The sequence below is a fragment of the Mustela nigripes genome, chromosome 7, assembly GCF_022355385.1.
Source record: "Mustela nigripes isolate SB6536 chromosome 7, MUSNIG.SB6536, whole genome shotgun sequence".
NCBI classification, from domain to species: Eukaryota; Metazoa; Chordata; class Mammalia; order Carnivora; family Mustelidae; genus Mustela; species Mustela nigripes.
The window spans coordinates 54,525,780-54,668,258 of NC_081563.1; the positions used below are offsets into that span (position 1 = coordinate 54,525,780).

At 38.1% G+C, this 142,479-nt stretch overlaps 2 protein-coding genes across 4 annotated transcripts; one reads left to right on the top strand and one right to left on the bottom strand.

Annotated features, from left to right (window-relative positions):
- Nucleotides 1-24,643: 24,643 nt before the first annotated feature.
- Nucleotides 24,644-101,725, bottom strand: APLF (aprataxin and PNKP like factor). The gene is made up of 10 exons (XM_059407782.1): nucleotides 101,400-101,725; nucleotides 86,343-86,414; nucleotides 76,404-76,576; nucleotides 72,576-72,723; nucleotides 72,130-72,262; nucleotides 63,989-64,170; nucleotides 50,112-50,467; nucleotides 49,334-49,459; nucleotides 34,585-34,631; nucleotides 24,644-25,161 (listed from the first exon to the last, which is right to left on the bottom strand). The coding sequence occupies exons 1-10, from the start codon at nucleotides 101,493-101,495 to the stop codon at nucleotides 24,956-24,958; spliced, it is 1,539 nt and encodes a 512-aa protein (XP_059263765.1). The 5' UTR covers nucleotides 101,496-101,725; the 3' UTR covers nucleotides 24,644-24,955.
- Nucleotides 101,726-101,908: 183 nt separating this feature from the next.
- Nucleotides 101,909-106,570, top strand: FBXO48 (F-box protein 48). Of its 3 annotated transcripts, none has more exons than XR_009405601.1 (4): nucleotides 101,909-102,017; nucleotides 102,701-102,844; nucleotides 103,883-104,122; nucleotides 104,664-106,570. XR_009405601.1 is itself a non-coding variant. In XM_059407783.1 (4 exons), the coding sequence occupies exons 3-4, from the start codon at nucleotides 103,919-103,921 to the stop codon at nucleotides 104,874-104,876; spliced, it is 528 nt and encodes a 175-aa protein (XP_059263766.1). In that variant the 5' UTR covers nucleotides 101,909-102,017; nucleotides 102,701-102,844; nucleotides 103,883-103,918; the 3' UTR covers nucleotides 104,877-106,570. The 3 variants fall into 3 exon arrangements, 1 of the variants encoding a protein (XP_059263766.1); XM_059407783.1 differs by having other exon boundaries at nucleotides 103,883-104,233; XR_009405602.1 differs by lacking the exon at nucleotides 103,883-104,122 and having other exon boundaries at nucleotides 101,911-102,017.
- Nucleotides 106,571-142,479: the final 35,909 nt, after the last annotated feature.

Here is a 142,479-nt window from a genome sequence, read left to right on the forward strand (position 1 = left end):
AATACCAAGGGGGGGCAGGGATCACTGGGGACTGATTTGGAGGCCACCTTGGGGACTGGTTACCATTCAAAACTTAGAATTTTCCTTTTTCCCCATCAAAGACCTGATAAGGAATGGTGCCTGAGTTTAATAATGAGGTTAGCCACAATGAAGACATTTTTGAACTTCAGAGTAAGGATAACTTGCATAACCTCTGGAGTTGGAGGGCATAATTGGGATGATTTATCAGGCCAGGACCCCAATGAAAGAAATGAAAAAATGGAGGTAGGTACAGTCTAGCAGGTTGTATTGGGAACTCCCTTGGAGAAGTCAATCCTTATGTGCCAAGGACTTCAAGAGATCTCCCTTCCATCTGAAGAGCACATGTCCACCAGTGGCATAATAGTTTGTCTCTAAGACAGAGTTAAACCAGGGCTACCTTAGCTTAGAGCAAAATATAGCACTAAAAAAGTTTAAAAAAAAAAAAAAAGGAAGGAATTAAAGAATGAAGAACACAATCTGCAACTTCAGTGGGTGCCTGTGTGTGTGTGTGTGCACACGCGTGTGTGTGATGTGGTAGCTGGTTACATGGTTATGTTCGTGCGTGCGTGTGTGTGTGTGTGTGTGTGTGTATTGTGTTGTTTTTTCAAATTTATAGCGCAAAGGATGCCAACAGCTTGGAAATCCTTCTTACTGTTACAATCTACTCCCAGGAGCAGCAGCTGTGTTTTGCCTCATCCTGCCAACAAAAGAAGCCATAGTCTGAGAGAATTTGCCATCTCAGGGACCCCTGGCCAAACAAGATCAGAGAACTCATTTAGAAAGCACTTCCTTTGGAGATGTCCTTCACCCTTAAATAACTTCCTTAGTCTACTTTAGATTTCTTTTCTTTCCTATTTCACTAGCAGGAATCATTCAAAAAGTCCTCTGAATTCTCATTTCTTCATCATTTTAATCTATAGTTATATCCTTTGGTTTACATATGAAGTTTTTAATGGACTGGGGTGTTTTTCCGCCATGTAACCCCTGGGATGCTCTAGTAAATACCACATAAGAAATCAGTTCAAGGAGCCCTCAGAATTCATTCAGTGAGCACTCTTAGGTTGAACAAGGAGAAATCAGATGCTGGGGAGGGAAGCCCACTAGCCCAATGGAACAGAGAGGGCTGCTTGCAAAGCCCAGACCAAAATCCCCGTCTCCTGAGGTTGGACCCTGCCCTCCGTCTCCAGCAGCCCCACTCCCAGCACCTACTGCTACCTGTCTTCATCTACCCTCTCTCCGTGAATCATGGATCCTTGGTTCTGGTCACAATTCCTCCTGGCTGGCAAATTGACTAAATCAGCTCATTTTCTGCTTTCATCAGATTTGTTCTCTTGGCACACAAGCCCTCCAGTGCCACAAAAAAAAAATCAAGGATTCCTGGAAGATACCCAGAGCTGGCTCAGAACTCATCCTGCTTCCTTTTCCAATTACCTCTGCAGCACTCAAGCCAACAGTGTCTGATGGGCTTCCCAAAGCCCATGGTCGTGCGGACTGCTCTCTGCCATTCCTCTCCACTTCCCCAAATCCCTCTGGAGGAGCTGTGAAAAAAGATTCTGATAGATACGGAGACATGACGTCATTCTTGATGGAAGCCCAAACACTTCAAAGATCTCAATTCTTTTCTTAATTTCACTGGCTTAATACCATCCCTAACAAATACTTAATGGTTGACCAAAATATCCCTATATTTATCTCAAAGAATAAACAGGTAATAATATATGAGAATTTTTCTTGAAAAAGTAGAGTAATACAGGGAAATTTGACCTACTACTAATAAAATATTATGAAGGTTCAAGGAGACAGCAGCTAGTGAGCTTGAGCATAAAGTGTGCCCGTTCTTGAGATCTGGGTATGTCTTGACAGGAAGTCTGATAACTCAGTGACTCGCCAATAAGGCATATTTCACATAGGGATGGGGCAGGGGAGAGCCGAGGACGAGGATGGAGCTGGTGCCTGGTATCTGCCTCTGATTCTGGTCTTCCTGACTAAGCCTGGTGGTGACAGGGCTTCAGGCAATGGGACTCTGAGAAACGGGGGCACAGGTAGTGCTAGCTTGCAGCCCCCAGTACAGGGAGGGAAAGCAGGCCCTTCACGCCTTGTTTGAGAAGTGTGGCCTGGTTCCAAGGCAGTGAGTACCACATGAAATGTCACAATACCCTCATACCCCGTTTTACCTTCTGAAGCCTTGACATGGGTCTTTTCTGTTAACATGGTGTTCTCTCAAGAGAAATAGCACAGCCAGGGCCCAAAAGTCTTTATGAGTGGACGTGTTGAGGGGTCAACCAGGAGGGGAAGAATGTGAGAACTTGAATGATAACCGCCCCCACCCCCTGCCCTGCTAGAGACTTCCAGAAATGAAGGTCTGGGATTTTCTGCTTTATGCAGATGGTGGCAAGAGTCAGTTATACATTTATGTGAGTCCACTGTACCCACAAGTTAGGGAATCCTGATGAAACTGGAGTTATAAAAGAACACATGACAAAGGAAGCAGTCCATATCAACTATCTCACCAAGTACAACACTTAAAGATAGTGATTTGATGGTTCACAGCCACTGTCTTACTAATATACCTTATTAATATTCTTGGATACAAAGAGTTCACTTTTGTAGTTTCTTCTAAGGAAAAAAAATTAAAGGAATATTCAAAACAGTGTAAAAAAATAATAAAATGTGAGAAAGATCTCAATTCCAGCAAAATCGAATTAAGTGTCTGTTAGTTTCCTACGGCTGCCATTACAAAATACCTCAGTCTAGATTTCTTAAAATAACAGAAATGCCTTCTCTCACTGTTCCGGAGGCTAAAATCTGAAATTGAGGTGTCGACTGGGCTGGCTTCCTCTGAGAAAGGGAATCCTTCCCTACTTCTCCCCAGCTTCTGCTGGTGGTTGACAACCCTTGGTGTCCTTGGCTTGAAGCTGAGCCACTCCAGTCTCTGACTCTGACTCTCTCCCCCATGACATGCTCCCTGTGTGTTGCCATCTTCATGGGGCCTTTTCCTCTCATAAGGACACTGATTCAGACTGGACTAGGACCCACCCTAATGACCTCATCTTAACTTGATTACATCCACAAAGGCCCTATTTCCAAATAAAATCACATTTGCAGGTACTGGGGGTTCGGATTTCAACCTACCCTTTGGGAGAACACAATTTAACCCATAATAAGCATATTATGATAGGTTTATTTGTGACAGACTACTAGGAAGCTATCAAAAATGGCACTGTGGAATGAATCTATGCTCCTAGAAGTCAGGATGGAAGGGTAAAGGCTACTCTCAGGGAAGGGAGATCGCTGGAAGGTGCCATTTGGAGGGCTTTTGGGTGTCATTAACATTCTTTTTCTTGATGTGGTAGCTGGTTACATGATTATGTTCACTTGGTAAGAATTCGTCCAGCTATACATTTATGAAATGTGCACTTCTCTGAATGTATAGCATGTTTCAGTGAAAAGTTAATTAAGACATAGTGCCGCAAAAGTGCATTGACTGACATGGAAAGATAGTCATGATCTATTACTGAATGAAAAGATGTCAAGTTACAATGCCATATTGCAATATGATTCCATGTGGAGGGAAAATATGTGCATACATCCATAGAAGAAAATATCTGGAGAAACAAAGCAAATTGTTAACATTCAGCTCAGAGTAGAAAGAAAATACAAGTTTTTCCCCCTTTATTTCAATTATTTTTTTTTCTAATTTATAAAAAAATGAACCTATATTATTTGTATTATGCTTCACATTTCATAAATGAGAAAAGAGTGAATTAAAAACAATGACTAGGAGATTCAACTACTACAGAAAACTTAATTTAGATCTTTATCTCACACTATATTCTAAAATGCTATATGGAAGGATTAAACAGTTGAATTAAAAAAATTTTAAACTTAAAAAGACTGCTAAAAATTTATCTGATTTTGGACTAGAGAAGGTTTTACTAGGCACAAAAAAAAAAAAAAAAAAAAAAAAAAAATTAAATCCCAAAAAAAAAAAAAAAAAAAAAAAAAATTTATTTATTAAAAAAGTTTAAATAAGAAAAAAAAAAAAAAAAAAAAAAAGCAATCGATGATCTCCCAAAAGAAAAGATGAATAATAGATACTTATATTTATTTCTACATTAAAATTCAAAACATTTGAAAGAAAAATCATAAAAAAACCCTAAAAGACAAATGCCAAACCAGAGAAAAATATTTATGACGAATGTTGCAAAGAAAAGGTCATGATTCTTAATATATAAAGTATTATTACATTGTCATAAGAAAGAAAACCAGTACTTTAAAGAAATAATGAGAATACACAAATAGGCAATTCTCAAAAAGAAATGTCATCTAAAAACAATGAGATACAGTTTTGCCTATCAAGCCAACATCACAAGCTAAAAATTGAAATTGAATCAGTAGCTTACTTTAAGAATTCAAATAAGCTCTGTAACTTTGGAAGAATCTTGAGCTTTCTGAGATTCCTCAGCCTTTCCTGCATTGTGTCTAGAGGTGCTTTGTAATAAATACCGGTCGATTCTGTTGCTTTCACACAACTGTTTTCTCCTCTTCAGATTTACTTCCGCCTGACATTTACTTGAGCTGCAGCCAGGAGGACAGATGCAGGAACAGGGCCAAGAAGATGATGTCATTCCAAGGAAGGTTAAGTGTCAGAGTACTTTGCTCCCTACACTTAGAGAGAAACCAATAGGACAAGATTAAACTCATGTTATACCTCAAAAATGTGTGGTTAATCTTTTGTATGGTTATTGAATAAGTTATAATATTGTCTTATAGTCAGACCATTTTCAAGGGTGTGTGTGTGTATGTGTGCGTGCGTGTGTGTGTGTTGTGGGAGTGGGAGACAGGGGATATGCGTGGCAAAGCCCCAGAGGCACTTTACCACCAACCAAAAGCCAGAATGTAGTGACACAGCCGACCTAATGAAAACACACTTAATGTTGATTAACCTAAAGAGCCTTCAGGGAAGGGGCAATGACAAGAAGGGCAAATATCAAGACAAGGGACTAGAACTTTCTATGACATAGGTAAAGTAGAATAGAAGCCATCACTTAGTAAACAAGGTTTGAGAAAAGCTGAACAGGCTCAGACAGAAAAATCACCTTGTACGGCAGCATCTTCTCTTCAACTCCCCGGCCTCTTCGTCAGCCCTCCCAGAAAGATGGCGTCCCCTCAGCTGTGCTCAGGCATGTGTCTAGAGCTGGCGCTCACCGCACCTGCTCTCTGTATCAACCTCTCTTTCTCCCTCCCCAAACCAAATACTATTCTCAAGAACAAAGGGATATAGATATACACATATACACATTATATATGCATAGCATACATATATTGTTTAATTAGGAATAGTACATGAAATATATATTTCCAGTGCCTTTAAGTTTTGTTTAATCATAAAAGCAATGGGTTGTCATTTAAAAAATGTAAGCATATTAAACAAAAAAATAAAAAATTGTTCACATTTACCTTTATCCCTAATACCATTATTAACAGTTGGATATAGAGACTTTCCTAAATATAAGTGTTTCAAAATAACCTTACACAGAAATCATTAATGTGATAATAGCTTATGTTCATGTACATTTTGACAAATAGGATAGACTGTAAAGTCACAAATGTTCAAAATAGCTGCTTCAGTGTCAGAACATTAGTTAAACATTCTAAGGTGTCCATGGTTTGTTAGCATAGTTTCTATGTATATGTGTCAAAGAAATCAGGTGGAAGGCTGAACAATCCATGCTTTGGTAGAATTCCAAGCTCAAATTATTCCTCCCCCCTCCACTCCCCAGAGCTGATCTCTTGGGAACCCAAGAGGACAAGACAATCACACAGTTACTCTGCATCTCAGTCATACCCAGGCAGGAAATGGATGGGCATTGGGGTAGGTGGCAGGGAGGCACAGAAAGGCCATATGGAAGAGCCAATAGTGGAAGTGAGCTCGTCTTCAAGAGGCAAAATGGTTGTGTGGCCAGACTTCTCCACTGTCCTGATGGTTGGAACAACCATAAGCCTTGTCAGTGTGTGGGAGCCCTCTTCAGTCTTGGTCCCAAAATGAGGAGAGCGAGCAGACCCGGATCCATCCCATATGCTGTAGCCAAGTCCAACGCAGTCCAGCAGCATTTAGCCCAGCCATAGGCACAGACCCATGAGTGAAACATAAATGTTTATGGTTTAAGCTAAGTTTAAAGGTTATTGCACCATTCTTGCAAGGCTGATTAGTATAGCCTTTAACAGTGTACAAAGTCAAGAAGCATGGAATGCTGGCATATCCAGAGGTTGGATATAGAGACGCCATGTAGCTCAGTGCTTGTATCCGTTTGCTAGGGCTGCTATAACACAGTAACATGAACTGGGTACTCTATAAAACAGAAGTGTATTATCTTGTAGTCTTGGAGCCTGGAAATCCAAGATCAAGGTGTAGTTAGAGTTGGTTCCTCCTGAGAGCCATGAGGAAAGATGGTTCCATGTCTCTCTTCACTTCTGGTGGTTTGCTAGAAGTTGTTGACATTCTTGGGCTTGTAGAAGCATCACCCCAAACTCTGTCTTCATCTTCATGTGGTGGTCTCCTTGTATGCATGTCTGTGCCCCAATGTTTTAATAAGCATGAAATCTTTTAATAAGGATTCCAGTCTTATTGGATGGGGGCCCAGTCTTTCCTAGTATTACTTCATTTTAACTAATTATATTTGCAAAGGGCACATTCTGAGCAACTAGGAATTAGGATTTCAACATATGAATGGGTGGAGGGGGGCACAGTTCAATCCTTAGCAGTGTTTCCTATACTTTGTTCCTTGAATCAGAGAAAGAAAAGAGACCAAACACCATTATGGTGACCTTCTCCCTCTTGCGCCACTGGCCCCTATTGTAATGATTTTGAGAGGAATAAGTTGTTCATGGCATGGTATGTGTTGGAGGCCTATAAGTTCTGGAACCACCATGAGAATCTTGGTATCTGGATATTAGAACATTTCCCCTGTTGCATTCTGCCCTATTAGTGGTCAGTAATTCAAGGAGGTAACCAAAGCAAACACAATAATGAAAATAGCCAGGTAGTGGTAGAAAAAGAAAACAACAAGCATACGCATTCAAATCACCATAAACTTCATTCACTATTACTAAGGCAAAGTTTCCCAGGCATGAAACCTCTGAAGGAAATGAACAGATCAGTGGTAGAGGACACTTCAGCAGTCAAAAAAAGGGATATCAGTATGGTTGTGTAGGAGATTTTCATAATGTGAAAATAAATTTTTATATGTTCTCATTTTATGGAAATTAGAAAAACTGACCCAAGAAGAGGTATAGATCACAATAATTATAGATAAATAAGAGAGGAGGTAAAGATTTAAAGGTACCAAGCCCAGATTTATGCAAAAAGTCTACTGTTGAGGAATTGTTGAGGAACAGATAATGGAAATCTCCCGCAAATATTTGTCCATCACCCTTATGAACAAAGATCAAAAACATTTAATAAATATTAGTAAAATTGGATACAGCAGGAGAATCATGGGCTGGATTTATTCCAGGAATACAAGCATAGTTCAATATTAGAAATATACTGTGTAATTCATTACATTAATAGGTGGATGGTAAAGAAATATACTTAGCAGATATTAAAAATTATGATAAATTCAAAACTGTTCTTTTTTTTTAATTCTTTTAAAGATATGAATAAAAGTAACTAGAAACTTAACTAGAAAAAAAAAGAAACTTAACTAGAAACTCATTTACAGAAAAAAACAGACCCAGTGATCAATAAAATATCATGTCACATATTCTAAATGTTAACATTTCAAAGAATTACTTAATATTTACTCCTCTGGACCAACTCTGGGATCTCTTTACAGCACTCAGTGTTTGACTCCCTTGGAAAATATGTTATGGTGCCTTCTTGAATACTTTCCTGGATAAATATCATGTGTGTTAGCAATGACCTTTCGAAATTATGACCCACGTGCCACTCTCATCTTCCTTTTTGCACTTTTATGGGTCTTACCTTTCCCACTTTATGTCATGAGACCCTTTTCCTCCTTGCTTACTCTAAAGCAGTTCTTGAAGAGCTCTTAGATTATGCTTACATTATATATATATATCTAAAAAAAGACCCCATGATTTTAATGCATAAAGGACCAAAATCTCAAGCAGGCTCCAGGCTTAGTGCAGAGCCAAGGGGGGCGGGGCTCAATCTCCCGACCCTGAGATCATGACCTGAGCTGAAATCAAGAGTCAAAGGATGCTTAACCGACTGAACCACCCAGGTGCCCCTCATTCATAAAATTCTAATACCATGATTTTTTTTTTCTATAATGGCAGCAAGTCCCATACCTCATGGTGAAGAATTAGAAGCACTCCCATTAAAATCAGAAACAAGATAAGGATTCTTGTTGCCACTTCTGCTATCAACACTGTCCTGGAAGTTATAGCTAATTTAATGCAAAAAGAAAAATTAATGAAGTACAAATATCGGAAAAGGATGGGGGCAGCTGGGTGGCTCAGTCGGTTAAGCGTCAGCCTTTGGCTTATGATCTCAGGGTCCTGGGATTGAGCCCCAAATCAAGCTCCCTGCTCCGCGGGTCGTCTGCTTCTCCCTCTGCCCCGCCTCTCACTTCTCTTTCTCGCTCTCTCTCTCAACTAAATAATAAAATAAAACCTTTTTTAAAAATTTTAAAAAGGATAAACAAAGCTACCATAGTTTGCAAGTGACATTGTTGACTAGAAAATCTCTAGAATATGTGAAAGAAGTATTAAAACTAATAAGACATTCCATTAAATTGGGCTGATAAAATATCAGCACAGGACAATGGGCTTGTTTTCATATTTACAGCAATAGCAATAACCAATTAGAAAATGCAAAGAGAAAAATATTCCATCCACAGAGGCAACAATAATTATGAAGTACTTAGAAATAAAAGTGACAGGAAATACGCAAGGCCTATTAAGAAAACTGTAATATTAAAGGACATAAAAGAAGAACAAAATAGATTGAGAGGTTAGTATGTTTCTGAGTGAGACTGAATTTTCTAAGTATGTCAGCAGTCCCAAAATTAAATTATAAATTTGGTGTAATCCAATTACAAATCTGAAAAGAATTCCTTATTGGATTTTGAAATCTGATTCTGAAGTCTATCTCCAAGAACAGCCATGACAATTTTTGAAAAGAGCCAGATGGGTTGTGGTAGGCAGATGATGCCTACTGACATCTCTAAGATGATACCCATTGACACATTTCAGCATTCATGCCCTGTGAAATCCCCTCACCCTCAAGCAGGGGGTGGTCCGGCTGCCTCACTTGTAATAACTAGAATATGACAGAAATATGACATGTGTCACATCTGAGATTAGGTTAAAAGAAGACTACGGCTCCATATTGGGCATGAGTTCTAGGTGTCTCATTTGGTCTAGAGCCATCAAGCTGCCATATTGTGAGCTGCACTATGGAGAGGCTTTCTTTCTTTCTTTCTTTCTCTTTTTTTTTTAAGATTTTATTTATTTATTTGACAGAGAGAGAGATCACAAGTAGGCAGAGAGTCAGGCAGAGAGAGAGGGGGAAGCAGGCTCTCCGCTCAGCAGGGATGCTGAGGGAGATGTGGGGCTCGATCCCAGGACCCTGAGATCATGACCTGAGCCTAAGGCAGCAGCTTAATCCACTGAGCCACCCAGGCGCCCCTGGAGAGGCTTTCTTGACAAGGAACTGATGTCTGGCCAGTCACCATGCAGACCTAAGGCTTGCATCAGCCATATGAATGAGCTTTGAAGTGAGCCTTGAGACAACCTGGGCCCTATACGACACCTTGACTGGAGTCTCGTGAGAGATCCTAACCCAGAGGCTCCCAGCTAAGCCATGCCCAGATTTCCGAACCCACAGAAATTTAGAGAAATAAGTGTTTGCTGTTTGGGGCAACATGTAGGCCGTGATCAATATTAACATACCCACAAATACTTGATTCCTTTGTTTAACCACCGCCACCTCAGTCTCATTCAGTTTCTACTGAAACTTAGAATAGAGGAGTCACGGGTTCTGTGAATTCAAGGTCGCATGAGAATTAGGCTCCTCAGGACTCCTGCTTACTCCCAGGTAGTCAAACTGAGGAGTTTTATGTAGAAAAGCAGGTACATTCACCGAAGGAGTGGCCTGAAGGCTGCCGTTCCCTCACAGGGAAATCACTACCTTCCTGTGTTCGCAACCACTCAGGGTAGCACCTTGCAGCCTTGTGGGCTCCACAACCTGGATTTGCAGCCGAACGAGGCCGGTCCACCTCTTAACAGAGGACTCCTATCATTCAGGCACATGAGACAGAAGCATTACACCAACATTTCCGTGGACAAGCTTAAACGAAGAACTCTAACTCCCGTGGGATCTGGAACAGGGAGATCCCCAGGAATCAGCTGCTCTCTCTGGGTAAACTTCTTGGGCAGCCATGGAAGTGGAGTAAGTTTGCTTGCTTGGTTGAAGACATCAAAGCAAACATTCATTCCATCCATTATCGATTGCTGCATAAAAATTACCCAAACTGAGTAGCTTAAAACAACAGCCCTGAGCCTCTGAAGTGCTTCAGAACTGAAAATGCTTACGGCCGGACCTGGCGGCTCTCAGCAAACAGCGACGGTCACATTCATCCATCATCCGCGTTCCCGCTAGTGCTTCGGTGTAAGAGGGGCCGCGCGGAGCCTGGTACAGAGTGCCAGCCTTGGGAGCAGATACCCTGCACTGCCATTTATTATCTGTACTGTCCACGTCCACTGCGGGCTAGGAGCAGCACTTGGCTTCTGTCAGAGGTATTTGAGAAGTGAATGGATGCCCTAAAGTAGTATTTGAAAGCATCCACATGCCAAGAGTAGTAAAAAAGCACTAGCAATCTAATACACACTTGCTCAGAGGCTAGAACTGGATGATTCCAACTGCTGAATAGAAAGGGTAATTAGGCAACATGACAGAGGCATTCATTATGGCTACAGGGACAATCATATCATAATGTATAAATATATCCAATTAACCTGCTGTATGCCTTGAATTTACACAAGGTTATATGTCAAGTACATTTTAAATGCATGTCAATAAATAAATATAAAAATAAAAATGAAAACTAGACAAGTCTAGTTAAATAATCACCTAGAGAAATCCAAGGATGATAAACAAAAATAGGCCTTGAGGCTGGAGGCATTTTAGAACCAGGGGTTGCAAACTCACATGTCTGCCTAGAAGGCAGTGTAAACAAATGAATCCTCACAAGGGCAGACAAAACCAGACTTGAGGGTCATTTAACTTCTTCAGCTCTTCCGGTGGGAGAGCGCGGTTGTTCATGCTGGCTACTTGGTGAACAAGCCATCAGGGTAGCGCGGCTCGTATGCTGTGGCCTGTGAGATGCTCTACACTTTCCCAGCCATCAGCTGCCAGTGTCCCCGGGAAACGGGAAATGATAGAGTGTTGGGAGCAGAGGCTGGGCTCCCTTGCCACAGAGTTAGAGAGGAGTCTGAATGCTGGTGCTACAGTGCTTTAGCCATTTAAGGTGTAATTCTAGATCCATGTGTTAACTCTAATATTTGTGCATCACAAGGAATAATTATGTGAAAGGGGGCTTTCAGACGATCAGTCTGTTATGGACATAGAATCATATGACAGAGGGGTATATCAAAGTCAAAGAGAGTTATTAAATTCATAGGTCCTAAAAGAGGAAGGCACAGTGTCTGTGGGGGACCACTGGCAAGAGCATCAAGGGAGTGAGCTCAACCGAACAAGTGGGGAGCCAAGAGAAGGTGAGGACCTGTGGACAAGTAACTTCACTGTGGTCAAGGTGAATTACACAGCCAAAGGCATGAAGGGATTACATCAATGCAACTGAATGCCACTAGCTCACAGGAAGGGAAGAAGGGGAACCTGTGGGTGCCTGGATGGCTCAGATAGTTAAGCATCTGCCTTCAGCTCAGGTCATGATGTCTGGGTCCTGGGATCAAACCCCGAGTTGGGCTCCCTGCTTAGTGGATTTAAAATTAAATTATTCTGTAATAATCTCCTTGGTAGCAATGAACTTACAGAAGGGAAAAGACTTACTCTCATTTTTTTAGGGATGTTGATGAGAAATGTCCACTATGGGGGTCATGGCACTATCACTGACCATGAAAACAACAAGATATATACCTGCCAGAAAGCATGAGAATTAGAAATCATTTTAAGAAGATGGGGAATTTGCTAAGTCTGAATGCAGAAGGTGCATTTCCTTACATTCTGTGAGGTAGGGCTTTTCGTTTACATCAAATGACCAATCTTCTAAGTTAACTTAACTCTGTTTTAATTCAGGTTTTTTGTTTGTTTGTTTTTGGTTTTGTTTTGTTTTATGTTTTTGTCTGTGCAAACAAATGAAGCAATAGCTATTAGTGTTTTGGCTCCATTTATAGAAGAAAAATTGTATATAAACATTTTATATTGGTGTCTTCAAAGGATTCTAATCGAAAGTCAGTTGAACTGATTCCAATAATGGTTTGATCAGCTTTTTTTCAATACTTACAGACTCATAGTAAAGCTTGTGGAAATTCATTCTGACAAAGGCAAACATTTGACATTATAGTAAATGTTATTATAAATTCAAGTAATAAGTTCAACATTGGTGACAAAATTATATGGGGTTTGTGTGTGCGTGTGTATTGATAATCAGAATTTCAATGCAGCACATTATCAAGGCAAAAACTATGTTCTTATTAAATAAAGAAACCTATGGAGTAGAATTCTATCTCCAGAATTGGTTTTGTTGCACACATAATTCAATATTATACTCAAATTTCAATATTTTACAAAACACATAGAAGCCACAGTTGTCAACATTTATAAATATAAATATACATAGAATAGCAGGATTTTTAACATTTAGTTACTGCTAAATTTAAAAAAATGTCTTTAGCGTAGCAGAATGTTCTCTACTTTGTGTTATCAATCAGATTTTAGAAATGTTTGTATCTTTAATTAACAACTTTGTCAACTAAAGTTACATAAAATTGTATAAAATCTTTTTAATAGGACCTCTAAACTTTGGTTGCATTTTGAGTATAAACAATTTCAGATCTTCTGTTAAAGTATTCAGTGACTGTAACAGCAAAACAGATTAAATCTTAAAGCTTTTAGAAAATTACAATTGTTGAAAACAAAGTTTATAAGCAGAAATACTGAAGTTTGTCCCTATGAAAGCTAGAGAATCTAAAAAATTTGAGTAAGGGTTTTAACTGGTATTCTCTGATTGGGCTTTGGAATGTCTCTACTTCTAAGAAGGATTTTTTTTTAAATTATGATAAAATATATAAAATATTTACTATCTCAACCACTTTAAAGTGTACATTTCAGTAATGTTAAATACATTCACTTTGGGGCGCCTAGGTGGCTCAGTGGGTTTAGCCTCTGCTTTCAGCTCAGGTCATGGTCTCAGGGTCCTCAGCCCTGCATCGGGCTCTCTGCTCAGCAGGGAGCCTGCTTCCTCCTCTCTGCCTGCCTTTCTGCCTACTTGTCTCTGTCAAATTAATAAATAAAATCTTAAAAAAATACATTCACTTTGTTTTGCAAACCATCTTCAGAACTTTTTCATCTTGCAGAAATGAAACTCTGTCCCCACAAAACAACAACTGCTCGCTTTCCACCTCTTCCCAGCTCCTGGCAACCACCACTCTGCTTTCTGTCTGAGTTTGACTTACTCTACCACCTCTCCTAAGTAGAAGCATACAATCATATTTGTCTTTTTGTAACTGGCATATTTCATTCAACATAGTGTCTTCAGGTTTCATCCATGTTGTAGGAGGTGTCAGAATTTCCTACTGTTCTAAAGTTGAATAATTTCCATTATACGTATATACAACATCTTGCTTATCCATTCATCTGTCAATGGACATTTGGATTGCTTCCACCTTTTGGCTATTGTGCATAATGAGGGCATGGAAATGTCTTTAAGACCCATGTTTATAAAAAATAAAAAATTAAAAAAAAAAAAAAAAAAAAAAAAGACCCTGCTTTCAATCCTTCGGGCAAATTCCCAGAAGTGAAATTGATGGATCCTATGGATATTGTATTTAAAATTTTTTGAGGGACCGCCATAATGTTTTCAAAAGCAGCTGTACCATTTTACATTCCCACCAAACAGGGCACAAGGGTTCCAACTTCTCCATGTCCTCACCAAAATTTATTTTCTGCGTTTTGCTGCTGCTGTTTGTTTTTTGAAAGTATCCATCCTAATGGGTGAGAAGTGATATTTTCCTATGATTTCAATCTCCATTTTGCTAATGATCACTGATGTTGAGCATTTTTTCATATGGTTGTTGGCCATTTGTAAATCTTCTTTGGATAAATGTATATTCAAATGTATATTTGAATATATTCAAATGTATATTCAAATGTATATTCAAATTTGCATGTATTTATCAGATTATTTGTTTTTTGTTGTTGTAGAATTGTAATGGTTCTTTATATTCCTTAGTAGATACACGATTGATTAATAGGTATTTTCTTCGATTTTATAGGGTGCCTTTTCACGCTGTAGGTTATGTCCTTTGATGAACAGAAGCTTTACTTTTTTTTTGCTTTACATTTTTATGTAGCCCAATTTATCCATTTTTAATTTTTGTTTTCTGGGCAGCTCCCCACCTGCTCGGTTAAACTCACTCCCTTGGCGCTCCTCTCTCGCAGCTCCCTGCATGGCACGAAGTTGCTTCATCACCCAGTCGTCCCCAGTAGAGGGCGCCGGAGAGCAATGAGGAAACCAGGAAAGAGCAGGTGAAGGCAAGAAAACTTGAGAAAACTATTTGTTCACATGAGCCAGCATAAACAAAGACCTGAAGAGGATATGAAAAATCTAGGCAGTTCAAAAGAAATGGGGTTCGGAGGCTCTTGAGAGCAGCGGTCTGCTAGAGCCTTCATTCATTCCCTCAGAAAGAAACAAGCCCTCTTGGGGGTGACACATAAGCAGAGGGACAAAGCTGGGCGCTAATTACGGTGTGTCTGCAACGACCAGTCATCCTCCGGAAGTCAGCTGTGAAGTGGAATGTAGAAATAACACAGGTAATCGGATCCACAGATTGCTGGGATGATGCAAACACATTCTCTCCAAATTAAAGCACTGTATTCGCGTCCAGAGCCTGAAAATGCATTTTCTCAGTAAAGGTCAAGAAAAGCAAACACTGCTTGAATTTAATTAGCAAGCCAGCTGTCAGTCACTGGCAGTGACAGAGGCAGGAAGACATTTTGAGGCAGGAAATGAGCTAACATTAACATGACAAGATCCTTGCACTTTTAATCAAGAACTCCTGTTTCAGAAATACTTGATTTGTTACGGACAGAATGACACCAAGTTGGCATATATTTTATTTCCTGAGTTCTCATCCTTTTAACTAGCATATCTATCAAAGGAGAATTTAGTTCACTGAAAGGAGGGATTCAGTAAGGCCAGTCACTGTATTAATCTGTCATTGATTGTCCATTCTAAATTAGTGCCCTGAAGCAAGATTAAAGCACAAGATAAAAATCGGACCTCCTGGCACTTTATTTTGTTTATGAGTTGAGGTGTGAGAGAGCTGGTCAAGACATCATGATGGTGAATGGGTTCTATCCTTGAACCCACCACTATTAACTAGCGGCAGCTTCAAAAGGTAGAAGGGACTTGGTAGGTTGGAAGGGAGTTGTTGAACTATCCACTTAGACTGAATGAGGAGAAGGCCTCAGTCACCTGCCATCCCTCTTAGAGCCACACGCTACTACTAATTTTTATTCTGCAACTTGGGAGAATTTGCTTAAACTCTCTAATCTTTACTTTATCAATCGCAAGACAGAAGAATACTCAAAAAGGGGATTACTAGCAATGGTCTGAAGTTGGTAGCCCCTGTGGGTGATTTTTATGTTGTTCTTTCTGCTTGTCTGTTTTCTCTGTTTTTTTAAGATTTTATTTATTTTATTTGACAGAGAGAGAGATCACAAGTAGGCAGAGAGGCAGGCAGAGAGAGAGGGGGCAGCAGGCTCCCTGCTGAGCAGAGGGCCCGATGCGGGGCTCGATCCCAGGACACTGAGATCATGACCTGAGCCAAAGGCAGCGGCTTTAATCCACTGAGCCACCCAGGCGCCCCCCCCTTTTTTTTTTCTTTTAAGAGAAAAAAAAATGAAGGACTCTAATTAATTATGAAACATTAAGTAAATACAAATCTCTGAGTACCTAGAGATACTGCTGCCATTAGTACTAGATAAGTATTTTTTTAAAAAATCAAAAGAAATAAAAAAATAAAATTAAAAAAAAATTTAAAAATCAAAAGAAAGAAAAAGCTCATATTCACCTAACTTCTTCTTCTAGAAATTTTTGGAAACACTTATTCTACCTTTGGAGAGGAACTATATTTCATTTCCAGTAGAGAGAAAAATATCTATAGTAGAATACCAGCTAATAAATGGGAAAAGAATGAGAGATTTAGGAAATCACCATTTTCTAATCCCCCCAGTGTAATAATTGATTCAGGTAAGGATCATCAGTAGATCCTGAAAAGCATCATCTCACAGATAATTTGCAAGTGAGAAAACATCACTTTGCAATGTGCTTCCTGAGGCAATGTTTTTGCCAAAAATGTTTTACTGAATCTGATCAAGCTTTTGAATCTAACTCCCAGAAGACAGGAAGTACAGTGGATAGAGGAACATGGTAAATGACACCACAGTAAAACAATGAGATCAATACAAAATGTGGGAGTTTCTACCTTGTCTCTTAAAAAATAGCTGGGACCACTCTAGACCTAGTATAAAGAATTTTTTTTTAAGATTTTATTTATTTATTTGACAGAGAAAGACACAGTGAGAGAGGGAACACAAGCAGGGAGAGTGGAAGAGGGAGAAGCAGGCTACCCACTGAACAGGGAGCCCAATGCAAGGCTTGATCTCAGGACCCCGGGATCATGACCAGAGCCAAATGCAGACACTCAATGACTGAGCCACCCAGGTGCCCCTCACATAAAGAATGTAAACTACAACAAGCAAAGCATGAATCTTGATTTGATCCTTGTTTAAAAAACAAACAAAAACTATAAAAGGTATATTTAAGATTATTGAAGAAATTAGAAAATGAACTAAATTTGATTAGATGATATTAGGAAATTATTATTAATTTCCTCAACTATGATAACAGTATTTTGATTCTGAGGAAGAATGTTCTCAATTGTAGAAGATAGACACTCAAGTATTTATAGCCAAAGTGGCATAATAATTTTAGCTTATTTTCTAATGGCTTTGTTTATACACATACACACACACACAGATAATGAAAATAGGGTACAGTGTAAATTAATGTTGAATTTAGGTGGTGAGTATTCAAATACTCTTTATGCTATTATTTCAACTTTTCTGAAAAGTTAAAATTAAAAAGATTTTATTTATTTATTTGACAGAGAGAAAGCAGGAGAGCACTAGCAGGGAGAGCAGCAGGCAGAGAGAGAGGGAGAAATAGGCTCCTCACTGAGCAGGGAGCCCAATGCGGGGCTCAATCCCAGGACCCTCAGATCATGAGCTTAGCCGAAGGCAGTGGCTTAATCGACTGAGTCACCCAGATGCCCCAAAATCTTATATCAATTTAGAGGAAGGAAAACATGGGGATGATTTCTTTTTTTCCTTTTTTTTTTTTTTTTTAAGATTTTATTCACTTACTTGACAGACAGAGATCACAAGTTGGCAGACAGGCAGGCAGAGAGAGAGAGAGGGAGAAGCAGGCTTCCTGCCAAGCAGAGAGCCCGATGTGGGGCTTGATCTCAGGACCCTGAGATCATGACCCCAGCTGAAGGCAGAGGCTTTAACCCACAGAGCCACCTAGGCACCCCATGGGGATGATTTCTTAAATGTCAAAAGAAAATGATGAATAGCTCTATCCTAGTTAATCTGAAAACAAAAGAATCCTGTTTGAAAATATTGATTATTTCAAGTTGATCTCATCCTTTTAAATTTTTAATTTTGTTTGTGTTTTATAGTGTATATAATATATTAATATAGTGGTACATATAAATAATTTATATCAAGGATTTACATAAATACTTGATATTTACATAAATACTTGATATGAAAAAATGTGCATGCTCAAAATTTCCCGTTCGTGCACTATGCATCAGTAATATTTAGAGACTCCTTCCATGCCTGCAGTTTCTCATGCTTCCAGGTCAACTTTTAAACTTCCACCAAGGCAAGTAAAATCATCCAGCTGCAGGATTGCAGAGCAGAGAGGATGTAAGCAGAGTGAGCAATTAGGATTTGTTAGGGAGGCTTCAGTCAGGATTGAGTGTTTTTTGGAGGGGTCCCACTTAAACATCAGAAGTTAGAAGGGTAGCAGCACCAAGATTGAGTAAAAGTTGGAGAGCTCTCCAGCCTGCATGTCTGTCTTCAAAGACTTTAACTTTGTCTAGGGAAAATTGGGAGTCTGTGAAATGTAATCGAGATGTTTCCTACAGCAAGGCTCTGACTCTGACTACAGTATTCCCTGGAAGAGCACAAAGATTTTCTGGGGGAAAGCAACAAGTGGCAGCGAAAAGTAGATACGTCCTGACTCCTCAGAGTGTCCTCCAACCCACACATCCTACAACAAGGAAGACTGATGTTGGGAGGAGGCTGGAACCGGAGCAAGATTGGAGAGTGCTGTCCTGGAGGTCTCAGAGATCTACATGAGATGGATTTGGGTGTCATATTGATGGTTACTATAGGGCTCTTTGGGTTAAAAAAAAAATCTCCAGAGTGGTCATCAGCAGACTTCTTTTTCTCTCCTGTGAGTGCCAGATTGCAGGTGCTCTAACTGCCGAGAGTGAGGCTCTGTTTCTGGTCTAAGAAAGAAAATAGGAAATTGGAGGCGGGAGTTGGAAGAGAGGGAGCAGGGGATTGCCTAGAGGTCAGAAGATGTCACTCCTCCCTCAAATATCCTCAACAGATTTCTAGAACCAACAGCGGCCTTTCCCAAAGGGAATTCTGATGTTATAGGATGTTTATTAGGTGAGGCTCAAAAAGGAGTACAGTGGTGATCAGTTTGTGAAATGTTGGACTACAGGGGCTTCTCAAAGACCCAGCATAGCCTTGCATAAGCAAATCCATATGGTTGAAATCTTCAAAGTTGGGCTTATAGTATTTACTATCTCTGGAACTTATATAAGCCTGATTTTTTTTCCCCTGGAGCATTCTGGAAATTCTAGAATATCCATTCACTCTTTCATTCAACAAATATGTGTCAATAAGCTATAAGTGTGGCAGACATTGTTCTTGGCACCAAAGATGCATAAACAAACAAGACAATGTTCTTTCCCCAAATGGGGTTTATATTTAAGTAGGAGGGCAGCAAGTAAACAAAACTGGAACTATGAAGCAGTATAATAAGGGCTATGAAAATAAAGCAGGGAAAAGAGACAGGGAATGGTGTGAGGGCTTGAGGGGGTGGCTATTTTAGATCAGTAGTCAGAGAAGACTCCCTGCAGAGTGATATTTGAGTAGAGACCACGAGTGAATGGCTGTGGCCATGTGAAGATCTAGGGGAAGAGTATTCCCAACACAGCATCAAGTCCAAAGACCACAGGCCAGGAGGGAGCTTGAGGAGTTCCAGAAACATCAAGAAAACCAGAGTGTTGAAGGTAGAATGAGCAAGAGGGAGATGAGGGGCAGAAGACCAGGAGTGTTAAGGGAACTCTCCCTTTAGTAGAGGTAGGTAGAGCCCATCATGAAGGGCCAGGTCATGGGAATGTTCAGGGAAAAGCTGAGCAGATGCAGACTGTGAGTTCAAGGGCAAGTTCCTGACATTCCTCTTCTCCCTCTAACTCCTTCCATGAACCTTATCTTTCCATCCCTTAAAATAGTGACACTCAATATCTCCCCCAACTCTCTTTTCCCTAATATCACTTACTCCTTTGGTGATGGACATGACTAGTGTTCACTCCATTTGGTTCTCATCTTTTCTGGGCACCCCTTTCAGTGGGCTGGACCAAGTGCCTACTTGTGGCCAACAGCCTGTGAGCAGCAGTGATGAGTTCTCTTCCAGCCTGCAGTGTTGGATTTGCGGAGCCTAATCCCCCACTTTCTCTACTCCCCTGGCAGTCATGGTTAAGACGGTCCCAGGTTCCAGATGGTACAATGTAGGATGATGGAACCTCTGAAAGCCTGGGATGTCAATCTGTCCTGTGTTAGTGACCCAGAAAGTCACCTAACACAGGTAATCTTGGCTTAAAAAAACTTTCCTGTAATTAAGTCACTGAGATTTTAGGGTTATCCCACTATAACCAACCTAACTGAATGGTGCACTGACATAACAGAGTGGTTCTCAAAATTTTGAGCCTTAGGACTCCTTTTACTCACAGATTATGAAAGACCCCAAAGAGCTTTTGTTTATGAGGGTCATAGCTATAGTGATGTATCATTTGGGAAGTTATAATTGAGAAATTAAAAATATTTATTTACTAAGTCACTTAAAAATAACAAACTGGGGCACTGGGGTGGCACAGTTGATTTAGTGTCCAACTCTTGGTTTTGGGTCAGGTTGTGATATCTTAGGATTGTGAGATCAAGTCCTGTGTTGGGCTCTATACTCGTGTGGAGTCTGCTTGAGATTCTCTCTCCCTCTCCCTCTGCCCCTCCCCCTCATGTTCTCTCTCAAATAAATAATAAAGAAATCTTTTTAAAAAATAAAATAAACAGGGGCGCCTGGGTGGCTTAGTGGGTTGAGCCGCTGCCTTCGGCTCAGGTCATGATCCCAGGGTCCTGGGATAGAGCCCTGCATCGGGCTCTCTGCTCAGCAGGGAGCCTGCTTCCTCCTCTCTCTCTGCCTGCCTCTCTGCCTACTTGTGATCTCTGTCAAATAAATAAATAAAATCTTTAAAAAAAAATAAACAAAAATGTATTTTATGAAAAACATTTTTTTTTTAATTTAGTGAGATGAGTGGCATTGTTTTACATTCTTATAAATCTTTCTAATGCCTAGCTTAATAGAAGATAGCTAGATTCATGGAGCTACTCATATATTGTTTTATTTAAAGGATATAGAGAATAGTAGACCTTACACAGATTAGTACTTGGGAGAGGAAGGAGTATTTTGGTAGGCTTTTCAGATAATTATGGATATTATTTTTGGTATGTCACCAAAAATAGAAAAATGGTAGCTTCTGAAAGGTTAGTTACAATATGCAGTCTAAAATTAAATTAATGAACCATACAAACAGGCTCTGTTACATTAAATTCCACTGGTCTATTTTGTGCTTTCAATGGATTTTACCCAAGTCTGATTTTGTAATGTACACTGGTCATTTGGAAAATATTGGCTTGCTCACTTCTGCAGCTCTTCCAAGTGTTGACACACTACATTATATTATATTGCCACAATAACAGTTTCGAAAGCTTTGGGAAGCTATCAAGGACACAGTGACAAATCCAGATTTTTCCAAAATTCTAACTTTTGCTTGAAAGCTCAAGTTTTACAATTACAACAAATAATGTGGTTGTTTTCCTTGAAAAACAGATTCTCTTCATACATTTTTGAGGAAACATCTGCCAAACACTCAAATTTGAATAACCATAGCATATCTGCTATGCTAAACATTCTTGCAAGTAAAAATTGTGTTCTATGGGAAAATCTATTAGTTCAGCTTGCAACTCGATCATACAAAGGCTCTTCCTCAAGATTGAGACTATATTTCAAAATAAGACAAGATGGGATATTTAGATTATAACCCAGCATTTCCTTCTCTGACTAGTTCCATTTATCCACTGTTACTTGGCTAATTGCCTCATTGCTTTGTAAGCTCTGTGACTGTAGATCCATGTCTTTTTCTCCCTTGTAGCCCCAATTAGCCTCAATTAGGCTCCTTGTAGCCTCAATTAGCAGTAGTCACTGTTACTAAATTAATAAATATCCAACTTCCCGAATAGATTGTAAGTACATCAGAACAGGGATTCTATGCCATTCTGTGTGAAACAGGGTCTTGGGGCACAACAGAGCCCAACTATGGTTGCTTATAATAATAAAGTTTATAGATTGTATTAGGATAGCTGGTCATAATGTCAGCAGTCCCTTTTCTTTTAGTATCTATTGTAGAGGAGCCCTGGCAGGAGGAAAGTACATACATAGACACAGGCACACACACACACACACACACCATTTTAAATTCCTACTCAAGAAAGAGAACTTAATAGGTACAAGGTGGTCTCACAGAGCAGGGCAGCACGTCAGCATGTGGTTTCTCCCACCGTGGGGTGTGTTGGTGACATTGAACTCTGCACGCATTAATTAGAAGAAAGTCACTGTCTATTTATTTTCAGCTTTATGTCACCATTCTTGGAAAACTATGCTCCCAATCTATTTGCTTTCATTACTTGAAATGAATGTTTTCAACCACAGGATCTTCCAGTTTTAGAAACCAATAGCACTGACAAGGCCATCTTCAACCTGGGGCAAAAATAGAATCAGTGTATGGGTGTCACTGAAAAATCTTCATGTCTAGCTTCCCAAGGTCATAGAAACCACACCCCACACACAAACACACGAGAGGTCAACAAAAAACATTTGCTTTCCATGACAAATCGGTGACAAAGGTCTATATGACAATTTTTGACTGAGATACAGTTTAAATTCTGTGAACACCCATGATAGGAAGCGTTGGCTCCTAAACACTGTTTAGGATGGCAATTATTGAAAAGAATCAAGTTTTTGTTAACACTGCTCTTGTACCCACTGACCAGCTAATGTCATAAGTTTTCCTTCTATTTTGTAAGTCACAGATTTAAATGTAGTCCAATTACAAGTGGCGAATGTTCACAACACCCTAGTCAATTAAGTTATGTATTTATATAGCATGCTGAAAAGTGTCTTCGGGATAATTATGGAAATCACATCAAACTATCCTTAAAAACAGATACCATGAGGTGCGCCTGTGTAGCTCAGTCAGTTGAGCATCCGACTCTTGATTTTGGCTCGGGTCATGATCTCGGGGTTGTGAGACTGAGACTGATGTTTGGTTCCACACTGGGCACAGAGCCTGCTTGAGACTTTCTCTCCTCTCCCTCTGCCCGTCCCTCCTCTTAAAAAAAAAAAAAAAAAGCTACCATGAGCTATCACATTATTGCCAAGAACATATTCTGATTAAATGCTTTTTTCTTTCTGAAAAACTAGTGTCACCTTTTGCATTATCTTTTTATAGCAGGTTTATTAAAATACATAATCCCCATACCATAAAATCTACCCTTTGAAAGTCTGTGGGTTTTGGTATATTTACAGCGTTGTGCAACCATCCCCACTAATTCTAGAACATTTTTAACAATCATAAAAAGACCCTCTACCCACTAGCAATCACCCTCTATCTCTGCCTTCTCTGGCCCCTGGCAACCACTAATCTATTTTCTATGGATTTGCCTATTTTGGATAATTCATATAAATTTGTTCGTATAATATGTGGCCTTTTGTGGCTGGCTTCTTTCATTTAGCACAACCTATTCAAGGTTTATCCATGTTATAGCATGTATCAATCCTTCACTTCTTTTTTATTAACAAAAATATTCCATTGTAGAGATATGCCACACTTTGTTCATCATTCATCAACTGATAGGCATTTAGGTGTTTCCACTGTTTGACTATTATATCAATTTTATTTTTATTTATTTATTTAAGTAAGCTCCATGCCCAGCAGGGAGCCCAACACAAAGCTCGAACTCACAACCCTGAGACCAAGATCTGAGCTGAGATCAAGAGTCAGATGCTTAACTGACTGAGGCACCCAGGTACCCCTACTTTTTGACTATTATAAATAATGCCTCTATGGACATTATGTACAAGTTTTTGTGTGAACACATTTTCAATTATTTGGGGATATACCTGTGAGTGGATTTAAAAATGCTTTAAGGATTAAGTCAGTGCAGGGATGAAAATAAGTTCAAAGATTTTTTTCATTGGCCTGTCAAGCCCCCAAGAAAAAAGGGACATTAGAAGGGACAAATCAGTTCCCAAATATAAGAGAGAAAGTCAGAATAGTAGGTAATAATAGTCTAAAGAAATACTTGTCTTGTCTCGGACAGTTTAAGTTAATTTTAACATTATATAATTAACTTCAAAAGACATTAAAAAACAATAAGAAAACAAATATAAATCTGCCTTGCTCTTTTAAGATCTAAATTTCTAGGTTCTCTTAGAATAGAAAATATAACTGTTAGGATATTTTAATGTAAAGACGGAACATGGAGAGTTAAAATAACCATGCAAGACTTTAGTCTGAAAAGTCTGAAAAAATAGTCTGAGTCTATACACTGTCAAGTCATTTGGATTTTTCTACTTTTAAATTCGGACATAGAGTAAATTACAGATGTGGAGCACAAAATAACATTCCCTGCAGGGTGAACATTTCTATAGTCTAGCTGAATATATTTTCAGTATCCATTTGATACTCATTTCCCCAAGTTTCAAAGAACAAAAGTAGTAAATGAAATTGTAAAGTTCATATCCAGGGTACTAGAAAAAATCATAGCCATTATATGATGGCTGTCACTTTCTAAAGCCTGGTTCTGCTTAAAGAATGACTTCAATAATAAAAGAGGCATGCTCTCCTACCCATGATGTCATCAGCCTGGTTCTGCTTGCCTAGTGTTCAAGAAAGATAGAATCTTTGGAAAAAAGAAACAAGGCCAAAGTTTTGTGCAACCTATGGCTTTTACTTTTTATTCCCAACACAAAGTACATGAAAAGTATCAATTATTTCTCTTTAACTCTCTGTCTGCTTCCTATTTCCAGATGCTTTAAATAGGAGAGAAAAAGCAAGACAACAAAACAAATTCCATCTACTGCATCAAGGGCTGGCATGTCAATGTTTCATCTGCAAAGAGTCAATAGCAAAGTCACAACTATAAAAAGAAGAAAAACCAATTATCATATAAGTGCCTCATTAGTACCCGAATTTTTTCCATAAAGAATAAATGTGAGCCATATATTACTGCAGAAAAAAGTTACTTTCTCCTTTTCATAAACTTTTTTGCTTCCTTCAAAAGCTCTTCCACATCCTCCTTCTCTTGGTCTTCCTGTCCTGGTTCCCAGTCAGAATCTTCATCTGTCGGCTCATATTCTTCTTCCTCATCATCGAGAAAGCTGTCATTGAGGTCATACTCATTGGGTTGCCCAACATTATCACTGTCTTCATCTGCTACGCTTCTCACTGGGAAAAAAAAAAGATTGGCACACAACATATTAACCACCACTCAAACCTGGGAGCAGAGATAGCCAGCTGTAAAGTGTCTTTCTCTAATGAGAAGAATTACTTTTACTTAAGACAGCACTAAGCACCACAAGTTTCTAGAAAGGGGGCTAAAATTACTTTGTTAGAATTCTAACTTTTCCTACCATGAGGCTCCTGAAACTAAAATGTCCTGTGAGAATCACAGTCACAGTTCCTTAATAATACCATAATCATATTCATCCTACCCTACCCTCGGGGTGGTTGAATATACTCTTGCTCCAGTTACTTATTGTCCCTCCCTGTGATATGATTATATTTAATCAGCCCCAATGACATCACACTTGGTCAAAGGAAAGTGGGTGGAAACAGTTTGTGCCACTTCCAAGGGGAAGCCGTAAGTGCCTTTCTGGGGTTCTACGGCCGTCGTTTTCCCTCTGCCACCATCTCCCTCATGTCCCAGCTCAGGCTGATCCTTCAGCCTGGATTCCAGGATGAGAACACACATTGGACAAGGCCACAGCTAACACGCAGCCATAACACGAAGGAGAAAAACACCTACTTATTGTCACGAGGCACTGAAATCTGGGGACAGTCTGTGATCACAGGACAGCTAGCACAATCTGATTAACACACCACGTTTGTGATCAAATGAGAAAACATGAGTCTCTACACTTCAGCAAGTGTGGTTTAATAGATCTTAGCTTGTTTCAGGGACTGTGACTACTGAAGATATCAGGATTGCTATGAGAACAGCCATTAGAATTTACAGATTTCTAAATAATATCATAGAATTTATAAATTTTTAAGTAATATTATAAAACTAGAATTATAACACTACAATTCTCTTCCTAATTCCACTTCTTCCCTAAGCCCACTCTGTTTTATTTTCTTTCCATGACAAGCAACAAGCATGTTTTCAAATGAGCAGCAAGAAACTCCAGGATGATGGGGAACATTTAAGAAACAAGTAGGAAGATTCTATCTGGAAATCTCTGAATGGCAGGGGACAATACCTGTGACCAACACCACACGTATGGGTTAAAAAAAAAACAATCACTGTTTGTACTTCTGTATATGCTCTACTTAACTTCTTAAAATGTTCATATGCAACAGACAGATGTAACTTAAAAGAAACTTAAATTTGAGGAGGAAGAAATGAGGATGACAAAAAAAAAAGATAATTTATCTGTCCTCTTAACTCTCACAGCCCATTTACATTCTTCTTGATATCTCCATTCATTTCCAGAGAGGATCTGAGACAGATTATAATGAGGTCATTAAAAAAATACAAATAAAAGAAGTAGACATTAAGAACATAAAAACCCGAATGTTTCATTTTTAACATACTTATTATAAATTGAGCGTCAGCTTTCTCCCCAGTCTCTTGGTAGCCAAGGCTAAAAAGGCTAAACAATGATTTGCATGATTCTCATTAGCATAAAAGCAACGGAGTGCCTTAAGGGAAATCTGTAACTCTATTTATTTGTAAACATTTCTTATCTCCTGTAAGCATCCTGAGGTTATGTTTTATGTCTAGCTAATCTCAGCTTCCCATAAAACTTTGGTGATGGGAAACACTGAAAACACATCTCAAGGGTAGTCTGCAGATGGCAAAGGAGGGAAGAGGAAGGACTGTCCACAGCTTTGTTCTTGGCCATTCTGCTTTGGAAGTTCTCTCTTATAAGTATGTGACATCTCAGTAACACCCGTCTCCTTTCAGATTCAGAAATTACCCTAGCAGATTCACAAGAAAAACACATATAATGCTGAAACAACTTCAGGTTCTCCTCCTGCTTTATTTGGCTATTCCTTCTCAAGCATTGGCTGGCTCTTGCTCGTCTTCCCAACCTCTAAATTTTGGGAGTGTTTGAGTTTCTGGCTGGGACCTCTAGTCTCTAACACACTCCAGTCTTATATCTTATATTCCGAAATGTATATTCCAAGCCTTGACTACCACCTGAATTCCACTCTCCTTTATCTCACCGTCTATGGATTCTCTCTACTTGCATAAGGAACAGGCATCTTGAAACATCATATTCCCTGAACACAGCTCTTGGAGGTGCTTCACCCAAATCTAGTCATTTTCTTATCAGTCTTGAGTCTGTGACTTCTCCAGCCTTCCAAGAAACCTTGGAATCACCCTTGAATATCCTCCACTGAAAACCCAATACCCAATATGTCAAGAGAATCCTATTGACTCTGCCATCAAAAAACTGCCCCTTCTCACTCTATCTACTCCATTGTCTGGTTCTCCACACCATCATCTTCTTTTCTCAGTCAATTCCAATGTTCACCTAACTGGTTTCTTGCTTCAACTCTTATCTATTCTCTACAGAGAAGCTAGATAGCTTCTAATAGCTTCCTACCTCACTCTGAATTAAATCTGAAGTTCTGACTTGCAGGTGCTGGCCTCTAAGAGCCTACACAACTAGATTTTCTGAACTCATCCGCCACTCCTTCCTTACTCTTTGTTTCAATTCTACCCTTTTTCTACCACACCTTGAATAGGACGAGCAGGATCATCTCCAGTGCCTTTGGAGTCACCATTTCCCTTGCCTGGCAAAGTCTGCCCTTAGATGATCACCTGTCTTGCTCTCTCCTTCAAGCCTCTGCTCTCATGTCAAACTATCAGAATCCTTTCACCATCCTATCTGAGATGGCACCTGTCCCTCCCCCCCAACACACCCTTGCCATTCTGTTCTCTTACATACTTTTTCTTCTCAGCAGTTTCACTATATGACATCACATAGTTGTTCACATGCATACTGTCCACCTTTGTAAAATTCTACAAGGGCAAGGCTTTGTCTCTACTGTATCCTCAGCTCCTACAACAACGCCTCTTACACAGAAGACACTTAATATAAATATTTGTTAAATATATGACTGGATGAACAAATGAACAATTTGCAAATCAACTGCTGAATACCTTTAGTTTTACAGAAACCCTTCTTATTATAACCTACACTTTTAATCACTAGCCTGTCAATATAATGAGTTACATTAAAGACTATTATCTAAATCCTGCTAATTGTAGGGGCTTTAAGCTTCAATGAACCTTGGAAATCTTCAGCAGTTTACTGGGAAGGCTCATTTCTTGAGCAATAAGGTCATGTTATTTATTTTCTCAAAAAATTATTTATATCTATCCAATCTTCATTGATATAAATATCACACCATATGATTCTTTTATTTTTTATTTATATTTTTAAGATTTTGTTTATTTGACACAGCTTGCGGGACAGAGAGCACAAGGAGAGGGAGCCGCAGGCAGAGGCAAAGGAAGAAGCACGCTCCCTGCTGAGCAAGGAGCTGATGTGGGGCTCGATCCTAGGACTCTAGAATCATGACCTGAGCCAAAGGCAGACACTTTACTGACGGAGCTACCCAGGTGGCTCTTTTAAATAGAAGGTTCAGAATCTAAAAAAACCCATCCATAATAGAACTCCATGCAGCTGGTAGCAAATTTCATCCACTCTACTTCACATGAACAGGTATTTTGTGCTTTAAGTAAAAGCACCTGAAGAGCCAACTCATGACAAAGGCGAAGTCAGCTCTCTGTCCTGTGTTAGCAGGGCCATGCCATGTGGACACTTCCTAACAGGGTAGTAAATGCTGACATGTGATTATCTTTCTGGAATCAATTACAATGGATCCTCTTTAGCAAATTCAGTTAGTGGCCTTAAGTATTCTACAATGTAAATGCCATCTACATGGGAGTTTACCTTTTTTTTTTTTTTTGCTGAAGGTGTTTTTAGAAAAATAATAGTTTCTGCCTTTCAGTGTAACGGGGCTACGCAGACAGTGAGACTTGACTTTCTTGGAAAATGCTTTGAATAAGCATACTTGGTGACATGAATTATTACATGATTTCCTGAATCACAGGAATAAACTCAGGAAGCAGGGCTCTGAACTAAATATGGCTAACACCTAACGTAGGAATAAAATGCCTGTCCTTAGCACACAATTAAGCTTTTATGCAAAAGGAATATGAAGAGCATTGAAAGCAAGGAGAAAAAAAATCAACCCAAAACCCATGCATGTATTTTCCAACTGGGCACACTGAAACATACGGTATGGTAGCTGGGTATCTGGATTTGAAGTGATAAAACTAGAAAAGTTCACATAAACCTTGCTAGTAGCACTTTTTTGCTAGATAAAAACTTCAAAGAAAGCTCATACAAGGAAGTTGGCTGGTAAAAGAACCAGGCAACACTCGAGGAATCCCATCACAGACCATCCCAAGCCAAGACTTCAGTATTGTACAGATACTGTAAATTGGTGAAAGGCTTATTAAAGTGCAAAAATAATAACAGAAGACATAGCAGGAGTTGTTTAATTTTTTAACTCAATAACAAAACATAATTTTATAGTTTTTTTGTAGATTTCCACAGAATAATATAATTGCATTTAAAAAAAATAAGTGCCTACACATAACATTTTCCTATATAATAGCTAGCTGATTTGAAATATGATTTTTTTTTTTTTAGAGGGAGAGAGAGTATGTGGGGGTGGGGAGAGGGCTGGAGGGAGAGAGAGAGAATCTTAAGCAGGCTTAATGCCCAGCACGGAGCCAAGGAGAAGCCTGAAATCATGATCTGAGCCGAAATCAAGAGTCTGGTGCTTAACCAACTATGCCATCCAGGTGCCCCTGAAATATAATTCCTGAGTGTGTCTAAGAAATCAGAACTGCACTTGTTTCTTCTGAATCAAGGTAAGCTCAGATAAAACAATTTTTTTTCTCTCTATCTTCACCTAGAAGTTTCTTGCTATTTTTATGTGATTGTCCATCCCCCTCATCCAACAAAAAGTCTCTAAATAGCAGCAGTGGCTTAAGAGAGAAGATAGACTGGGGAGTAGAAACCCAAAGATCTATGTCATAAACAAGCCCATAAACAGTGCACAAGTCACTTAACTTAATGGCTTAATGGAATTTATGTTTTTTATCTATGAGTCAAAGGATGTTGATTAAATTACTTCAAAAATCTTTTCTGACTCCCAAGTTATAATTTTAAGTCCAAAGTAGGAATCATCATTTTCTCTACAAATCAGTGTAGTCATATGAAACACAGGGATGACAGCCTGACTGCATGAAGCAGCACAGGAGAAACAGGCGGGCACTTATTTTGAAGAACTGATGCGTAATGCTACATTTCTATGATGGAAAAGAACCACCTTTAGAAAAGTAACAGACTCTTTTAACATCTTTAAAGCAACAACGGATTAACTATTTGATATTAGGCTGTGGTAATTTCTTAATTTCTGCTCATGTAGAAGGATGTGTCACATCAGAATGACAATTTCTAAATTTGTGTCTAAACTTTTCTTTACAGTTAAAATTTCACTGTCAGTTCTTACCCTAAGAACATCAGTCTGAAGAGCTAGTGAAGAGTACACTGTGTCAAATGCATATTGGAAGAAATGCTGGATTTACAGAGAGAAAAAAATCGTTCCAAATTGCTGATTTTTCCAAATAGATTTCTGGTGTTGGGATCTAAGACTGTCATCTTAGATGACATCTAAGAGATGCCTCATAACAGATTTATAGCTTAACATCAATAATTCTTCAGATTTTATTGTCCTTTCTTTACCAGTAAATCTGAGGACTAATTAGGATATTAATTCTCATTAAGTAAAAACAAATTTTAGCTCAATAGTCTAAAGATGAAAATCTACTATATACTACAAGAAAACACTTTTTCAAATACTTCATTTTACTACTAAAGACTCATCTTTCTCATGTACCAAGCTACTGGTTGGGTATTCATATTTTAGCCTTGGAAAAGCAGCTTGTATATTCCGGTCTACTTTATTATACATGAAGTTTATTCCTCTTTTTAAATTCCACTGCACTAGCCTTTTTTGTAACCCCAAATCTCTCTGCTTTCCCTACACTAAGCATCAGTTTATAGAATCTCATTTAAGTTCCATTAATTTCCATAATAGCTTTCTAGAACTTTTGGGTTCTACTTCTGGAAGGAAAGTATATATAAACAAATGTGTGCATACCATTGCAGAACCAGAGATAAATTAAAATAGTTATCAGTAGAACATTTTAAATTTTCAGCCATGGGTGGTACCAATAGCCTAGAATAATGCATATCACATAATAACAAAAGCCAGAATGACTCCAATAATCAAATAATAAAATGCTGATAATAATTTTTTTAATGTGTCAACAAGATAAGGTAGCTAAGAAAGTATAAAATAAAATTTTCCTGGCACTGATTGCTCTTGCATTCAGTATTTTGTGCCAAAACCAGAGTACTCTAAGAAGAAGTGTGGAAAGTTAGTGAAATTTTAAATCAATTAGATGTATAAGAAGCTTAATAGATGACTGCAGTCAAACCTACAAAAAAAAAAACACCTACATAAATTGTTACATGTGTGGAAGAACTCTGTAGACAGAAATGTTTTAGGAGTGCTACAATCAGAAGTTAAATATTAAGAGTTTAATGCAGTTATTTTAACATTGGTACCATCTTAAATTTTATTGTTTCATTGCGTAGTTATGATACCCCACCTCAAATTCAACATGTTTAAATTAAAGCAACAGCTACCTGTCTCTTCCTCCTGATCTCTATGATATGTAAATGTCATCCCTAGTCTCCTTATAAATTGTATTATAATTCCGAGTCATCATTATTTCCTTTATGTCACCCCAGGCTCCAAACCAATTAGTTTGCAAATCTGATATTTCTTTCAAAATCTCACTTGAATCTAATTCTATCTTTCCATTCTCAGGGTGGCCAACCAAGCTCTGGCCCTTTATTCAACTGCTTAACATCCAGAAATCTTCCCCCACTCTAACTCTGACTGTTCATTGTCATCAACTTGATTTGGATAAAATACTGCCTCCCCATTCCAAGCCAATGCACCTGTATCTTCAGTATAGTTTTCAAGGGCTTCTGTAATCTGGCCTCAATACAACCTTTTAGTATCATCCACAGTTAACTACAGACACTCTCCATGTTAGTTAAACTGATTCACTTGCTAACCCCACACACCACTTACCATCTTCCTCCTTGGTGTCTTTCACTGATCTATTCCTCACTTTGTCTGGGATATCCTCTATCTACTGACCACAAAGCTAAGAAACACAGGTGATTCAAATCTAAGCACCTTAAAGACCAACTTAGCCTAGATTCCACATCAAGGTCTACCGTGATAAGACCCAGCAGAAAGTGCTTCTTCCCTTTCCTCAGAGATTTTAGACCGTCTTTGCCACAAGAATATATACAGCCAGAGCTAGTTCTCATGGATCTCTGTTAACTCTGCTTGTTTGGAAGACATAATAAATGAATCAATAAGTATATAATGAATCTATATAAATGAGATTAAGATCTTGGGTGATGTTAAACTTTAAGGATTCAGGAGATGAGAAAAACTAGGATGTTAGAATTCACTGTTAGATAACTCTAAATTAAGAAATATAATGAGACCCCAATATTTAAGATTAGAAATACTCCAGACACCTTAATTTATAAGTCTTAGAGTAGGAAGAGTGTTTCAACAATTTGGCCTTGAAAGTAGATTAAAAATATAAAATTAAATTTTGGAATGCCTGGGTGGCTAAGGAGGTTAAGCATCTGCTATGGGCTTAGGTCATGATCCTGGGGTCCTGGGATCGAGGCCCACATTGGGCTCCCTGCTCAGTGAGGGGTCTGCTTCTCCCACTCTCTCTGCCTCTCCTCTCCAGCTTGTGTTCTCTCTCTGTCTCTATCTCTCTCGCTGACAAAATCTTTTTTAAAAAAAATTAAATGTTGCTTAAAAATACCTACATTTATAAAAACTGGCTTTCCAATGAGATAAAAAGCCTTTCTAAAAGAAAGTTAGTTGCTATAAAAATGTTCTTCCATCAGAAGATTCCCTAATGATAATTCAAGAGGCTTTTCAAAGAAAGCTCAGATTAAACTATTGAACCTGATGTGCATTGATAGTTTTTAGGAAATTGGTTCTTATTTTTATAAAGATACAGATGTGTCAAATGCATTTTCATGAGACAGTGTTAAATCTTGCTAATAAAATATGCTTTAATCAGCAAACATTACATGACTGCTGGTAAGAAAGTTTATTTAACCCCCAGAAATGCTACATCATTGGATACAGCCCCAGTAAAAAAATGTATAACACGTGACGTGTAACCTCTATAACCTATGAGCTCTGATAAAATGAGCTGTGTCTGAAGTACTAAAGTATGAAAATGTGTTTCAGTGAGAAATTTCAAATGGAATTCTTTAATGGTGAAATTCTTTACTTCTGTCACTTGGTTACAAAGGGGCTGTGTTTATGTACACACATGTGCATGTGCTAATAGCCTGCAGAATATGCATTTTCTTCTCTCATTCTGTGGGTAGAAATATTGTGTGCCAAAATGGCCTCTGCATTATATGAATGATACGAAGAAGCCAGAATTTGTTAAAGTTAAAAAGTATTCAAGTCTGGAACAGGGGAAAGAGAAGGTAGGACAGATGCCTGCACCTAAGACTGAAGGACATTTGATGGATGCTTCCCTGGTATCTGTTCTCCCTGCCTCTCTTTCCTCCAAAACTTTAGTTTCTATCAAGGATCCCTGTGGTTGAAGAAAGTGACCTATCCTAATTCCAGGGGTAGTTCAAACTCATCAGTCGTCCTAGTGATTCATTCAAGAGTAACAATATGATCTAAATCAATAAAAAAAAAGTAAATTTCATGATTCTTCCTAGGAATAGTGAGAACTGAAGTTGTTCACTTTCTCTCTTGAGATGTAAACCTGGGTGCTGAATAAGGATGCATCTAGTCCCTTTGTGGTGGGGAGGAGCCGGTCTTAGGATGATAATGACCCCTTTAAAGACAGAATGATGAAAGGAAATTGGGTCATTGGTGACATTACTGACATTACTAATGAGCCAAAGCAGTAAATGTCTAAATCCATCCACACTTATTCTATTTTTTCACTTAAATAAGTAAGTTCTCATTATCACTGAGGATAGTTTGAGATTTTGTTTTCAGATACTAGCCAACAAAAGAATTCTAAAAGATACAATGATAAATATATATTGTTGTACAACGATTATAGAAAACATCTGGTATACAAAAAATTTACCACTTTAAAAAAATTTTATCTATTTATTTGAGAGAGAGAGAGAGAGCACATGAGAAGGAGAAGCAGACTCCCGGCTGAGCAGGGAGCCAGATGTGGGACCCAATGCCAGGACTCCAGGATCATAACCTGAGCTAAAAGCAGTTACCTGAGCCACCCAAGCACCCCTATCACTTTTTTTAAATCTAAGAAAAACCATTAAAATCAGCAAATCCATAGAAGCAGACATTAAACAAAAATTCACATAACTAGAAATTGTATCTAGGTTTAACAAGAGAATCATTTGAAGATTTTATCTTGTTACCTGAGGTAAAATTACTTACCTGGAACTGCACTATGTCTGTATTCTATCTTGTGCTGGGGATTCTTCCTAAAAAAGGAGAAAACAAAAATAAGATCTAGATTTCCAATCACTAAAAATTAGTAAGAATATTTAATTAAAGTAGAACAAAAACAACAACAAAATAAACCAGAACACTCACTAACCTACAAATAAAATTAGGCCCCAATAAGCTTCTTACTGAAAAGCATTTGCTTTTTTCGTTGTTAATTATAGTCACTAAGCTGTACAAAACCATTTTTTTTTTCTTTAAGGATTTATTTATTTGAGAGAGAGAGCACAAGCTGGGGGAGAGGCAGAGGCAGTAGAAGAAGCAGAGTCTCCCCCTGGCAGGGAGCTCGACATGGGGCTTGATCCCAGGACCCCTGGATAATGACCTGAGCCGAAGGTAGATGCTTAACTGACTGCGCCACCCAGGTACCCCCAAAGCATTTGCTTTTTAATTACAACATTAAGTGCTTATTACATGCCAGGCATATTTCTAGATGCAAAGATATCCTGGTGAACCAGACAAAAGTTTTTCCCTCATGACTAACTGGAGAAAAATAGTATGAGATGAAGAATAAGATGTCATATTCCCAAAATGTAACATATTCTATTTCTAAAATGTCAATGCCATATATCACATACATAAAAATGCAATGTATAATCATGTATAAAACATAGAAAATGAAATATCAAATATGTGTGTATATGTGTTTGTAATCTCTAAAAGGATACTTTTATGGTCTTCTTGAATCCAAAGACAAAAGCATCTAAGTCATGTCTCTAAAGATCCCCAATTGTTATGAGAAAACAGAAAAGGCAATTTGCATTGAGAAATGTATATGACATACTCCAAAGTCAAACAGAAACTACTGTTTCGGTATCTATTTTTTATTACATGTACCTATGATCTTTCTATTATTTTATTAGTTAAATGAATGTTGGGATACGCTATATATATATATATATATAAGACATTCTCCAGATAATACAAAACTGTCCAGGCAGCAAAAATCCAAACAGATCATGACCCACTTGATGGGTACCTCTCTTAGGGGATTCACACAGGAGAGCTGGGGTACAGTGACAATAGGCATGTGCTAAGGTACACAGCTCATACAAAGCTGTTGTGAGGATTCATGGAGAATACAGAGAAAGTCCTTAGTCTAAGGGCATGATAGGTTGTAAGTAATGAATGTTAGCCATTGACACATCCATCATTGGTTCAATAAATAGTCATGGGGCACTAATTACATGTCAGACTCTGTCAGGTGTCAGGGATGTTTTTTACTGCTAGTATCTCTTCTTTCTTGGAATCACTTTTCATCTGTGAGCATTAACACACTACAAGATTGCAACCACACAGTTAATTAGGGTCATAACTCAACAGTTTTGAAAAGTGGAAAAAAGATTCTAGAAAAGATTGTGTATTTGGGATAATTAACCGAAATCTGACCTTTTAATGGAAAAGACTCTTTGAAGTTGAGAGAAAGAAACTGGACAACTTCAACGTGGCCAAGAGAGCTGCACATGAACAAAGCTGCAGGGATGATCTGTGTGGGAAGACTGAACACACCAGCACAGCTCACTGACTTGTTGAATGCAGTCTATGAAAATGCAATTAATGCTGGATGTCAGAGGAGGAGGAGCAGAAACATAAGGGAGAGGGACATAAATATCAATAACCTGGAACAAGATTGTTGGTCATTTGGGAGTATTTTTGGTAACCTTTTACAAAATCTTTTTGTGTGAGTGTGATAAAATTAAATACACTGGAAGCTTTTTGTTTTGAAAAAAAAAAAAGGCAAACTACTGAAAAGGAGCAAGATTAATACACTGAAATTTCGTATACCTCTGTTGAGATTCTTCAAGTGTTAATAATTCTATATAGATGTCCAATTGTTATTATTATTACTATTTATAGTCTTCTGATATTTGAAACTGTTTTTTTCCATTTTAATACATATATTTTTCAGGTCCCAAGCAGTCTCAACTTTTCCCACTTTGCTCTTAATAATTAAGAAGAAATTTATTGAACAGTTAAATATAGTCTTAACTGTTTGCTACTACAGCCTCTTTCAAAAGGTGCTTTTAGAAAGTCTCAAGTAAGTGAATGTCTGTCTTTAGAAATAAGTATAGAAATAGTACAGAGGACCTGAACAGAATTTTTCCAAAGAAGACCTATAAATAGCCACCAGACACATGAAAAGATGCTCACCATCACTAATCAAGGAACTGCAAATCAAATCCACAATGAGATGTCACCTTACACCTGTCAGAATGGCTAAAATCAAGAACACAACAAATAACAAGTGTTGGTGAAGATTTGAAGAAAAAGGAACTCATGTGCACTACTGGTAGAAATGTGAATTGGTGTAGCTACTGCAGAAAACAGCATGGAGGTTCCTCAAAAATTAAAACCAGAAATACCATATGATATTTACCCAAAGAAAGAAACACTATTTTGAAAGAATATATGCACCCCAATGTTTACTGTAGCATTATTTATAATTGCCAAGATATGGAAGGAACCCAAGGGTCTATCGATAAAAAAACTGATAAGGAAGATGTGTGGTGTGTGTGCGCGTGCGTGTGTGTGTGTGTAATATCATAGACCCATTAAAAAAGGATGAGATCATGCCGTTTGCAACAACATGGATAGCCCTAGAGGATATTATGCTAAATGAAATAAGTCAGACTGAGAAAGACAAATACCATATGATTTCACTCATACGTGGAATCCGAAAAAACCCAAGTGAATAAACAAACAAACAAAAACAGAATCAGACCTATAAATGCAGAGAACAAACTGATGGTTGCCAGAAGGGCGAAGGAAGGAGGATGGGGAAAATGGGTGAAGGAGAGTGAGAGAAAGAGGCTTCCAGTTATGGAATGAGTAAGTCAGGGGAATAAAAGGCACAACATAAGGAATATAGTCAATGATATTGTAATAACTTGTATGGTGACAGATGGTAGCTACCCCTGTGGTCAGCAGAGGATAATATATAAACTTGTTGCACTGTGTTGTACACCTGAAACTCATGTAACATGTATGTCAACTACACTCAAATTAAAAAAAAAAAAGATACAGAAATGGAACCAAAGAGTTTGAGAGATTCAAGTACAGTTTATGCACCAAATACTAGTTAAAAGACTGCTGATAACAGCTGTCACCACCACAGAGACTGAAAGTGAGAATTACTGTTTTTAAAGGCAAACAGGCTGGGGTCCTAGGTACTGATTCAACCTTCCGGTTGCGGAAGATAGTTCCCGCTTCTCCATTATCTTGAAACAGCCACAGGGGGGTTTGCAAGGGCAAAACCCTGCCTATATAATATCATCTCACATACTGCCTAAGAAAAAGCAAATCACTTCAGAAAAAAAGATGAAGAAAAAAGTTTTGCATTTGTATATTCCCAAACAGAAGTGCAGAAAAGCTATTTTGAAATTTTGTACCCAGAAAAGGAAGATTTTCAGCTCTATGGACAGATTCTCATCTGCCTTAGAAGGGTGGAATGTTTCTTAGAGGCTCTGATAATAGTTTCCATCCTTTCCTAGAAGAACTTGCTGTTTTCATTACAAGACAAGCATAGCGGCACCTTGGCGGCTCAGTTGGTTAAGTGTCTGCCTTTGGCTCAGGTCATGATCCCAGGGTTCTGGGATCAAGCCCCACATCAGGCTCCCTGATTGCAGAGGAGTCTGTTTCTCCATCTCCCTACTGCTCCCCCTGCTTGTGCTATCTGTCAAATGAATAAATCTTTTTAAAAAAAAAGATAAGCGGAAGACCATAAAGGAAACCAGAATAAACTAGTTGATTTGATACTTTTCCACATTTAGAGGCCAAACTTCCAATTTCAAACAAAAGGATTATTATCAGTACAGTTTTTGCTTGAAATAAAACAAAAGGATTATTATCAGTACAGTTTTTGCTTGAAAATGAAGAAAAAATATCTTCTGTGACAAGTCCAAAAGTTTTCTCTTTAGAACTTTAGGATGTATTTCCAAGTATATTTTCTTTGTTAATTAATTAATTTGTTAATTAATTAATACCACTAATCATATAAGTATAACTCTCAGAATGGACTTTAATAGGAAAATGAGCCAAAAAGAAAAGATAATATATCACATGCCAAAGCACATACTCAAAATAAAAACAAGTTTTAGACATGTCTTGTTCATGTAGCAATTTAAATGTTAAAAAAAAAAAATCAGTATTCTGAATGTTAAATTCTTATATTATGCCCTTCTTCAAGGTGTCTTATAATCCCAGTCCCAACCTTTATTTGCAGTTCCAAGCCTTCATTTCTACTCCAGGAGAGTATTTTTGATTCTTTGCCATCAGTAGGTACTTGCTCACAGCGTTTTTGCCAAGAACGTTCTTCCTACTATACACTGCCCAAGTTCAAATCATACCTCCTTTAGGAAGGGAATTCTGATAATCACTAGGACACAGCTCTAGAACACATGGCCCATATCTACCATTGCGTGCTCACTACATAATTTTTTTAAAAAGATCTTAATTTATTTATTTGACAGAGAGAGACACAGTGAAAGAGGGAACAGAAATAGGGGTATTGGGAGAGGTAGAAGCAGGCTTCCCTCTGAGCAGAGAACCTGATGCGGGGCTCGATCCCAGGATCCTGGGATCATGACCTGAGCCAAAGGCAGACGCTTAACAAAGGAGCCACCCAGGTGCCCCTCACTAGGTAACTTCTTACAGTGTCATCTAAATTTTCAACACAAGTGTGTGTGTGTGTGTGTGTGTGTGTGTGTGTTCTCTATCATCTATCAAATGAGCCACTAGAAGCCACGGAGTTTTTCTTGCACCTTTTAATATTTTTTATAGTACCTTTCACAAAGCGGTATTCATCTGTAGTTTTAACAAATTTACCTACCAAGAATATAGATTTTTTTTAAGGTAAAATTTTTTTTAATTAAGCTTTTACATGTTTCCAAATTCGTGAAATATTTTATATTTTCCTATTTAATAGGAAAATAAGAAACTTGTTTTTGCTAACTTTACTATTGTTTCTTAAAATAAGTGTTGAAAGGAACTTGACAGAATATTATCAATATTGTATTGTCAATATTGTCAATACATACTGAGGTTTAAAATTTTCACTAGTTGGAGCACAAAAAAGCAGTTTGTAGTAATTTCGAGACTGGTAATAAGTGTTTTTGAGTTGATGTTAACACTTAACATTTTTATAGTAATCCTAATCCACGAATCCTAATGTTTTCAGAACCCTATCCTTTGAAAGGTGGTTTTTTTTTTTTACTGGAAATTTGCCAGAGAATGCCTATTCTCATTAGGTCGGAAAGAAAGTCAATGTGCTGAAACTGCTTTATATTCACACTTACAAAGTTAATAATCCAAGTACTCACTGAATCTTTTTATGCAAACCTAAGACTAAAACATGTTAGAATTTCCTGCCATTAACAATTCATATTACTTCCCCAGGAAACAATGCAAATGTAACAATCATATAAAGCAGACTCCACTGCAATCAGGTTCCTGAGATACTGACTGGTCAGCATCACCAGACACCTAGCTCTAGTCAATCAATCATGCATGGAACACAGGAACACACAGTCCTTCACAAATGCTTAAGAGATAGATGGCCACCGTGTTCTGGATCTGTCCTCATTTGGCTGGTTGAACTTTGGACCACTGGCATTGCTATGGAAGGGGTTCAGGTTTCAGGATCAGAAGGGCTGATTATAAATTCAAACTAGACCTTTTACTGGTTGTGTGATTCATGAAAGTCCTATAAACCAAGTTACCATTTACTCATCTGTAAAGCAGGGATAATACTGCCTAGCTCACATAGGGTTGTTCGCAGGGTTAAATGAAGTAATAGGTATAAACACTTATAGGCTAATTAAGTATATTCCACGTGTCAGCTATTTTTATAGAAACAGAAATTAATTTTACTTTAAGACAGCCAACAATGTGTGAAAATTCTATGTGCCAGTAAAAGTAACTGCCAATTAAAAAGTGCATATGGAATGAAAAAATTCAAAAAATTCAAAAGTCTATTAAATAACAAAATATGGGGGAAAAGTATTGCCAATTAATACTAAATGGCTGAATTTTGTTTTTAATAATACATATTATTATGATAGGATATTTTCCTCATCATACTTCATATATTCATGGAATATTTTCTTTTTTTTTTTTTTTTTTAAAGATTTTCCTATTTGTTAGAGAGAGAGAGAGAGAGCACGTAAAAGAGAAAGCACAAGTGCAAGCCGGGGGAGAGGCAAGCAGAGGGAGAAGCAGACTCCCAGCTGAGCAGGGAGCCTGATGTGGGCCTTGATCCCAAGATGTCGGGATCATGACCCCAGCCCATGGCAAATGCTTAATTGACTGAGCCACCCAGGCATCCCTACAGAAAATTTTCTAACACTCAGCTGTGCATATTTCATTTTCAAAAATCAGTCATTTTATAACAAGGCAGAATGTCTTTTTCATATAACTCTGGGTTAAGGCTAAGTGGCAGTTTTGTGCAGCTCTGTGAGGGCACATGAGTATTTGAGATAACTTTCAAAGATAATGCCAAATTCCATCCAGGACTTTTTCCTAATGAATGGAAATACTCAGAGTTCATTCACAAAAGATTTACATCCATCATTTTTGCAAATGGCATTTTCTGTAACTTAGCAGACCTCAAAATCCTTTCTGAGTTTTTTTTTAATTACTCTTAATTATTAATGGCAATATTTGGTTTCTAAACATAAAACTATACACCCATAACCATACCAGGGTTCCAGGAACTGTTATATTTTAAAATATACATTTTCCAAAAAAAATTCTGATTTTAATGATATTGGTATTGGAATAAATACATATCTGAAGGAAGAACACTCCAGGAAAAGGAAATGGAAAATGTCTGTAAATTCACTAAGTCCCTGAGGTAGGAAACAAGCTAGAGTATTTGGAAAAACACACAGATTTGTAAAGCTCAAAGAGAATGAATGAGAAAGAAAACAGTACAACATGGAGTCAGAGAAGAACTTGCAAGCTACAGTAAAGAGCTTTGTCGGAAAATACTGGGAGATTTTGATTAAGAAAACATGATACAACTTAATTTTAGAGAATTATTCTGGGTGCTTATAGAAAATGAACCACTGGAGGGCAAGAGGAGAAACAAGGGTAACAGTTAAGAAGCAGTTAAGAAGTTAGTCAAGTTACGACTAACATGATAAGAGGTGGGGAAGAGAGAAGTGCTCAGTGCCTAATATATTTTCAAGGATGAAATGGCAAGAACTGCTGATGGACTGAAAGAGGGACATGAAGAAAAGAGAAAAATGAAGGCTGTTTCCAGGTTTGGAGCCTAAACACTGTTGGAAACGGTGAAGTCATTTACACAGGTGGAGAGCACTTAGGAAAGAGTTGTTTTCATGATAATAATCCAGAGTTCTGTTTCAGATGTATTAAGTTTGAACTACCTATTTTACAACCAAGTGTATGAGTCTGGAGCCATTTAATTGAATCAGATGCTCTCAGGAGTAAAAACAAATAGAGAAGGACCTCATTCAGGGAACCAAGCCCTGTGGCTTGGTGCTAATTACAGGTGGGGAAAAAGAGGAGGAGACAGGAGAGAAGGCTAAGGAAGAATTGGCCAGGAATATGACCGGTCTGGCTTTATGGAAATGAATAAATCACTCTCTGCTCTGGGCATTGCCATTACTGAGTATAGGACCCTGGAACACAAATGATCCAACCTCTGCGTTTCCCATGTTTTCATGAGGAATTGAAGCCCAGGAAAATCAAATGACAAGCAAAGTCATGCTACAGAGTTGGTACAACTATCTAGAACCCAGGGCTACTGACACTGTTTCTCCACCATAAAGCCCTACCTTAAGATTAACTAGGCAATGATAACAAGAACGGACTCATACTTTTTATTTTTGTTTAATTCCAAAGATTTTGTAACTTAATACCAAAACTTAAACCCACAATTTAAAATGAGCCTGAAGTACTATTTTACATCAGCTCCTATAAATAGTGACTACTGGCTTGCTGGATGCTCAGTATTTGCTCAGTAAGCGATCATACTATATTTTTGTTTTCATTCCAAAATAATTTATCTTGCATTTTTGAAAGTCGATATCTATTTTAAAATCTAAAGCAAAAAACATGAATCCTATGTTATCAAATATCTAAGTCTCAAAATTTAGAGGAAAAAGAAGAGTTAGTTAATATAGTCTTAATTAGATAATAAAAGAGTAAGCCAGCATAAGATAATGGAAAGTAGCCACTCTGTTAAATGAACATCATTACATTTACTATCCATGCCAAAAGAACTCTGAAAATTCTTATATACATGCAATTAACACTAAACATAACAAAAAAATAAAATTTCTCATTATGAAAACAGATGCATATTCAAATAAAGAAATAAGAAAAACAAAACCACAAAACACATTCCAGTACATTTTTTCAAGGCTACATAGACATAGTTGATGTTGTCACTACTATTTCTAAATGTAGTTTAAAAAAAATTATAGCCAAGTCTGAAGTAAAGCTGCATAGCTGAGTCTTTGTATGTAGTCTAAGATACTTTCTTCAACGATGATATTCTTACATGTGATTAAAGAACTGCAAGCATGGCAGGCAATGATAGGTCACTTTCTCTATATGCGGATCCTATAAAAATGGATTAAAATTCTAACAACTTTGATTATTTGTAACCGTATATAAAATGACTAGGACACTTGGGTGGCTCAGTCAGTTAAGCGGCTACCTTAGGCTCTGGTCATGACCCCTCATCCTGGGACTGAGCCCCACATCAGGCTCCTTGCTCAGCGGGGAGCCTGCTTCACCCTCTGCCTGCCACTTCCCCTGCTTCTGCTCTCTCACTCTCTTGTTCTCTCTCTCTGATAAATAAATGAATGAATAAATAAATAAATAAAATCTTAAAAAAAAAAAAAAGACTGTTGGCCTTACATGATTGATTCTGGGAATCTTAACTACCAGGCAACTAGTTTCCTATTAAAACCTACTTATTGGGGCACCTGGGTGGCTCAGTGGGTTAAGCTGCTGCCTTCAGCTCCGGTCATGATCTCAGGGTCCTGGGATCAAGCACCGCATCAGGCTCTTTGCTCAGCAGGGAGCCTGCTTCCCCCCTCTCTGCCTGCCTCTCTGCCTACTTGTGATCTCTGTCAAATAAATAAATAAATAAATTTTTTTTTTTAAAAAAACCTACTTATTTTGCCTCAAATAAAATAATACGAATTTATGTTAAACACACATTCCTAATTTTTATGAAGCAGCTCCCAAAAATCAGTATCCTCTGGCCTGAAGTGTACATCTGCACATATGATCAATTAAGATAACACTGCAATACGCTGGAATACTTTTCAAAAATAAAAGAGGAGAGGCGCCTGGATGGCTCAATCGACTGTGCAACTGACTCTCAGTTTTGGCTCAGGTTATGATCTCACGGTCCTGAGACTGAGCCCCATGTCAGGCTCCAACCTGGATGTGGAGCCTGTTTGAGATTCTCTCTCTCCTTCTCCTTCTACTTCCACCCTGCTCATGAGCACATGCATGTGCACTCGCTCTCTAAATAAAAAATACGAATAAATAAATAAGGAAATAGCAAAAAAATTTAGATCATAGCTATAAACTTGGATCAACAAATAACAAAAGAAAATGAATTTTCTTACTATCGAATACACTTTTTAAAAAACAAGTTATGCTTGTCGCAAAACACTGTGTTCCTTCAATTATACAGATCACGCTGCAGATTCCTGACAGTGAGAGCACTTACAGTTGATAACTATTACACTTCCTTACGCCATCCCTCTTAGAAGGTATTGCAATTATAAAAAAATAAAAAATAGGTCATTGGCTTCCAAAAAACATCAAGGCACCAACATTTTCATTTGCATAATACATACCTGCCTTAAGTGTTTAAATCTGAGGCAACGTTATGAGTTTGACTTCACATTTTTACACTAAACTGGTTGCAGATGGATTCCATTCATTTTAGCATATATATATTCTAAAGTTAGTGCCTAATTTAACAAACAAGAACAGGAGTAATACACTGCATAAAATCCTATTACACACCAGAGGAAGTGAATGAGTCAGAGGCAAACAGCAATCACTGGGTTATATCAGACATTAAGTATCTAATATTCTATTTCCGACAAGTATTAAGCTCATCAAATGCTTTAAATTGAGCACCTCTTCTGACAGACTATAGAGTAGAGCACGAAAAGAATAAATCAGATTTACTAATGGGCAAAGTACTTAAAATGACAACATTAACTAGTTCTTTCATATTACCATTTTTTCAGGCTGATTTAATTTTGTGAGGTTTAAAGATGTATAATGTCAGAAAATTTTAGTAATACTTGTAGTCTAGAAAAGAATAAAATTTAATAATTAAACATCTTTTTAAAACATCAACCTCTTATATGGGCTTTAGGAATCTTTGTTTTTACTATAGTATGCATTTAATATGTGATTCATATCTGTTTTTCTGTTTTACTCATGGGAATGAATGGCTGATAATTAAATATTATCCATATATGTGTACTTTGGTGTTTTCATATTTGCTCTATCATGATAAAAACTTTGACCATAGACAGCACTACTTGGAAATACACTATCACAAAAATGTAGGTAGCTGACATAGTATATAAAACTAAGATTATTTAGTGTATTGTACACAGCTGCGATCACTACATATTTCAAAAAGAGAAACTGAGTTGCACACATTCAAGGGATTAGAAGGTAAAACCAGAAAACAAAAAACAAAAAACCAACTCAGTGTTTCACTTGAGAGACTGTTTTCACTTGAGAATAATAATACTTACCCTGCTTTGTGAAGGCAAATTTTCAAAGATAAAAAGCAAACAAAAATGTTTCAGCAATAAACTTCATCTTCCTTCCAAATGTGTCAACAACCATCATGGAAAACAGGCTTATCACAGCTCTACTTTCATAATACATATATTTTTTACTTTTGTAAATATAGTAATTTCTGGCTGATTTTTGTGGGTTATTTTATGATTTCTGAGACTTTAGTATTTTTCTTCTGTGGCTATAGGAAAAATCTACCATGCATTTACATAAAACCTTGTTTTTAAACAAACCAGATTAGAACATTTTATCATTCTGATACAGTAGGCTTATATGTGTAATATATAAACACTGTAGCAATAAAAAATCAAGTCCCAAGATGGAGTTGCTCCTGCCTGGGGCCATGTTAGCAAACCAACACTTAAATAACTTTCATGTCCCTACAAATGCTCTCTTTGACCAAAAACATAATATATCCAGTCTGCCGATCCCCAAATGCCATACCAACTCTGGGTTGTATACTTATTTCCTTGTTTTTTCTCACCTCTAATAAGGTTGAATCTGTGGCCCCAACTAATCAGATATTTTGTATTTTTCTCTTCCTTGTTCTTTATTTTTTATCCTCTAAAAGTTTCCCACCTTCCAACCTATTCTGCATCCTGGGATGGAGCCCAATGTGGGCTCCTGGCTCAGAGGGGTCTGCTTCTGCCCCTCCCACTGCTTGCATAGTGTGTACATTCATGTTGCTCTCTCCCCCTCTCTCAAATAAATAAAATCCTAAAAAAAAAAAAAAAAGATATATTCTTGCAAATCAAGATTGTTAAAGAGTAAATTGCTAGAACTAAAGTAATGTTATATTATGATCAATGACATATCTACTAGAGCATGTTTTTTGCCTAAATAATAATAATGATGATGTGTCAAGAAAGGGTATATAAATGTATGTCATGCTTCCATAACTAGGGTTTCTTCTACCGTCTTGATGATCTGAAAAATTCACAATTTCTTCAAAGTAACTTATCTAGAGTTGCTTTTTTTTTTAACTCCAAAATATTACTTTGCCAACTGAATAAAAAACAAACACTCTAATACTTTAGAAAGCCATGAACAGGGGTGCCTGGGTGGCTCAGTAAGTTAAGCATCTGCCTTTGGCTCTGGTCATGATCTCCAAGTCCTGGGATCAAGCCCCCCCATTGGTCTCCCTACTCAGTGGGGAGTCTGATTCTCCTTCTCTCTCTGCCCCTCCTCTGTGCTTGTGCTCTCTCTCTCTCAAACAGATAAAATGTTAAAAAAATAAAGAAAGGAAGGAAGCCAACCAGCCAGCCAGTCATATGTAACAATGGTGGAGTCCGGCCCTGCCACAGAGAAATGCTGGAATGGAGCAAGGAAGAGACTTGGTTTTCATCTCACTGGCTTTAGAGTCTTTGGCAACTCATTAACCTTTCTTATTCCCATTCCTTTATTCCTTTAGTAGTCAGAGTAAGCAATCATATCTATCATTCTCCAAGAGTCTCTCTGAACTATAATTAAAATTAACAAGGGAAAAAACCCTTCAGATTTTATCTCCAAGTTGAACCAACACACCAAGCAGCTAAAGAGATGAAAAAAAAAATACACTCGATGTATATATACAAATATTTAGATCTAGATCTGAAAGTTTCTATTAGCATATGCAGGTCACTGGATTTGGAGTAATTTCTCTTGCCTACTCACAGTTCTGACCTCTCGTAAAGAGACTGATGACATGGAAGCAGCAATTTTTGACATCATTTTGACAGTATTTCACATTTGATGATTCTTAGGAAGGTTTTATATTTCACATTCATTCCTCTCAACAATAGGCACATTTGGATTTTGCTGCTAGGAAGGGCACAGGACATCATGGCCGGTTAATATCTTAACCACCAGGGAAAAAACCCTGATAAACCGTCAAAATTATTTTTATGACAGAACTGTGGAAACAATGAGAATTTTGGGTTATCTAAAATTCCACAGAGAAAAAGCCCTTCCTAGGTTAGCTGACAATCACTGGTATTTTCTTCCCTAGAGGTCTTTGCCTGTTCTTGGTGTGGACTGAAGATTTGAGTCACCTGGAGGAACTCTAGTTGAAGAAAGAGAAACTTGTAGAGCTTTTCATGGGCTCATGGGGTTGTCAGGACAATTTGAAAACTAAAAGAACCCCAAACACGAGGCTGATTCTTCCTAAGAAATACCTGTTGAGTTCCTGGGAAGTATAAGAGGTTTAACGTTTGTGCCTGGAACTTCACATTGGTAGAATGAAATCTCTAATTCATGTTGTTATTTCAGAGATGAAGCCCCACTAGGGAGAAAGGATCTGCAACAAACATATAACTAGTCTCCTCTCAAGAAATGTGCCAGATTTTAGGATGCATGGGTGGTAGCCTAATTGGCTAAACTCAGAATGCCCGAAGGGAAGTTTCAGAGCTAAGAAGACAGAGACCTGCTTTTCTGTTAAATGTCTAGACAAGCCATGCCAAAGGAACACAGACAAACCAAAGGCATATTGAGTTTTATTAAAATAACAACGTAGGTATTACTTAAAATCCAAATCTCTGACTGGACAGAGATGACTAGCCCTATCTGCCAAACAGAGTGGGGGGGGGATGCTCACTAATGGAAAATAACATGCATAAAATGCAGTATCAGAAATTATGAACTCTGTAAATAGGTTTATCAGCAGCCTAGACACATGAGAAGAGAGAATTACTAAACTCTAAGACAAGCAACAGCAAATATCCAATCTGAGGCACAGAGGTAAAAAAAAAGAAAAGTAATGGAAAGAATGAAACAATGTATATGGGACATAGGGGACACAGTCAAAAGACTTAACATGGTTAACTGGAGTAGAAGAATGAGGGAAGACATAGAAAGAGGCAGAATAATATCTGAGAGATGAGATAATAGCTAAGCAATGTCTTCAAACTAACAAAGACAAACAACATGCAAAAAAGCTCAGTGAACCCCAGACAAGATAGATGTTAAAAAAAAAAAAATCATACCTAAATACAGGTTAAACAGTTGAAAGTAAAAGCAATGAAGGGCATCTGGCTGGTTCACCTGGTAAAACATGAGACTCTTAATCTTGGATCATGAGTTTGAGCCCCACATTAAGGGTAGAGTTTACTTAAAAAAAAAAAAAAAAAGGTCATGATCAAAATCTTAAAAATGGCCAGAGGAAAGGAAAGGATGGTTAATTTCAAGACAATAAGACAAACAAGTAACTTTTAACAGAAACTACAGATGCATGAGTCAATGGAACATCTTTAAAGTGATGGACAAAAAACCAAAGGTGCCAAGCTAAAATTCTACACCCAGTGAAAAGATGAAAAGAGCCATCAATCAATTGATCAATTAGGACATATTCAGATACACAAAAGCTGAAAGAATCCTTTCCCCGTAAGATTTTCACTAAAGAAATACTAAAAGAACTTCCTAAGCCTAAGAAAATGATTTCAGATAAATTCTTCGGTGCATGATACAGACATGCTATGAAAGGAAAGAGAAGAAGGTGCTTTTCTTTTAGGATCAAATTTCATGTGTTGGGAAGAATGGCAGAGTGGCAGAAGTTGACGAAGCAGAGATAACATCCTGAATTGATTTATGTCACACTAAGGAGCCTGGATCGAGTGTATGTATGATGGGGTAACATCGACAGTTTTTCAATGATCTGATTTGCATTTTAGGAAGTTAGAAATGAGGAACAATTTCAGACATTTACAAGGCTAATAACTTGAACAATTTATAATTATCTAAAAGAAATATTATAGTCCTACCTATTAACAAAATGAAAACCTACTATTTATGGAAGTGTAAAGGCTTGAAGTGAGAAGTTGCCGGCCATTTCTTCTGAATATACCACAGAGACTAAGGAGAAAAGGAGTACAACCTAACATTTTGGTGTACATACCTGTAACAAGATGCTCCATAGGGACATTCAGGCCGGTCATCAGCCTCATCTTGATACATGACTTGGACACCTCCATAATCACTATCACCAGGGTGACTGAAGTGTTGAAAGTGAACAGGATTCTTCCTATGAGGGTAGCAAATATACTGTCAGAAAAAAACCATTAATAGGATACATGAGAGTTCTAGATATACTACAAAAAATAATTAATAGGATATAGCAGGAAACCAACTAATGCATATCTAATTATTCCAGACATTGAACCAATGTGCTACATTGTTAAAAATAAAGCTCATGACATCTGGTTGGCACAGAACTCTCATGGTAGCAAAATAAAAGCATCATGATGATTCAAAAGCACAATTAGAAAAATATAAAGGGAAAACACAAGTATAGTAAGACACCTTAAACACAACTTAACAATTCTTTTGAGAGTTATATTATATACAACAACTATTTATGAGGACATCTTTCTAATATCTAAATAAGACATTAAATAAGTAGGTATGGGTGGTTCAGTTCTCAAGTCTGGATTTCCTAGTTCATGTCCTTGCATTAATCAGCGTGTCTACATATGAAACAATTCCTCCACTGTATCTTGAAAGCTTCTAGCAAGATTTACAGCACTGAATCCTGAGAAAGTGTAAACAAGCAGAAACATGATAAAGCTCCTTACCCTTAGTTCAGTGTGTTTTACTAGGCTTTTAATACACATATACTACATAGCCACCTGCTATGGAAATAATGGAATTCCGGGCTACCTGTAATTTCATTTTACCTGTAGCAGTTTGCCCCATACATGCAGGACGTCCTCTTGATCTTGTTTTCTTCAGAACCTTGTGCAACTGAGTCAGTTGCCTTTGCATGCAAAGTTTCAGGATTGGAGAGTTCAGAGCTGGACTCAGAAGGAGATCCTTGAGACTCCTCTTGGTAGAACTTGTCCTGGGCACTCAAGTGACTCTCAGAAGAGCTCATCACCTCGCCTTCTTTACTTTGTGTTTCTTTCACAATACTTTTATGTTCAGGAACCTTACCAAGTTCCTCTATTGGGATTTCATTTCTCTGTGTACTAGCCTTCATATCATTCACCTCTGTATTACTTAATGTGATTGCAGAACATGACCTTGGCATTGCCTACAAAGACAAATCAGAAAAAAGGTATTAGAAATAAATGAAAGATGTTTTAAAAGAAATATGTAAGCTTAAGCAAAAAGGCATGAAACTGTAAGATTCATTCAACATGTATAACTTTTAAACTTTTAAGATTCACAATGAAACAAGATGGGATTGGGAGGGAGACAAATCATAAGTGACTCTTAATCTCACAAAACAAACTAAGGGTTGCTGGGGAGAGGGGTGTTGGGAGAAGGGGAGTGGGGTTATGGACATTGGGGAGGGTATGTGCTATGGTGAGTGCTGTGAAGTGTGTAAACCTAGCGATTCACAGACCTGTACCCCTGGGGATAAAAATATATTATATGTTTATAAAAAATAAAAATTACAAAAAAAGATTCATATTTTAAAGTTATTAAAAACGCTACTTTCCATGTCTGTAATTTGGTTACTTTAAACCAATTTACAGTTATTAGAAAAGGAATATACAGGGACACCTGACTGGCACAGTCAGAAGACCATGTGACTCTTGATCTCAGGGTTGTGAGATCGAGCCCCACACTGGGTGTAGAAATTACCTTAAAAAAAAAAAGAAAATCTTGGGTGCCTGGGTGGCTCGGTGGGTTGGGGCCTCTGCCTTCCGTTTGGGTCATGGTCCCAGGGTCCTGGGATTGAGCCCCACATCGGGTTCTCTGCTCGGCAGGGGGCCTGCTTGCTTTCCTCTCTGCCTGCCTCTCTGCCTGCCTGTGATCTCTGTCAGGTAAATAAATAGAATCTTTAAAAAAAAAAAATCTTTAAAAAAGAAAAGAAAAAAAGAAAATCCAAGCAGAAAATCAATAAAGAAACAAGAGCATTGAATGACACATTGGACCAGATGGACCTCATAGATACATACAGAACATTCCACCCTAAAACAACAGAATACTCATTCTTCTCAAGTACACATGGAACCTTCTCCAGAATAGACCACATACTGGGTCACAAATCAGGGCTCAACCGATACCAAAAGACACAGATTATTCCCTGCATATTCTCAGATCACAATGCTTTGAAACTGGAGCTCAATCACAAGGAAAAGTTTGGAAGGAACTCAAACACCTGGAAGCTAAAGACCGCCATGCTTAAGAATGCTTGGATCAACCAGACAATCAAAGAAGAACTTAAAACAATTCATGGAAACCAATGAGAATGAAGACACTTCGGCCCCAAACCTATGGGATACAGCAAAGGCAGTCCTAAGGGGGAAATACATAACCATCCAAGCCTCCCTCAAAAAATTTGAAAAATCCAGAATACACCAGCTGTCTCTACACCTTAAAGAACTGTAGAATCAACAACAAGTTAAGCCAATTCCACACACAAGAAGGGAAATAATCAAGATTAGAGCAGAGATCAATGAGATAGAAACTAGAGATACAGTAGAACGTATCAAGGAAACTAGAAGCTGGTTTTTTGAAAGAATCAATAAGATCGATAACCATTGGCCACACTAATCCAAAAGAAAAGAGAGAAAGCTCAAATTAATACAATTATGAATGAAAAGGGAGAGATCACAACTAACACCAAGGAAATAGAAATAATCATCAGAAGTTATTATCAACAGTTATATGCCAATAAGTTAAGGAACCTAGATGAAATGGATGCATTCCTGGAAAATTATAAACTCCCAAAATTGAACCAAGAAGAAACTGATAACCTGAATAAACCGATATCTAGTAACAAGATTGAAGCAGTGATCAAAAACCTCCCAAAAAACAAGAGCCCAGGACCTGAGAGATTCGCTGGGGAACTCTACCAAACTTTCAAAGAAATAACACCTATTCTCCTGAAGCTGTTTCAAAAAATTGAAGCAGAAAGAAAACTTCCAGACTCTTTTTATGAAGTCAGCATTACCTTGATCCCCAAACCAGGTAAAGACCCCACCAAAAAGGAGAATTTCAAACCAATATTACTGATGAATATGGATCCTAAGATTCTCAACAAGATCCGAGTAAACAGGATCCAATAGCACATTAAAAAGATTATCCACCATGACCAGGTGAGATTTATCCCTGGGTTACAAGGATGGTTCAATATTCAAAAGACAAAAGGCTGATATCCAGGATCTATAAAGAACTTCTCAAACTCAACACACACAAAACAGATAATCTCGTCAAAAAATGGGCAGAAGACATGAACAGACACTTCTCCAATGAAGACATACAAATGGCTATCAGACACATGAAAAAATGTTCATCATCACTAGCCATCAGGGAGATTCAAGTTAAAACCACATTGAGATACCACCTTACACCAGTTAGAATGGCCAAAATTAGCAAGACAGGAAACGTGTGTTGGAGAGGATGTAGAGAAAGGGGAACCCTCTTACACTGTTGGTGGGAATGCAAGTTGGTGCAGCCACTTTGTAGAACAGTGCGGAGATTCCTTAAGAAATTAAAAACAGAGCTTCCCTATGACCCTGCAATTGCACTACTGGGTATTTACCCCAAAGATACAGATGTAGTGAAAAGAAGGGCCATCTGTACCCCTATGTTCATAGCAGCAATGGCCACAGTCGCCAAACTGCGGAAAGAACCAAGATGCCCTTCAACGGACGAATGGATAAGGAAGATGTGGTCCATATACACTATGGAGTATTACGTCTCCATAAGAATGGATGAATACCTAACTTTTGTATCAACATGGACGGGACTGGAAGAGATTATGCTGAGTGAAGTAAGTCAAGCAGAGAGAGTCAATTATCATATGGTTTCACTTATTTGTGGAGCATAACAAATAACATGGAGGACGTAGGGAGATGGAGAGAAGGGAGTTAAGGGAAACTGGAAGGTGAAGATGAACCATGAGAGACTATAGACTCTGAAAAACAACCTGAGGGTTTTGAAGGGGTTGGGGGTGGGAGGTTGGGGGAGCCAGGTGGTGAGTATTATGGAGGGCACATATTACATGGAGCACTGGGCGTGGTGCATAAACAATAAATTCTGTTAGGCTGAAAAGAATTTAAAAAAATATATTAAAAAAATCTTTAAAAAAGAAAAGAAAATATATACCTGTATCAAACATTTACAATCACATCAAGCATTCATTGAAAAAGAACCAGAAAAATACAAATGAAACATTAAGAGAATACAACTTTGCTTCCATTTGAATATAATTTTTCCCTGAACACTACTAGTCTTTTAAACTCCCTGTTCAATAATGTGTCATGCTCTTAACTTGTACTGTCTTTATAATTTCTGTTACTGAAATACTTATTTCTACCCTCTAAATATAATCATGACTTTTTCCCCTTCAGTTGAATGGTAAAATTGCTCCTCCCTCACATAGAAAAACTTGGATGAAGCTGTGTCACAACAAACTCAGAAAATAAATATGATTTCTTTGAAGTGGTCGGATAAAAGTTTCAGTTTAACCAAAAAGGTGTTTTGAACCAAGTAAACATTCTCATTAGCACTGCAGAAACTTTTTAATACGTACTTACTACCAGGACAAACAGTAAGCCTATTCGTATCCTATTAAAAATGACTCCTTAATTACCTAACTTCCTGTGGAGTAGAAACATAGCTCCAATAAACTTCAGTCCTCCTGGTAACCACTACTGGGATGTGCTGACAACATAACAGGTATATGTGAAGGTTCAAACCCATTTATAACTAAGGATTCGTGTATGCTGGCTGCCACCTGGAGAAAACTGGTTTTGATATCACTTAATATCCAATGGCTCACATTTCCTGAGAAGATACTCATTAGCATGACTTCTTTGGGACTAATTAAATTTTTTTAAAGATTTGTTTTATTTATTTGAGAGATAGAGAGAGACAGCATGAGAGGGGAGAGGTCAGAGGAAGAAGCAGACTCCCTGTCGAGGAGGGAGCCGGATGTGGGACTCCATCCTAAGACGCTAGGATCATGACCTGAGGTGAAGGCAGTTGTTTAACCAACTGAGCCACCAAATGTCCAATTACTTAAATGTTCTGATAGTCTTTTCTTTTTTCATATATATATATGTATATGTGTATATATATATATATATATATATATTTAACCATTGCCATTTATCATTTACCAATTTTGCCATTCAACTATATATATATATATATATATATATATTTTTTTTTTTTTTTTTGAGAGTTAGAGAGAGAGTGAGCATGAGCCAGGGCAGGGGAATGGTGGGCAGAAGGAGAGGGAGAGGGACAAGCAGACTTCCTGCTGAGCAGGCAAAGTGGGGCTCAATCCCAGGCCCCTGGGATCATGACTTGAGCTGAAGGCAGACACTTAACCAGCTGAGCCACCCAGGTGCCCCTGATCTTTGCTTTTTTAAGATACATAGTATGTAAGTTTTTTTAAAAGGCTATCCAAACTGACTAAAGATCTTGCAAAAGGAACCTAGTTCTTACCATATTTCTTGAATGGTAATAAACAACCTATAAGAAAGGCAACCTGGCTACCTCTTGGAGCTAACCCTCACCTGGTGGTATTCATGCCACAATTCTCTAAAACACCTACTCTTTTCTCCCACACTGCTCAGTTACACCCTGATCTCATCTCCCGCCAATACAGGACCAAACTCACACATGCCAGGGACTGGAACTCTTGGGTAGGAATGGGACAATCCTGACCCACCTTCCCCTTGGCAGTTCCTAACCGAGTCAACTCACCAATTTTCTTTTTCCCTGTTTATGTAGAAACAGCGCAGGTTAGTAATCCCTTGGCTAAGCAAATGTCCAATAAAATGTCAGTCTCTTGTTCCTGTTGGCATCTCTAAACTCCACAGTGAATTGTTTTAGAGTGCTTTCTCTCTTGGTTTCAAAGACAGAACATAACATCTCCCCACAAACAGAGCACTCCCCCAAAACTTAAAATCTTCTGGCCTCTCGGGTTTCTTTGTATAAAGCCTAGCGGGGGTGGGGGGCAGAGGTAGGATGATGAACCCTTCTCATTCCTTTCAATAAGCCTCACAGGGAAAGGCTTGACTCTTACGGCTGGGGGTCCTTTCAATCATGAGATACTTATACTTAGAACTTTTGTCCCCAGCTTTGGGCCTCAGTAGCAGTTTGGAATTGATAGGGTAAAAAAAAAAAAAATCCCATTCAATATCCTGTCAATTATTATAGGGAAAAAAGAGACACAACTAGAGAAGCAGTTAAATAAGTTAGAATCCATTCTTACCATGAAACACTATGCAAAGGTTGAAAATTAATAGATTTCTCTCTACATATAAGATTTTTAAATTAAAGAATCTTATATATATATACAAATATATATACATACACATATACATATACATATACACACACACCCAATTCTGTTTAGCTTAAAAAAAAAAAATCCCCGTCCACCTATGTATTTACTTGTATAAATTCAAATAAAAATGTTTAGAAGGATACAAACCAAAACAGTAGTAAGGCCAATGGGATTGAAGGATAAGGCAAATCAAGATTTTTACTTTATACTTCACATGTTCTAACATTCTTTTTTGAATAACCGCATGCATTTTTTGGCCATTTAAAAAATAGAAAACAGGCCAAAGAAAACAAAAGATAAATGTTTAACATTATTTCAACTCTACTGTTTTTTTTTTTTCAATCTTCACAAAGAATAATTAACATACTAATTTATTCTAAAAGAGAAAGAAATGATAAAGTCACAGATACCAATACTGTGGATCAGGGGTTCTCAAATATATTTTAGGAGGCACAAAAGCTGGAATTCATAATGTCCTTTATGGAACTTCATGAAATATTGATACTCAGTGGGTCCTTGGCATTCAAGAATTTAACATTCATGATTTCAATTATTTATAAAGGATCCCAAAAATCCATTACATGCAGTAATTTGTAAGTTTGCTGAGACATAAATTTGTCCTGTGCCAATTACAAAGCTCACTGAATTGGCAAGCGAGGGAAGAGAAAAGATGGAAGGTGTGTATTTAGAAGAAGGAGAAAGGCAGAGAGGTCTGTGCTTTTAAGCACCTACACTGCTTGGACGCAAAGGTGAAGAATGAAATGTGGGTGGCTGAAGGTTCATAATAGAGAAACGGGGTTCCCTATACTATAAAAATATATGCTACAGGCCTCAGGGATCAAGCTGGTATAAGGTGACGTTGGTGCTTGGCAATGGCTGGAATGTACTATTAAGAGTATTAAATTGTCTGTTAACTTGCCCAGCAAGCCCTCCCTTGCCCTTCAACCATCTGAAGTTTTTAATGTACCACAAGGGACAGGCTACAGAACTTCTGCCCAATATAAGTTCGCCGAGGTAATTTGCTGCCCCTGAAAAGAATGTCTGTACTGATAAGTTGCCTTCAAAGTCCTGCATTAGTCTCATTAGCACCCACATACTAAGGATTAAAAATCCCAACCTCCAGCCCCACCTTCACTCTTGAACTTCAAACTTTGTCAACCACTAACTAGACATTTCTTCATCAATATCCTATGCACCTCAAACTCAAAATGTGAAAACTAAAATCCTCCCCCTGTATTCTATACCAAAGTTTGTGCCAACATAGCTTCTCCATTCATTCTGGCCAGAACCTTGCAAGTGTATCTTTCAGTCCTTCTTTTCCCTCACTCTGCTCAGATCCAAGCAACAAGTCCTGCAGTTTTATTTCTTAAATATTTCTCTGACCTGATGCCTCTGTGCCATCCTTAATGCCACTAACCTGGATCAGAGTCTCTTTATTTCTTGACTGAGATGTCCTCATTTCCTCTCTCATTTCCCTTTCATTTTATTCTCTTTCAGTCTCTCCTCCAAAGAGCTTCCAGGATTACCTCTGCGGCCAAAATCCTCTCAAATTCCTCCCTCTATGACTGGTCCCCACTGCCAACTCCATACTCACCTGGCTTTACAGCACAAATTCTAAAAACAATAGTTCCCAGCAGGCTATCAGTACTTCCTCTGCTCCTATACCTGCTGCCCATCTACCTGGATGGATTCCTACTTCTACCTCTTCTGTTAAGATTCAGCTCAGATCAGTTCTTTGAGGATCCCTTCCCTGGAAGTTGGCTTAGGCAGCCCCAAAGCCCCCAGAAAAATCAATGCGGTGTCAACATTATTTCATGATTTTGAATCATGTCCCCCACAGAACTATGAGCTTCTAATCAGCTATCTCTTACTCATGTTTTATCCCAGATTCTAGCACACTGCCTTGCATATAACAGAAAGACAGCTTAGTGTAAAGATTACTAGAATAATCTTTGAAGTAAAAAAAAAAAAAAAAAATCGTATCATGAATAATAGTTTAGCCATTTCCTAACTTTTGACTTTGAACAAGTTGATTCCAACTCTTGGAGTCTCAGGTCTCTCGATTGGTAAACTGGGGATATTATCAATCAACTTTCCAGGATTTTCTAAAAATGAAATGAAGTAAGTATAGTTGTGGGTCTAGCCCATAATAAGAGCTAGGTAAATGGTTATATGTTTGTTTTAGTTAACAGCATTATCAATGCCATGATATCGCTACTACTTCCTTAATGAATGCTTGCTGAATAAATGAATGAATGAAAAGATGTCTCTGTGGGGCTGAGGAAAGCCATGCTGTAAATGGTGTTAAGTGGCCCATCAGAAAAGCAAAGGATACAGGATTCTCTGATGTAGTAAACCAATACTGTGGAGCACTGGGGCAATACAGCCTTACCTAAGAGATGGCTGTGCAGTAAGAATTACATTCTTTATCTCCCCTGCTACTTTCATGAAGAAATAGAGGAGTAGGACTTCACAGCCGGCATGTGTATGGAAAGAAATGAGATGCCTCACAGCTAGCACACAGCATTAGCACAGAGGCATATACATACAGGGCAGGCAGCAACCCTGGAAATAGCTCTCGCTACCAAAGCCTCCATCTCCATATACACCTACACTCTAAATGCACTGTGTCCAAGTTTGCTTCCAAATAATGCAGATATAATAGAACTCTCTCCTTAGTCCTGATTTTTTTTTTTTTTTTTTGACAGAGAAAGAGTGTGTGTATGCACGTGTGCATGGGAGTTGGGAAGGAGGGATGGCAAGAGCAAAAGGGAGAGAGAAAATCCTAAGCAGGCCCCACACCCAGCCCAAAGCTCTATGCTGGGTTTGATCCCACGACCCTGAGATCATGACCTTAGCCAAAATCAAGAGTCGGACGCTTAACCTACTGAGCCACCCAGATACCCCTAAAGAACATTTTCAATACTTCCTCCTCAATATGCTGTTAGTCATCAGGCTCTGTTAGTTCTACCTTCAAAATGTCTCTCATGGCCCTCTACTTCTTTTTGGTCCAGTGCCACTGTCTAGCTCAGGCCTTCATTCCCTTCGGCCTCCCATGGCAGCTTTTTAGGCAGTTCCTGCCTCCATCTTATGTATGGTTGCTATGCCATCTTCCTGTCCCTTTACTCTCCTTCCCAAAACACTTCAAAGAGTCTCTGAGGCCATGAAGTACAGTCCTAATTTCTGTACAGTCTGGCATCAAGTGCCTCTGAGTTGTTCCCCAGTCTCTTGTGGAAGCTTCCTCCCCTCACCCCGCCCACCCAAATCCACGCACCCGTCCATGCAAGAACTTGCGTGACACTCCAGCGCAGATGACATCCATGGGCCACACACACTCTCCTGCCTCTATGTCTCTGCTCACACTGTGCTGCTCATGGACTGTTTTCCTTCTCACTAACCCCATTTGCTAGCACCAACCATCTTTCAACACCTAATATAAAAATCTCCTTCAAAGAGATTAAATAAGCATCTCCCCTCCCCCCACCCTGAAATATACACCTTCCACCAAACAATGTAATATAAGCAACCAAGCCAAGGTGCTCAGGACAATGAAGATACTCTCAAAATAGCATAGATACCACCCCACCCCCAACCAGCTTTCAGGAATAAACAACCTTTTTGGTAATGTCTTAAAAGCTTCATTGAACACCTGGACGACTTAAAAAAACCAAAAAACAAAAAACACAACAACAACTTTCTGAATAACCCTGATTGCAGTCTTTAAGTTGGAAGAAAAAAAATGATACATACAAACAACCAATATGGGTACATGACACTCTACAATCAGTTCTCGGGATTCATACTTCCTGAGATAAACACTTGCTAAATTATTGGTTTTGCCAAATAAATCACTATAGCACCCTGATAAGGCAGAACAACCTCCATCTTCAAGACACGCTAAATTGGGTGTTTTTCTCCTCTTTTTATCTCTTTAATATCTTACTGCCTGAATGGACTTCTGGGCTGTTCATGGTTAATTAAACTAAGAGGCCCACTGTGACTTAGCGACTCATGACCCCTGTAGCTAGAACTAGAGGTCAAGATAATTTAACCTGCCATATCATCTATCACAATCAGTCCCAAGGCTCAAATAAGGACAAATTAATATAAATACCCAAAGACTTAAATGTGAAATTTAGATATAGGTCAGACAAGTATGAGGGGGGTGGAAATGGAGGAAAGATTATATTATTATAAATTGTTAGCTTACTATGCCACCTTCTACAATGTCTAGTCAAGCCTATCAAAACAGAAAGGCAAGATTAACTTTCTAAGATAGCAGAGTAGGAGACCTTAGTTCCATGTTTATGGGTTGGAAGGACAAATATTATTAAAATGTCTATGTTACCTAGAACAATCTACACATTCAATACAATCCCCATCAAAACACCATCAACTTTTTTCACCGAGGTGGAACAAATAATCTGAAAATTTATATGGAACCAGAAAAGACCCCTGAATAGTATGGTACTGACACAAAAACAGACACACAGATAACAGAAACAGAACTGAGAGGTGCCTGGGTGGCTCAGTCGGTTGAGCGTCTGCCTTCAGCTCAGGTCATGATCCTGAGGTCCTAGGATCAAGCCCCACATTGGGCTCCCTGCTTAGTGGAGAGACTGCTTCTCCCTCTTCCTTTCCCTCTGCCTGCCACTCTGCCTACTTGGGCTCTCCATCTCTCTGTCAAATAAATAAATAAAATCTTAAAAAAAAAAAAAAAAAAGAAAGAAACAGAACAGAGAACCCAGAAATAGTCCCTCTACTCTATGGTTAACTAATCTTTGACAAAGCAGGAAAGAATGTCCAACGGAAAAAAGACAGTCTCTTCAACAAATGGTGTTGGGAAAATGGGACAGCCACATGCAGAAGAATAAAACTGGACCATCTCCTTACACCATACACAAAAATAGACTCAATTTTGATGAAACGCCTCAATCTGAAACAGAAATCCAACAAAATCCTTGAGAACACAGGCAGTAACATCTCTGGCCGTAGCCGCAGCAACTTTTTGCTAGACATGTCTCCAAAGGCAAGGGAAACACAGGCAAAAATGAACTATAGGGACTTCATCAAGATAAAAAGCTTTTGCATAGCAAAGGAAACAGTCGACAAAACCAAAAGATAATCAACAGAATGGGAGAAGGTATTTACAAATGTTTTATCAGATAAAGGGCTAGTGTCCGAAATCTATAAAGAACTTGTCAAAGTTAAGGAAAACAAAATACAATTCTATACAGTTTAAAAAAAGAAAAAAAGAAAAGTAGATGGGATTCAAGGTAGGGGGGACTCTAACTCAGATTAAAAGGAATAGACAGGGGCCGCCTGGGTGGCTCAGTGGGTTAAGCCGCTGCCTTCGGCTCGGGTCAAGATCTCAGGGTCCTGGGATCGAGTCCCGCATCGGGATCTCTGCTCAGCAGGGAGCCTACTTCCCTCTCTCTCTCTCTGCCTGCCTCTCTGTCTACTTGTGATTTCTCTCTGTCAAATAAATAAATAAAATCTTAAAAAAAAAAAAAAAAAGGAATAGACAGAAGCGGGCTGTAGGACACTCAGGCCACTTGGTCTGCCTGGAACTGATGTGGTTCAGCAGTCAGCAGGGCAAGATGCAGACTGAGGAGTCTGGCGCTAGGCCAAAATCCTATATATGATCCTTCAGGCCCAAGCTTGGACAATCACAAGGCTTTGGCCAGCAGGCCTCATGGGGGAAGTTGCCCTCCCCACAGCAGACATGGTGCACAGCCAGTGTGTTACAGTTTTCTGGAGGGAGTTGCAATCAAGGACTCAAGCCTCAGTGGGCTAGCCATGTTTATGGTGCATTCCTAGCCCAGGTGCCTCCATCCAGAGCTTCTTTGGTAGGTGTGGGGGAGGGGTGTGGGCTTAGGCCCTTCCCATCGATCTTCAGTGATTCCCCTATGTGGGGCTTCAACTGAGGCACTTTTCTGTACTTTGACTCAGTATCTTTTCACTCCTCCTCTCCTCTTCTCCTTCATCCTTGTCTAGAAAGAAGCAAAGCCTTTGGTCCAAGGCTCCTCAGAAGTTAGAGAATTCTCTACACCTATGTGCTGATTCTTGCCAAGTGCTGTTCCCTGGAACAAAATGGAACACTGGGGAGCCGACAAGTCATTTCCCCTTTTGCTTGCACTGTCACACTAACTGAAGAAAGGCTTGAGTTACTTTCAGGTTGGCTCTCTGTCTTAAACTGACCACCCTGACACCTGATCACTCAACAGAGGCCAAGCCAAAACAAGAGAATCCCCTCTAGGTGCATGAAATTCTGCAAGTCTCTTCTTTCTCACATCAGCTCTTTCACCTTACGGTATATCCCATGTGTTTCCAACCATTCCAAACCTCATTTGTTAAGTTGATGTCGACCAACTTAAAAACTACCAGTTTCTGAATTTATCCGGATCTAACTATAGTATTCCCCTGTCCAAAAATACTACAATACCTATTATTTATTCTTTCTAGACCCCCTTTCCTCCATCTGTCTGATAATGGGTGTATATATGACTACAAAGGGGTAATGATACTACTTCATCTGTCTGAGCACTGTGAATGGTCTAAGTAGAGATTTCATGATCAAGTCCCTAGAATTTACCACAGAAGCAACCACAGAGAAACTCTCATTTTTCCTCTTAAGTTGAAAAACGAGATGACATGAGCCTGGAGCTACCAGCACCCACATTTTATACCGTGTGAAGCAAGCCTGCCATCAGCAGTGAAGGATGATTCGAGAGGCAAAGATGGGAAAACCATAGACCAATAAGATTTTGGTCAAGTCCCTTGTACCAGGTGGTCTTTATAATCTATAGTTCCTGCTGTTTTCCTTTCCATTCTGAAAACTGAATTATTCCTCTATGTTTGTGTGCTAATAATTATCAAAGATGATGTCCAACAATTCCTCCCATCCCTTTATACACAAATTGTTCAGAGAATATAGCATATTAGGACTCAAAGTTAAACAAGTTTTTTTTTTTTTTTAAAGACTTCATTTATTTATTTATTTGACAGAGAGAAAGTGCCCAACAGGGGAGAGGCAGAGGCAGAAGGGGAGGGAGAGGGAGAAGCAGGCTTCCCTCTCCCCAGCAGGGGGAATCCCCATGCCAGGCCTGATACCAGGAATCCTAGATCATGACTAAAGCCAAAGGCAGATGCCCAACCAGCTGAGCCACCCAGGTATTCCTGGGTTAAAGTTAAACAAGATTTATCTTAATAACTTGTTATGGTCAATACATGTGAGTCAGAAAATGTTGTGTTTTCATTTATTAAACCTGACTCCATAAGTAAGTCAAGATGTTGACCCTATGGGGATTAGACCCCACTTCCCTAACTAGAAGAAAGGATCCAGCGAGAAGTTAGATCTTTCCTAATGGGAGAGGAAGCTGGAATGAAGCGAGTACTACAAAAGGCCCAAACCTCCGGAAGAGCAGACAGCATTTCAATCATCCCAGTGTACACTACTCTAAAACCAACCTACTCCTTTGGTGTTCACTGACACTAAAAAGATGGAGACCCATGAAGCTGGGCCATAGGTCTGTAACACTCATAAAAACTATTACCTAAAGCCATGTCTCTCTAAAGAGGAAAGATACCTAACCTTTCTGCCCTGGGCTTGCTCACTCATTTGTGCAATCTCTCTCTCTAACTCCCTCTTTTTTTTTTAAAAGGCATCCAATAATAGGCCCCATTTTCATTAAGTACCCAGTGTTAAAGAATGCTTAAGTCAGCCAAACTATTCTAGTGAGTTAGCAAAAACTGAAAGAGGAAAGAGAAGTTTTTCAAATACTGAAATTAGCCCAGAAGTAATGCTGCAACAGGCTATTAAGAACTAGCCTATCAGTTGTTCTTCATAGGTATCAAGAAAAAGGTGATTATATGTAGTCTGAGAATGACCAATAAAAGAACCCAGGTTTTCAGAATGGAGGTACCCATTACAACCGTCAAGTCTCCACTTTTTTTCCAGTCTGAAAAATTCTATATTAAGTAGATTTGTTTTCTACAAAGTAAGTACTATATTAATTTTAGTAAGCCAAAAAAATTTGGGCTAGATTTTATCTTCATAAACTCAGTAATAAAGAACATCTTTGGTTTTTCCTTGCTGTATACAGCATATAATTAATTCTTATCTAGAACACTTGATGAAGAAAACAAATGATCAAATAATAAATTTTTTTAAGATTTTATTTTTAATTTCTACACCCAATGTGGGGCTCAAACCCACAACCTCCAGGTCAAAAGACACATGCTACCAACTAAGCCAGCCTGGCACCCCCAAATAATACATTAAAAAAAAAAAATCACCTTGGATGAAGTGATAGTCTCTTCTTGATCAGCATCTCTGCATTTTTTCCCTGTATCTTGTTCTGCTGATGTACTGTCTGAACTTCCTGATGAAATTAATCGCTTTCTTCCTGGCTGTGTTATGTTTACTTGAATTTTATCTTTGCAGATTTCTTCTTTTCCACATTCCTGGATTATATTATCTGAAACACACAATGAAAAAGAAGAAAAAAATTACCTTCTGTATTTTCAAATGTCAATAATCCATTAAAAGAAAGAAGAAAAAGGATTAAAGGACAATTAAAAGTAAAGTTCCATTCAGATTAATGCCAACTTGAAAACACTTATTTGCATATCTCATAAAAGAATTAAGCAGCACTTTGGCCAGGAGCTCCAGCCCTGGAGAGAGCCACACCAATATGCTAATATGAACAGATGTCATCTTTGAACTGCTTCACCTTACCTCTCTGAACTCTGGGCTTTATCATTCCAATGAAAGGAATTATAATAATAACAACTCATAGAGTTACGAGGAGTAAATGAGGTACAATATATAAACTATAGCAGAGCATCTGATATGTGTTAAATATATATTTTTTTATTTTAGCACTGAATTTCTCTAACAGAAAATTTAATATCTACCCAATGAATTTGACATATAATTATTGAGCTCCTAACATCCACAGTGAGGAATTCAACTTAGTAACAGATTAAGAACCCAAAATAAAAATGGAAAAAAAAAGAACCCAAAATAACCCCAAAACAAGAGTGATCACCACAAACCTCACCAATTTCCAAAATAAGTCTCAATAACAATGGACACTGTACCCCATATAATATTTACCTGAGGTTCAATATATATGGCAAACTCAAGTCAGTATAATATTTTCTTTTCTTTTTTTTTTTTTTAAAGATTTTATTTATTTATTTGACAGAGAGAGTTCACAGTAGACAGAGAGGCAGGCAGAGAGAGAGAGAGGGAAACAGGATTCCTGCTGAGCAGAGATCCCGATGTGGGACTCGATCCCAGGATCCTGAGATCATGACCTGAGCCGAAGGCAGCGGCTTAACCCACTGAGCCACCCAGGCGCCCAGTATAATATTTTCTTAATAAATCTATGATTCCTCTCATCAGAAAAAAAATCTATTCTTTTTTTAATTAACATACAATGTACTATTTGTTTCAGGGGTACAGGTCTGTGAATCATCAGTCTTACACAATTCACAGCATTCACCATAGTACACAAACTCCCCAATATCCATCACCCAGCCACCCTATTTCTCCCCTCCTCGAAATCTACTGTTTTTAAGAGGACAATTTTCACTTTTAATTATCTGTCTCCCCTATACTCAAATGACAACTTCCTGAGGACAGAAACTTTATGTGTCGTGTTCACCATTCTCTCCTGGTGTCTCCAGCACCTAGAAATGTGTCTAGCATAAAACTCAATAAATGTTTGACTAAATGAATTGTGACCATAAGCAGAATTGGTCCAAAAATTCCCTGGAGAGTCTGAATATAGGTATGTAAGGCAATCCATAGTCACTAATGTTCTAAAGCAAGGTTTGGCAATTTTTTCTACAAAAAGCCAGAGCTTTTTGTTGGCCATATAGTGTCTGTCATAACTACCCAACTCTGCCTCTATGCTGTAAAAGCAGCCACAGACAATACATGCAGGGATGAGCACAGCTGTGTTCCAGGAAAACTTTAGTGACAAAAACAGGCAGCATGCTGGATTTGGCTCATGGGCTGTAGTGTACTCAAATTTGTACGAAAGGATATTCAAGTGGCCCGAAATAACAGTCCTTCATTAAAGTTAGGAAAGAAATACTGTCCACATTATTTAATAAGAAAATCAATTGAACCAATATAAACATAATGTATATACATAAGAAATTTATGAATAAACTATTCAATAACTAAACTTTGCCTAAATTACTTAACTATTTCCTTTGAATCTAAATTAGGAAGATTTCATATCATTTTAGAAACTGTCAGGACTATACAGCTTCATGCAGCAAATGTCCAAATGCTACAACAAATATGAATTAGTCAAATCAAGAGAAATAATCAACTTACTATACTAAGAACTAAAAATGTAAATTAAGACACAGCATTTGCCCAAACACCAGTTTACTATATTCCAAGTGTCACACATGTACATAAAATCAAAAACAAGGGGCACCCGAGCAGCTTAATCAGGTTAAGCATTAGGCTCTTGGTTTTGGCTCAGGTCATGATCTCGGGGTCGTGAAACTGAGCCCCAGTTTGAGATTCTCTCCCTCTGCCCCTCCCCAACCCCCAGCATGCTCTCTTGTTCTCTCTCTAAAATAAATAAAATCGTCTTTTAAAAATCATAAAATTAAAAATATATATTTAAAATATTCTTCAATATTCCAAGTTCTCCACTACAAATATTCCTTCTAGGGACCAGAGCTCATTTCTTTTTGCATAGGAAGAAGCCATTTTGGTATTGTTGTAAAGATCCTCCTTACAAAGAGTACATAAAATAAAGAGCTTAATTAGTTCATAATAATCTTCAAATCTGGCATACCAAACACTTTTCTAAATCTGTTATAGGTACTTTGGGCTCTCTGCTCAGCAGGGAGCCTTGCTTCCCCCTCTCTCTCTGCCTGCCTCTCTGCCTACTTGTGATCTCTGTCTGTCAAATAAATAGATAAAATATTGATAAATAAATAAATAAATAAATCTGGAATAGGTGCAGTTAAATGGCTGCAGTAGGATAGAAAATCTGCTAAAATCAATCACTTCATTTTTAATATTACTAGTTGCATTTACTTATATGAGCTATTACACTAACAGTATCTGAATGACAGATAGCTCAACTACACACACGTCATTCCAATCACATCCATCCAACTTCATCCTCTGAAAGAACCCCCCAACAGTTATATTAACAATTCAAAGTGTATCCTTCCCAGCTTGCTAAGGTTAACCAAATATACCTACAAATATATACATATATATGTAAACACACACAGGACCAAAACTATAAATGCTATTATTCTTGTGGGATAAATACATAGAATCTGTAGATCAAAGAGTGCTGTATATTTAAATATGTAAGAAAGACTGGCAAAGCAGTCATATATTTATTGCCTACTTTTATTTATTCTTCTGTAGTATGTCATATACTAGGTCCAAAATTTCTGAGTTTTACCTTCCTTTTTGTTGCTAAGTAATAATTATTAACCTTCTATGTTTTAGAAGTGTGACAGATAACATCACCCAGTAGGTTTGGCAGTCTGCTACTTGCCTCTGGCTTGGTTTTTGGTGTCTTCTGCACACAAAGCTTTTGTTCTTGTTTTTGTTTTTTCACTTTTTTTTTAATTTTTTATTTTTTATAGACATATATTTTTATCCCCAGGGGAAAACAGCATGTTTTTTCACTTTTAACCTAAATGCACCTGTTAATTTTCCCCTGATGGTTCCAGGTTCCCTCTCATCATAAGAAAGCCTCCCAGAAGTAATAAAAATATTGTTCCCATATTTTCTTCAAATGCCTTAATAGTTTTAATTTCTACATTAAGATTATTAATTCAATAAAATTTAAGAATATGGTATGAGGTAGTGCTCTAACTTTGTTTTCTTTCAAATGGAAAGTTAATTTTCCCAACATCATTTATAATAATAATTTACCCTCTCCCTATAAATTTGAACTGTTAATTTTTAATATATTAACTATATGTTAATTTGATCTGTTTCTGGATGTTTCATTTCATTTTTTACTGGTCGAACTTAACTATTCCTATTCCTGCTAGAACTATCAATTACTAAAAGTAGGAACCAGGCTCAGATTGTGATATAAAAAGATCCTCTAAAGGAACAGGTATTCCTGTTATTCAAACTGTCCTTGAGCGTATAAGGAAAAATCTAACTTTGTTCAAGACTAAAATCTGACATGGATGGCACACATGGAGGAAAATAATAACCACACTTACGAATACAGACGCCAATGTTCTAAACTAAGTATCAGCAACTCTGATCTAACAGAGCTTAAAAATAATAAACCATCATGACAAATCAGACTTACTCCAGGACCCCAAGCATGGTACATTAGGAAATCTACCAACATCACTAATTACACTGACACATGAAAATGCAGGAGTATTTCTTTTTTTCCTTTTTCTCTTTTTTAGGCCCACCCCCACCCCACTGCTTGCCTACGCCCTCCCCTGCCTGCATCCCTATCTACCCCTTTGCAGGACTATATCTATACTAAAAAATTCATCAAAGAATTCAATAGTTATTCCTGAAGGAAAAAAATAAGAAAAAAAGAAAACATCCTAAACATGGTAAGAGTATCAAAACTGAATACCATTTTAATGCTGAAATACTAATAGAATCCCTATAAAAATCAGGAATAAGATGGAGCTGTCAATTTTATCCATTTTTAAAATTACAGGGTCTAGGGTGCCTGGGTGGCTCAGTTGTTAAGTGTCTGCCTTCAGCTCGGGTCATGATCCCAGGGTCCTGGGATCAAGTCCTGCATTGGGCTCCAGGCTCAGTGGGAAGCCTGCTTCTCCCTCTCCTACTCCCCCTGCTTGTGTTCCCTCTCTCATGGCGTCTCTCTGTCAAATAAATAAATAAAATCTTAAAACAAAAAATTACAGGGTCTAGTTCATGAAATAAAAATTTTTAAAGACAATAAACGGAGCAAAAAAGTCAGAACTACCATAATTTTGTAGATATGACTACAGCTAGATAATCTGAGAGACTTAAAAACTATTAGAATTACTTGGATAATTTAGCAGGACTGCTGGAAATTAAACAGAATAACTACCACTCAAGTAAAATTTAAGTTACAGTCAAATTAACAGAATGTCAGTTCAACATTTATCATCTGCCTTGAGTGGTCATGTGGAAAATATTCAGAGTACAAAATTAAATGCAAACCAAATGATTTGGGGACTACTTTAATCTTTTTCAGCATGTGCTACTTTTCATTACTCCATGTTGGAGGGTTAGTAGATGGGAGAATAAGTGTTCTACAGAGCAGAATGATTTAAAAATTTAAAAGCTCCTTTTGCAATCCAGCACAAGTGTCATAGCCCAGAAATTATGACTTGTCTTGGAGCCTAGGAGGCTAAGGGAACAGAAATGACTGGAAGCCAAGAGAAGAGAAGAGAAGTTCTGAAAGCCTATGCCCAAATATATTCACTTGTGAATCACTAAGGGACATGAGGAAAATTTTAGCCCAAGCCTGAGAAACTCATGATAACATCCAATGGCTAGTATCTGGGAACCCAGAAAATAAACTCGAACTATAGTGGCTGAGAAACAAAAAGGACAGCCTGATCACAGCAAAAATTCAGATAGATTTATGGATTAAATCAAGAATTAAACTAAGAAGAGATCTAGGAGAGCATGCAAGGGCATATTAAAACAAAAAAGCATAAAAACACCACAACACAGAAAAGGTAAATTTAGGTGGCTGCATAGTGACACAGCTCAGCATGTGGGCTTTAAAGTCACACAGAGCTAGGTCTCAATTATGGCTCTGGCTTTTATTACATGATCCTGGATAAGGCATTTAACATCAGTTCATGTTATCTGTTTTGTACCTAGTGACACAAAAGGTTCCAAAGTATCAAGTTAATCAGATAATCTAAATAGGTATCAATGAACAAAGTATAGTACTAAAAAATGCAAAAGACATAGGAAAGTAACCTACTTCTAAATGAGTCCAAAATGCGTCCTAGAAATTGATTTTTTAAAATCTCTAGCATTGGTCTATTGATCTGGATGATTTATTACTTAAACAAACAAATAAAACAACAACAATGATAATAAAGTACAGGGCAGAAAAAGTCAAATTATTTTGATTTTTAATTAGCTGGATTCAAGTGCTAAACTATTCCTATGTGTATTTCTCACTCTTTCTATTTCTAAAGGAATTAAGTAACCTAAGTTTTCTCTTACATGTACCCCCAAAGTCTGCTTATGAGAAAGAAGACATGCTAGAATCCAAACATTTTTCTATCTTATTTTGAAGCTTTAGCATTTTAAGTACATCATGTATTACATAATATTCTTATCCAAATCAATGGCAAATTGTTATCCTTTGCATTTTTAAGGTGAGTACTCAAAAAGGTGCTTCATATTTTATTAGGGTACTTCTCGCTAGTGAAAGTTAATAGTTATTTTTAATTTGAAGCAAAATGTATTTTGGACTATTATAAGCAAGCTAATAGTGGTAGCACAGAAGCAGTTACCGCGCAGAACAACTCTGAAAGAAAAGGACTTGCTTGCAGGGAGGCAGCTGACATTGTTCCAATCTTTAGTCAATTGAAGTTATTCTTTCTATATTTGAGAAACTGGTCTACTGAGAGAAAGTGCTAGCTACCCCTTCTCCACCACCATTCACCACTCCCCATTTCCTTCCTGAAAACTGAGGAATTACTGCACTTAATGAGAAATGTTACTGATAAAAATGTTACATATGTAATGGTGGGTGGTGGAGGTTTGAAAACCACTATACTGGAATAAAATTCTTACCAGGAAATCTTGGGTTTATATATGAAAATTCTCCAGATCACATCTCTCACAATATATAATATATAACCTACTTTTCCCAAGAGGTCACTCTGATCCTACGAAATTCCAAACTCGAATTAAATAAGGAATGTTTGGTATATAACATATGTGATCCAAATCTTGAGACTGCTTCTATGACCATGATGCTGAATATGAGAAGCAGTGAGAGCAGTAACAGTCAACTCCAGCACGTATTCAGTTCTGCTCAGGGTACAATGGCAGAGTAGTGTGACTGAACTATTCATGCAAAATAAAACCAGTATAAATTTTGGACAAAATATTAAAAAACAACTATTTGAAGGCATTGCAGAGTGATGAAAAGGCAGAACTGGAAAAATTAAGTATAAGCCGGTTTGTGGATCTGTAGCTTCCCCCTCCCCATCCACCCAGGGCATCTCCCAATCCACAGGTGGCAGAAAACAGCCTTATTGGTTTAACCGGCCAGAGCACAGACTCTGAGGCTTGGTAGAGCAGTTAGAAAGTTAGGAAGCCTCAGAGGGCCATGAACCAAAATTTACATTTAAAACTGACCCAAGTCCTTCACTGGCTGCTGAGCCACATGTGGAAGGACAAGCAGCAGATGGAAGCTGCTAGGACTAAGCAGAGGCTGTGGCTGGTGACTGCAGCAGGGGAAAGAGCGGGCAGGGTCCAAATTAGTGCCTATTAGAAGAAGATTGCCTAGTAGGCCAAATTAATCACTATTAAAATAAAAATATTTCTTCAGACGAACATAAAATAAAAAATCTCTATAATATATCATTTATAATATCCAATATCCCATAGGAAGTTACTGAACTTGAGAATAAACAGAAAATGTGACCCATATAAAAGAAAACAGGGGTGCCTCGGTGGTTCAGTGGGCTAAGCCTCTGCCTTCAGTGGGCTAAGCCTCTGCCTTCAGCTCTGCCTTCTGCCTTGACCTCAGGGTCCTGGGATAGAGCCCTGCATTGGGCTCTCTGCTCAGCGGGGAGCCTGCTTCCCAACTGCTCCCCCACTCCCACCTGCTGCTCTGCCTACTTGTGATCTCTCTCTCTCTCTGTCAAATAAATAAGTAAAATCTTTAAAAAAAAAAAAAAAGAAAGAAAACTAGCAGTAAATAGAAACTATACCTAAGATGGCTACAAGTTGCAAATAAAAGACTACAACAATGCAGTGAACATTATAGTCTTCAATGGGAATGCCCAGCAGCTGGCATAAATCCCCATGATATCTGCCATGACAGTGAGCTATACTGGGACAGAGGTCCTCTTCTTTGACTCCTCCAGCACATAATCATGTGTGCCTGGCAGTTTTTAATTTAATTAAATTAATTTAGAAAGCTGTGCTGAAAACTGTGCTGACCTTTTATCACTGACATGACACCAACAGGTATGTTTGAAAATCTACATTATCAGCACATAAATCTGGCACATAAATCAAAGGTAATTAGCAGGATGGTGTATGATAAATGACATAACGCAATAGCTTATGTTTTAAGTTAGACTTCATGTACACATCTAAAGAAATGTTAGGCTAAGTGATACACTTATAAAACCACTAGTCTATCTCCATTTGTTCAGAAAAACTTCCAAATTCTGCTTAATGTTTTCAAAACAAAACCTACCCCCCTTGCTGATTGTTGCTGAAAGATTTTGGTCACCGAGATTTTCTGTTAACATCCATGCTGGAAGAATTCTTCTCCTCTGCTCAGGATTTGACTGTTGCTTACTATGGTCTCTACATTCACCTAGGAAACACTAAAAAGACATCTATATCTTAATTATTAAAATAATTATGCAACCTTAATGAAATTGTAAAATTATTTACTTTGCAGGAAACTACCATTAAAAAAACCTATCTGCAAGTATGGGCTGAATTGCTCAAACTTCTCAAAGAAAGAAATTCATTATCTCTATTAGTTGACACGGTGGACTACTGTGATATTCTGTACAGCTTAACATAAAAGCAGCAATGCCGGTAATATTGTCATGATATAGTTCACTTCAGTTGTCTTTTCTCTCCTTGAAATAAGGAGTATGTTACAAATGGATGAGATCTTAAATTTCTCACCTCACTATTTGCAGAAGTAGTTTGGGCCTTAGCTATTTCTGTGCTTCTTTCCAGCTGTGGGGCACCAGTTGTCTCATCAGGCGAGTGAACGGAGAAAGATTTTGGTGTTACATTCAGTATATTATCTTCATCAAGCATTTGACTATTTCTATAAAATAAAATAATCATTAAAACACTTCTATTACACCATGTCATTATAAATGTAATACTCCTAAGTATATCTAACTAATGAATTGTGCTCCTTCTCTTGGCCTTAGCAAGACAGATGACGAAAAAAGCAGATGATAGCACAGAATAAAATATATAGACTAAAATTATATGTTCTTCAAAAAATACATTTATCTTTCCAAATGATTAGCCTAGAAACCACTAGGTATTTCTAAGATGGATAGTAACCATCTCTCTTAAGGCTTAAGAGCTCTGTCCTTACTCAGTTATTTGTCTCGATAGCCCATAAAAGTTAAGATGGCCACCCAGCACCCCAAGAGAAATGCAAACTGTGAGAATAACAGATAAGCTCGTATGACTTTTGAAGAAAAAAATAAGATCCTGATGTCATGTGCACATGCAGCTGCTACTGGAGTTCTGGCCAGTATAGCCATTTGTGAAATCTCCCCAAACCTGTAGTCCAGTCGGAAGCTAACTCTTCTGACACAAGAACATCCATGGTCACATATGGAACATACTAGCAGAACCAGCTACCTCCCACTTGGCTGCAAAGTGCAGTAAGATCATCCAAAGTTGACGGATTATTATTTACTAATCATACATAAAGACAAGCCAAAAAATGTACTTTTTTGAACATTTGATAAGTTGGAAATACTATTCAGAAATAAAAAGGAATAATCCACTGATACACAACAACATGGATGAATCTCAAAGAAGCCAAACTCAGAAGGCTACAAATCATATAATTCCATTTGTACCACATTCTGTGCTTTTGGTGTTCTAAGAAACCACTGCCTAATCCAAAGTCACAAAGATTTATACCTGTATTTTTTCCTAATTTCACAGTTTTAGCTCTAATATTTAGGTCTCTGATTCATTTTAAGTTCATTTTTATATGGTGTGAAGTACATTCTTTTGCATTCTTTTGCAAGTGGATACCCAGTTATCCCAACACCAATTGTTGAAAAGACTACTGTTTCTCCCATTTAATTGTCCTGACAATCTTGCCAAAAATCAGTTGGTCATACTGTAGGGTCTTTATTTCTGGACCTTTGATTCTATTTCCCTGATCTATATGTCTTTCTTTATGCTAGTACCATACTGTCTTCATTACTGTAGCTTTGTAATAGGTTTTGAAATTGGGAAGTGTGAATCCTCCAACTCTTTTTTTTTCAACTTCTAGGAACTGTTTATTTTCCATCAACCTTATTTCCATTTTGTTTGCCTTTGTGGAAGAGCACCTCAGTGGTTGTTCCTACCTATTCAGTGGCCTGAGAAGTGGGAGCTGCAGACAATCTTCACTGGCAGGCTGAGCGCTCCAGTCTTCAGCAGGAACTGCTGAACAGACACAGAGGGCACCTGCACACCTCCAGACCAGTCTGCAACTTCACACTGAGTAGAAGTGAACTCAGAAGCTGGAGCATTTGCTTACCCTGAAATCCCTCGTTGGTCATAGCCTTTCCAGCAATAGCCTGCTATTCGTTTTCAGTGTCGTGAGGATCTCTGGAGAAGCAGAGCTCAGGCACGACCTCCCAAGGGTATTCACAAGAAATGGTACCAGGTATGCACAGAACTTCCCATGCCAGCATTCACCACATCAGACCCGCTATTGAGCTCCCTTGTTGCAACAGATGGCAATGTCCACATAGTGCAGAGGAAAGTCTGCCTTACCCAGAGCGGTGGTAGGAATCCTGGCAGGTTAACGTGAGATGCCTGAGAATCCAGTCCTTAGATCTGTGACCACCAGAAGTTGCCTGGATCTGGTTAGTGAAGGTTTCAGGAGTGATGCAGCCAGCAACAGGATTGGCTCCAGTTGCAGCAGCAAACTTCAGCACAGCTCACTGGGCAGTATTCCTGGATGATATGACACTGACATCAACTGGTAACAATGACACGAGCTGCCAGCAGAAGCTTCTCCCAGGTTCTCTTCAGATTTATGATGTATATGCCATCACTTTTCTTTTTCAGATATACTGTTCCATTTGGAAGTCAAGGGTGGTGCCAACGAACTGGGTTCCTGCTGCAAGGAATTTGAGGACATCCTCTTCCTTCATTGCAGGACATCAGGGGCTCCAGACATTGTGCAAGTTTCCCTTTCAGTTAGAACAGGAATCCCTCAATCCAGCAGGAAGTTTGTTCTGATGGCTTTGGGGGGGTGCTAGGTACCCCACAGGGCATTCATGCAGAACGCCATAGGGACCCTCTTCCCCCGGATAGTGCAAAAAACTCTTCTTCTTTTTAAAGACTGTTTTAGCAATTAAGTTATTCTTTGGGAATTATGCTTTGGGATTAATTTGCTCCTGTCTGCCTATCTTCTTAAAGTAGAAACACAGATCGCTGGGCTTACAGCTTTCTTCTAATACAGGCATTTAATACAAATTTCCCTCTAAGAACTACTTTAGGTTCATCTCACAAATTTTTATTTTGTTTTCAGATTTATTTTTTTCAAAATGTTTTCTAATTCCCCTTGTGATTCTCTTTGACCTAACAGTTATTTAGAAGTGTGTTTAATTCCAAATTTTGGGAGATTTTCTATTTTATAGTTATTAATTTTTTTTAAGTAACCTCTATGCCCAACATGACCCCAAGATCAAGAACTGCATGCTCTACCAATTGAGCCAGCCAGCCACCCCTATTGTTACTGACTTTTAATTTAATACTATTGTAATCACAGAACACATTCTGTACACTTTTGTCCATCTACTTCTGTTAGTCCAGTTTATGTAGACTATAATTTAAAAACTGACAGCACCTGGGTGGCTCAGTTGTTAAAGCGTCTGCCTTTGGCTCAGGTCATGATTCCAGGTCCTGGGATCGAGCCCTGCATCAGACTCCTTGCTCAGCCGGGAGTCTGCTTCTCCCTCCACCTCTCCCCCTGCTCCTTCTCTCTCTCTCTTTCTCTCTCACACACACACACATACTCTCTCTTGAATAAATAAATGAAATCTTAAAAAAAAAAAAAAAGCCGAAACAGTGGCAAATAATCTGCTAATGACTGCCTCAACAAAACTAGTGTATTAACTTTACATTAGATGTTTATTGTAATACCTCATTTCCTCAGTTTCCCAATTCTATATTTTCTGTTATTTTTACAAGGAGTTATACTAAGCCAGAGGGATTAAATACCTTAATAAAATTTAAAAAGCTAAAAGAAAATGTACTTGGTTTCAAATTACCTATCCTGGTTACTATTAGATGGGAAATACGTTCTGAACACAATGGTAAAAGACACCACATATGTGAGCAATCACTATTGAGGTGTAGGTTTCCAATGTCAAATGTTTGCTAGAGAAACACACACGAACACATATACCATACATACCCCATGTAACTCCTATACTGCAACATAGTTTAATCCTAGAATGGTTTCTACTGAAGCATTTGTGGATGGCTGAGGAATTAGGTTACAATTACCATTTTTTAAAAAATTCTTTTATTTAAGAAAAATTTATTTTAAGATTGTATTGATTTATTTGACAGAGAGAGAGCACAAGCAGAGGAAGTGGCAGAGGGAGAGGGAGAAGCAGGCTCCCTACTGAGCAAGAAGTCGGATATTAGGCTCGATCCCAGGACCTGAAACAAAGGCAGACACTTAACCAACCGAGCCACCCCTAGGTTACAATTACTATTACTTGATCTAATTTCATCAGGCAATCTTACCTTAAAGTACATTCCATTTCTGCTTCACAGGGTGTAGAGGAAACAGAGAAAATGTATTTGTCGACTAGCAAAGAAAAACTGTCTCCAGGATTCAACCAGCGCCATAGATTTCTCTTCAAGGGTAAGAGCTGGCTCTTCTCGGAAGACTGATAAAAACATGGATTTGTGTGTATCTAACAACAACAACAAAAAAAATAGGGATAAAATTCTAAATTATGAGAATAATACAACTAACATGAACTGATCCAAAACTTGGGTATCAAAACAATTTCATTGCAAATTTAGATTAAAAGTCTAATAAATCTTGTACTTATAAGTACAATAATTATTATCTACACAATAATTATCTACATATAATTATTATCTATCTAGATTATATAGATAATATCTATATTATCTAATTATTATCTATAGATATATCTATATTATCTAGATAATAATATAATTATTATCTATATATAATTATTATCTATTATCTCTCCTATCAAAATGGGAAGGAGCTAAAACATACCTCTCACTTCTGTAGGAATCAAAGAAAAAAGCAAAGTTATCAATTAACTCGTTAGAAGATATTTCTGCTTTAAGAGGGACCATCAGACATTAGAAGGAGAAACACAAAAAATAATTCTCAGTATGGAAACTGAGTCCCCCAACTTTCAAATCCATTTTCAAGGAATTAGTGAATTCAAGGAATTCAAGGAATTCACTAATTCCTTGAAAATGGCTAATTTCTTTCATATTTATTTTCTTCCAGTAAATTCTTACTATGAGTAAAAAAAAATGAGATATTATAGGAAGAGAGACTTTGATCAAATCTCTCAAGCAAATAACATAGCTTGTTTGGATTGTTTTTGCTCTTCACTGAGGAGTTTTCTGACATAGACTAATAAAGAAAACAGAGCATTAAAACAAAAGCTGCCAATAAAAAATAAGCATTGTTGCCTACATGCCCAAATTAAAAATTAAAAAAAGACAATGTTGAAAGCTATAATGAATACAATCTATCCAGTTCTGGCAATTTAATTTCATGAAGATCTGGCCATATATTTTTCCTATGTGTATCTGCAATTGAAAACAGTTCTATTTCCTTTAAATCTGTTAAAAGAAAGGAGTGAAATAAAATTTGGAGATAAAGAGCAGAAACAGAAATTTAAAAAGAGACTTTACCAATTTGTTAGGCAATCATTTTACAGTCAGTTATTTTACAAATTACATATAAGACTTCATAAGAATGAACAGGCAACGGAACACCATATTTATGTAACACCATATTGCTAAAAAGAACTGTGAATGTTTGATTTTTAAAAATCAAGCTATAATTTAAACAATGTTTATAAGCCTTTCATTATGCTCTCAACCACTCCTAATTTATCTCCCAGAGTGGCTCTGGCTCATGGTTAGAGTTTTTGAGGCAGGACAAACCACCAGATTCTAAGCCTGTGTACACTGTTGGGCTTGAAAATTGTTCCGTTATTCCTCAGACTTTTAAATGAAGCCTCCCCTTCCTTGAGTGCACCACAATCATCAGGGTCTGGAATGACCTGAATAGCAGGAAGGACAAGAGTTGGGACAGAAATATCCATAGCTTCTGCCTGAGCCTTGAATGTTCTACAAATGAGGCTTGCTTCTAATAGGCTAAGATAAGATCATGTTCTTATTCCTAAGTATTTTAAAGATTCAGATGAATCTCTAAACAACATTAAATTAACAACAGTGCTAAATTTTCTTTTTTTTTTTTTAAGATTTTATTTATTTATTTGACAGATAGAGATCACAAGTAGGCAGACAGGCAGGCAGAGAGAGAGGAGGAAGCAGGCTCCCTGCTAAGCAGAGAGCCCGATGGCGGGGCTCCATCCCAGAACCCTGAGATCATGACCTGAGCTGAAGGCAGAGGCTTAACCCACTGAGCCACCCAGGTGCCCCAACAGTCCTAAATTTTCAAAGGTCAAGATGTTAAATACAAAGGCATAATATTCTAAGGGTAGGAAAAGTAAAATGCTTTTTAAAAAAGGAAACTAATTACATTCCTTTAATAAGGCATTGCAAACCCAAAGCCAAAGAAACATTCATTTTCAGTATTTTTTACTTAGTTGGATGTACTTAACATTTAAATTTTAAGCAGTAAAATATTTGGTATTTAGCAAATCCAAAGAGAAAGTGAACCAATGTATGTGGTCCATGATCATCTTTTTCTTTTCCAAAAATTGTTCATACAAGGGATTCCAGAACCAAGAGCAAAAATGACATTCCTATAACTAACCTAATACTTGATCCTATAATTTATTATTTTTTAAAATTATGATCCTATAATTTAAACCTAAATATATATTACTCATTGAATAAGTTTTTAAAATCTATGTCAAACTACGAATGCTTCAGGGCACCTGGGTGGCTCAGTTGGTTAAACATAACGACTCTTGATTTTGGCTCAGGTTGTGATCTTAGAGTTATGAAATCAAGCCCCCTGCTGGGCTCCATGTTGGGTACAGAGCCTGCTTAAGATTCTCTCTCCCTCTTTCTCTGCTTCCTGCCCCCTCTCCCTCTATAAAGAAACAAAACCAAAAGCAACTATATGTTCTCTAACTAAAAAGCCACACAGACATGAAAACCAAAATAAAGGATAGTTTTCTAAAAGTTATGAAGAAGACAAAAGCTTAGCAATATTAATAAACAAAGAGGGAAAAGATAAACACACACACACACATATTTTGGAATGAAAACAATGACATAAGTACACATAAAACTTGGCAGAATACTACAAATATTTCATGGCAATGTATTTGTAAATATGGCCAAAATTGACAATGATCTTAAAGAATATACACCAAACTTACTTAAAAACAAAAAAGTGTGTGTGTCTTTTTGAATTAGACCTATCTTTTAAAAATATAATCAGTAATTAAAAATCTTTCTGATCTTTCCCCAACCCAGACCTAAATGGATTTAAATTTTTTCTGAATATTCAAGTCTCCCTAAGACCAGAAAAAGATGGAAAGCTCTCCAATTCCTTCAGTATGGCTAAGTTAACTTTGATTCTAAAAGCAGATAAGGACAGGCAAAATACTGGCAAACCTAAATTCACAGTGAATAAAGAGATATGATCCACCTATATGAGAAGCATATTTTCGGGAAGTGCCTTTTAACATATCCATAGGATTATAAGTGCAAACTTAAATATATTATGTTACAATTTTAGAAGTGGTGCAAAGGATGCATTATCCCTAAAGAAATGGAACTAAAATACAAATTAATTTTCCATAGCTTTCTCTTATAATTATCATAAATATTAAATGATTGATGTGCACCACCCCAAAAAGTTCCTCTTATTTTCAATGTTTTCTTTTATTTAATTTGGAAGGCATTTTTTCTTTCTTTCTTTCTTTCTTCTTCTTCTTTTTAACAAAATGAGCTGTGGAAGAGCTATTGCAATATTTTATAGCCATTTTCCAAGTATACTCATAATTTCTGAGGAAGAAAAACAATCACAACTCGGGAATTTTACTACGCCAAGAAAAAACACAGTCACCCAAAGATGTATATTTTGAATAGATTAACACCAAGTGGCAAAAACATATCTAATCCTTTGCAACTTACATGTAGTTATAGAACTACTCCCTCAATCACCCAAGAAACAAAAAGAGTTTCTTAAAATGAAATAAAAGCATTGACAGCTATGAATTTACCCAGAGGACATAACTAACCACTGGTGATGCAGTGATTTACAGACAGCACAGTCGCTTTGCCTTTATAATACATTTTCTCCCGCTGATACCAGACAGTAGATTAAATTTAAATGGCACACAAAAAAGCTAACATCATCTCCTCATGAGCTAACATTATCTCCTCATGCACTATTTCCAAGAACTGCTGAAAGCTAGAGCTTTTTTTAAAGGAAATGTTAGAGGAAAAAAAGACAAATTCATCCAATTTAAAAGTACAAATTAGTAAATGCCCTAATCGCATTCATCAATCATTGTCAAAGTTACATTTCTATTTGATTGGAATTCTAATTTGAAGGAAAGCAGAAAAATATTTAATTACTTAAACATAATTTGGAGGAGTACACAACCTACAGAAAGGATTGTAACAAAACATTTGCTCTAACTCATTTAAAGAAGTTTACAAAAACTTTTTAAAGTAAAACTTGTCTCAAAATTTTATCACAGTTGTATACATAGACTGCTTTAAAAGACCAATTTATTTGTGACTGATTAGAGAACAGAGAATAAATGATATTTAGCACACATTAAGGTAAAATTAATGAATTATTAGTCACTCGTCTACCTCATTATTTTCAAGACCTTAACATTTCCATTCACAATTAAGGTCAGTTTAGAGTTTTTCTAAATTTCTCTAAATCGCACCTTGAAGGTATAGGTACAATAAGCAGCTGTATAAATCAGTATAAATAAATAAATAAATATAATTTCAAAGAGAGAGGCATTTTGTTGAAATTACATTAACATGAAAAAGAAATCAAGCATTACATAAAGCAAAGGACCTATGCATACATCACCAAGTCCAAGAAGCAGTTTTCCTTCAACTGGTAAGGTATAAACAATTTGTGGGATAAAATTCAAAACCCAATTAAATATTGTTCTAAATGCAAAATCAAATTCTAGTACTAGAATTGTACATATCTTTAAAAAAATACACTTTTTCATGCCTTCCAATGTTTGGTAGTTTGGCATTACAGAAGGAACTGCAACCACACCATACTATTCTCTACACCTTCTTCATGTCATAAGGATTCCATAATAATTTTTTTAAAACATAATACATGTTAGATACTATGTGTGGACCCACCACACAGTTTCAGAAAATGTGTATTAACTTTTGATGTCCCTTTCGAGTCTTTCCATATCCCAGTCTCTTCTCAGTTCCTCAGAGATAATTATTATACCAATTGTTGTATTTGTCACTTCCTTAGGCCATTTTCTTCATGGTTTTATCACCTAAGCTTATGACAGTGAATGTAATGTTTTATTTTGTAGAATTTTTAATCTTATATAAATGAAGCTATACTGTATATATTCTTCCAAGGTTGCCTTTATCATTATCATGTTCCAACTCTAATCCATATTTATGTTTTCACTATAATTTATCTTCATTGTTGTAGGATATTTCATTAAATGAATATATCACAATATATTTATCAATTCCATTGTCGATGGAAATTAATGTTGTGTCTAGTTTTTGCTATGATATAAGCAATTTTGCCCTTCAGGTTCTTGTACACATCTATTAGTACATATGTGTGTGTGAGGTCTGACTTGTAGGGAATACATTCCTTCATCTTTAGGAAATAAGTCAAGCTACTCTCTAAAGTGGCTGCAACATTTAAGCTCCCACCCAAACTTTATAACTATTCTACTTCTTCTACATTCTCATTAACACTTCAAATTGTTAGACTTCTCATTTTTGCAATCTGTTGGGTTTTAGTATCTCACTGCAGTTTCAGTTACATTTCTCTATTTAATAAGAGGGCGGAGTACCTTTTCCATGTTTACAGTCAGATTTCCAATTCTATAATGTGCCATTCAAGTCTTCAGCCCATTTTTCTATGGGATTGTTTATCTTTCTCTCACTGATTGAAGGCATTTGCTATATATTTTGGATATAATTCCTTCGTCAATTATATGTGTTTTAAATAACTTCTTCCTGTTACACTTATCATTTTCATTATAATCCTTGATAAGCAAAGGTTCTTAATTTTAATGTAACTGGATTTTTAAAAAGATTTTATTTATTTATTTGACAGAGAGAGAGCGCGCACAAGCAGGGGGAGCAGAAAGCAGAAGGAAGGAGAAACAGACTCTCCACTGAGCAGGGAGCCCAATGCAGGGCTCAATCCCAGGATCCCAGGATCTCAACCTGAGCTAAAGGCAGATGCTTAACCGACTGAGCCAGCCAGGTGCCCCTGTAATTGGATTTTTTTTTTCAGTCTTTTTTTTAAAACTATTCCCGCCTTTATTTTTTTTTAAATATTTTATTTATTTATGTGACAGAGAGAGATCCCAAGTAGGCAGAGAGGCAGGCAGAGAGAGGGGGAAAGCGGGCTCTCTGCTCAGCAGAGAGCCCGATGCGGGGCTCAATACCAGGACATTAGGATCATGACCTGAGCCAAAGACAGAGGCTTAACCCACTGAGCCCAGGTGCCCCCACTTCCCTCCTTTAAGGCCACCAAGATTTTTTCCCATATATTCTGAGAGAGTTTTATAGTTTTGATTTTCACATTTAAACCACCTAAAACTGATTTGTATATATGGTTTGAGGTAGGGATCTAATTTTTTTCCCTCAGACAAATAACATACTCTCCCAGTACCATTTCTTGATGAAAAGTCATCTTGTCCAATGATAAGCAATGCCAGCTCTGGGCCAAATCAAATTCCCACATACATAAGACTGAACCCAAGATTGCTTTCAGTTGTAAAATTCTGTTCAACTGAAGGCACAAAAATTTCTTGTGGGGGGGCCTGAGTGGTTCAGTGGGTTGAGCCTCTGCCTTCAGCTCAGGTCATGATCTCAGGTTCCTGTGATGGAACCCCATGTCAGGCTCTCTGCTCAGCAGGGAGCCTGCTTCCCCCTCTCTCTCTCTCTGCCTGCCTCTCTGCCTATCTGTGATCTCTGTCTGTCAAATAAATAAATAAACTCTTTAAAAAAAAATTTCTTGTGAAGAAAAATCAAGTTACTTTTAACTTCAAGAAATTTTTTTTTATAGAAGAGAATACCAAATGGCAAAAGAATCCGGAGTTGGGAAATATAATGGGGAAAAAAACAACAACAAACAAACCTTAGATAGATTTCAAAGAACCTCAGTTCTAAATCCCATTTGACAACTTGCTGACTATATAATATTATGCATTCTTCAGAAGGCCTTAATATTCTATGCTGTCAAAAATAATGCTACCAAGAAAAGGGTAAAAAATATTTATCTTTCTCCCAAGTATATAAGATTACATTTACTAGAAAGTTCACAAGTTATATTAAATAACATTTAAAAGAAAAGTATAAACAAAGGTATAAATAAATAATTATAACAAATTTTAGTTTCATATCTATAATGTCATGAGGAGTTTTGGCTATACCTTCTAATTTTGTATCTACCACCCTGTGATACTCAAAAGATACTTGTTGACTTCCTATAGTTGTTTTGCATTAGTACAGTCTAATTCAAGATCAAGTAAATAAAGAAGAAAGGTGTTCTCTAAAAGAAACCTTCTTTTAATTAAAAATTGTTAAACTCTCATGTAGAAATTTGACCCATTTCACAAAAAATAAAGTTTAACTCAAAGAAAGAATTTTCTATTAACAAAGTTTTAAGTATACTTATATTATTACTACTTTTTTGAATAGTCATAGAAGATCAAAATAAATCTGAATACTTTTCATCCAAGTATAGACACAACTCCAGTTAAGTATCTTTATTAAGCCAATCTGGAAAAAATTCTAGTTTTTAATATAAATGTCCTGATTAACACTGAGAAAAAAATATATGTAAGTTTTTCAGTATTAACACTTTAGTAAAAATGATGGTTTCCCAAATGGCATACCTTGTATACATAAAAAATTTAATGCTGTGGAACTTTTGTTTTAAGAAGGGTTTCTTCTGGGGCGCCTGGGTGGCTCAGTGGTTAAAGCCTCTGCCTTCGGCTCAGGTCATGATCTCAGGGTCCTGGGATCAAGTCCCGCATCAGGCTCTCTGCTCAGCAGGGAGCCTGCCTCCTCCTCTCTCTCTCTCTGCCTGCCTCTCTGCCTACTTGTGATCTGTCTGTCAAATAAATAAAAATCTTTAAAAAAAAAAAAAAAAAGAAGGGTTTCTTCTTAGCACTGAGTAAATAAAAATGTAAAAAGAAATCTAATAGTTATTCAATTCTTCACAATTCAGCTGATTAATCTGCTTACAAATAAATGTGCTGAGTTCTCACAATGGATCATGTCATTGTCTACAATTCTTCTGCTACGACAAATCTTGCAGATATTATTTGAAACAAAAGCAAAGCTTCGAAAATATCAGGAATTACAGGTATAAACCAAGGATCTGTCTTATAAGTTGACTAAAGAATAGTCTTGGCTTATTGATTAATTTCTGTGATATATGTATACGTAGTAGGATTTGAATACTAATAATGCAAATCTAGAAAAGTCTACAAACCTACTTGCAGGAGCTGATATTCCCTGCTTTGGTATCAAAAATAACTAGAAATCTAATCATCAAGGACTATTTAGATGTTACATTTTCCAAAAAGTACATACTCACCAGAAGGTCTCCATTTCGTTAATGTGAATGATAAAGAGCAGTAAATCTAAATAATGTAGTAAGTATTCAGTTGTAGGTATTCTTTGAGGAGCCAAGTGTATTTTTGCTGTAATTACTATTTTGAAAAAAGTAAATATCAAGTAATGATATGCTTTATCAGAAAAGTCAGGATGGGAATTTAGAGATTCCTATATACTCTACCTCAATATGCTTCAATAACAATAAAAATAAACTTGTTTATTTTAGGTCATAGTTGTTCATGGAAATAGTGTTAGAAATTATGTGCTAGAACTAACATAATTTTGTAAAAATTCATGCTATCTCCACTTTTAAAAGTGCAACATATAGTTCTCACTGCAGCATTTCTTCATGCATTCACAAATATGAATTAAGTACCTATGATGTGCTCAGCATACGCTAGATACTAAAGATACAAAGATGGGTCAGTGTTCCTATATTCAACAAGTTTATGATCTAGAAAGTCATCTAAGAAGAGGATAGTGGGAGAGGATTCAGAGATGAACAGCTAATGGTAAATAAAGGGGCTCCCACAGGAGAGATGACTGTAGCTATCAGCACTTTTCAAGATAAGACAATGCAGAATGATATACAAACCTTTTTTCAAGTATCTATTTAATCGAGATGGGGTAAATTCAGCTTTATTCAAAACTTTTCCAATGCCAGAATTAAAAGGATACTTCTCATGTTTGGAAACAGCTCAACATAGGATAATAAAAGTACTTTTACATGTAAAAGAAAGAACTAATGATAAATAAAGGCAGCTGTACATATATAAGATGAAAATACAAATAGGTTTAAAAATATTACAAATTAATGAATTTCATTCCATAATAATTTTACCACCACAGTATCTACTCCAAAACAGATGGACCCTCATACACATATTCTATTCTCCTATACAACACACTGTGCAAATGGAAAGGAATAATCACATAGTATATCCTCAGAAATGGATATCCCTACAATATATCAGTGCTTAAACTATAAAGCAAGCAATTAAAATGTAAGTCCTCAATAAGAACTTTCAAATTAAAATTATTTATGCAACCCTAAAATTTAATAAGGTCTAAATTTTAGAATTATTCAATTCTACACACAGAGGTACAGAAATCTATTAAGGTACAATCCTGTAACATTTAAGTGACTTCAGTCACTACTTCACCTCTTTCAAACAAACCATTATATAGTTATAGGCTTTCTTATAGAATCTTAGTTGTAATACCCAGTCATAATGTATACATGAACTGGTAGTTAGCTTTCACTGAAATTCTTTTTTTTCTTTTAACGATTTTATTTATTTATTCAACAGAGAGAGAGATCACAAGTAGGCAGAAAGGCAGGTAGAGAGAGAGGGGGAAGCAGGCTCCCTGAGCAGAGAGCCGATCCCAGGACCCTAGCTGAAGGCAGAGGCTTAACCCACTGAGCCGCCCAGGTGCCCCTTTCACTAAAATTCTAACTAGATAAATGTAGCACTGCCTTACAGGAAAATAAATAAATAGTTTAGATATTTATCTCCCAATTATCCTCTAGAAATAAGGATATATTCATTCTGACATCACTCCCTATTTCCATAACCTTAGAAATAAGCCACTTTAATCAGGAACTGAAAAAAGGTGAGAGGCAAAAAGTTAAAAACAATTCATGAATAACATATATACCGGTTTGATTCGAAGCTGACCACCAACCACCTCAAGAATGGCATGTCTTCTGGACACTCTCTTGTCTGTTACCTATGGGGGAAAAAAATTAACATTTCAAATACGACTACCTCCATAAAAAACAACAGTAACAACGACAACAACAACAAAACCAAGAGCAAAGTTTCTAAAATTAGTAGGTTAGATATGAAATAGTCACTTAGCAACTGTGTATTAAAATGATTGTCTTCACTGAACAGATGATGAAACAACTCTGGGATTAAAGGAATTGCCCAAGGTCTTAAGAAGAATAAATGGCAGAGCAGAGACTCGGACTTGGAATCTAACACATTCCAAAGCCTTTTATCATAGTTTCCATTCGAGATAAGTATTCTGTGAGGATTCTTATCAATAGAATTCATAAAATGAGAAAAAAAAATCTATATATGGTGTATTTATTAGAAAACCTTTTAAATACAAGAAATACATAGTATGTTATGATGACAAAAGGATTTAAAGAGCAGCAGTCTGGTAAATATAAAAGGGTGACTGCAACTTTTAGGGTCAGGCAGACCAGCAACAGAGCCCTAGGGCCATCAGTTAAGTAGTTAAGAGAACAGGAGGGTGGGAGGGAAAGTGATGAAAATCAAATATTTACAGTGAAGAAGAGATTATCATTTATATATCCGTGTGTGTGTGTTTATAATACAATATATACACATATACTAATATTATATAATAACATATATTGAATGTATTTGCTTCCTGTTTTGAACCAAGAGTGTTCGACTTATGCTCACAAGCATTTCTGCATACCAAAGATTAGAAATCACTTGTACTTTAAATGCTGAAATTGCCAATTGAGCCTTCCCTGCAAGGCTATAAACATAATAGTTAAGATTTCCTTTACTATTTCTGGCAGATACATAATAATAACATTTTATGCACAAACTTTCCTTAATGTCATAATTATCTGGCCCACCTCTTGATCACTTCAACTCTGATATTATCCATTTCAAGACCAAAATTATCGGTAAAAACAGACTACAGCAATGCCTAATTCAATTAAACCCATCAGTTCTGCAAAAACCTGAAAAAATGTGAAAGTGCCAGGAATCAGTACTCATTCATTTTTTTTAAACAGAGAGCAGTTCTGCATGTAAGACAATGACTGTATAAAAATAGACCTCACAGTAGAATGAATTCCATAAAGGTATATTTGCAATAGCTACAGTTAATTTTTAGAACATTCTCTAAAATAAAGTATCTTAAAAGTAGCCCACTTAAAATATACACATTGTTGGCCACAATGGCTAGTTCAGAAAAGTAAATATATTACTTTTTTTTTTTTTTTTTAAAGTAGGCTCTGCACCCAAGGCGAAGCCCAAAACAGGGTTTGAACCTACAAACCTGGGATCAAGACTAAGCTGAAATCAAGAGTCAGATGCTTAATGGGCTGAGCCACACCACCACTCCTCAGAAAAGTAAATATAAACTAATAATCTATTCTATCAGAAAGGAGAGAAGGAAACTGGAGGTTCCTATATTCTCCCCCATCATGTGCCTTTGCAGCCAAAAACAACAGCAGTTGCCTGATAACCCACTTTACCATGTGCACAGATTCTATCATTTACACAGAACATTCACTTAAATGCTGAGATTCACTATAATATTGCCATAGGTTTATTCACATTTTACAAATTTGGAAATTGAAAGTCTAGAGAACTGAAACTTAAGTAACTTGTGTAGGCCACTCCTCAAGCAGGTAGCACTCCAAATCTATACTCGTTAATAAAATAAGTATGTGGGGAGAAGTCATGTATGATTCTATACCTGCATATAATCATTTAGAAACAGTTTCAAGAAAAGAAAATTACTCTGTGTCAGGGAGTAAGAAGCTTCTAATTCTAACTTGGGTAGTAAGACTCAATAATACAAATTGATTTTCTAACCAATTGAGCAGCAGACTGTCAAATATAAAACCATGGTATGCAATGATGGTTCCTTTAATAGTACAGCTTCAGTTTCTTTCTCTTCCGAACTATATTTTTGCAGGAAGCAATACTGGACTTTTCCTATCTCAGTCTTTCTTTGAAGGAGGCTTTCCTGACACTGGCATGAAAAAATTATATGAAGGCATAATATGCCCTCTAGTGGACATTTCATTCCACAACAATGTCATTTCACGGCAAGCTGTGCATTTCTATAGTACATTTAAAAAATGTTCTTTAAAGAGTCTTTAAAGTTAATATTGTTTGGGCATTTACCTATAACAGTCCCTTTTAAACTGTATGGCTAAATCATGAATAAGTTAAAAAATAATAATTTATGTTCCCTCTATGGTAAACTTACAGTTTTAACGAATTATCATTAGAGCTTATGTTGATTTCAGGATGGTTGTGGGGTGGTAGAAGGTAGAGGGTATGTGAAGGCTAGGTCATAAATAGATTATCCTAAAGATCTGATGACCTGCTTCATTTTCTTTAAAGGTTTATTTATTTTTTTAAAGATTTTATTTATTTGACAAGACCACAAGTAGGCAGAGAGGCTGGTGGGGTGGAGAGGGGGAAGCAGGGCAGGATCCCTGTCTAGCAGAGAGCCTAATGCAGGGCTCAATCTCAGCAAAGATCACTGCTCCTTAAGCAGAGTAAATATCCATATATTCTTAACTACTATATTAACTGTAATAGTAATTGTTTATCAAGACCAAGGTGCTGTCCTATCATTCATCAGGTATCATTTTTTAATATCCACAAAACCTGCAGAAAAGACACTATTATCTTTATTTTATAAGTGAGAAATGAAAGTACAAAGAGGTTAAGCAACTACTCAAAGTTACACAGCCAATAAGCATGACCAGACTTTAACAGAAGGAATCTGATTCTAGAGACAATCTTCCTTTTAACACTTTATTGCCTCCCTCATTACATAAAATATATTTTTTAGAGTATTTACCACCAGCTTAACTGTCTAAACTAGACAGTAGTAGTAGTAAACTAAACTACTAAAGAACTGGAAATAAGGCAGAATGACTATTTATTAAGCAAATAGACATTCTGAGAAAATCAAGCCCTAAATAAAACTCCAGAAGGTCTTCAGGTTTCATTTGGTCCTATTTATTCTAATGTCATAGCCAAGTCTAACAAGATATGTTACTGGAATTCCCAAGAGTCTATGGCCATACCACCCTGAATGCACCCAATCTCATCTGAATTTCTAATTCTCTACTCCCAGTAGACAATGAAGTGGATAGGGCTTAGTAGATGGTGCATTGGCTGACAATGGGGAAAAATGACTGATGTTGGTCTGCAAGTGGAACAACCAAGCTATAGAAAACCGAAGAAACCCAAAGACTCAAAAAGATTGCTCTGGCTAGAAGCTAATGAGTCTAGGGACAAAAGGCATTACATACTTCATACGTTACTAAATATTTAACCAAGTTTACTTGTTGATTATCGTGTTTAAATGAAAACTTCACTTGAAAATGAGACACTTCACATTTTAGAAAGCCACAAAAATAGTTAAAATAGAGGAATTCCAATTTCCTATCAAATAACTGTAGCCACCTAAATACTAATTGCACCACATAAAAAATCAGAGATCAACAAATACAACAAATAAAGTCACCTATATTCACATCTAAAGCGCAACTAGGAAACAGAGATTACCACAAGCTTTACATGTAAGAGGGGAAAGAAACACAAAATGCAACCAAATTTTACTATGCTGGAACAGAAAGTCAAGTGAACTGGGAGAAAAAAAGAGGGAGTGAGAAACTAGGTGTAGTGGGGCACAGATAAGATAACTCTTCCAAATAGTGACACCTTGATTGGGAAATAATGAAAATATATCTCACATCCAGCAGCTTAACGGTCCAGCAAAACTAGGAACAATCTGGGCACCAATACGAATAATGATAATAATGGAATACAACACACTTTGAATACAAAATAATCCATGAGTTCATACTGAACTCAAGAAAGGATGGGCGCCTGGGTGGCTCAATGGGTTAAAGCCTCTGCCTTCGGCTCGGATCATGGTCCCAGGGTCCTGGGATCGAGCCCTGCATCGGGTTCTCTGCTCGGCAGGGAGCCTGCTTCCTCCTCTCTCTGCCTGCCTCTCTGCCTACTTGTAATCTCTCTCTCTCTCTGTCAAATAAATAAATAAAATCTTTAAAAAAAAAGAAAAAGAAAAAAGAAAAAGAAAAGAAAAAAAGGAGCTGGGGCCAGGGCTGGGAGGAAAAGCTCTTATTCATAAAAGAATGCAAACTGATGAAGAAGAAATGATGGAATCAGAAGATCACTATTTTGTAACTACAAATATAATAATTGACTCAGTAAAGGATCGATGGATGTTAACTTTCAGGTGAGTGCTTGATGGGAAAAAGAATATTCTGAAGTCTCAAAACGTCACTGCAGAAATTACTCACAACAAGAACTGTGTCTTCACTGAAGAAGTCTGACAGACTCCACCTTCCCAAAGTGACCACACAACAGCGTCAACAATTTCAGGGCACCTGGGTGGCTCAGCCAAGTTAGTCCTCTGACTCTTGATTTCGGCTAAGGTCATGATCTCAGTTGTGAGAAATGAGCCCCACATAGGGCTCAGCATGTGGCTCCTCCCTGCGTGTGGAGCTGCTTAAGATTATTTTCTCTCTTCCCCAATGCCCCTCCCCCTGTTCACACAAGCATGTGCCCTCTCTCTAAAAATAAATAATCTAGAAAATGTAGTATGTGATTGCTAAAGAACATAAATGAAGTATAATTTTATGTACAGTAACTTCAGTAAAATTAATAAGCCTCCTATTTAGTTGTAATTTAGTTGTAAACCTCTTTGTTTTAGACTAGGCACCATAAACTGGTAGTCAGGCTTTTCATTCAGGTTTTTCTTTCTTTTTTTCAAGTTTTGCTTTGAAAAGTATATGTACCTTCCATCTCACCACAGTCCCCAGCACTCCCTACAATCTTCTCCTGAGCACACTTCACTACAGTATACCTGGCATCTGCAGGCATTTGAATTTGCAACTTATGATTTAAACTACACCTATATTGTTAGATGCCTTTTTCTTCACATGTGACATTGTGTACCAGTTGCTACTAGTTGCTTCATCAATAGCTATTCATTTCTTCTTCAGTACTAATATTTATTCCAATTTTATTTAGGATAACAATGTACCCATTTAAAAATATCCAAATGCCCAGAATTCCCTGTAGCTATGGATGGCCAAATGACAGGTTCTAACAAAGGATGTTAAGAGTTGTGTATTAACCAGATTTTCTAGTTTCCGCATCTAATGTTTTGATATTGGCATCTTGGACTAAGGAAAGACTCTCTCTCCCAGGGTTATGGGCTTCTTAAAGACAGTAAATGACTCACCTGCAAGGATACCTTTCATAAGCAAACTAACCAATCTGAAGCCTGTACTCCCAATTATGGCTCTACCTGGCTCTTATGCTGCCCCAATCACCCCAGGACTAGGCATCAGACAACTAGGGACAGGCCCTACAGCTCAGAGCCCCATAAAACTATTCAAACTAGACCATCCTATACCTTCTAGCCTTGCCCTGCCCATCCATTGCTGAGAAAACCGTAAGAAAGTTTTTCCTGCAGTTCCCTTGCTCTGCCTCTACCTTCAACCAACCTCATGTGGCCCCACATGACACTGTGTGTCTTTCTGTCTCTTGGGAACTGTGAATAATAAATTATCTTTTCAATGCCAATCATCTTCTAATCTGTTGGCCTCACCGTTCCTAAACAAAACAACAAAATCTATGTTATTTTAAAACAGTGGAGCTTCTGGAAAAATTACAGTCTTCATGATAACAAGGAAAGGCTCACCTGGCATGGACTTTTTTTGCCCGCTGACTTTCCCTTTTCTTACTGTGTAAATGGGACACTTTAAGGTACAGCCTGCAGGCATGAAAGCCACCTGCAAAGGATGAAAAAGGAAGAAAGCAGAAGAGCCCATTCCTTGAGTATCTGCACTGGCCCTGGACTGACTGCCCCAGAGATTCTCTGACAAAAGAAAACTGTTTGATTAAACTGCTGTTTGTCACATTTCTGTTACTTGTTGCCAAAAGCAATTATGATTAATATCCTTTACTCTGACAATAGTTATATTGATACTAGACATCTAATAATAAATTTATGTTCAGCTAGTCAGAGAAGGAATATTAGAAAACAGAGAAGCTAACCAAATTGAACATTCAAGCTCCCCCAAATTTTTTTAATAGTAAAAAAATTGCATAGCATACAGCAGGAGCTAAAGAATACACAGGCTAGCAGGTAATGCTAAAATCACCCCATCCTTTGTTTTTGTTTTTTAAAATATTTTATTTATTTGACAGAGAAAGAGAGGGAGCATGAACATAAGCAGGGAGAGTGAGAGCTGCAGGCAGAGGCAGCAGCAGGCTCCCCACTGAGCAGGGAGCCTGCTCTGGGCTCAGTCCTAGGACCCTAGGATCATGACCTGAGCTGAAGGCGGCCACTTAACCCACTGAGCCATCCAAGCACCCACCCCTAGCCTTTGTTAACAACAGATAAAATGACAGCAATTCTTCTTCAGATACTACAGAACAAACCAACCCTTTTTTTTTTTAAGATTTTATTTATTTATTTGACAGAGAGAGATTACAAGTAGGCAGAGAGGCAGGCAGAGAGAGAGAGGAGGAAGCAGACTCCCCGCTGAGCAGAGAGCCTGATGCGGGACTCGATCCCAGGACCCTGAGATCATGACCTGAGCTGAAGGCAGCGGCTTAACCCACTGAGCCACTCAGGCGCCCCCAAACCAACCCTTTTTATTTGAATTCTTCATATTGTTTCTTGAATGGGAACAGGACTATTTTTGTATCATTGTTGTATCAATAAAATGTAGATTTCTTATCTCTGATTTTCTGGTTCTAAACTGAATGTTTCATGCATTATGATAAGGACAGGTCCTTTCTCTTTGTCTTCATGCCTCGCTTTTAAGACATGAAGTTTGTGCTAAAATACAAGACATGAACATAAAAGAACTGTGATTTGTTTGCCAAATATTTATTTTTGGCATTTACTGAAGTCAAACAAAATGAAGATATCCTTATGCTACTAGCAGAAATGCCTGGATGTTTTGAATCAAGGTCTCTGACCTATTTGTTTATTATTTCCAACATTCAAAAAATAAAAAACAAACCTGAATAAAGTAAAAGTGGAAAGCTACTGGAGCCTGAAACAGAATACAATGGTACCTTTCATTTCACTTTTGCCTCTATATATTTACTGAAAAGCCAACAGCAGTTAATTTTTCTTAAAATGCTTCCCTAAAGAAATTTCTGAATATCACAGACAGGTATAATATATCTCATAAATACAATGTCCCCAGGTAAACTGGCTCCTATAAACATAAATGAACAGAAAAGAGGGAAGATTCATTTTTTCCAGTATGAATTACATAACACACCAAAGGCTAAATTTTTCTTGTATAATACTTTTTATAACTTATAGTGCTATCACACAAAATTATCTGGTTTGCTCCATCAACAACAGACAATAAATAAATAAATAAATACATAAATACAACAGAGAAATTAAAAAGTGACAAATTCAAACTTTTGTTAGAGAAAACTAAACAGCCCTCTGGTGTGGGATTTGAGTCTGTATTATGAGAAAATGCATAAACCTAAAGAAGTACAGCATCTATTTCAGACATAATTTACATAAAATATTTTCCTCAAAGTTGTGTATGTGGCAAGTAAAGAAAATCTAAAATTAAGACTTGAATTAAGTGGAGACTCGTTACTGTAGTCTACAGCCATACCACCCTGAACACACCCAGTCTCATCTGATCTCAGAGGCTAAGCAGCGTGGGGTCTGGTTAGTAACTTGGATGGGAGGCTGGTTACTGTGAACCAGCTGACAAACCATGTAATTTTCTTATCAAGAGTGTTTTAAAGTTATCAGATGAAGGACACACTCCAGAGCTCAATCAAACTGAGACTCTGTCATAACATTGGATAAGTCCATCTTATTCCTCAACAGGGCAAAAGTTAGTTGATACAAAGTGTTTAATATTATTACACTTCGAATGTACCAAAGGTCATTTTTTTTTTATATTAACAAAGGGCAATTTTGAGGAAACAAACTTGATTTTTGCCAGAGGCTTTCTAGACAGATTCCAGTAAGCTCACTTTAAGAGGTTATAATTAATAACTGGATGTGAAATGGGTCTTTGAAACTTGTGAAATACTTTCCCACAAGACTAATGGTATAATAGTAGTTAAGTTATCAGGCTATCTCACAAGCATCTATTTAATCCACAATACTGGTGAAATATGGATCACTTAGATTTTAAAAAGTAAAATCCAATACCTTCTGAGCTCCTAAGTCAAGGTTGCTGAATGGTCAGCCAATATGATGGACCTGTGCTGACCCGATATCACTGAAATCTGAACTCACCCAACCTGTCTGGCTTGCAATGCTACTTGCAAAGTGAATGCTACACAAATGTGAGAATCGTCCTTATCAAGAATATCAAAGTGAATGCTACACAAATGTGAGAATTGTCCTTATCAAGAATCGTCCTTATCAAGAATAACATAATGAGTAAAAACAGAAACAAAACTCAGACAAAACCGGGTTTAAATTCCCTCTTGAGACTTTGGTAAAGTTTCTGCAAAGTTATTTAATTCAGTTCGGCAGATATTTCTTAAGGAATTACTCTGTGCGAAGCATTCTTCATGTGTCTACAAGAGGTTTCCAACTCTGATTTTGCAACAAAATCATCTTCAGAGTTCTTAAAAATACAGATACCCAAATGCTACCAAAAGAATCAAATTACCAGAGGAAAGAGCTCAAACAGAGGTATGGAGGCATGTGAGAAGATGGTATATTCAGGTTGAGTAATATCCAGGAGACAGTTTAGAGAGACTGATTTAGAAATAAATATATATGTATGTGTGTGTATATATATATGTACGTAAGTACATACATATATATATACACACAAGAAAAGTAATTCACTATACACCTATCAGAATGGCCAAAACCCAAATCACTGACAACACAAAATGCTAGTGAGATTGTGGAACAGGAAATCATCCATTGATGATGGGAATGCACAACGGTATATAGCCACCTTCAAAGACAGTTGCAGCTTCTTACAAAACTAAGCACACACTTACCATATGATCCAGCATCTGAGCTCCTTGGTGTTTTTACCCAAATGAACTGAAAACTTATGTCTACACAAAAACTTGCACATGGATGTCTGTAACAGCTTTCATTCATAATTGCCAGAACTGGGAATAACCAAGATATCCCTCAGCAGGTAAAGGAATAAACTAAAGAACATCCAGATAATGGACTATTACTCATCACTAAAGAGCCATGAAGAACCTTATACACACATTACTATTTGAAAGAAACCAATCTAGGGGCACCTGGGTGGCTCAGTCAGTTAAGGTCTGCCTTTGGCTCAGGTCATGATCTCAGGGTCCTAGAATGGAGCTCCTGCTCCACAGGGAATCTACTTATCCCTCTCTCTCTCCCCGCCCTGCCCCCACTCTTGCTCTGTCACTTTCTCTCAAATAAATAAAATATTTTTTAAAAAAAATGAAAGAAACCAATCTTTAAAAGTCTATATATACATACTGTATAATTCCAACTATATAATATTCTGGAAAAGGTAAATCTATGGAGACAGTAAAAAGTTCAGTAGTTGCCAGAGGTTGGGAGAGAAAGGACAGAACACAGAGCACTTTTAGAGCAGTGAAACTATTCTGTGTGATACTATAATAGTCATATGAGTCATTACACATTTGATAAAACCCAAAGAATGTGTACCAAGAGTGAACCTTAGTGTTAAACTATGGACTCTGGATGATAATGACAAGTCAATATAGGTTCTTCGAATAAACCACTGTGGTATGAAATGTTGATAGGGAAGTTATGGGGGAAGAGGTATATACAGAAACTCTCTGTACTCTGCACTCAATTCTGCTATGAACCTAAAACTAAGCAACAATGTCCCTAAAAGTTAAAGGGGAACAGTGATGTAATGTGATTATCCCACAAGCCTAGTCAGGATTTATCAAGTCATCCAATGTCATACACATTCCATCACAGAGCCGGGAAACCATAGATCATACATTCCCTTAGACTGAAGGGCCTTTCCCTCTCTACCATCCACTCTAACCTACCAAACTTCTAACTGTTCTGACACTTCAAATTCAGCTCAACGTCACTGAGTTCACGAAACCTTCCCTGAAGCCTCATCTTAACTGAGAGTTTCTTCTTATACCTCTTTGTATCATGGAACATTCTTTTCTGTTTGGCTCATGATACTGAAACAAACTTTTAATTAAATGTGACCTTTCAAAAGTCAGAGGTTATGCTTAGAAATCCAGATTTCTTACTACTCTTGAAAATAACAATAGGACACTGTTACCAGTTAGGCATGGGGTGAAGAGCAGGGACCACATTACAGATCCCTTTCGTTGTGGCCTTCCCCAAACTGAGGCAGTTGTCATCTATGACACTGCTTTTAGTTACCATAATCCCTGTTTTTCTCCCTCCCTCCAATTTCACTTACTCAAGGTGCCTGCCTGGCTCCGGTCCCCATTCCCATTTGCAGCCAGTGTTTAGTTACCTGTTTCTCTGTCTCTCATACCTATGAAACTGTAGTGTCTTGAGAGTAACAACTTCTCTTACATCCCTCCATTCTGGGGGTATATATTCAACTATTTTCTGAATTTACCAAGTCATTACTCAATAAAATAGAAAAAGTGCTAACATCTAATCCATCATGAATCCATCATGAAAGCATTTAATCCATTGCTTCATAGGCTTTAGCAGTTGGTAGCACCACTTCTTTACTATATAAATTCTGTATCCTTTTCACACCTGAGTTACAAGTAAGCTCTTCTTGAGGGTTGGTAGAATGAAAAAGAGAGACATGGAAGAAGGCCTACTATGTGCCAGGCACTGTACTGGGTTCAATAACTAAGGCAGTTGGTGGTGGGAGAGGGGAGGAATATCCAGCAGCTAGGGGTGCTTAGCACATCCCTGGGAAGTAGGACCAGCATTCCAGAACAGCTAGTGAGCTTCTGCAACAAGAAGAAATAATGCAGAGTCCAGGCCAGAGTAGTTACTGGTTACTTTGTGTAAACTTTGTAGGACACTTAGAGCATTCTTGGGGTGGTGAACTGATGCCAGGAAAGAGTCTATACTAGAGCACCTGACTATCTCCACCGACAACTGAGGGCCTCTTCTCTTTTCAGTTAAAGCAGTCAATTCCATACACCAGCCATTAGGAAGACTACCTAGACAGCTATGTTGTCCTATTCCCTTGGAGGAAAAAGATCAGAAAGAAATGTGTCATATAAACCCTATAAAAACAGAAAAAGGAAAATTTGAAATCAGAAATAGTAGTTTTCTTTTAAGGGTAGTTTTCTTTTAAGGCTTTTAAAAAAGAGACTAATCAGTTTTATTTAAGAAAAATCATAAAGCAGGGGCACCTGGGAGGCTCAGTGGATTAAGCCTCTGCCTTCGGCCCAGGTCATGGTCTCAGAGTCCTGGGATCGAGCCCCGCATCAGGCTCTCTGCTCAGCGGAGAGCCTGCTTCCTCCTCTCTCTCTGCCTGCCTCTATGACTACTTGTGTGTCAAATAAATAAAATCTTCTTAAAAAAAAAAAAAAAAAAGAAAGAAAAGAAAAAAAAACCATAAAGCAAATAATTGGGCCTAAAGGTCCTCTGTTGCTTGAGATGCTGTACTGTAAAACATTTTTTTAGAAGTCTATTTTTTATTTAAGATAATTGTAGGTTCACATATAATTAGAAGATACAATACAGAAAAATCTCTTGTACCATATCCCCAATTTTCCCCAGTGGTAACATCTTGTAACACTATAATATGATATCCCAACTAGATATTGATATTGATACAGTCAAGATACAAAACATTTCCATCACCACAAAAATCCCCCATGTTGCTGTGTTATAGCCATACCAACTCCCTCCTACTCTCTTTCCCCCTTCTTTTAATTCCCGGCAACCAGGAATCTGTTCTCCATGTTTATAATTCATCATTTCAAAAGCATTATGTAAATAAACTCATACAATAAGTAACCTTTGGGACTGGCTGCTTTCACCCAGGATAATTCCATGGAGATTCATTCTGCCGTAAAACCTTTAATTGGTATAGATCATAAAACAGAATTACAACCTAGTAAACAAAGACCCTGGGTTCACTGTAGACTCCCACTAAAGCAAATGGCACAAGAAAATTAAATTTCACTGTGCTCTGTTATCTTTGTCTTCTTGCCACTGTAAAAATGTAAAGACATTCTTATGAAATTGTTTCACCACCAAATCCATTTTAAACACTGGAATCATAAACCTTTATGCTTGTATGACCATGAAGGCTTGAGAAACTTGTCTCCAAAAAACATGATTTGTTAAGTGAGTTCCAAAATCATCCTTATGATTAATCATCACATATTAATAATCAATCATTATGAATAACTTGCAATGAGCTACCTGAATTTTCCTACTTTAACTAAGTCTTTGCTCTCTCACACTACAAAAAAAGCCTCACTGGAATTTCTGCTGTTTGAAACAGTGCCTTCATGTTGCATCGTTGTTTGTTCATTTTTTAAGATTTTATTTATGGGGGGGGGGCACAGAAGGTGAGGGAGGGGAGGAAGCAGACTCCCCACTGGGCAGGGAGCCTGGCAGGGCTCAATCCCAGGACACCCTGGAGATCAGACCTGAACGGAAGGCAGATGCTTAACCAACTGACCCACCCTGTCGCCCCCTCATGTTGAGTTTTAACCACTGCAAAGGAAGAAACATGTCCGTACCAAAATCTTTAAAACCACAACCTGATTTGTTTCTTCTTCAAATTTTTCCTGCCAACACAGTTAGGACATTGTTCATAACCACTTCTAACAGCTGCCAAACTTGGCAAGAGAATCTCATCACTGAATATTTGAAAAGAAGAAGTAAAATTCTGACCAGATAGACTAGCTTTCTACTCCTTTCTACTACTCTTAATACTCTTTCTACTCTACTGTCTTATTTTAAGACAGAAACCAAACTATGCTCATCTCACCTCAGCAAGCCTATAATACAAAGATAAAGCTACAAACAATGAAAGGGTCTGTAACCTGTTGCTACGTTTATAAAACACAGACCTTAAATTTATCGATCTTTTCACCAGATCCACAGTACTCTGTACTGGTGATACAATTTGTTAAGCAAATCAAAACTCAACTGTCACCAGATGTAACATTTCATATATATAGAGAGAGAGAGAGAAAGAGAGACAAGAGTGGGAGAAAAAAAACAAACCTCTCAGGCAGTTCTCTCAAATGTTTGTATAAATTAAACTATGGAGAAACGTAACAGAATGTTATCGAAACATTTAAGTAATTACTTGTCCAGTTAAAAAAATAAACAGCACCATAAAAGACTCTTAATCTCAGGAAACAAGCTAAGAGTTGCTGGAGTGGAGGGGGGTGGGAAGGATGGGGTGGCTGGGTGGTGGACCCTGGCAAGAGTATGTGTTGAGGGGAGTGCGGTGTATTGTGTAAGACTGATGAATTGCAGGGCGCCTGGGTGGCTCAGTGGGTTAAGCCTCTGCCTTCAGCTCAAGTCATGATCCCAGTGTCCTGGGATGGAGCCCCAAGCCCCCCCTTGCATCCCCCCCCCCCATTGCATTGGGCTCTCTGCTCAGCAGGGAGCCTGCTTCCTCCTCTCTCTCTGCCTGCTTCTCTGCCTACTTGTGATCTCTCTCTGTCAAATAAATAAATAAAAATCTTTAAAAAAAAAAAAAGACTGATGAATTGCAGACCTGTATCCTGGAAACAAATAATACAATATAGGTTAATAACAAATAAAACAAATAAACGGCAAGTAAACTTCAACTTTCTCAATACCTTACTTCATGTACACACATGCACACGAACACATAAACACACACAGCTTTAGGACTGACCTCATCAGAACCCCCAATTACCACTCCTTTTCCTGCTCAGAGGAGGGTCCTAAGGCCTAACAGTTCCACTTGGGCACTGGAGGTGAACCCGGGTAATAATCCACACTCTTTACTCTGATACTAGTTCACTGACACCGGTTTGTCTCCACAGCCTGAGAAAACTCCTTGAAGGCAGAGACCCACATCTCCACCACAGTGCTACCACCTGCAAATGTGCTACACAAAGTAGGCACTAAACAAGATACGCTAAATGTTAAGACAATAATACATGTTTTATGTAAAGACCTATGTGATTCCAGAACGCAACAGGAAAATTTTCTAACTCTCAAACATCCTAAGGAGGGTGGAGAATATATATATAGCTCAGTGGCACTATGTGTCCTAAATCTTTAAATAACCATTCTAGGGCTCCATTTTCACACCTGAACAATGAAGATAGTAAGAGCACCTAACTCACAGGATTTTGAATGGGTTATAAAGTTGGTATAGGTTAAGTCCTTAGATCACCGCCAGGAACATTACACAGTACATAAGGGTTAGCTGCTGGTATTATAGGAAAAGACTATTACAATAAAAGTAAGGCTCATGCAGTCCCACAAAAGGCCAAAAGCTTAAAAGAAATTATTGTAGGAAAGCTAAGATCAGAGGTTGGCAAACTTTTTCTGTAAAGGACCAGAGTCTACTATAAATACTGTACCTTGTCAGGCCAAGAGACAATATCCTCAACCCTTGGGTCAATGATTCTCCCTGAAAGGCTAGCAAGCTTTTGGTTTGTTTACATTTCACATTTTAAAACTTAAGAGCCGTTCTTACTACGTGGGCCGGTAAAAAACAGGCTGTATTGGGACTCAGGGACATGAGCTTGCCGACCTCTGGGTAAGACTGTAATAACGATAATACAAGTCAGTGCTTTTTAAAGGCAACATAAGGAAACGTTTGTGAGTTGGTTAAAGTTGACTGAAAAACGTGCTGCTCGCAGACTTCTAAAATCCAGACATGCAGGGCCGTAGTAGCGGGGAAGCCAGAAACGGGGAGTAGGGCTTCGAGAAACAGCGAGGACCTAGCACGGCTCTCCGGGTCCGGCAGAGCCCCCCTGCCACACTTACTCCCAGCAGCGGCCCGCGGCCGATCACCGTCTCCCCGGGCGCCAGGGCCACCCGGGGGCCGCCGTCCCGCGGCTGCAGCTCGAAGCCCCCAGACATGGCGGCGAGTCCTACACCCCTTCGCAAGGAGACGGTCCCCGCAGCCGTTTCCGCCTTCCATGGACACGCGCGGGTCCTAGGAAGGCCCTTAGAAAAACGCAGGGGGAGGGGGAGCACAGGCTCCGCTCGAACGTCTCCAGGCCTCGCGCAGCTGGGGCCCCAGCTCCGCGTCTGGAGGCCCGCCCCCTCCCTCCGTCCAGTGACGCGCGGCCGAGATTCTTCCAACACTCCGCCTCAAAATTATTTTTTAAAAGCCCGGGCTAACCACCCCCACCCTTTCTCACCGCGCCGTGAAGTATGTCGGGGCTTGTAGTCCTTGACGTCTCCTTCTCCTCTCTTGTTGAACTGAGGCACCCTGGTAAAACTACCACTCCCAAAAGGCAACGCGCGCTTCTCTCTACGCCTGTGCGAAATCCGAGTCAGCAAGGCGGGGCCAGCAGAGGGCGGGACTGAAGGGACTATGGCGAAGGATTCGAATTCCAAAGGAGTTAATTCGCCGGTGGAGCTACGGTGGCACTGGAGGTAGGAGGGTCTTCCCTTCCAGCCCACATCTGGACAGCTCAGCCTCTGCTCAGTCAGCCTCTGCTCAGTCAGCCTCTGCTCAGCCCTCTGGAACTGCGGTGACAGTCGGTGCTGACGGTTGTTATCGTCGCTTATTTGTCATTGCTCGGTGTTCCTGGGACTCGGGCAGCTGCACACTGCGCGAGACCCTCAAGGAGGGTGGCTCAGTGGGATGTGGGGTCATTCCTTCCGACCCGTGGGGTTGATCTGCGCTGCCTCCCGATCCCTTGCTCCCTGTGACACCTGAAAAGGGGCGAGCTCTTATCCAAATAGAAAGGTAATTCAGCATATTATGGTTCAGGAAGAAGAAGTGGCAGAAGAGGGATAGTTGTCCAGGTATCCAATCAAAACTGGACTTAGAAGAAGATGCCTAGTGGAAGTTTAGGAACCTCACCAAGGCACCCCCAACGGTTAAATTCAAAAAATTAATTTGCCTCATGAGGAAGAACAATAACGAGAGGACGCATTTTATTCCCCATTGAGATTCCGGGGAAAGTAACAAATGTCTAAACGCATGGTAATGTTCTCTTAATATGAGATTTTTTTTTTCAAGAATATAGTAGTTTGGCTTGGTTTCTATTGACGGGGAGTGATGAGTTCCCTGGCAAAAATTTGTTCTTGACTCATGAATTTGTTTCTATCAGTTTGCTTCCTCACTTCCCCAAAACTTCGAGAGGAAGTCCTCTGTTGAGCAGAGACATTAAAATTCTAACCACCATAGCCAATTCGGATCATAAACAACCAAATGAATGGGAGCAACTGTGGCCTTGGCAAGTCCGGAAACATAGGTGAGTAACAGGTCTAGAAAAGGGAATAATCACTAACTGAGTTAAAAAGAAGTATTTAACAAACCCCTCCTCCTGCATTGTCACCCCCCCCATTATAAAAGGAAGTACAATATGGAATAAGCTGATTTTAAGTAATATGAGCTGTCTTTATATGCAAAAATAGCCCCGTGCTTTGAACTGATTTTGGATATATAGATCCTTTCATATATATATATATATAATCTTTAATTATATGTTGTACCTAGCTGAATCATAAACATTGTTTATAGTTGTTACTGTTGCTTTATGGCCTCAATGACTTCTTAGTTCATAATTATGCATGTAGGATAGCTTCAAGAGGCCATTTCTAAAACACTAATCTGAACTGAATACTTGAGTCCTTGTGTTATCATTGTAACCTGGACTTTGACCTCTTGTCTATTTCAGGTATTATTTATGTTGACTGTGAGCACCTACCTACTAGTAGATAAATCATTATATATGCTACAAAAGTACATCAGATTTATGATTAAGTCACAAATTGTAGATAAAGAACGTAATGACAAGGCATCAGTTCCCACAGACAACTATTCAGAAGTTTAAGAGAATTGAATCATATGCATTTTCAGAAATATTTTGGGCAAATGCTTAGAATCAAATATGCTCCTACAACAGTCATTTCTACTACTAAATTCAAATTATAGTCTGTAAAGAATCACTTCTCTTTAGTAGCTAATGTTCTTTGGGAGGAGAAAAACAAATGTTTAGAAACAAACCCATTTACCAAAAACATTTAAAAAGAAGAAGGGAAGTAACGTGTTGAGTTCCTCCCATGTGCAATTCAGATGTGAAGCTAGGTGCTTTACACATAATCCTTGTTAATCCTCTGTTAATCCTTGTAAGAACACACAGGAGAGATGCATCATTGGCCCCATTTTACAGATTGAAAAACTCAAGAAAGTTACGATTCTTTAAATCATACCCAGAACGTATCTGGCTCAGAGTAGGTTCTGTAGTTTGATCTGAAGAGACTGAGCATGTTTAAACTTTGCCTTTTAGGTTACACATGAGGATAATTTGCTAAGACATCAAGCTATGCAGAAAAACTCCGAGAGGAACCATAATTCAAGAATTTCTGGCATAGAATTGAATTCTGTGGATGCTGAGAAGGAAAAAAAAAAGAGTCAAAATAACTTTGTTGAACTGCTACCTCCAGAAGTTACTTTTAAAATTTTCAGTCAGCTAGACATTGGGAGTCTGTGCAGGGCTTCACTAACCTGCAAGAGCTGGAATAACATAGTAAGAAACAGTGACTCCTTGCGGAAACCTCATTGCTTGACTCTAGGAACTGTATGCCAAAGGGAAATAGACGATGATCTAGAAAGTGGATACTCCTGGAGAATAAGTTTAGTCTTTGTAGTCTGTAGTGTTTTTGACAATGTGGTGGTAGGCCAACTCCACCTTCTGCATGAGGAGGTAGGATTTACTAGACAGAGTGGCATACAGAGTGTGTTGGCTTTTGAAGTTACTCTTCTCTTACAAACCATCCCGTCCATTCTTTTACATTTTTTTTTTTAATCCTAAATTTGGGCATATTCCTCTGTTAGCTACTTCCTTCTACTTTATCCAAAACTCACAGCAAACTCTGTGGCTCTCCTTGCATGTATACCTGTATGCATATGCCCACATGTAAGCATACACACACAACACATTTATTAGTATATGTGTTTATCAGTGTAAATACTTAATATTCTTTTCAGCCCTGTCAATCAACTCCTCTGGTTTTAAACAAACTCACTACCTACTACATTCTTTAACAATGATGATTTACCTCTTTCAGGTAATACTACTGAGGAATTACCAGAAGAGTAAAGTGAAACACGAATGGCTAAGTGGCAGATACAGCAACATATGTTCTCCTCTGAGCCTACCAGAAAAAATCATGTACCCAATGGATGTAGATACATGGGGGGAAATTCTAGAAGCAGAACTGGAAAGAAAAGCTGAAAAATTACCAAGATCTTATAACTTTGAGACTTTGAAACTAAAATGACTCTTAGGTTCATTTTTTTGTTGTTGTTTACCATTTTAATGTTTAACATTTAGAAGAAAACTAAGTAGAAAATAATGAAAGTCAAACTTTGTTTTTATTCTGCACTTTCATAAAAAATTTTTCTGGTTTTATTGTAAGATTAAAAAAATCATGAAATGTCTGTGTAGGAAATACTATACTGATGGAGTGATTTCAAAATGTGTTGCTTCATGTATTTATAACAGCATATTGCACTACTTTAATGACGAGAATTGATTCGTATTTTCTGAGTAGTAATTCAAAAATTCAGGAAACCATTTCAAGAAACTGATTAGAGATTCATTCAGTAGTAGACCTAATTAGGCTCATAACAGGAAGTAGACCACTAGGAAGATTATCTAAATGAAATTAATCACAACATGTTTAAATGTAGAGTATAATTTATATTTGGATAACTTTAAAATGTCCATTTCAGTGCAATCAGATTGAATTGTCAAACACTGAGCCCATCTTAAAATGTACTAAACTTGAGGTTTAGTTTAAAATTAATCTGACCAGAAGGCTAAAACTTGTGAGAGTAAGATTCCCATCACTTGCCTACTGACCTAGAACTGCTCTCAGGGACATATGGAAAGTTTCCAGAACACTTGAACTGCCAGTTTTTCTTGGCAAAAGCTTTCTTTCTAACAACCTTTTAGCACCATCTAGTGTACTACTGGTAGATAACCAAGACAAAGGACTTGAGGTCCTTTTTGTTTTCCTCACATTTCAAAGAAATATATATATATATTATTTTAGAGAACCCCATATACCTGACTTGTTGGAGTTTATAGGTTCTCCAGGAACCTTCAGTTTAACTTTTGTTCTCTTTTTCTTAAAAGTAGATTGTATGGTACTTACTCTACCAGATTGTTCATTCTGAATCTGTGGTTAGCACCATGGTTTAAAAAAAAAAAAAAAAGTATCTACAAAACTAGTTAGTATAGCATTTTCTTTTTAATTGTGCTCCATAGCACAAAAAAGAATAATCCATGGAAGCTGTATTTTAAAAAGACACACAGTATCAGAAAGATGCCTCACTCTATACAAATGCCCCTTGTTGGATCAAGCAGGTGAGGATCAACTAGAAGGGGCCTTGAAGTGCCATCTTTAAGAATAATTAACAATCCCTTCTAGAGAAATTCCTCTCACCTCCCACCCACCCAACTCTCTTCTTGGCAAATTTTCTTGTAAAACTTACCTTCTTTACCTGGAAATCATCCCTATATTGTACCATTCTGGATTAAGTGACCTTCAATAGAGTTCCCGTAGTTCTGTGTACATACCACTCTTAAAGCTGTCTACCACATTAAATTGTCTGTTTTGTTTGTCTCCCCCGTTAGACTGTGAGCTTCTTGAAGGCAGGGACCATTTATTTATTTTTATGTTCCCCAAACCTGGAATATAATAGGTATTCCACAAAGATTTGTTAAATTATTTCTATATTATTTATTTTAATCCTTCCCAGACAGTATAATAAAAATAATTTGCTATATTATTAGCAGACAACACTGTACTGAAATGCAATGTACAACCCATAAGATAGATGGATTGCTTACTATTAATGCAAATACATGAATAATTGTTTTAGTCTTCTCAAAAGCTGTAAGAGAGAAACAGGGAAATAGAAATGTTTTGTTTTATGTTCTGGAATAAACATTTGAAAATAAACTTAACCCAAAATTATCACTTATTTTTTAAAAAGATTTTATTTATTTGAAAGAAAGAAAATGAAAGAGAGAGAGCATGAGAGGGTACAGGGGCAGAGGGAGAAGCAGACTCCCCACTGAGCAGGGAACCTGATGTGGGATTTGATCACATGACTCCAGGATCATGACCTGAGACAAAGGCAGTTGCTTAACCAACTGAGCCACCCAGGTGCCCCAATATCAATTATTTTTAATTATTGGATCATCCTAATGAGTTTTGGTGTTTTTTCATGTGTTCTTTTTTTAATTTTTAAATTTTTTAAATTTTTAATTTTTTTAAATTAACATATAATATTTGCTTCAGGTCTGTGAATCATCAGTCTTAACAATTCACACCACTCATCATAGTGCATACCCTCCCCAAGGTCCATAACCTAGCCACTCTATCCCTACCCCCGCACCCACCAGCAAACCTCAACTTCTTTCCTGAGATAAAGAGTCTCATAGTTTGTCTCCCTCCCCAGTCCCATCTTCTTTCTTTTTTCTCTCCCTACCCTCCATGGCCCCCACCCTGCCTCTCAAACTCCTTATATCATAGAGGTCATATAATAGTTGTCTTTCTCTGATTAACTAATTTCACTTAGCACAATACCCTCTAGTTCCATCCACATCACTGCAATTTGGAAGATTTGGGGGGGTTGATGGCTGCGTAGTATTCCAGTGTGTGTGTGTGTGTGTGTGTGTGTGTATGTCACAACTTCTTTATCCATTCGTCTGCTGATGGACTTCTGGGTTCTTTCCATAGTTTGGCTATTGTGGACGTTACTGCTATAAACATTGGGGTGCAGGTGCCTCTTCAGATCACTACATTTGTATCTTTAGAGTAAATACCCAGTAGTGCGATTGCTGGGTCATAGTGTAGATCTGTTTTCAGCTTTTTGAAGAACCTTCATACTGTTTTCCAGAGTAACTGCGCCAACTTGCATTCCCACCAACAGTGTAGGAGGATTCCCCTTTCTCTGCATCCTTGCCAACAGCTATTGTTTCCTGACTTGTTAATTTTAGCCATTCTGACTGGTGTGAGGTGGTATCTCACTGTGGTTTTGATTTGTATTTCCCTGAAGCTGAGTAATGTGGAGCACTTTTTCATGTGTCTGTTGGCCATTTCGATGTCTTCTTTGCAGAAATGTCTGTTCATGTCTTCTGCTCATTTCTTGATTGGATTATTTGTTCTTTGGATGTTGAGTTTGTTCTTTATAGATCTTTATAGTTCTTTATAGATTTTGGATACTAGCCCTTTATCTGATTAAGACATTGGCAAATACCTTCTCCCATTCTGTTGGTTGTCTTTTGGTTTTGTTGACTGTTTCCTTTGCTATGCAAAAGCTTTTGATCTTGATGAAGTCCCAGTAGTTCATTTTTGCCCTTGCTTCCCTTGCCTTTGGTGATGTATCTAGGAAGAAGTTGCTGTGGCTGAGGTCAAAGAGGTTGCTGGCTATGTTCTCCTCAAGGATTTTTATGGATTCCTGTCTTACATTACGGTCTTTCATCCATTTTGTGTCTATTTTTCTGTGTGGTATAAGGAAATGGTCCAATTTCATTCTTCTTCATGTGGCTCTCCAATTTTCCCAACACCATTTATTGAAGAGACTGTCTTTTTTCCATTGGACTTTCTTTCCTGCTTTGTCGAAGATTAGTTAACCATAAAGTTGAGGGTCCATTTCTCAGCTCTCTATTCTGTTCCATTGATCTATATGTCTGGTTTTTTTTGTGTGTGTCAGTACAATACTGTCTTGATGATGACAGCTTTGTAATAGAACTTGAAGTCTGGAATTGTGATGCTGCCAACTTTGGTTTTCTTTGTCAACATTCCTCTGGCTATTCAGGGTCTTTTCTTTCTTTCTATTTTTTTTTTTTTTTTTTTTTTAGATTTTACTTATTTATTTGACAGAGAAATCACAAGTAGGCGGAGCAGCAGGCAGAGAGAGAGGGGGAAGCAGGCTCCCTGCTGAACAGAGAGCCCAATGTGGGACTCGATCCCAGGACCCTCAGATCATGACCTGAGCCAAAGGCAGAGGCTTAACCCACTGTGCCACCCAGGCGCCCCTCAGGATCTTTTCTAGCTCCATATAAATTTTAGGATTATTTGTTCTATTTCCTTGGAAAAAATTGATGGTATTTTGACAGGGATTGCATTAAATGTGTAGATCAGTCTAGGTAGCATATACATTTTCACCATATTTGTTCTTCCAATCCATAAGCATGGAATGTTTTTCCATTTCTTTTTGTCTTCCTCAATTTCTTTCATGAGTATTTTATAGTTTATTGAGTACAGATTCTTTGCCTCTTTGGTTAGGTTTATTACTTGGTATCTTATGGTTCTGGGTGCAATTGTAAATGGGATCAACTCCTTAATTTCTCTGTCTTCTGTTTTGCTGTTGTTATATAGAAATGAAACTGATTTCTGTGCATTGATTTTACATCCTAACACTTTACTGAATTCCTATATGAGTTCTAGCAATTATGGAGTGGAGTCTTTTGAGTTTTCCACATAAAGTACCATATCATCTGCCAAGAGTGAGAGTTTGACTTCTTTTTTCCCTATTCAGATGCCTTTTATTTCTTTTTGTTGTCTGACTGCTGAGGCTAGGACTTTGAGCACTACGTTGAATAGCTGTGGTGTTAGTAGACAGCCCTGCCATGTTCCTGACCTTAGCAGAAAAGCTCTCAGTTTTTCCCCATTGAGAATGATATTCGCTGTGGGTTTTTCACAGATGGCTTTGATGATATTGAGGTATGTACCCTCTATCACTACACTTGAAGAATTTTGATCAAGAAAGGATGCTGTACTTTGTCAAATGCTTTTTCAGCATCTATTGAGAGTATCATAGGTTCTTGTTCTTTTATTAATGTACTGTATCACATTGATTGATTTGCGGATTTTGAACCAAACTTGTTGCCCAGGAATAAATCCCACTTGGTCATGGTGAATAATCCTTTTAATGTACTGTTGAATTCTATTGGCTAATATTTTGGTGAGAATTTTTGCATCCATATTCATCAAGGACATTGGTCTGCAATTCTCTTTTTTGATGGGGTCTTTGGTTTGGGGATCAAGGTAATGCTCGCCTCATAAAATGAGTTTGGAAGTTTTCCTTCTATTTCTATTTTTTGGAAAAGTTTCAGGAGAATAGGTATTAATTCTTCTTTAAATGTTTGGTAGAATTCCCCTGGGAAGCCATCTGGCCCCAAACTGATGACTGTTTCAATCTCCTTCCTGGTGATGGGTCTGTTCAGGTTTTCTATTTCTTCCTGGTTCAGTTTCGGTAGTTTATACATCTCTAGGAATGCATCCACTTCTTCCAGAATGTCAAATTTGCTGGCGTATACTTGCTCATAATAAGTTCTTATAATTGTTTGTATTTCTTTGGTGTTGGTTGTATCTCTCCTCTTTCATTCATGATTTTGTTAATTGGGGTCATTTCTCTTTTCCTTTTGATAAGTCTGGCCAGGGGTTTATCAATCTTATTAATTCTTTCAAAGAACCAGCTCCTATTTTTGTTGATTTGTTCTACTGCTCTTTTGGTTTCTATTTCATTGATTTCTGCTCTGATCTTTATGATTTCCCTTCTCCTGCTGGGTTTAGGCTTTCTTTGCTGTTCTTTCTCCAGCTCCTTTAGATGTATGGTTAGGTTGTGTACTTGAGACCTTTCTTGTTTCTTGAGAAAGGCTTGTATTGCTATGTACTTTTCTCTTAGGGCCACCTTTGCTGTGTCCTAAAGATTTTGAACAGTTGTGTTTTCATTTTAATTTGTTTCCATAAATTTTTTTCATTCTTCTTTAATTTCCTGGTTGACCCATTCATTCTTTAGCTTCCATGTATTTGAGTTCTTTCTAACTTTCCTCTTGTGGTTGAGTTCTAGTTTCAAAGCACTGTGGTCTGAAAATATGCAGAGAATGATGCCAATCTTTTGGTACTGTTGAGACCTGATTTGTGACCCAGGATGTGATCTATTCTAGAGAATGTTCCATGTGCACTAGAGAAGAATGTGTTCCTGTTGCTTTGGGATGGAATGTTCTGAATATATCTGTGACATCCATCTGGTCCAGTGTGTCATTCATGCCTTTATTTCCTTTTTGATCTTTTGCTTAGATGATCTGTCCATTTCAGTAAGGGGGTGTTAAAGTCCCCTACTAGTATTGTATTATTGTCTATGTGTTTCTTTAATTTAGTTATTAATTGGTTTATACAATTAGCTGCTCCCATGTTAGGGGCATAGATATTTAAAATTTTAGATCTTCTTCTTGGAAAGACCCTTTATGTATGATATAGTGTCCTTCCTCATATTTTATTATAGTCTTTGGTTTAAAATCTAATTTGTCTGATATAAGGATTGCCACCCCGGCTTTCTTAAGATGTCCATTAGCATGGTAAATTGTTTTCCACCCCCTCACTTTAAATCTGGAGGTTCTTTGGGTCTAAAATGAGTTTCTTGAAGACAGCATATTGATGGATCTTGGTTTTTTATCCATTTTGATACCCTTTGTCTTTTGATTGGGGCATTTAGCCCATTTACATTCAGGGTAACTACTGAAAGATACAAATTGAGTGCCATTGCATTGCCTGTAATGTGACTGTTACTGTATATTATCTCTGTTCCTTTCTGGTCTGTTACTTGTAGGCTCTCTCTTTGCTTAGAGGACCCCTTTCAATATTTCCTATAGGTCTGGTTTGGTGTTTGCAAATTCTTTTCATTTTGTTTGTCCTGGAAGTTTTTTATCTCCTATTTTCAATGACAGCTTACCTGGATATAGTATTCTTGGCTGCATATTTTTCTAGTTTAGTGCTCTAAATGTATCATGCCAGTCCTTGCTGGCCTGCCAGGTCTCTGTGGCTAAGTCTGCTGCCAGTCTAATATTTCTACCATTTTATGTTACAGACCTCTTGTCCTGAGCTACTTTCAGGATTTTCTCTTTGTCACTGAGACTTGTAAGTTTTACTGTTAAATGATGGGGTGTTGACCTATTTGTATTGATTTTGAGGGGGAGTCTCTGTACCTCCTGGATTCTGATGCTTGTTCCCTTTGCCAAATTAGGAAACTCTCTGCTATAACTTGCTGCAATATACCTTCTGCCCCTCTATATCTTTCTTCTTTTTCTGGGATCCCAGTTATTCTAGTATTGCTTTGTCATCTAGAATCACTTACCTCTCGAATTCTTCCCTCATAGTCCAGTGGTTGTTTATCTCTTTTTCTCAGCTTCTTTATTCTCCATCATTTGGTGTTCTATATCACTAATTCTCTCTCCTGCCTCATTCTTCCTAGCAATAAGAGCCTCAATTTTTTATTGCACCTCATTGGTTTTTTTTTTTTTTTTAGTTCAACTTGTTTAGATTTTAGTTCTTTTATTTCTCCAAAAAGGGATTCTCTAGTGTCTTCTATGCATTTTTCGAGCCCAGCTAGCACCTTGATAATAGTCATTCTGAACTCTAGTTCTGACATCTTACTAATGTCCGTTTTGATTAGGTCCCTAGCCATCGGTACTGCCTCTTGGTTTTGTTTTGTTTTGTTTTGTTTTTTTTTGAGGTAAGTTTTCCCACCTTGTCATTTTATCCAGATAAGAATAGATGAATTCTATGGTCTCTCTGATAGGAGGAATGTGAGAGGCAGAGCGGGGGGTCATGGCGGGGGCACGGAGGGAAAAAATGAGATGGGAGCAGGGAGAGAGAATAACCATAAGAGACTCTTAATCTCAGGAAACAAAGTGAGGGTTGCAGGGGGTGGGGGTAGGGATAGGGTGGCAGGATTATGGACATAGGGGAGGATATGTGCTATGGTGAGTGCTGTGAATAGTGTAAGACTGATGATTCACAGACCTGTACCCCTGAACCAAATAATACATTATATATTTTAATAAAATACTTTATAATAATAAAAAAAGAACAGATGAATGAGAACAAAATACTAAAAGTGTAGCAAGGACCCCAGAAAAATATACAGTAACCAAATCAGAGGAGACCTAAAACTGGGGGGAGAAGAAAGAAGGGGGGAAAATAAAAATATATATGTGTGTGTGTGTGTGTGTGTGTATACATATATATGTATATGTGTATATATATATATATATATATATATATATATATATATGAGATATATGTAGGTATGTATTAGCCTGGTGAATACAACAGAGCCACACACTTGATTTTAGATGTATTGTTTTGGTCTGTCAGAAGAAACTGCCTCTCAAAATCTAAAGAAAGAAAAATTTATATATACACAAAAATAAGGGTAAACATGATGAAGGGATGGAAAATGACTGTAAAGATGAACATTTTAAAAGATTCTTAAAAAAGAATTGATGATAAGTTGGTTGAAAATAGAATAATAAAATAAATTTTTTAAAAAAAGAGGAAAGAATGTGATCCAACTAGAGACTAGAACAAAGCCATGTGCTAGATTTATGGTATATTTTGATCTGCTAGAAGAAACTATATCCCAAAATTTTAAAGAAAGAAAAACCTATATGTATACAAAAAATAAGGTTAAATGCAATGAAGGGATAGAATATGATGATAACAATGAAAATTGTAAAACATTTTTTTTAAATGTATTGATAAGATAAAATAGTTTAAAATGTTAAAATAGGAAAGAGGAAAAACTTTTAAAAATAGAATAAGAAAAAAATAAAATTAAAAAAATTTAACTTTGAAAGACGAAAGAATCATGGGGAAAAAGCCACGAATTCTATGGGCCGTATTCCACAAGCTCTGAAGTTTTGTAGTTCTCATTGATTGGAGAACTTGGTCTTGGCTGGATGTTCTTGCTGATCTTCTGGGAGAAGGGCCTGTTGCCATGATTCTCAAATGTCTTTGCCATAGGCAGAATAGCACTGCTCTTGCCAGGGGCCAGCCTAAGTAATCTGCTCAGGTTCGCACTCCAGAGTTTTTGTTCCCTGAACGCTTTCCGTACAACTTTGAAGGACTGGAATGAAAATCGTGGCCTCCCAATCTCTGATCTGTAGGAGCAGAGAGCTTGGGCCCCACTTCTCAGTGTGCCCTTGGAGAAAAGCAATCAATTCCTCCCAACTCCCTGGTCTCCAGCTGCACTCTGTGCTCACCCAGCCTGTGACCAAGCATTTCTGTCTCTGGCACACATCCCCATTTGGAGTCTCCAAACCTAGCAGATTCCTGAAGCGCGCTCCTGTGCCACTCCTTTCAGAGAAGGAAGGAGGGGATCTCCCCGGATTTGCTGTTTGTGGGGTCCTTGCCTGAAGAGTAGTGGCCCAACTGTGCCTTGGATCACGATTTAAGGTAACCCTGAGCTAACAGCCCCTACCTCGTCTCCGTCTCTGTAGCAGGCTTCTCTGCTCTGATAGCTGGGTGCTCTGCCACACTCACACACCTGATCTTTTTGTGACCCTGCGGGTCCTGAGAGCACACTGTCCCCTCAAGGGCTCCACCCCCGCTTAGGCTCTGGAGCAACATCCCTCAGTGGGACATACCTCTAAAAGTTCTGGTTTTGTGCTCTGCTGCTCCACCCCTTGCTGGGAGCTGGCCCCTTCCCCCGGAGTCTATATTCCCATATATCACCTCGGATTCACTTCTCTCCACATCCTACCTTCCAGAAAGTGGTCGCTTTTCTGTTCCTAGAATTGCTGCTCTTCTTTTCAATCTCCTATTGGGTTTGTGGGTGTTCAGAATGCTTTGATAACTAGCTGAACTCCTGGGACCAATAATATTTATCCTCCACCATCTTGTTCCTCTCCACCCTAATGAGTTTTAAGTATTATTTTGCAAATTATACGAATAACCTTTATTTGGTTGCTTTTAGTACAATAGCATTAAAATTATTTTGTATAATAAATTATAAGCTATGATCACAGTCCACACAGAAAGGAATATTTGGGAACTTAATGATAAATTTTGTGGCAAGGGCTTAGAATGAACTGTACCTTTATCAGAGCAAGCCATTAGCATCTGAGAACATGAGTGGGTGGAGTAGAATGGAGGGAAGGAGTGCTCTTACTCATAGATAAAATAACATGTTACATAGACACAGTTTCATAAAGAGGCAAGATTGTTGGCGTAGAATATGAAGGAGTTTCCAGCATTATTTAATATTTAATCAGTTCAAGATCTAATATTTTTTAAATTTAGAAAACTTTCTTTAGTTTCTCTAGTCTATAACCCAATCATAGACCTGAACATAATCATCAATAAAATCTGCATGAATAAGAACTTCAGACCTTAGAATACTCAAGCAAATAAAAGACTAAATTGAAAAATATATCTCTAACCACTTTAATTTCATCTTTGCTTTGATTTCATTAATATCTTCTCTCCAAAACTTCAAATGTCATAGTAATAGTAACAAAAATAAGACAACGAGTAACATCATAGGAAGAATAATACATAAGATGAAAGAGCACACATTTTTATTTAAAGTAGAATTGAGGGCGCCTGGGTGGCTCAGTGGGTTAAGCCGCTGCCTTCGGCTCAGGTCATGATCTCAGGGTCCTGGGATCGAGGCCCGCATCCGGCTCTCTGCTCAGCAGGGAGCCTGCTTCCCTCTCTCTCTCTGCCTGCCTCTCCATCTACTTGTGATTTCTCTGTCAAGTAAATAAATAAAATCTTTAAAAAAAAAAAAATAAAGTAGAATTGAAAGATGAAAATCATCAAATAGATGAAATTAAATCAACAATGGAGAACACTGATTAATTTTAACAGCCAACATTTATTGAGTGCCTACTCTGAACCAAGCATAGTGCTTGCTTATATAGGGGACACTATTACTCTACATCCTTTCTATAGATGAGGAAACTGAAAATTAGAGAATGAGCTCATCTATCTAGTTCATCACCACTCCCCAGCACCTATGAAAATGTAACATGTAGTGAGTGCACAATAAATTTTTATTGAATTAATTAAAAACTTACCTGAGACTGAGTAACTTGAATGAAATATCCAAGAATGTTCCTCCAACTTTTTATTTTAAAAAATTTCAAACACACAGAAAAGTACACATAAGACAAAAAGTCTTACATACATCCTCACCTAGATATATCAGTTGTTAATATTTACACATTTGTTTTGTTTATTATTTATTTTCTTTGAAGCATTGGAAACTAAGTTGCAAACATAATGGTACTTTACCCCTAAGTACTTCGACATGCATCTCCTAAGAATATTCTCCTATATGCAATACCATTGTCATACCTAAAATTTTATATTGATTCAATAATATAATCTAATTTACAATCTTTATTTAAAGTTTCTTAATGACCCCCAAAAATATATAGTTTTTTTTTCAACTCAGTATCCAAACAAGGTTTATAAGTGCATGTAATTTTTTTTATGTCTTCTTAATCTCTCTTAACCAGAAACATCCCTCTGCGTTCGGTTTTGTTTTTCAGAATATTGACTTTTTGGGTTTCTTTAAGAAATATGTTGATCATCTCTTCATGATTTGATTTAGCAATTATACATAGGTGGATTTAATAGACTTCTTCATGTACCACATTGGAAGGCACATAATGTCTAATTATTTTACTGTGTGACAGAGTAAGTCTGATTATTTGCTTGAGGGGGTAATCATCAAATCTCTTCTTTCAAAGAGATATTTTCCCATAGAACCAAAATTTCTTTTTTCAAGAACCTGTTTCTGGAGTATTCCCCTTTGACTAAACCTATGCTACATGGATTATAATAGCTATAATTTATTGTATAAATTATTATATAAAATTATATAATATTTATTACATAAGTATTTACATAAAATTTATTAAATAAATTATATATTATAATTTATTATATAAATTATTATATATTATATAAACATAATTATATATAAATTATAGATCATAAATTGTATATAATTTATTGTATATGTATAACTTATTATATAAATTATATTTCATCTTCATAATTAGACTTTCAAAGAACACAGGAAATCATCTTCAAGTTATTTTCCAGTTAGTTTAAATATCAATATATGAAGATGTAAAGCCACTATTTAAACACAAATCCTTTTGATTTCAGAGACTAAGTTTTAAACCACTAGAGTATAGTGCCTTTATAATTTTGACACTTAGTCCCTACACTGAAGCAACATAAAGGACTAAGACTAACAGAGAACGCCTCCCATACAAATATCGAGGAAATCAATATTAGATACATAGAACTTAACATTTCTGCTAATAGAACAGTTAATTCTAAGCCTTCCTACTTAGGACAACTTGAAAACCTCAAGCAAAAAATGTACTCTACCAGAAGGCATCATGGAGCTAACCAGATAGTAAAGAAATAGCAGACCAGTTACTAGAAAAAGAAAGAGAACCAGAGAGGTAAGTCCATGATTAAGATTAATCTTGCCGTGGAGCATTTGCTAATTTCTGCAAGAGTAATTGAGAGGTTAAGTAGATGCTTAAAAGCCTCTTGAGACTATGAGGACAATGAGTGGGATCTAGGACTCACTCAAAGTAGGGGAATGGGGAAACCCTCTCCTTAGTAATTCCCTCTTGTAGTTTGGGACCCAGAAGGACTGCACTCTAGGAATGGGAGTGACCTGGAAGTACATAAAATCTCACAAGGGGGGGGGGGGGGCCCGGGGGGGCCCGGTGGGTTAAAGCCTCTGCCTTCGGCTCAGGTCATGATCCCAGGATCCTGGGATCGAGCCCCGCATCGGGCTGTCCGCTCCTCCTCTCTCTCTTTCTACCTGCCTCTCTGCCTACTTGTGATCTCTGTCTGTCAAATAAATAAATAAAATCTTTAAAAAAAAAAAATCTCACAAGGGAATCAAGCACTTTCAAAACACCTCAGTCTCTGAAAGTAGCATGTGAGGATCCCAGAATAATAATGCCTTAGACACCTGGCAGAAGCAAAAAAAAAAGTCCTCCCTAGAGAAAAAGATCAACATTGTAGGCTTCACATTATGTCTGCAAACATTTTTTAAAATCAGTGTCTGATGCAGATACACATACATACAGACACACATATAAATAAGGAGTCATGGTAACATGAATAAAAACAGAAAGACACAATAGAAAAGACCCACAGTTGGAGTTATCAGATGAAACTTCCAAAACAACAAAGCTTGAGGTAATCAGTGAGATAAAAGGTATGCTGAAAATTTCAACAAAAGGACTGAAAATAATAGAAAGAGCCAAATGGGAATTTTACAACTAAAAAGAATGACATATTAAAAAAAAACAAGTTAAAAAAGTGATCTGCTGGGTGCCTGGGTGGCTCAGTCAGGTAAGTGGCTGCCTTCAGCTGAGGTCATGATCCCAGGGTCCTGGGATGGAGCCCCGCATCAGCCCCCTGCTCAGCGGGGAGCCTGCTTCTCCCTCTCCTTCTGCCTGCCTCTCTGCCTACTTGTGCTCTCTGTCTCTCTATTAGATAAATAAAGTCTTTAAAAAAAAAAGAGAGAGAGAGAGAGAGATCTGCTGTTTAACAGCAGCTTAAACCCAGCTGAAGAGAAGGGGAAAGCATTTGCGAATCTGAAGATAAGAGCAAACAAAATACCCAGAATAAAGTAAGGAGAGGAAAAGAATGAAAAATACAGAGAAGAGGACAGAGGGAAAATATTAATTAAGTGAGAAATGCTAATATATGTGTACTTAGAGTCCAAGAAGACAAGGAGGGATAGAATGAGGCAGAAGCAATTTTGAAGCAGTGACAGCCACACTTTCTAAAACTGATGAGAAACCTCAAGTCACAGATTCAAGAAGCCATACAATCTGCAAACATGTTAAATAAATCATATACTCACTCAACTGTAACACATTAATCTGCTAAAAAACAAAGACCAAGAGAAAAATGAAAGCAGCCAAGGAGAAAGGAAAAACTACCTCTGGATGATCAATAATTAAATTGAATGATTTTTTTCTTAACAAGAACAAAGAAATGTTATCTTCAAAGAAACTTTTGGAAGAAGGAAACCACCAACCTAGAATTCTGTACTCAGAGGAGATACTTTGCAAGAAAGAAGGTGAAGCAAAGACATGCTCAGGAAAACAAAAACCTCGAGAGACAGACTTCTATTCAAAAGGTAAAAGGAATATGTTCCAGATTTCACCTGGTTCAGGTATAGGAAATACTAGAGAGCAAGAAAAGTGGTAACTATGTGGACAAATCTCAATGAAGAGCAAGCATAAGACAATAATCGAATACAGAGTGAATTAAAATACAGGATAACAATGGCATTTAAATAAGGAGGACAAAAATGGGACTTAAAACTCAAATTTCTTGCATTGTCTAAGAAGAAAGTAAAAAAGCCAATTAATGTTCTGTTTTGGGAAATAATGGGTATGCGAAGCAATCTCTATGGTAAAACCTGAAGGAATTGTAGAGGAATATATAACTATCAAGCCAACAGGTAACTACCAAGGTAAAATGGAATTTTAATTTAAAACAAAATCAATTTAATTTAAAACAAAAATCAATTAATACAAGAAAAGACAGAGATAGTAACATGGAACAAGCCAGATAAACAAAAAGTAAGTAGTGAGATGGGAAATTTCAACCAAATATATTTGTGATTATAGTTAATATAAGTACACTAAATGCTCTAGTGTAAAGATAAAGAGATCAGACTGCGTTTTATAGGAGATACATCAAAACATAAGCATAAGTACAAGCATAAAGTAAAAAGATGGAAAATTTTATGCTGTGCAAACATCAACGAAAGGAAAGTTGGTATGCCTAATATCAGACAAATTAATTTTTTAAGGGAAAATGCATTACTAGAGTTTTTTTTACAAAACTCTATAAGGATTAAAAAAAACAATTCATCATGAGGATTTTTTCTATTCATATGAATTTAATAACACAGAGGGGCCTAGGTGGTTCGGTCGATGAATTTAATAACATGGTATGAACATATGGAAAGAAAATCTGATTTAACTATAGTGGGAGATTTAAATCACACTGTCAGCAATTGATAGGAAAAACAAACAACAAAAGACAGTAAGGATATATAAGACAATGCTACTGCCTCAAATAAGTAGAAAAACTATAATAAAACAGAAAACATCTACTTAATGGCATTGGAGAGCCCCATAGCAACCAGGATGAGAGAGACCAAGATTCTGGAGAAGGGTGGTCCTCAAAAGGCAAGCTGATATTCTGCAGTTTTCTTTTCCATGGAAGTGTTTGGCAACTGCAGATGTGATACAAAAACCTGAGAATCTGGACTTTGTCAAGACAGAGGGCCCTGGTGGGGGAGCAAAGCTGTGGGTGGTCTCAGGGGTGGGGTGGGGGGCTACTGGAGAGATAAAACTGGAGATTTGAGGGCTCCCCAGAAGGGGTAAGTGGAGAACGAAATCTGACACATGGCTAGTCTCCACACATTTGCCAAATTCTGGAGCTCTGCTGAATTGGAGACTAAGAAGTTAAGCCAAGAAAGCCTTTGGGAAGCAGAGTGGAGTTTCCCCAGTGTCTCACTCTGCTGAGGAGACAGTGATTAGAGCTGAGGACCCACCAGAGGCAGCAGCCCAGGTGAACAGACCAGGTTCTCAATTTTAAGCCCCTGGAGCGTCTTACAAAAAGGGCTCCAGCCTCAATTCAGCTACAACCCTAACATGATTAAGGTGAGCAAACCACTCCATTTCCCTAGAGCACAGGGTGAACCCTCTCTGGTGGGAGATGACATCGCCTGGAGCCTCTAGCTGGTCTTATGCAATGTTTGCCTCCAGTAAAAAATGGTCAGGCATGCAGAGCCATAGAGAAAAGAAGAATTACTGGGGCTAGAGATCTAGTACAGTAGGGAAGGTTACCAAAATACCAGCCCATTCTACACCCCCTGCACCATAAAACAATGCTGAGCAAGGAAGAAAGAGTAAGGACTACGAAGAAAGGCAGAGATTGAATGACACTAAAGAAAGTAATAGCGCAAACCAAGGGATGCTAGTCAGGTCTCATAAAAGCCAGGTACCCTTATCTTCAGCCCTGCCGCAAAAGAAACCCGATCTTCTAGTAAATCCATTTTGCATTTTCCAACACCTCCCAGTCTCTTCCCAATCAGGGCAGAATGGGTGATAAAATCAGATAAAACAGGAGCCTTGCAAACCACTCCAATGGCACTATGTTACCATAACTATTAAGTTGTCAGGGAAACTTTTTTTTTTTTTTTGTAACTATTTTCTGAGACTCATTTTTCAGCTGGGTGTCTTTGGAGCCATGTAGGGAAGAAACTGGCTGCTAGTTTCCCAGTTTGCTCATTTTGATTTAGTTTTAATATGACAACGTTATGTATCTGATCATTACACAGTGAGAGCCTAGTTTAAAAAAAAGAAAAGAAAAAAAAATACAAGGGCACCTGGCTGGCTCAGTCCATAGAGCATGCAACTCTTGATCTTGGTGTCATGAGTTTGAGCTCCATGTTTGGTGTGGAGGCTACTTAAAAAAAAATTAAAAATAAAATATTAAAAAATATTTAAGAATATATATATATATATATATATACATATATATAAACATGAAAGAAGCTTCATAAAAACCACATTTGAAAATCTCTCAACTTAATGTGGTGACTGTGGTTTTATTGCCAATGAGTAGACTAGGGACAATTTTCTGTCCTTCCTTTATTCTTGGGTTAATTTAAAAAATAAAAAACTTTTAGCATTGTTTTCCTATGTGCGGCTTATTGTTTTATTAATGCAGCTTCCTTTTTCTCTCCTAGACTCCTTTGATTATATGTATTTTTTATTTTTTTAAATATTTTTTAAATTTTTAATCTATTTGACAGAGAGCACAAGCAGGGGAAGCAGGAGAGAGAGAGAAGGAGGCTCCCCGCTGAGCAGGGAGTTGGGAATCCTAGGACCCTGGGATCATGACCTGAGTCAAAACCACTTAACCAGTCACCTAGGCACCCCGATTATATATATATATATTTTTTTAATTTTCTTTTTCCTCTAAATATTTAATCTTGGGTGGCTAAATATTAATCTTGGGTGGCTCAGTGGGTTAAGCCTCTGCCTGCAGCTCAGGTCATGATCTCAGGGTCCTGGGATCGAGGTCCGCATCAGGCTCTCTGCTCGGCAGGGAACCTGTTTCCTCTCTCTTTCTCTCTGCCTGCCTCTCTGCCTACTTGTGATCTCTGTCTGTCAAATAAATAAATAAAATCTTTAAAAAAATATGTTTAATCTTGAAATTGTCAAATATACAGGAAAGTTGAAAGAATAATATAATCATATAATCACCTAGATTACCCAACTGTAGCCATGTTTGCCTTCTTTCTATCTATATGAGGTTTCTAAACCTTGGCACTATTGATATTTGGAGTAGTTTAAGGGGCTTTCTTGTACCTTGCTGGATATTTCACAGAATCTCTGGCCTCCACTCATTAGAGGTGCCAGCAGCCTCCTTCCCAAGTTGTGACAACCAAAAATCTCTCTAAACATTGCCAAATGTCCCTGATTAAGAACCACTGGTCAACAGTAAAAATACTTTTGTTTGAGTTGTATTTGAAAGTGGATTCTGAGGTCTCATGGTATTTTATTCATAAATACTGTAGCATATATTCCCCAAGAGTATGCACACACTCCTACATAACCACAACACAATAATCACACCCAGGAACTATAACCTTCATAGAATAAGGATATCCTCTAATACCCAGCTCAGGCCCAAATTTCACTCAACTGATTGCAGAAAAGTGTGCTCTCAAGCTTGTGAATCCTTGCCAGTCTGAGAAATGATATCTCAATGTAGTTTTTCCATCATTTATTATGAACTTTTTCAAACATACAGTAAAGCTGGAAAAACTTTTTCCCTGCAGATTTAATTTGCTTTTCTCTTGTCATAAATGAAGTTCATAGGTTTAAAGGCACTTGTGTTTTTTATGTGTATGAATTTTTACCCTTCTCAATTTTTGAATGCTTCATCTATGATATATGTTGCAATTTTATTTTTCCTAGTTTGTCACTTATCTTTTGATTTCGCTTGTAGAGTTTTTTCATAAACTTTCTTATCATTGTAGTCAAATGTGTTGATCTTCTCTGTTATTGTTTCTGGATGATGAACCTATTTTAAAAGGTTTTCTGACAGCAAAATTATAAATAAATTCACTTAGGTTTTCTTCTAGTACTTGTATGGCTTATTTTTTCCATTTGGAAAAAATACCCCTGAAGCGGAATGTGTGTTATGGATTCAAAATTATTTTTTTCAAATGGTGTAGAGTTGTCCTAACACTGTTTATTAACAAGTCTATCTTTTCTCCAGTGATCTGAGTTACCATTTTATTCATATTGTAATTTTTTCTTTGACTTGGTTCTACTTCTGAATCAGTTATGCTCCAGATCTGTCCATTTATTCATGCCATGCTGCTTTAATTATAGAGAATTTATAGTGTATTAGTAATTTCTAGAGTTATCTCTCCTCATTAATCCTTTTCCCTCCCCCAGATTTTCCTATATATGCATATATACCTGGGGCGGGGGGCTGCCAGAAGAACTTAGGATCAATTTTCTGGAAAATTGATTTCAGGAAAAGTACTTGTTGAAATTTTACTGGAATAGTGTTAAACTAGGGATGACTTACATCTCAATGATGTCGAGTGATCCAAGACCAAGGAATATTTCCACTTGTCTTTCAGGAGTGTTTAAAATTTTTCCTCATTTGAGTTTTGCACATTCCTTTTTAAACTTATTTCCAAGTATTTTTATCTTTTATGTTGCTATTATAAATGGAATTTTCTCTTCCTTTATCTTCTAATTGATTATCATTACACACACACATACTGCTATTGATTTTTGTAGCTTGATTTTCTAGCCTGTTTACCACTGTATTCTTTTGTTCATATTAGTGTTATCATTGAGTCTATTGAGTTTCCCAGATATATTATCATATCACCTGCAAGTGGAATTTTACTTCGCTTTCAGTCTTATGTCCCTATTGTTTTTCCCTTGAATGAGTACACTGATTTATGTATGATGTGAAATAGTAATGGAGATTGTGGACATTTTTTACTTGTTCCTTACCTTAATGGGGATGCTTTCAGTGTTTCTTTCAACAATCTTTCTCTCTCCCATATATATATATATATATATATATATATATATATATGTGTGTGTGTGTGTGTGTATATATGTATATATATATACATGCATATATGTAAATGCCAACATTTTAAATAATTTGATAAATCTTTGTAGCTATTCAGCCACATATATATATATATATATACACACATATATATATATATATGAGAAACGTTAAAGGACAATATATGATAATTATATAATTTATAATATATAATATATTAATCACATTAAAGGGACATCCAGGGATGCCTGGGTGGCTCAGTCGGTTAAGTGTCTGCCTTCAGCTCAGGTCATGACCCCAGGATGCTGGGATCGAGTCCCCCCTCGGGCTCCCTCCCCAGTGGGGAACCTGATTCTCTCTCTGTCTACCTCTTCCTGTGCTAATTCTCTCTCTCCCTCTCCTGGACAAATAAATAAATAAAATATTTTTAAACAGGAACATCCATTAATTTCTATTTTATCTAATACTTTTACTAGCAATGGATATTGAATTTTATAAAAGGACTATTTGACATTTATGATTTAAGTTAGACATTTCTCACCTGAGAATTTTTAAGAACTTTACAAGTATTATGTTACTATTCTACATGCTATAACAATAGCTTCTTAGGTTGCTATAACACATGCATGTTTTCTCATATCCAGAAAATCAACAGTATTGAAAATCATGCTTTACAACCTTGAGAAACTGGATGAGCAGCCTTGCTTTCTTTCCCCAAATTGTCTCGTAATAATAATATCTTCCATTGATTTACTTTTACATAGCCATTTACTCATCAAATAGACTTGAAAGCTAGTGCGCTAACATTAATATTTTAAAGATGCAAAAATTGAGATTCATGGAGGCAAAGTAACTTGAGTAAGGTCAAGGAGCTTGTACCTGGAGGAAGGAACTTTGACCCCAGGACTGGCAGAGAAACTGTCTCTGCTACACCATCCTGGAGACCTGTAGATGCTACCTGGTCGCCAGCAGGGGGAGCAATGCCTCTATTGAAACTCTGACAAGGAGTTTAGGAATAAGAGGACAGAGTTCCTCATTTCAGCCATGTTAGCTAATTGGAAAATCTCAGAAGTCAGAACTTATACAAACCTTTTTGTTGTAAATGACAGAACTGAAACCAGTCCTGCCCATCTTCTGGGCATTTCCCAGAAGAGAACACTGGAGATAAATAAAAACTGACAAGCAGTTTTTCTACTTAGAGAGTTAAGATGTCAGGGAATAGAACACGCCAACGAAAAGAATTCTCATTCCATGCTGCCCTCCACTCCTATCCTGACCTCTCCATAGATTTCTGTCTTGATTTCCACAAGCACAATAAAGAACACATGAATTCAGTTTTGCAGTTTTTTCCCCAAAGAAGTATGTCCACGTCATTATTAGATGTTTTTACATAGGGATATTACTTCTTTTTTTTTTTTTTTAATAGGTTTTTTCTCCAGATTTTCAGCCCTGTGTCCATGGGTACTGTAGTTCCATGAGGTTAGGCTGTTAGTGTGAGTATATTCTACTAAAGTGACAGATGTGACCTCTGAAGTGGTCGCATCCAAGACTTACAATTTCTGGTTTAACAATCTTTAGGTGTCAAGAAGTTTCTTACCCTTTTACCAACATTGTCAATAAATTCTATTCTCTTATATGAAGAGACTATAAAAGGAATTCATCTAGCAGTGAAGACTCCTCTAGAAATATGTTTTTAGTTTCCCTTTGAAACTCATTTGGGCAGAAAGAGTGAGCCAGGGGCCCTAAGTAGTTGAGTAAGGTAACCAAAATTCATGTGCAAGATTCCATTTCATTTACAAATAAATCTGTCACTTGTCCACTTCTTGGTTACACATTTTATTATGTATATAAATATCCTTATCTCAAAATGGAAAGCAAAACGTTTGTTGTTTAATTTTATCTTATATCACTTAGTTTTTTTAATTCTATTTTACTGACCGTGCCTGAAGAACAGTATGTTTCTGATATAAAAATCACCACTCAAGATTAATGCCTATAGATAATAACTGCAACCCTAGGTTGAGTGCTCCCTATGTACAAGATACCTTTCCAACAATCATTGGACATAGTTCGTTCCTACATCTTCTCCTTACTGTGTGTGCAAGTTATCCATGCCTTAGATTTTCATCTGTAATATGATTACAAAAAGATTCATCTCATGGACCTGTCATGAAAATCATGTCCCATCTCCCCTTTTCCCCTTTCCCTGCCTCAGTTACTGCTTATCTACTTTCTGTCCCTATAGATTTGCCTATTCTTTTCATTTGAGTCAATTTTTATAAATGGTGTGAGGTAAGGCTTCATACTTTTGCATTAAGCTCTCTACTTGTCCCAGCACTATTTGTTGAAAAAAACTGTTCCTTCCTCATTGAATGATTTTGGGACCCTTGTTGAAAAATCACTTGACCTACATGGGTTCATTCTGGAATCTCCATTCTATTCCACTGAACTATCTATTCTTACTCCCGTGCCTCTTTGTCTTGATTCCTGCAGCTTTGCATTAAGTGCTCTCAGGAAGTGTAAGTCCTCTAACTTTGTTGTTTTTTAAGATTGTTTTGACGATTCTGAGTCTCAGGAGGATAGTTTTTTAACCTTACTCTAGCTGGGGGAGTTTTCCAAAAGGAAGAGAGAGAAAACTGTCCTGGGTGGGGTGTGGGAGTGGCGGAGACTTCTGAGTGATTGGACTGTCTTTTCTCACAATCTCAGCATGGAGTAGATCTCTTGTAGCTAAAGTGGCAGAAGGTATTTAGTAATACATTAATACTCAAGACATATTATCCCTCTGGTATTTTCCATATTACATACTTTTGTGCAGTAGCAAATACTAACAAAGATAAAGCAATAGATTTTTTTTTTTTAAGATTTTATTTATTTGACAGAGAGAGCGAGCATGAACACAGACAGGGAGAGCTGCAGGCGGAGGGAGAAGCAGGGTCCCCACGGAGCAGAGTGCCCGACATGCGGTCCCATTCCAGGGCCCTGGGATCATGATCTGAGCCAAAGGCAGACACCCTGCCCGCGGAGCCACAGAGGCGCTCCAAAGCAATAGAGTTATTAACACTGGTTTTCAGTGATGCTCCAGGCTGAATCCTTCTGTTGACAAACAGGCCTGCTGTTGGCATTAAAGAGGCGCTTGAGAGAACACAGGCCCTGGCAGTCTGGGCAATCTCTGCTCTCAGAAAACTATTCCGGGGACCCCAACTCCTAGGAGTTACTTAAGTCCAGAGGTCACTTTGAGAGGTCAGCTGAGTAACTCATGTCACTGTCAGCCTTGTTTCTTTTTAAGTAATGGGAGCTTATTTTTCCTGACCTTCATTCCACAAATACTTGAGGATTTGGAGTTAAATTTAGTAAGGTTTAACATTTTGATTTTATGCACTTCCCGCTCTAGTCTTTTGTCACCTCTCTATTTTTATTCTCTGTATTTATCCTTTAGCTTAGTTTGACTTTGTTTTTACTTTCCACCCTATCTATTCTTGACTTTACAGTGTATATTTTACCCTTCTTTATATCCTTTTTATTTAGCTCAAATGTTTATCCTTAATCCTTGTTTCTTTAATTTTTTAGTTATATCCCTTTTACTATTTCCTTTTTATTTTACTATTTATTTTTGAGAGAGAGAGCAGATGGTAGGGAGGGGCAGAGGGAGAGGGAAAGAGAGAATCCTAAGCAGGCTACACACCCAGCACAGAGCCCAACACAGGGCTCGATCTCATGACCCTGAGTTCATGACCTGAGCTGAAATCTAGAGTTGGACACTTAATCCAGTGAGCCACCCAGGCACCCCTCCTTTTTCTTTGTTTAACCAAATCTATTACTTTATTTTTCTGAGTTATTCTTGGCTCAGTCCTGGTTTAAAAAAGGGGGGAGTGCTTACTTTTGTAAGGAACCATATAATGTTTAACCCTCCCCTAAATCCCTATGGAATAAGGCAAATTCATTCTTCACAAGCCTGCTTCTATGTATTTTTAAATGGATTTGTGTTCATTTTTCATGAAATTACTAAAAGATCCTTTCATTCTTACATTCTGTGCGTTTAGTAGGTGAATTTTCTTTTCTCTCTTCCCTTTGTGTTCCTTTCAGAGGCAGGAAGTTCCTAAAGAAATCAAAGAGTCATTTGATTTCTTTAAATACAGGAATACATAAATGTCAAATGCCTTCAGGGGCCAAGCTGGCAACAAACAGGAATGAAGCAAGCTGAATATAAGAAAAAGTCACCTAAGGAGGGGCGCCTGGGTGGCTCAGTCGGTTAAGCGTCTACCTTCAGCTCAGGTCGGGATCCTGGGGTCCTGAGATCCAGCCCTATATCTAATCTCCCTGGTCAGTGCACAGTCTACTTTGCCCCTCTCCCTCTGCCACACTCCTTGCTTGTGCAACTCTCTCAAGTAAATAAAATCCTTAAAAAGAAGAAAAGAAAGTCAGCAGGGGAAAGAGAATCAAATTTGCCTTATTTTTGCATGATTGTGGCTTAAGCACATAATCTCATACACATTTATACAATATTAGAAGATTTATTGTGAAGATGAAACGGAATACAAATAAAAAATATAAATATTGAATTTTCCTGAATACTTTCATAGGTTTTCTTACACAACATATACACATAGAAAAGCATTTTTCCTTTATTTAGCTGACATGACTGATCAGGTGTTCACTGGAAGCCTCCAGCCTCTGAGTTTCAGCAGAGGAAGAAAGGTTTACTATTTAATCCATTTCAAACCTTAGACCAATCCAGTGACATAAAGTATTACTAAATATCAAACTTTTGAGAGAAATGCTCACATCTTATATTTCCTGCTCTCTATCCTGTTCTCATTCAAAATGGTGAAGAGCACTGGGGGCAGAGGGATACATGGGATTTTGCACCAGAAGAGATCACATGACATTTATTCTTCTATCATCATGTGGGCTTATGGCTGCTGAAGCGTAGTTGGCTGGTACTGTCCTGGGCTGCTTCTAGCCTCTGCTGCTGATTTACATGGGCTTTTCTCCACTGTCTCGTGCTAACCAGGCCTGCCTTTAGTGATTGGTTTGCTATAGACATGACTCTCCTCCGGGTCTTCCATTGGTCTCATAGTCAGTAGCTCTCCCTTCTGTTCTGCTGTGAATGACTGCTCCTACCAATGGCAGTCATGATGACAAGCCTGCTGGCTCTCAGCCTGGAGCCAAGATAGGATTGGTGTCTAAATGGGAGCTGCTCTCTTCATGGTCAACGCACAACAGCTTTCTTGGCTATGCTGGTTCACCTATACTGACCCAGAGCTTCTACCCAAGAGTCCCTTCCAGAATCTCCAACTGTGAGCAGGGAAAGCCACTCTCCCTTCGATTTATCTGACTCTGCCCATTCTCTACACCAAGGCCCAAAGATGGACAATCACAACACACTTCTATTCCTTCTGATTCTTTCTTTCTGTCCTTTCCCACAACCCCAGAAATAGAATGGGCAGATGTTAACCACCACCACCCCTTGTTGTGCTCTAGCCTCCCCACCTGGCCATCCCAACGGAAGTCTGTTCTCTACATTACCTCTACGATCTCAGTTTGCAAGACTTAGAAAAATGTTAGCCCTTTCTATCTCCCCATTAACTGGATTTCAAGCATATCATCTCACTGTAAATCTCAAAGAATGTCAAAAAAAGGAGTATTACCTTATTCTTGCTCTCACATCGCTTCTGTAACAGATCTAAATCTCCTCCAAAGCTAAGCAGGAAAATGATCACATACTTGGAAAGGCACAATTATACTTTTCTCTAAATATCATCACTGTTACATTTTCCTTCTTTAATTGGTTGCTTCTTTGATTTGGAACTAAAATATCATGCATTTTCTTCTTCACTAAGCTGTCACTGCCAGGCTTGTATTTTTTGTTATAGTTTGCAATGCAGAATTTAGTCTTGAATCATTTAGGTGAGAGAGATAATTATTTTTATTCATAATGAAATCAGCTGATCACAAATGTAGGTACTTTGAAATATGGGTACGATATTTGCACCATGGTCTTTATACCTAGACTAGCCATTCTTAGGATATTTGTAAAATTCTGCTCTTCTGAAATCACTTGATTTTTTTTTTTTTTTTTTGCTCTTGCTTAACTGCATTTGGTAACTTTCCTTTGTAGCAATTTTCTACAATATCAATACTCAGATGATAAAAAAGAATCATCCTAGCTCATTTTCATAAATTTAAAGTCAGAGAACTTTTTGAAATTTAGTTCGTAGCTTCACAATTATACTTCATACCATGATTTCTATTTTTGGAAACTGATTTAAGTGTAGCAAAGTGGGTCAGATTATTTTCCACCAGTTGAATTTCCTTGACACAATTTCACTAAGAATGAGTAGGTTCCATGTGATATGTTTATGTCACCACATATGAATGCCCATGCAAGGTTATATTCCCTATGATGAATTGAAATGTCAGGCAAATGACCAAGTATTTGATCTGATCTTGTCAGGTATCTAAGGTAGGGATTTTTTTTTTCATGGCATAAAACAAACTGGTTGCTTTGTTTTGTTTTCACATTTTAAGCAATCTCTTCAACATTTTGCAGAACTAAGTCCTTCAATTGCTGCTACCACATTGTGTAGCAATTTACTAAGCAGAACATAGAACTGTCTGGGTATTAAGGAACTGGGCCATATTTAGTTCATAGCAATACATCCATAATGTTTTAAATGATAATTTGCCCAATAAACTGTAATTGCCACATTTTATTTTGAGGCTTCACTTTTTAACTAACCCTTTCACTGATTTTAATTTCACTGAAATTTTAGTTTAAAGAAAACTTCAGGCTTAGTAAGAGAAAGTATACAACACATTCTACCAATTAGTATTTGTAGCTGACATCCAGGTGCCTGGATGGAGTAGAAAATGTAAGTGGATGCCTTCTCTTGTGTGCACCACATACACAGACACTGTGCACTTTGGGGCAGCATCTCTGGCACCTTTGCTTCTGTATGATGCTGAAACACATGAAACAAATCAAGTAAGAGGATATTTGCATCTTTGCTGACTCATGACATAAACAAGCAACCAGCCCCCAAAGGTGAATGCAAATGAGGAATGAGGAGATAGAGAATGTGGGAGGGAATCAACTGGAAAGATATTTTTCCAATTCGTGATAAGACCTTGAGCCCTGAAGAAGCATCCACAGGGAGAGAAAGAACATTTAGTACCGATATACGAATGCATAATGATAGCCACACAAAGGTGTGTAAAACTTACAGGTAATAGGTTAGCATTCTACATATTAATCCACAGCTCCTCGATCAAGTTATAGAACATTCCAGCATCCTACAAGATTCCCTGTTGCTATTTCCCAAATTATATCCCATGCCCCCCCTAAATAATCCATATTCTGACTTTCAAAACTACTAATTTTGCTGGATCTTAAAAGCCACATAAATGGAATCGTGCAGTATGTATTCTTTGGGGGCTGGTTTCATGTGATATCCATGAGAAGAATCTATATAGGGTAACAATTTGAAATATTATCAGAAACGCTTTTTATTCTTGGCAATTTGCATTGCTCCCTTAGTCTGTTGAAAGGGGTGAGCAGAACCCAGCTACCAAAAAAGGAAACACTGTTTGACTTTTAGTTCCAAACTAGGCATTGATACCATTTTAGAGATAAATAGTTATGAAAACCAATGTTTTCATTAGCGAGTGCTAAGTTTTATTGGGAGAAGAAAGGAATTTTATGTTCAGTTGAGCCAAAGCTATAGGATCAGATAGAGTTCATTTAAAAGTTAACTAGACACTAAGGAAATATTAAAATAAGATATGTAAGGACACTTTCTGAAATACAAGAAAGGCTTCTTTCCAAAAATACATACCAATTCTGTTTGAGGTTAGTGATTCCACTTCTCGCCTGCCGATCCCATAACACGTGGAATTCTAATAGCCCAGGTGTCAGCAATAACTTGTAGTTTACTAGCAACTTTGCTGGGTCCTCTCGAGAGACTATTCTTCCTGGGGATGAGGACCTCTAACTTGCAGCATCCAGAGTTGCAAGGACCAGTAGCCCAAAATCACCTGGTGCGTCGTTGGGTATGATGGTAAGTGAGGCTACTCCTGCTTCCACCCACTGGTTCTCAGACACAGTGCCACATAGAGGTCTCTGATTCAGTTGACACACTGCACCCTTGATCTCTGCAGGGTACTGCTCCAAACTGTCACTTTAGCTGTGCATCCAGTAGGCCATTCCAGAACATTCTACCACTCCAGAAGTCTCAGGATGATACAGTATGTCATATGACTAATGGATCTCATGGTAGTAGGCTCATTTCCTCACCTCCCTCATTGTGAAGTGGGTTGGCTGTTTGAATGCTATGTTGTATAGGTCCCATGCCTTAGATCAGGCACTCTATAAACCCTTAGATAGTGATGCTGCCTGAGGACTCTATGGACAGGAAAGGAAAATTCATACCCCAAATTGACGTCTGTTCCTATCACTGGTCCTTCCAGGATGGAAGGTATTCGATGTAGTCAACTTGCCAAGTGGCTGGTTGGTCTCCTTGAAGAATAATGCCATACAGGGAGCTCAGCATTGGTCTCTGCTGCTGACAGGTTGGGCATTCTGAGGTGGCAGTAACTAGAAGAGCCTTGGAGAGTGGAGGTCTATTCCATTGGGACTAGTCATAGCCCCCATCTCTGCAACTGTGACTACTCTATTCGTGTGTCTCCTGTGCCCATTCACCCCTCAAGGGATAAATGATAGCCCAAGGACTCGCTCACATCAACTGACCAACTTTTAGGGTGAATGCTTTTTGTGGGGTATTAACAAATGATACAAACACCTTCATACTTGAGGCCCACTTTCATTATGTCCATATACCACTACCCTAGAACTTCTTGGCTATGATCTTTTTCTTTATAGCCCATTGCCACTTCAGGAGTCCATCTGTATTACCATCCTGGGCCATCTCTCCTTCCTCACAAAACTCAAACCTCTGTCCACCAGGAGGATTATCCTTTGTCACTGACTTCCAAGGCCACCCCTGTCAGATCAACATCACAGTCTAAAAGGCTTTCTCTACCGAACTTCACTTCCTTTTTCTTTTATCTTGTGTGGGATTAACGACCCCCGCCCCTCTTCTCAAAAAGCCTCTTTCACTCCTAATGCTGTCTCAGTGTCTGTTTTCTAGAGAACCCAGCTGACGTGTTCTTCCTTCAGAGGAGTGGTTTTCAGAGGAACAAAGGAGGAAGAACTGTATGCATGTGTGTTTTATATATATATATGTGTGTGTGTGTGTGTGTATATATATGTGTATATATAAAAGAACCCTATGTGGGCGCCTGGGTGGCTCAGTGGGTTAAGCCGCTGCCTTCGGCTCAGGTCATGATCTCAGGGTCCTGGGATCGAGTCCCACATCAGGCTCTCTGCTCAGCAGGGAGCCTGCTTCCTCCTCTCTCTGTCTGCCTGCCTCTCTGCCTACTTGTGATCTCTCTCTGTCAAATAAATAAATAAAATCTTTAAAAAAAAAAAGAACCCTATGTATATATGTATATATATGAAAGAGTTTCATCTATATATATGATATATATATAAAAGAGTGAACAGAAACTGCTTCATGTCAGGGATGGGCAATGACAACTAAGATAGGAGGAAGAATTTAGAATGAGAAGGGAGGAAAGAATGTATGTCTTCTCCTCACACTTCAGAAGTTTTGGAAAAATTGGTGAGGTGGTCAGATTTCCCAGGTGTACAGGTAGACAGGAATGGAGTCATCTTGTTTGGATGCTAAAAGAAAAGATAACCACAGAAGGCTGGAGAATTCCTGCTACAGTCTGTGCTAAATGTAGCAATGGATTCAAATGACACCCAGAGGAAGAGCGTGAGGAACAGAAGAGAAAACATAACATTGATTAAAATTGCAAAATCAGGGTTTGAATCCCATCTCCAGTGCTCTAGTCATGTAAGCTTGGCTAATTTATTTCGCCCTTCTGAGCCTCAATGCCCTCATCTATAAAATGGGGATAATGAAAGGAACTATAGCAGAGGGTTAAGGTGAGGTTGAAAGAAAGCAATGTTTGCTTAGCACAGCATCTGGCCCAGGCTACCAATTCTGTAAATGGTTATTCTTTGATTAAATTCGAGGAAGCACCAATATCACATGTGTCACCCCTCAAGGAATAAATGATAGTGTGCATTTTTCCCCAGAAGAATTGCAAACATATGGCTGAAACTGTGCTACCCAAATTGCACCATCTTTGCCCTTGCAAACAAACCTACTGTTCGTAAAACAACTTGAGTCTCCCACTCATTCCCCAGGAAAGAGAAAAGATGTTAAAGAAGCAAGATTAGGGTTCTTCATGACTCCCTCACACGTAGATACTCAAGCAGAACTTGTAGTTAGAGGAACTTTCGAAAAGAGGGGCATACCCAAGACATTAGAAAGTATGTACTCCTTCAACCCTGTACGTGCCACATGGCAAGTTATACATCCCACATACCCCCCCCCCCCACACACACACATCATTATGCCGAACACTATCATAGCGTCTCATCAGAGCCTATTTAATTATGAGGACAAGCCACAATGAGAAAGTGGAAGGAGCCCCAGGAGAAACGTGTATTCCATCCCAGGACCAGGATTTCTGCTCTGATGTTTCTTATTTCCTACATCAGAACCTTCATATCTTGTCCTCCTTTGCACAGACCTGGGTTTCCATTCCCTGACCATTCGCCTCAGACTGGGAGTGTATCTCATCTCCTCAGTCCTCCAGGGTTCTTCTCCTGAACTGTCACGCTGGTAAGGATCCTCAAAACTGCAGTGTCTACCTGAAGTGGCCCACAGACCGCCAAGCAGGAGAACTTTTATATTATATGCATTGAAAGTTGTTTCGCTTCGTGATTTCTCACCCTAGTACAATCTTAATATATAATAATAATCTTTTAAGCTTTTATTATGTGCCAGGAACTGTCCTCAGGTATTTACATGATTTTGAATTTAATCCTCATATTAACCCTACCTAGTAGTATTTTCATACCCATTTTGCTGATAAAGAAACAGAGGCTAAGTTAAGTAACTGGCTGAAGGGCATCTAACCAGGAAGTAAAATGCTCTGCTGCTGGATCATTCCCTGGAGGAAACTGAACTCCAGGAGAGCCTCCTGCACCTTCCTTATTATACTCTTATGGGAGTCCGTTCAGTTCCTTCTATTATTGAAACAGACCCTGAGAATCTGGCTGAACATTAACCTCTTCGAACATGCCTGTATTTCCACTTCTGAAACAAGTGTATATGCATTTTTAAAATTGGGAAAACATAAAAATATATAAAAAGTAAAATGTAGTAAATTTATCAATAAGAAAGATCCTCAGATCTCTGGCAGAACTGCACCATTCTTATTTTTAGAAGTATATAACCTTTGAAAGCCTCATTCTTTAGAACAGCTCATTACAAATTTTAACATACATAGGACATCACCCAGGGATATAGTTAAATTTCACTGTCTGACTTGGGAATCAGCATTGGAACCTTGGCTTTCTGGAACAGACTCCCAGGGACTACTGACCCTGTGGTCTGGGGACCCCACTTTCAGTTGCACTTCCATACTTTTATGCTGCTACACACACACCCAGCCTTCCACCCACATCAGGAACCTAACCTCTTAGCCCCACTCAGGACACTGGTGTCCTTCTGTATCCCACGTGTGCCCTGTTCCTACTGCTGGAGCCACCACCCCAGCCTGACTTATTCCCTTCAGGTCCTTTGTCCTCACTTTACGGTCCCTACGGACTCTGACAGATGTCAAGGGCTTTTCTTACTCCTTGCACTACATTGAGACTGATGTTCTCTACTCTCAACTGAGCCTCCAAAATTTCTACTCCAAACCTCCTCTGTCCTCAGGCTCCAACTGTTCCTCTCACTCAAATCCCCCTGCGCGACCTCATCACTCGCTTGAAAGAGAGATGTCAGAAGGTATGCAACCTAAGCTGTCTTCTCTCTCCCATCAACCTCTAAAGGACTCTGTAGCTATATGTGCCTGTATGTCCTTTTCTGCATCAGTGGTGTCCCTCCTGCATTCCATGGCAACCCTCTGTCTGCCCCCATGATCTAAACCATCCCCACCCTCTCTAAAACCCTCCTTCCTCATTTTTCTCCTCTCTTCTCTCTAGCATATTCCTGTCCTCAATCTATGACTTACAAACATACAGTCCTTCGGTAGGAGAAAAATCTTGCCCTTGGTTCTAACCACTCCTCTAAACCCCACCTCTACCTGGATGGCTCTAAACTCATCACATATGAGCACAACGAAACCCCTGACTCCCACCCCGCACCCCACATCTGCGCCTCCTCTAACCTTCCCATAACAGCAAGTGGTTTTACTGGTTATGCAGTCACTCAGGCCAAATACCTAGGAGACATCCTGTTGTGATTCTACCACCAACACACGCCCCAAATCTGACCCATTCTCTCCATTTTCAGGCTTACCAGTCCAGTCTAAGCCATGCTTACCCCTTCCCTAACTTATTCAGCTTCTTCTCCTGTGTCCATGCTTGAACTCTTGCTTTCTTCTGCAGTCCATTCTTCACAAAGTTGTAAATCTGATCGTGTCGCTTCCTTGTATAAAATCCACAATGGTGTCTGTCTTCTTGCATGTAGAATAAAATCCAAAGTCCTTCCCTATATCTCTTGGATGTCTCCTATCACTTTCCCTGTAACTCATCAAGCACCAAACACATTGTCTTTTTTGTTCCTTGAATATTCACTCAATCTTGCTTCAGGATCTATGAACATTTTCTTTCCATAGATGAGAAAGTGTTTATTTCATGCCTTGTTTTATTTTCATCAACAGCACTTTGAAGATCTGAAGTTGTCTTCATTGCTTAAAGACTGTCCCCTCCACACTAGAAAGCAAGCTCCAGAATACCAGTGATCATGCCCGCCTTATTCACTTAGCAGTGAACAAGCAGGTAGTGGGCTCTAATAAATATGGTCCTGTTGAACAAATAAATGAATGAGTTACCTATTATTCCTGGAAGCTACAAACTGGTTCTCTACTCTATAATTCACTATAATAAACTTCTAGAATGAACAGTGTACAACTACTGCTTCTCCCTTTCATACCCTTCCTCCCCATTGTCTCTGTGCTGTGACTTTTCCCCTTGACCTCCTTCTGAAACTGTTCCCTTGAAGGTCACCATGGTGCTTTAATCACCAAACCCAACTGCCTTTTTGAGGCCTCAGCCTCCTTAAGCTCTACACATTTGACACTTTTGACCACTTCCTTTTTCTTGTAGAATCACCCTTCTCCCTAGGCTTCTGACAGTCGTCATCTAAAAAGATTGTTCCCAATCTCCACCATGAGATAAGGCTGTATTGTCTTAATTCTACATATTTGCCTTTGGTGAACGTATCTCCTTAGACCTCAGCTCTTACTTCTTTGCTCAGGAGTCTAAGCAGATCCCTGCATCTCACTCCTTTATCTTCAAGCTCATGTCCCAAACCTGCCCTCACTATATGACTTTCCTTTTTCTGTTAAGCAACTCCTGTCCTTAGAGGATCAAGACTCTACAGTCCTCCCTGAGTATACATAATGCTCACCATCTTATTCGGTGGGTACAATATGTGGATTCTTCTTTTAAATAACTGTGCTCACCTTATCTCTACTACCTACACAGTATTACCTCTCATACAGATAAACTATAATAGTACCCAACTGATTACCCTGTCCCTTGAGTCACTGTCCTATAAGCTCCCTCTGTCCTGGCCCCCTTTAATGAATGCCTCCCATTGCCTACAAGGAAAAAGAGAAAGCTTAAATTATTTAGCTTTTTGGCACAAATAGTGCCTCAAGTCAGATTTCTAGACTTTCCTCAACATTTCCACTTTCTCACTTTTTAAGAGATTTTCTACAAATGGAAGTATAATCTCATCACAGTGATCATCTATGTGGTTCATGGGCATTAATCTTTATAAACAGATGTTAAGTCCCAGGGGCATGATCAAGTCTTGGCTTTTCTGTGCCTGCATAACCCCCAAGGGTATGGTCAATTAAAGTTGGTCCAATCAACTTCTTTTGAAGATTCATTGCTTGCAGTGCAGAAGAATCAGATAACAGGTGGGAGAAGTGAAAGGTTACATTAATAAATATGATTGAAATTTCTGCTAATTTTATTAATATTAACAGCTATGTGTACAATCAACTGAAATTTTTGTTATAGTTCTCTCATTGTTGAAAAGCTTTTTTTTCAAACGTAGGTAAGATCCAGCTAAATTTTCCATTCTAGGAAGTCTCATCCTTAAAATGTTCTCTTGGTTTTCTATTCTGTCTAATTATCAGCTATCGATCACTTCCCCTGAACAATCAAGTTTCTTAAAAGAAAAGTACACTCCTGCTCTTTCCAAAAGTATACATCTACGCAGATTGATCTCACATTTCTTTATTTACCACATTGTGGGGCTTTCAGTAGATACTGAATGTGTGAGTGAATGAATGGTTGGACTCTTTCTCCCCTTGGGCATTCTCATCTATTATTACTGTTTCAAATACCCCCAGACAAGCTCTTGACTCTGAAATCGAAAAGCTTTGACCTTTCTTCTTTGCTCCAGTCCTGTAGGTCCCTAAGAACCAGTCAGCAATCACTCCCAGATTCCTAACTAGAACTTTGTTATTATTTTTGTTTTTTATCTAAGTGCATCCTTTTTTCCCACTAACTAGGCTGTTCTTCTTTTATTCCTTACGCTTGTCAATGAAGTGACCATCTTCTCAGTGCTAAGTCATAAACTTGGAATCATCTGAGATTCCTTCTTCTTGTTGACTCTTCTCCTTAAGTATCTTTCAAATCTTTCTCCTACCCTCTTTGCCGGGTAAATCCTATTTGTCCTTCAATATTTCACTCAAAACAAAACAAAACAAACAAACAAAAACGAACCTTTGCTCAGTTGTCAGCATTTCTAGGAAGGCTTCGCGGCACAGGCCATTTCCCCTTCTTTGTGCATCGCAGCACTCAGCAGTCACAGCATGTTGAAGACATCACCCTAAGAGTTCTTTGAGGGCAGAGAGGAAGGCTTAGCCACTTCTTATTCTGGCACAGTTTCTGACATATGATGTACCTTCTGTAAATATTTGTTCGGCGGGTGATTGAAATGGACTCTTATCAGCCTCATCCTCACTGGTGTGACTCTGTCGTGTCTTCCCTGCATTTTGACGACAGGCTTGACTGCTGTTGTTCTCCCGCAGATATCTAGCTCTGCATACTCTTCAACACCGTCCCCAGAATGTGCTTGTAAAACCCTAACGTGAACACTTTGTAGAGAGGCCCAGAGAGCAAGAGAAACAGGAAGGGAGGCTTACCTGAGTGGGCTGTTTATTCAAGGGTCACTGTGACAGGAAGCAAATGATCAAACTGGGGCATGAATCTTCTGGCCGTGGGTTAGCCTCATCTGCAAAGACAAGACAACCAGAAAGTTATCTTCCTTGGGTGTCAAGGCGTGGACACAAAAAGAAAAATCCACAGTGATATCTGATTTGTCTTTCTTCTTCTGAATTACTACTAGACCAGAGTCCCTTGAAAAGGATAAGGAAAATCCTAAAAGATTCTGCTATTTCTGGTTATTGGTCACAGAGATGAGGAGTCTAAAGGGAAGGAATAGACATTCATGGAGATTTCAGAGGATAGACTATTCAGAAGGTTCTCTTCTGCTGCCTTTCTTTTTCCACACTGACCCAGTCAGGATAGTGAGGGCATTAATACTGCTACAGTAAACAACCCCAGACCCCAGTGCCTTAAACTGCAAATGTGTATTTCTTGCTCACATTGTACATCCATCATGAATTAACTGTAGGATCTGCTCCATGTTTTTGACATCTTCACTTTAGGAATAATCCAGACTGATAGAAGAACTACTCTCTGGAACAACATTACCCAATAAAAATAAAACGTAAGCCACAAATGTGAGCCACATGTATGATTTTAAACTTTCTAGGAGCCATATTTTAAACAGTAGAAAGGAAATAAAGAAATTACTTTAAATAATATCTTTTGCTCTACCCACTTTTTAAAAAATAGTATCTTTTCAACAAGCAATACATTAAAAAATATATTAATATTTTATCTTAACATCATTATCTTAATTATATTAAGTACTTACAAGCATTTTGGATTTTGGTATGAAGCCTTTGAAATCCAGTATGTCTTCTCGACTAAAGGCAAATCTCAGTTTGGACTAACCATTTTTAAGCGCTCAGGGGCCACAGCGTCGCTGTGGAGAGGATGTGGACATTGACAGAGAAAAGAGAGCTCAGGAGGGTTGTAAAGCTACAGTTCCATGCTGAGATGCTCAGCATGGAACCGGTCACAGGGCGACACCCAACCCCACGGGCTGGGAAGTGCAATCCAGCCAGGTTCCTGGGAGTGAGCTGGGACTGTGCCGTGAGCAGCCCCCAGAACTGTCACATAAGCGTCCATGAATAATATCTCTGTTGTAACCATAGCTACTTTAACCCTTGTGCTGAAAAGCCAGCCTTCTAGAAGGCAATCAGAATAAGCCTTAATCCATTCAAATCTGTTCTGAGGATCTAGGTCTTTCCCATGCTGGGACGGGCCCTCAGACAGGTCCCATCATACTTTCCAGTCTCTCTGAGGTAAAAAAAAAAAAAAAAAAAAAGTCCTCAGTCATTTCAAATCAACTATCTCAACTGACTAATTAAAATGTAGCATTCCATGCAATACTCTGACCACAGTTAGAGTTAGGGAGTCTGTTTCTCATAGATCAGGCCTGAGAGGCTGGAGACATCTGTAGAGGGAAAGGGCACCCACACGGTAAGAACCTCTCCATTTCCTTGCCCTGTGCCTCTGGCTCCACTTCCTTCAGCTATTCCAGAAGTCGAGTGAGGAGTGGGGAGCCAAGGGGACAAGAAAGTTTTCACTTCACTGGTACCTCGTTGGTCTCCTCTCACCTTGCCCAAGTTCAAAGCTGCCTCTTCAGGGAGGTTCTCGAGGGTTTTCAGAGACACCCTCCCCCCAACAACATTAGGACGCCCTTCCCATGGTGCTGCTGCCTACAATTTTCCCTTTAGCCTCTAGGAATCTGATGGTCCACGTTCGTCAAGCTCATATACCCCCTGTTCAGGCAATCCTTATGGCAGGATTTCTTAAAGCCTACTTGGCCCTCTCCCCTTGGGGCCCTACTGGGAAATACTCAGGCATCCTTTGTCCTGGCAATCTAGGAGCACAGGCCATTTCCAGTGAAGCCCCTTCTCCTTGCCTCTGCCACAAGGGCACCCATGAACCACAGTCTCTGGGTTTTAGGCTTTTTTCCAGCCATGATCTACCACCAGCCTCTGGGTTACACAGATTCCATTAGGTACAGGTCAAGGTCAAAACCTTCTTTGAAGCCTTTCCTACTGTGTTTCAGATGAAGGGAAGTACCCACACCTCGCCCATGGAGTGGAAAGGAAAATTCCATTGCATGGCAACTGCTTTCCCCAAAGAAACAATCTCCCCGATTTCCAACAGATCTCTTCAACTCTTAGACCTTCCAGATGACAGAAGAGTGAAGGGCTGCAGAACTGGCTTTTGGCCACCCCTTTGCAAGTGTTTTTTCCTGTGAATGCATCCAGTGCTACCTGTAAAGTTAGGTTTTCTTTCTTTCTTTTTTTTTTTTTTTAAGATTTTATTCATTTTATTTGACAGACAGATCACAAGTAGGCAGAGAGGCAGGCAGAGAGAGAGAGAGGAGGAAGCAGGTTCCCCGCCGAGCAGAGAGCCCGATGCGGGGCTTGATCCCAGAACGCTGGGACCATGACTCGAGCCGAAGGCTGAGGTTTTAACCCACTGAGCCACCCAGGTGCCCCGCTTTTTAAAAAAAGATTTATTTATTTATTTTAGAGAGAGACAGATGTGCAGAGAGGAGGAACAGAGGGAAAGGGAGAAATGTAAGCAGATTTCACACTGAGCTTGGAGCCCAATACGGGGCTCAATCTCACAACCCCAGCCAAAGCCAAGAGTCGGACACTTAACCAACTTTGCCGCCCAGGACCCCAAGGTTTTGAAAGTTATAAGTGCACAAGTGTATATCCGTGTTCATATATACACACATACATATATACATATATATGTGTCAGAGCATAAAATCTTCAGAAAGCTTGAAACCAACGTCAGCAGGGCAGAGATATTTCTATCCCTGTATCTGACCATGGAGGTTTTCCTTTAAACAAAGAAAAGCTTAGAGCCCAGTGCTGTGGCTGTGGCTGTGGCTGTGGCTGTGGCCTGCCCTGACAGGAAATGTGAGTGCGGCTGACAGAGCAGGAGTGGTGGGCGCTGTCAGCAGGCTGTTCCTGTCTCGATCACACAGGGAGCCAAACAGGGGCAAGAACCAAATAATATCCTCGGTAACAGAGCAAAGCGCTTTAGCACAGGAATTCGGAAGCCATTCGGATCTGGGCTTGAATCTTAATTGGCTCCTGGCCCCAGGGTCCTGAGCAATTTGATCAAACTTGTTTTCTTCCTTTGCAAAATGGGGGTGAAGCTGCCTTGCATCATTGTACAGTTAAGTACAATATTGTTGTACAAATTAAGGGAGGAAAATTGTGTGTATGTAGCGAAGTTCCTGGCACTCAGAGTCAGAACTAATTAATTAAAATTAAACTAATTAAGAAAAAGGGAAGTTTAAAGTGGGGATTACGAGCTTGAACTCTGGGGCCAGCCAAACCGGGCCAGACCATTCCTAGCTGTGTGACCCGGGACAAGTCACTTCACCTCTCTGCGCCACGATTTCTTCTTCCATTAAATGGGAATAATATGGCACACATCTCCTAGGGCTGTGTTAGCTCAGTTCCTATCTGCAAAGTACTTAGAATGGTGGGTGATAGCAGACAGGTGGGAAGAGTTTGTTGTCACAGCTGCAGTGAGGGCTTGAGTCAGCATACAGGAGGCTTCTGA

What these genes read in the sequence shown, in the direction of transcription:
- FBXO48 (XM_059407783.1), top strand. Translation starts at nt 103,919, where the DNA reads ATGCAGAAAAACTCCGAGAGGAACCATAATTCAAGAATTTCTGGCATA. An exon ending in ACTCCTGGAGAATAAGTTTA is followed by an intron (nt 104,234 to 104,663) that starts GTCTTTGTAGTC and finishes TACCTCTTTCAG; the next exon opens with GTAATACTACTGAGGAATTA.
- APLF (XM_059407782.1), bottom strand. Translation starts at nt 101,495, where the DNA reads ATGTCTGGGGGCTTCGAGCTGCAGCCGCGGGACGGCGGCCCCCGGGTG. An exon ending in AGCAACAATCAGCAAGGGGG is followed by an intron (nt 64,171 to 72,129) that starts GTAGGTTTTGTT and finishes TGTGTGTTTCAG; the next exon opens with ATAATATAATCCAGGAATGT. An exon ending in TATGGGGCAAACTGCTACAG is followed by an intron (nt 49,460 to 50,111) that starts GTAAAATGAAAT and finishes CTACCCTCATAG; the next exon opens with GAAGAATCCTGTTCACTTTC.